The following is a 118,392-nucleotide window of genomic DNA, read 5'->3' as shown; positions in this document are numbered from 1 at the left end:
TAAGCCGCCACTCTCGTGTTCAGTCAAGGGAGAAATTCAGTTATCAGCTGTAGGTGGAGCTGTATTAGTTCAGTAACGATTTTCTGCTCAGTAAGAAAAACCCCACAAAACATTTATTTTCCTCCAAAGATTGAATTACATCCTCTGCGTTCATATTCAGCGCTGCAAAAAGAACGGGGAGGTGGTATGGCTTTTAGCCTTAGGCTGGAGAGAAATGACTTCGGTGGAGTTGGAAGGAGGGCTAAGGAGAAGGCGTGAGGGGGAAAAAAGCATTTCTCGGCGCTTTCCTTCTGACCTGTTTCTGTTCCCTTTGCCGTGTCTCCGGGCTCCCGCCTGCCCCTTCCTCGGTGAGGAGGAGATAACGCCGCCTTCCCCGGGCACGACGGCCTCGGCTACAGCCCGCTGAAGCCACCGCAACCATCGCGCTGGTGGCTTCTACCGACGGCGGAGGCGGCTGCCGACCAGCCCTCCCCGCCCGGCGGCCGGCACCGGGGCGGGCGGGTGCCTGTGCCGGCCGGGGCCCGCCCCCAGCGCCGAGCCCCCCGGGGAGCGGAGCGGATCCCGCCCCGCTCCTGCCTATGGGCCGGCGGCGGCCCGGCGCGGCCGGCAGCGCGGGGCTGAGCGCCGACATGGCCCTGCTCCCCCGCCGCTTCCTCTGCTTCGTGCTGGGTAAGTGCGCTCCCCGCCGAGCCGGCAGCGAGCTCGGGGGGTGCCGGTGCCGGGCGGGACGGGGGAGGCGCGGCGGTGGTGGGGGCAGCGGGAGAAGCAGCGCTGGAAGCCCCGCAGCCGGCCGGCTGCGGCGGCGGTGGCGTGCGGGGCGGTCGCGGGGAGCCCCCTCCGCCCCTGCCCGGAGCAAGGGGTGCGGCACCCGCCGCCTCCTCCCGTGCCTGTTTATTCCCCAAATCGGGGAAGTCTCCAGCTAGGTTTTTGCTGGCCACGCAGAAAGCAGGTGGAAACTAAAAGGAGAAATCATTCCAGGACATAAGAAAACGTCTAACTTGGTTTCTAAATACGTCAGACGGCGATGCTGTCGGACACCGCCTGGTTTGCGTGGGATTTCCTACATGGCAGGTGAAATTTACTGAAGCGTGCTTGCCTGGGAGATGTCCTTTGCCATTTGTTTCAAAAGTAGAAATGAATTACTAAGAGGCTGCTTTAGGAGTCTCTGTTTTTGTATTTCTGAGCCACAGGGAGAGGACACAGCCAGAGGCGTTTCTAAGCTGGCGTCGGGTGTTCTGGGTTTTGCAGACGGTCAACTTAAAATGAGGTTGGAGATTGTTGTGTTGCCTGATTATTTTCACGGGCTGCAGCGTGCCCCGTTTTCTTTGATGCTCCCAGCGTTTCGGATGCAACAGGTAGAGACTTGTGCAGTCCTTGTAACCTGTGTATCCACAGCAGAAAGCTCCGAAGGATCACGTACTTGTTCTCTGTATAAGAAGTGTGTTTATTTAAGGTTACTTAAAAGGGAAATCACCTACCCTTGTCCTAACGCTGATCTCCCATGAAATCAAAGTGCTGTTTGTGGAAGCGTAGATTTCTCCTCCTTCCCCTCTGTTCTCCCTTGCCAGTTTTCTCCTCCGAACCCTGGTGAATAATGCATTGCACTGTGCTGCATGTACAGTTTTCTCTGTACCATGTAATTAACTATTTACTACTCTTTAGCTGGCGGTTGTTCGCAGGGAGGAGAAGGCTGTGCCGTTAGATGAAGCGCATTCTCTTTGCTCATTGCGGGGAAAGGCTCTGGGTCCCTGGCTGAGGAGGGACAGTCCCGCACAGAAACCTGTGGCTGATGTTGCTGCCAGCGAGCGCTAATTCCTGCTTCATTAGGATTTCTCTCTGCTGGGTTTTCTCAGTCCTTTTCCCCTTTTCCTGCCCCTTCCTTCTCTTTTGGGCACTGTAACTTTTGAAAGTGCAGCTGGCAGGAGCTGGTGATACTCCAGGCTGCTTTTCTCTAGCTCCAGTTGGCTCGGTCGCAGCAGGACGGCTGCCTCTGCGCAAACCGCTTAACCCCAGTAGGTGACAGCTAATCGTGGTGTCGAGTGCTTGGATGCACTTGACTTTTGCTGCATTCTCCTGCAATTTTATTTTTTTTTTTGGAGCATGTTCTGCACACTTAAAAAAAACAAACAAACAAACAAAACCACAAAAAACCAACAACAAAACCCCTTGTTTGTTTCTTTCTGTTTTGTGGCCCGGCACACAGGCAGGGCTACGCTGAAATTACAGGCGACAGCTGAGAGAGCCCAGAAGTCGCAGTGGAGTTGTGAATTTTGAGGTTGAGGATGCTTCCGAGGAAGCAGGCGTTTTTAAAATTAAAATAAAAATTTGTAAAAAGAGGAAAGATAAAAGGGAGTGTGTGTGGGGGGAAGCTCTGCTAATAGATGTGCCAGGAGGTTGCTAATGTGGGCGCTGGGGTGGCAAACAAACCTGGTCTGCCTCTGCTCAACACCAGATCTTAGGTGGGGAGCATCGTCTCTGATCCTGTAAATGATGCCATGCGCCACGGCAGAGTTTCTTTGGGCAGGCAGCAGGTAGGGAGGATGAGTTTCATGGCTGTGGGTTGGCATTTTTACTGCTGGCTCGCGAGCCCTGCTGCTGCCCTCGGACACGCTCTCAGGCAGCTGCCTTTGTCGCTAAAGCACCTTCCCTTGCAGATCGTTGAGAGCTTTATGAGCAAAGAGTGTCGAGCGGTGGTTTATGATGATAGAATCACGATCTCCTCCCCAGAGCTGTATTTCTGGAGATGTGTCCGCCTCTGCAGGCAGCTCAAGCCTGGTCCTGCCCCAGCTCCTTCTCGCTGCGTTTAGCCGTGGTCTGCCACTGCAGCCCGCAGCCAGATGCAGAAGTGGTCTGGGGAAGCTGTCTTTCTCTTTCAGAAGAAATAGATGCTGTCTGAGATGCCTGGATGGCATCCAGAATAAAATAGGGGGGAGTGAGATTAAGGTTGACATTGCTTCGTTGTGGCTCTGAGTTGGTCATTTCCGCATCAAGTCCGAGCGCAGCAAGTTCTGCTGCTCTTTGGGAGCATCCTCCCTGCCTTGCGACCGGAGCCGCCGCAGGACTTCTTGGTGTGGTGGGGACCGAGCCCCTGGCCTGAAGCTGTGTGAGACCAGAGAGCTTTCCCCTGGCAGCTCAAAGCTGTCGACTCCCAAAATTGCATGCCGTCTGGGCTACGAGAGGATGACACAGACCCTCTCCCTGCCACTGTAAACCCCCAGCTGTACCGAAGCTGGGGTCCAGGTCCTGGCAGGGTCAGCTGAGCTTCCCTCCCTCCCTCCCCAACAAAAGCCTTTCTCTTAAAGCTCAAGCTTTAAGTGACTTTGCAACCGGCTGCGGAGACCTTAAAAAGCAGTGATGGTCAGGGCTGCCTAAAAATAACCCTGGTCTCATTCGGCAGGCCTGAGATGCAGCTCTATCCCAAGGTAACTGCTTCCATTAGAGGTAAAATTTGGCTTTTTCTGGTTTTTGGCAGCGGTTCCCTGCAGAGGCTGCTCAGAGAGGAGGGAATGAGCCATAGTCTTGCTCATCGTTACCTGGAGCGTTGTTGATTAGCACCTTGCTCTGCTCTGCAGCCTTACTTCGGTGTTTAAGGGGTTACCTGAGGGCTGGGTTTCACAAGGACGCTCGTTATTGCTGGTGATGATGGATGAAGCCAGGATTATGGCTCGGGAGCCGGGTCAAGGTCACGCAGCTGAGACTTAAGAGGAAAACCCTGTTATTTCGACTAAACCCCTCGCAGGTTTGCGGAGAGATGGGTCCGCACCGATGGCGCTTGCTGGACCGCGGTGCAGGGACGTGCCAGTGGCATCCCTGTGCGTGTCCGGGGATGCTGGCTAGCGGGAGAGGGGCCAGGTGATGCTCGGTGCCTCTCACAAACGTGGTAGCGGGTGGCTGGAGATCTCCTGGGGATGGATGTTCCCCGTGCCAGCCTTTGCTGTGGCTTCCTGTGCCCGTTTCTGCTGGCACGCGGCACTGGGCTGTGCTGCTTTGATTTCCTTCAGGTTTAGAGAGCTGCGTGATTGAGAGAGATAAGAGGGAATTGCAAATAAGGCCAGTAAAACATTAATATCGTACTGATTCCCTGCCTATTCTGCCTGTGCTGTACAGCACTGTGTTTGCATATTCTCCAGAAAACGATGCTTTCTTAAAAAACAAAACAGTTATTGGCACTATTTATGATCTCTCCTGGAAAATAGGAAATTACAAGAGCCTTCGTATGCTCTGCTCCACTCCACTGCGGGGCAACTGTTCCATTGGGTTTCTCCCAACCCCTGGAGTTGGGAGGAAAAGGTAGCAACTTAAAACCCTTGGAGTTCTTTGGAGCAGTTTAAATTGTCTTAACTTGACGTATGAACGTCACGACTTTCACCCCTGGGCTTTGGTCCAAGATGCCTCCGGGAAAGGAGGCGTCAGGGAGAGGAGATGCTTTGGGTTTTCTGTAGGTACTTGGGTGCCCGCGTGTTCTCTGTGCCCTCTAACAGTCCTTACACCACCACACCTTCTTCCTCGATACCATCCATCAAGCTTTGCGGGCTGCGGTCAGCTGAATTTCCTGGACTCCAAAATAATAGTAATAAGAAAAGATTAACGCTAAAGCTAACAAGAAAGGGAAATCCCTTCCTGTGAGCGGGTGCAGCTTCGTGAGGCAGGTGGCTGCGCCCCTACCGCAAAGTTTTGTGGTGCATTAGGATTATTTGTGTCTTCCCTCACACTCAGTAATGCCTGCGTGTTGTCTGAGCTCGAGCGCCTCTTCTAAAAAAATCCTTAGTCTTGCTTTAAAGACTAATTGAAGGCTACTGCGTCTCTGGGAAAATCCTCCTAAATATTTAGAGTGCGTCATGTTATAAAATCCTGAACAATGAAGTAAAACGTTCCTCCTCCCTTTCAGAGCATCTCTGAGATGGAGAGGACTTGAGGCTTCCTATCTTTTAAAAGAAAAGCGTGTGAGTAGTGAAAAATAAATTACTTCCACCGTGTAATTTCAGGTATATACCTGCTAGCTCTATTCCTATAGAAACCAGTGGCATATGGCTTTGGTCTGCTGGATGCAGGCTGTGTTACCCTGTCAGGAAGCCACTTGGCTTTGAGAAATTGAATTGCATTTATTAACTCTGAAATGCTGTAAAATTAAACAGCCATTAAGCACTGACACCGTAATCTTGTCTTTATAATGACCCGGGAGGTTGTGGGTAATGAAACTATAAATGCCGTGACCTGGAATGAAATTAGAGACCTCATAATCGCTAAAAATGGGGTTGGCATCCTTCATGTTTTCCGAGGGCTGGAAATCAATATCGGGTCATTAGAGAGTTGAGGGAGGTCTTGGAAACCTGCGGGTGGAAATCTGGAGTTATTGCTCTGCGCTAGCGGGTTCCTTCTGCCTCCCTAACCGGCTGCGTGGTCTGGCTCTGTCGGTACCGGCCGGCACGTTTGGTGGGGGTTTTGGCCCCAAAGCGATGGTTGTGGTCACAGCCCATGCCAGCGCTGAGCGAGGACTGAAAACACCACAGGGCAGCACTCGGTTGGGGGGAAAGGAGCGTTAAGAACGGCTTATATAGGGGATAGCGTGTTTCAAACTTGGTGAAATAGCTAAATACATTTATCTTCTAAAAGACAGGGATGCCTAGGGTTTGCTGGGCACATTCCTGCTGTGGATGGGTGATTACTGGGGCATCCTGAGCCCGAGGTGCCCTTGCTGTGCTGTGGTGCTGCTGGGGATGCTGCCTGCGAGCTCGGTGCTTTTAATCAGCAAATCCAGTAACAAACCTGCTTAATGGTCTCAGTCCTCATCTCCGCACTTCGACAACCCGAGCTTTTCAGGATCTAAAACCTCAGCCTCACACCTCGGGAAAGCTTCCCAGCGGGGCCGTGTGCTGGGAAACGGGCAGCAGCCTGGGTGGAAAACCTCCGGCAGCGCTGGATTTCGGCCAGGGGCAGCATGCGATCCCTCCAGCCTTCCCCGTGTCCTTTAGGGAAAGTTGCTTGGGAAAACGGCAGCGCGCTGTGTGGGTGAGTTGCAGAGAAGTGCCATTGCTGCGCGTTATTCAGCTGGCAGGAAAGAAAACCACAGCGAGAAACCTCTGTTAAAAAGGAAAATAAATTGTTCCCGGGCTGCTCACGTGGCTCAGCAACAGATTTTAGTCTGGAAATTGTATATTGAGAGTATTTAGTCAAGCTGCTCTTCTTTGCAGCCTGTGATGAACGCACCAACAAGACAGTGTAGCGATTTATTTTGGTTTTCTCCCTAATGAATTTTTATATTTATTTATTATGTGCTGCTTTATGGCAATCCGTTTGAGTGAATAACGTTTGCCGGGGAACCAGTGCTGTTATTGCGAAGGTAGTTCCGTAAAATGGTTCGTAGTCCCGCGAACCAGAATAATCCGCATCTAATACGCACAAACCCGTTGAAACCCGAACCAAGGATCGAAGCGTGTTGTCTCCAAACTGGTGCCGGGCACTTTTAACCGTGGTGTTAGTTTCCCTGTTCTTATTATAGCCTCAATCAACTGAAATAGCTGAAGGAAAAAATAGTCTGGGGGCGGGGGGAGAAGAGCGCGTTTGCCTTTAGCACGTTCTTGAGACCTTGAGCGTGGTGGCCGCTTGTTTCTCTTTGGCTTTCTGCAACAAGACTGTCCCAGCTTTGGGACCGAGCCAACATCTGGCCTCTTTCGGCATCCCATGCTTTGTCAGTGTTTTAAAAACAACTCTAAAGCACGGGTCTAATGCCAGCGTAAGGTGTCGGGATGACAATGCCGGAAACCTCCCCTGGTAGGCAGGAGAGATGTGGCTGGTTCCCGGGGCTGGCATCCAGCCCTTCAGGCCCTGGACGGGCTGTTTGCAAAGGATGGACCTGCAGAATTAAATGGGGACCCCTCGGTCAGCTGGCGGGTGTTTGGTGGTGGTAATGGCCAGACCCAGTTTGAACGAGGAATGGGTGAAGTCAGGGCTGTACCATCCCCAGTCTCCAGTGCACTTTTCCTCCATTAATTTAATCAAGGTGAATTATTTTTTAAAAAGACCCTGCTATTCATTAAGCTGTTAATTATCTTTCTAACTAACTGCTCATGGCGGGTTTTTTCCCTCCCCTGATCCGCAGTCAGCCAGCAGCTGGTTTTCAGCACGCCTGGGTTTTGATGCATGTTCTCCTTCCTGCCTTCGCAGCTGGTTTTGATTTTATTTTACTTACTAAATGTGTGGGTTTTGGGGGTTTTTTTTGGGGGGGAGGTACGGGGGAAAGAAAAATGTTTATCATTCTGCCCTATGGAGACCCTAGGGACGTGTAAGATGAGTCCCGTTCCTGGAAATGTGCTTGGCAGGCAGCGATGGGTGAGGAGGACATGCCATAACTCCTGCTGATACGGGTGGGGAAACTGAGGCGAGGAGAGAAACTGGACCAGGGCTCTTCGAACAGCCTATTTCAGTGTATTCAGTAGTTAATATTATTTAACAGCAAAACCATCTGGCAAAAAGTGAATCCCTTGCGACCCAGCTAAGCAGGACTGTCCTGCACTGGGTGATAACGTTGCAAAGTTGCAGCGTTTATTGTGCGTTTTAATTTTGATCAAGCGTTTTGCATCTCACAGGAGCCGTTATGTGGAAACCTGTATCAGAACGAAGTTAAATTGTCCTTCGTTTGGGGAGGGCTCAGCTGCTTTCTGGCGTGCTCCGTAAAACATGAGCTCGGAAGAGGAATAACCCAGTGGGGCAGTATCTCTGCCACCCGAGCATCCCTGAGCGTGGCAGGGATCCAGCAAGAGCCGCTGGAGGAATTGTCTCCTCTGGGATTGTTGAGGCACTTGATAACTTTTGCCAGTCGCTTTTGTGTGTATCTTGTAGGAATTTAGTGCTTTGGAAGCCTTACACCATCCCAAAGCGCTTCCGTGTTTCTTAAATCCCTCAAATCTTAAGAAAACTAATGACTTTCATATTTAGGAGAACCGAAGTTGGCCTTTCCACGCAGAACCTAAATGCCTTTAATCTGATTTATTAACTTGGTGTAGAAAAGGAGATCTTCATCCAGTGGGACCCTGCTCCTGGAACAGCTATTCCCCTTCATTTTATTACAGAAAGCAAAATAAATAGATGGCTTTTTTCTTTTTTTTTTTTTTTTTTTCCCCATCCAGCACTAATGAGCTATTTTGCATACAGCTGAACGTAATCACGAAACCCAAAAGGATATCCGAGGTTTTAATTTTGGCATCCTGTTGTGCCTGCGGAGGGAATATGGTGATTTCTCCATCAAGCTGATGCTTTGATGATTTGTTGTCATTTAGTTTCTTGCCAGGATGGGGGTGTTTGAGTTTTCGCTATCGTTTTAGAGTTATCCCAAGTGTTGCAAGAGGGCACAAAATAAATTGCCTAAAAATAAACTGCCAGTGGATTACGTGTTGAAGTTGAGGTAGGAGCTGGCTGCCTGAAAACGATGCGTGTTTGGGGGCTTTTTTTTTTCTTCCCTTTTTTTTTATTATTTTTTCAAGCAGGTGCCTTACCCAGCTGATGAGGCAGGAACTCTTTGAACTAGTGGATTTGATGGTATTTTCGTTAATGGGTGGTTGGGGTTCCCGCTCGGGCCGGGCTGGGAGTTGTGGGGGAGTGGGGACAGGGTGGCACGGGTCACCCATGGGCAGGGGGACAGTGGGACAGTGGCTCTGCCACGCCGGTGCCGGGCAGGAGGTGGGCAGCGTTGTGGGCAGCGGGAGGCAGGCGAGATCCCGCGTGGGCAGGCTGAAGGCTGGAGTGCTTTTCATTTTGAGTCTCCCAAATTGTTTTCCTCCCTGCAGAGCCCGTCTCCCACAGCAGGAACACCCCCCCCGCCCAATGCCCAGGGAGAAGCGTGGACATCTCCGAAAGGCGCTTCAGGCCGGCTCCCTTGTCCCGTGGGAAAAGCAGCCTCGGCGGCAGGCAGGGTCCCTGGGGGGACGGGCAGGGGAGTCTCCGTCGTTGTGTGGTCCCTTTGGCAGGCAGCGAGAGCCAGGATGCGGCGAGGAGGTGTCGCGCTGGGAAGAGGGATGAGGGCAGAGGACTCCCGACCCGTGTACCGGCCGGCTTCGTTAGTCCGCCGCTCACAAAGCGGCCGTAATTAGGGACCTAGCTAGGGAGCTGATTGCTGGGCGCAGCAGAGCGTACTGCGGCCCTGCTCCTTGTGGGGCTGCCGAGCTGGGACGGGGCTCCGGCGCGCGAGGACCTGAGCGGCAATTGCTCCCTCTGGGGTGGAACGTGCTTTGGTGGAAAGAGGGGGGAAAAAAAAAAAAAAAAAAAAAAAAAAAAAAAAACACCACGGTATTGCTCCAGAGCGAGTTGTAGGCGGTGCGTTTATCCAACAATGGTCGGGCTGCCAAAAAAACCCAATAGGTAAGGGATGTAGTGAAGGGCAGCGCTTTGGTGCTGTGCGTGCAGGTGTGCTGAGGCACGCGGGGCTGCGGCGGGTGCCGGGCTGGGGTTTGTGCCGAGCGCCGCGTCCGGCTGCCGGTGTGCAGCTGGGCTGCACCGGCGCTTGTTTCCGCCTGACCTTCTCCTGTTACTGCCTTTGACCGTAAATAAGTCTCCGTGCCCAGTGATGTTGTATCCCCAGAAGTGTTCCTGGAGCGTCACTGGCTGCTTCCAGCCTGGTTTTTGCAGCCCTCCCGCGCTCATCCGGGCCGCCATCCCCCAGAAATGGGACTTCTGGGGACACCTCTCTGGAAGCGGGCCAGCGCTGGCAGGACCGCAGCATGCTCTGCAGCCCCGCCGCACGTTGTGCTTCGTTCCCGAAGATGTGGAAGCCTTTGGCCTCTTTGGAGGGCATCTGCCACCCGAGATCTCCACATGGCCAGGTCCCTGGTGAGGGGACTGTCCCCAGCCTGGCCGAGCAGGGACTGACTTTCTCTACTGACCCTGCATTCAGGTACCTGCTTCTCCCAAGCCACCAAGGTTCGGCGCTGACCCTTGACGCTGCTTACGCCAGTGGCACCTTGCACCCTGCCATGGCACGTATTTGGCACAGAGGTCTCATTTGCACGAGCAAAGCCCCAACCACATGCGTATTTTTCAGAGAAACACCTGATGTCCTAAAATTGAGCTTTCCTAGCCCAGTCTCTTTTCGTTAAACATTTTTTTTTCCTAGCCGTGAGGCTTCCTTTCCGCGCCCCCCCCAGCCTGAGTGACTTCTCTCCCATCCATGTTTCCTGAGCCCTCCGTCTGCAAACCTCGCTGGGGAGCTCGGGCCCCACTTTGTAACGGCGTCTGGGCCGTGCGTACAGGCTGCTCTGTTCAAGCAGGAGCCGGGTAATTTCCGTCTGCTGCTCCATCTGCAGCCCCCGCCCTGGGCGGAGGGGAGGCAGGGACGGGGGGATGCTCCTTCTCTTCTCCAAAGGGAGCGGTGGCAGCACATCCAAGACATCTTGGGGTCAGCTTTCCCGGATGCTGGGAGATAGGCAGATGTTCCCCCACTTCCCAGCATCTGCTCTGCCTCCGAAATCCTGGCTACGGGGTGATTCGGTGGTGGGTTGAAAAATCCCCGCTCCCTTTCAGCACATGAAAACCCCCAAATCCCATGGATTCCCTCTTTATTTCACATCCCAAAAGGCTACTTCGGGAAGAAAAATCCTGCGGATTAAGGGACAGTGTCACAACATGCCTGGAGGCAGGCATGCAGCAGGCAGGGGAGGCAGAGGCTGCCAGGTTTTGGGACTCGAGGATGCTCCAGGTGCATCAGGGAGTTGGGTTTGGGACAGAGCAGCTCTGAATTAATACTGCTGGGATGAGAAATGCCCTTCTCACGTTAAACAAGATGGTGGGTGGCTGCTTTGGGTGGCCAATGAGTCCCTCCTTGTCCTGATGTCCCCAGGCCTGACTCTGGTGCGTGCCTGTGGGTTGCCAGCGCAGGGGACAGGCTCTCCTCATGGGCTCACCCACCAGTTGCCGAGCACCAGCATCCCTACAGCCATTGGGAAGCGGGAGCATCTCTGCGAGGACTCGGACATCTCCAGGTATTTTTGAGGACTCCAAACTGGCTGCGGGGAGCCTGGTGCTTTGCTGTGGCGAAAGCAGCAGCAGCTCATCCAACCGTGCATTAACAAATGAAGCTTTTGAGATGCTTGAAGTGCTACGTATCATCCATTTTCCTTGGCCAGATTTATTTGGTCAGAGCTGTTGGCAGGGTAGCTCTGGCAGCCTGGTGGGTGGCTGGCTGTGGGCTCCTTTTCTGCCTGTTAAATAACAATTATGGCTTTTCTGCATCTTTAAATGCTCTACAGAAGAGGCTGAGGTGATGGTCCTCACCTGCTGTTGAGGAAAGGGAGGTGCCTTGAGTTAAAAGCTGTTTTTTTGGGCAGGAGAGCACCACGGGGAGGGGGCTGTGCTTGGGGAGGGCAGTGTGGAGAGACCTGTGCTCTCATCCCACTACATTTGCTGGGCTTGGGAGGAAAAGGTGTCCTGAGCAACGCTCCTCTACCCTGAGCTTGGAAATCCACTGTGAAGCAGATACCGAAAGCCTCCGCAGACGTTCCCCGGCAGCAGGCTGGTAGCGAGAGGGAAAGATGCTGGAGATGAAATATTGCCAAGCTTGGAAGGGAGGAGGGGACCGGAGGAGCTGCCTGGGGAGAAGTTGGGCACGGCCTTCATGGGATGGGGATGGGGACGGGATGGGGTGGGATGGGATGGGATGGGATGATGATCCTGTGCTGGTGGTGGGGCTCGGGCAGGCTGTGTGAGAAGGGGACGAGTCTCTACCTCGTGGCTGCCTGCGGGGTTTGGACACCTCCATGCATCTCGCCGTTCCCAAGCCGCTGGCGCAGCCCCGACAGCCCCCAGGAATCCACCGGATCCCGGCAGCTTGGGGCAGGTACCAGTGCCCCCAGCCTGACCCAACTGGGCAGGGAGGAGAGGCTTTTAAAATACATTCCCCCTGCAAAACCAGGACAGAAATAGCCCCGCCGGGGCTCAGAGGTTTCGTTTGACTGCGGGGGCTGGCAGCAAGCAGGGGGTGGTAGCAGATGGCTCCCTCCTGGCTGGTAGAGGAGCAGCGCCGAGCCACCCACCCTCTCCTTCCCCAGCACCAACGCCTGTGGTGGTCCCCCAGCTCCAGCTGAAGGGGGTGACGCATTCGCTAAGCGCCAGCTCCATTTTTCCCCGGTGAGCCCAGGGAGGGATGACAAGCTGCAAAGCCGTCGCTGGGCCGGCAGCTGCCTGCAGCAGCCCCGGCAGGAGGTATATTTTTAAGCAGAGGGTGCCAGACCCTCCCCGGAGGTCACGGAGCTGGAAGGGGCAGTTGTGCCTTTCCTCCTGCTTCTCCCCAGCTGGTGTCGGTGACTTCCCCTCTCTCCCATGTTTCTTGGCATGAGGTTTCTTGCGCAAGACCTGAGCTTCCTACTAGGTGACGCGGTGTCTTGGTTTTTAAGCCCCGTCTGGAGCTGTCACTCCATGGGGGTTTTCAGAGCCCGGTGTGGGAGGCGCTCCCCGGGTGGGTGAGCTGCAGGGGAGGTCAGTGCCTGGTGCCATGCCACCACGGGCTTGCACCTCCGTTGGCGCTCAGCCTGCTTTTTTGGAGAAAACGTCTGACTTTCTAAATACCACCATGAGGGCCAGAGGCTGCGTTCGAAGTGGCAGGCTGGAATTATCCCTGTGCCCAATCCGGCTCTTGTCTGGGGAGGGCAAAACCAGGCTGAGGAGGTGTGGGTGGGTAGAGGCAGGTGGGGAGGGAGGTCCCCAGGGCAGGTTTGCAGCGATGCCGCCAGTTCCCACCTCGGGAGTTTCCAGGCGGCAGCCGGGGCCAGCCCAGCCCTTTACGTGCGAGCACTGCTGGAAGCCGTGGCTTTATTTTTAGTCCTGGGAGCACTTGCTCCGTCCCTCACAAAACCATCTGCTGCTGCCAGTGGGGCTGGGTTTGTTGGCTTTGAGTCAACAAAGCAAACACACCCCACCCCCCCTCCACCCCCAAATCTGCTGGTTCTTTGGCTGCAAACTGGGATGTTTTTCACTCTCGTCTTCTTCCTCCTGCCCCCATGTCCTCTCCCCACCCTCCCATGAGTGTTTTGGATGGGAAGTTTTGGGCTGGATCTGGTCCTTCCCGTGGCTTTGTGCTTCAATCCAGGCAGAGCACTGGGGTGCTGGCAGGGAACTTGCTCCGATGTGACCCAGGGATGCTCCCAAGGGTGCATCCCTTTTTTGGGGGGAGGAAAGGGCATACCAGATGCTAACCAGGCTTAAGGTGAATACTAGGGCTTCATTATGTTGACTTACTGATTAGCAGTGAGCATGGTGGCTCTGCTGAGTGAACGCAAAGATGCTGAGAAGTGCACGTGGGGAGGGGTCTGTTTGGAATTGTGGGTCCCAACACGAAGGGAAGGGTTGAAAAGTGAAATGAGGCAGCGTGAGGCTAATTAAAGTGTTCTCCCCATGAACAGAGCGGCTTTCAGGCCTTCCCAGGGCTGTGCCTGCAAAATTCCCCTGCTCAAAACCTGCTCTCCCGGAGCCGTGCAGTACCTCCAGGGGGGACACGGGACTGTGGTCCCCACTGGAGGTTTTTGTCACCAGGGCGAGTGGCCCGACAGGGACGGCTGCAAGTCCAAGGTGGCCAGGGGATGTTGGCCACTAGACGGTGGGAGAAAATTGGGTTTGGGGTTAGCCTCAAGCGACCGTCTCCTTCCCAGCATCGTTCCCAGCTGGTGAGTGCCCGGTTTGGCAGCATCAGCACATCCGTCCAGCTGGGCTTTCCCTTGTTTCGTCTCCTGGGTTGGTACCTGCCGGGGCAGGATTCATCCCGCTGGATGGGGACGTGGCAAAGGCAGGGCTTGGAGCACACACAGCAAATGAGCTCCAGATTTCCAGCTCTTGGTTGGGTTTATTCTGCAACGGGGGCCAAACCGCGAGGTTTGTTCTCAATAAAGCAGAGCGAACAACCCCACCAAAAAGGAGGGGAAAACAGACTGGTTTCATCTCCGGCTTGCTGAGAGGGCAAATCGTTTCACAGGGAGGGTCCCAGCATTTGGGAGAAGCCCAGGAGAAGATGCTGGAATGTCCATTCCTTGAGCCCAGAGCTTTGCTGGTATTGGGGTTTAGCTCTGTGTGGCTTGTTCATTGCCAGCCCTGCTGAGTGTCACTTTGCAATTATCTCTGATCTTCAGGGGTTTAATGAGACCTCTAAGCTTGAATAACCGGCTAGTTTCTGCTCTTTGCTATGAAGCCCTGAATGGTTTCCACCAAAAAAAAACCACCTGTTGGTCCAGCCATAGCCACTGGTGACTGCTCTGCACCCATAGTCAAATAGTTTCATCCTCCATCCAGCACCATCAAGGGCTGTCGTGGGCTTGGGGGAGTCCATCTCCCCCTGTTTGCTGGTAGCAGTGAGCAACAGCCGAGCTGGGTGGGTCCGGCAGCCCCTCCAACAGCACCCACTGGGTGCCACTGGACGGGATCACAAATTAGGGTGTCTCCGGTTCCCGTCCCATTTAAGAGCCTCCATCAAGGGCTTCCTTCTTGGACGAGGCTGCAAACCCCGGGTAGAGTCCAGGTGCCAGGTGAGGAGCCTTCATCTGCAGGAACCCCATGGCCAATGGCTTGGGGCTGCCCCGGTGGCATCCAGAGAAACCCAGCAAGCCCAGAAGGACACGGCGTGTGAGTCCACCTTGGTGGGATCTCCCCAAAAAGGAGACGAGCTTACCTGGGACTCGCTGCCCCAAACTCTCCATGCGTTCCCAGCGTCCACACGTTGTGGGCAGCATCCAGAGGTCGAATGGGAGAGGGCTGGGGTGGCGAGGCTTGCAAAAAATGCCGAGAGGCTCCATCGTGATGCCTGGGAACCGGGTCTGTCAGCGCTGGCATCGCTTTGACCTCCGGTGCCATGCCAGCCTGAAATACTCATCGGTTTCAGGCTCCGTGGTGCCCCCTGCCTCCACCCTGCCCTGGGGTTGGCTCCACGTCCCAGCAAGACGAGCCCAAGAAGTCCCAGAAAACTGAGGAGAAAATGGCCGGAGACTGAAGAATTCTGCAGGTTGGACAGTGATGTGAAACGCAGCACTTTTCTGAGAGAGAAAGCTCAGGGCTATCTGCTGGTGACAAGCGTGCGGGCTCCGTGGCGGTGGCAGGAGGAGGAGGTGGTGCCCACCGAGTCGTTTTCTACGCCTCTGAGCCCAGAGCTCTGGCCCAAACCCCAGCTCTGGAAGTGCAGTGGAATAAAGGGCAGTTATTTTCCCCAAATTTTTGTAACAATTCAGGGCCAACACCGTTTTTCTGCTGAAATACATGAGCGATGGGTTTTTTGTAGCTAGCCCTCAGGAAGGTGAGCTCTGGTAGACGTTTGCTGGGACTCTCCAGGACATCAATCCCGGGGCAATCAAGAGGATCTGGGATGCCTGAAAAAAGCCTTCCCTCCAATCACTTCCTCACCGCTGCTGTCCTGATGTTCCCTGTGAAGAGGCAAATTAAGGACCCTTAAAGTTGCCTTTTGTTCAGGTAATCAGTGCTTCTCTTGGCAGGGAAGGACTTTAATCAACAGTCCCGCGGGTCCTAAGATAAACACCACCTCGAATGGTGCCTCCTTCCAGCAGAAGACATCTCTGCACGCAGAAGGCAGCGTGCATGCCTGCTGGAAGGATGAATTTTTGCCGACTCGCAGTGGTATCACCTGGATGGATGGATGGACGGACGGACGGACGGACGGGCTGGGGAGACGCGGCAAGGCAGGGATAACCCCCTGCTCCATGTCGGGGTGACACCTGAAGACCAAGTGGGGCTTTGGAGGTACCACATGGCTCCGGTGGGACATTCCCAGGGGACCACTGTGTCCTCCAGCTCCCGATGCCGTTTTTCCCAAGGGAAGGGAGTGCCGGGGGCATGGGGGAGGGTAGCTCTCGGAGGTGGCTCAGCCTCAGTGTAGTCGGGTTTTGGAGCTCATTTAAGCAGCTCCTTGGAGCCCTCACAAATGGATGCTGTTAAGTACAGAGATATGACTGCGCTGGAGCTCAGTTATTTACAGCTGACTTAGGCCTCCTCTGTCAGCAAGGGCTGAGGAGGGGAAGGAAAACTTTCTGGAATGAGAGTCAGCAGGAAAAAAAAAAAATCCCTCCCAGCTTTTTTCCCCCCTGTTGTTACAAACCCTGAGCCCGCCCCAGCCTGATGTGGGGATAAATGTGGGTTTGGGGGAAATGTGGGCAGCAGCGGGGAAATACCCATGGGTTGAGGTGGGGACCATGTAGAAATGTGGCAGGAGCTTCTCCTCGCTTTGACCTTAAAATGTGCCTTTAAAGCTAAAGCTGGTTTTCCCCAGACAGCTGAAAACAAAGGAGCTTTTTGGCCTCGCCGTGCCCAGCTTCATCCTTGCGGCGTTTACGCAGGGAGCTCTGGTAAGCCTTGCTCCTCTTGGGTGCTCTTTGCCTCCGAGGTGTAAAACAAAAGAGCCCTACGCGACATTAAAAATATGATGTCTGATGCATGGGTCACTGGCAGACGGGTCTGGTTTCCCCAGTCCCCTAGGGCAAAGGGTTTGCAGACAGACCCCGCGTGCAGTTACGGGAGGTGTGGTGGGGGAGGCATCTTCACTGGCACGGTCTCGGCTCCTCTCCTTGGGGTTACCCGGCCGAGCCTCGGCTGTCGGCATCCGCAGCGGTCACCAGAGCAGAAGACACGTCCTGGTGGGGAGGGCAGAGCTCCCAGAGAACATTGGGAAGAGCTGCCGGAGTGGCCGACGTGCCCGCAAACGACCTTCTGAGCTGAGATGAGAGGCAGGAGCATAGTGCACGCGTATGGGTGACACAGGGATGCCGAAGGGCCTGGGCTGGCTCTTCCGGGCTGCCCACACCGTAACCAGCCCACGGCCGCATCCAGCCCAGCGGAGTCCTTTGGGATGCCTCGTTTGGCGAGTGCTTGGAGCTCCCTGGTTTTTTGTTTTTGCTTGTTTTGTTTTCTTTTAATAGGAGGGCTCGTTTTCGTGCCGACTGCCAGCCATACGTGGCTCGCAGCTACTCGGGCGTTGCAGCCGGTTTGCGGTTCTCGGCTGCCGCGTCCCCGTGGTTTATTGAGTGTTTCTCCTCTCCCCACCCAAGGTGCCTGTTGAGGTGTTTTCCTCCAGGTCTGTTCCGGGGTAGCAGATGCGCAGTCAGGAGAGAATCTCCGGGCCTCTCTACAGATGGTTGTTTTCATGGTACAAGTGATGTCTCCAGGCTGATCCGTGCCAACTGGGAGTGGGGAGGAGTGCAGGGCGGCCTGGCTGCGTTCCGTTAACTTCTGCTTTTCCTTCTCATGCTCCATCGCTCTTGAATTTCTTAAAGCGGCTTTGTCTTCCTCAATGTCTCTCCGTGCTGTGTGTGTCTCACTCTCTTCTGCCTGGCTCCGTTTCCTCCCTTTCTCCTGGTTCCCCTCGGCTGCTCCTCCAGCTGGTTTTTCATCTGTTCTCCTCCCCTGCTCTCCTTCCTCCCCATACGTGTCTCTCCCCTGCTCTGCGCTCCATGCGTTGGCCGCCGGCGTTTTCTCTGCAAGCTGTTTCCCCGGCCACGCGATGGGCATCGTATTTGCAGGAGGCTTGTGCGTCGCAGCCTGGTGCGCGGTCTTCACCGCGGGGTGACCCCGCGGGGTGGCACCTGAACCTCCCCCTCGCTCAGCCGTGTCACTCCTTCGCTTGTCCAGATTTGAAGGGATGGGAAGGGGGAGAAAAGCCTCCTAGCCATCAGTCGTCATCCCCGAGCCTGCCCGGGCTGAGGTTTGCAGTCCAGCTCTCACGTAAAATTATTGCACCTTCGCCTCTCCTCCTCCTCCTCGCTCCTCGCTTCGTGCCCGGCTTCAGCAATTCCAGACCTTCCTGTTTCCCAGCAGGGCTGGTCTCTGGCGGAGGCGGCGCTGTGCGGGTGCTGCAGGGTGAGCCCCTGCGCGGTATCCCTTGGGGAGAGCCTTTAGATGAGGATAAACTTGTGTTTATTGCTGCAGCGGTGAGGGTTTAACGCTCCTCAGCTCCCTCCCCTTGGCTGGATAATCGACGTTCCCTCATCTCCAGCCCAACCGAAGCGGCTGCCGCCGTGGGAGGCGGCGTGGGAGCGCTGGGGCCAGCCGCAAACCTCGCCCAAGGGCCCGGGTGGGAGGGCCCCAAATACCCCAGCAGGTCCCAAGTTCCCACCCGTTGCCATGGGATATGGTGCCTAAGCGCTGCCAGGATTTGGGGGCTGCAGAGGGGCCGCTCAAGGAAGGCATCCCCCAGGCAGGAGCTGCCGGTGATGGCCCCTGGCTTCCACGTGCAGGCGGCTAAATAAGTAGCTACGTTCTGTTTTGTTAAAAAATCAGATAAAAACAAAAATAAAGCCCTACTCTTTGGCTCAGGGTTCCTCGTGTGGAGCAAAAAATAGAGCTGGTATGCGATGCCTGCCTGCAATGTGCTCCAGGAGCTGCAGAGGCATCGCTGGCACGTTGAGACGGAGGGGAAGGTATTATTTATAGCAAGGCTCAGCAAGTCATTCCTCCGAAGTCTGTCTTCTTGCCTGCTCCCTCTTCCCTTTGCAGCGTTACTGTCCTTTTCCCTTGCCATTCGCTACCAAACCTGCACTAATTGTGCACAGACTTGGAGGGACGTGAGCAGCATCTCTTCTTCCCCTGGTCCCAAACCAGAAGGCACCCTGTAGCGGGGACGAGAGGAATTAAATCAGCACTGTGGGGCTCTTCCCCAACTTCCTTACTCTTTTTGTAAACCCAAAAAAACCTGGGGATTTAAAGCCCAAAGACGTGTGTCAAGTGATCAGCAGAGAATCAGTCTGTGTCCTTTCTTATTTATGACTTTTAACGTGCCATATTTTGAATAATTGATTTCTCTATCGCCAAGCGCTTGGGAGGGTAACGGAGGATGATGCTGCAGGGTCAGAGGGACGCAAAGCGGGAAATAAAACCCTGAGAAGGAGGTTTTGAAGAAGCTGGTTGAGAGTGGGGTTGCTTTGATGTCCAGCTTTGCTTTGACGGGTTCCCTTTGCGTGACGAGCTGCGGGGGGACCGCAGGGGGCTGTCGTCATGCCGCAACCCACCATGGCAGAGCCTAACCCCGCTCGCCCCTGGCCTGTCTTCCAGCCCATCACTTCATCGCGGCGACGGCCTGCCAGGAGGCGGACTATGGCTGGATGATCCGGCACTACTGCCTGAAGCAGTTCCAGCTCAGCATGGAGGGCATCGGGCAGCGGCTCTGGTGTGACTGGGACGAGACCGTGGGGTAAGTAAGTGAGGTCCCTCTGCTCCTCCTGGCATCCTGGGACCACCTGTATTTGGGGTCTTTCGTTTTGGGGTGTAAGGAGGTCAGCAGTGGGTTTTATTTCATGAGGGGGGAGACAAACATGGCATTTTACTTTGCTTTGCTGCTGATGCTGCCCTAGCGGTGTCCCTGCTGGGTTCAGCTGAAGGGCTTTCCCCATCCTAGTTGCTTGAGGAGTGGGCAGGAGGTGGGCTTGGAAGGGAGAGCAGTGGACGTTGTCTACCTGGACTTCAATGAAGCTTTTGGCACCATCTCCCATAAGATCTCACAGACAAGCTGATGAGGCGTGGGCTGGACGAGCAGACAATGTGGTGGGTTGAAAACTGCCTGAAGGGCCAGGCCCAGAGGGTGGTGGTCCCAGAGGGTGGTGGTCCTTGGACGAAGAGGCCAGCAACTAGTGGTGTACCCCCGGGGTCCACGCTGGGTCCAGTCCTGCTTAACCTCCTCGTTAATGGTCTGGGTGATGGGGCAGAGTGAACCCTCAGCACGTTTGCAGGTGACACCAAACTGGGAGGAGTGGGTGACAACACCAGAGGGCTGTGCTGCCATCCAAAGGAACCTCGGCAGACTGGAGAAATGGGCACATGGAAACCTCATGAAGTTCAACAAGGGGAAGTGCAAGGTCCTGTGCCTGAGGAGGAACAACCCCAGGCACCAGGACATGCTGGGGGCTGTCCAGATAGAAAGCAGCTCGGCAGAAAAGGCCCTGGGGGTCCTGGTGGACATCAAGTTGAACACGAGCCAGAAACATGCCCTTGTGCCAAAGGCGGCAAATGGTTTCTGGGGCTGCATTTGGAGTGTTTCCAGCAGCCGAGGGAAGTGATCCTTCCCCTCTACTCAGTGCTGGTGAGGCCACCCTTGGAGTGCTGGGTCCAGTTCTGGGCTCCCCAGTGCGAGAGAGACACGGACATACTGGAGAGAGTCCAATGAAGGACCACAAAGATGATGAAGGGATTATGAGGAAAGGCTGAGAGAGCTGGGGCTGTTCAGAAGAGGCTCAGGGGAATCTTACTAAGGTATATAAATATCTGAAGGGAGGGTGCAAAGAGGACGGAGTCAGGCTTTTTTCACCGGTGCCCAGTGACAGGACCAGAGGCAATGGGCACAAACTGAAGCATGGGAGGTTCCCTCTGAACATCAAGAAACACTTCTTCACTTCACTATGTGGGTGACCGAGCACTGGCACTGGTCACCCAGGGAGGTTGTGGATTCTCCATCCTTGAAGATACTCAAAAACCATCTGGATGTGGTCATGAGCAACCAGCTGTGGGTGGCCCTGCTTGAGCAGGGGCGTTTCGACAAGATGAGGTGACCTCCAGAGGTCTTCTCTGAACTCATCCATTCTGCGATTAATTGGGCTTTCAAGGAGCCCAACCTAAGCAGTGTTTGGAAATCGGGATGGTCGTCTTGCTCAGTACACTTACGGACGTATGAAGAAACCACACGCCCCAGTGGTGGAGCTTCAACAGGAGAAGAACACGGTCTGCTACATGCTGGGTATCAATGTGTTAACAAGGCAGTAGATTGGGATCCCCGTCACGGCTCCGTTGCCTCTTCTGGTGACTCACTGCTTGACGGACCTATTTCCCATGAGATTTTTTCGTTTTTCTCAGCACTCAAGTTCTCACAGTCCAACATGCCCTAACTCAGCTGAAAAGCCCCAGAACTCAACGGAGATGCCCTCAGACCCTCTCTGTGAGAAAATCCCAGGCCATCCCCCTGGACCTGCTGGTTTGCCTGCCACTTCCAAAAGTTGCGTGTTGATTTTTCTTAGTGACTAGAGGGAGAGGCTGGCACGGTACAGCATGGCGGTCTTCTGCCGAGTCTCCTGTTCGTAATTGGTGTCAGAGAATTAGCCGTGATTTATGACTTTGGAGAAGCGGAGATGCGGTCTGCTTTCCTGGTGGCATCCAGGAACTGCTCGGCGGCATCCTTGGGGGGATGATGAGGGTGGTAAGGGAACCCTGCTCAATGAAGCAGCATCAGGGAGAGCAGGGGTGTTGCACTTGGGGAACGTGGGAACCCATAGAGCAAAACCTGCTCTATGGGCTTGATTTTGGCATTTTTGGGGGTTCTTTTTCTTGCAAACCACCTGAGTGACACTGTCTTTGGATTGGCTCTTTCCCATTTATAATCAGCTGAGCTGAATTTTTCAGTACCACTGCGGCATAAATCATTCTCCCGGTGAGATGGTTTTGACCGAAGTTGCAAAGACCAACGAGGGGTGTCTGTGCGTTGGCGTGAGGGCCTGAAAAGAGAAAATAAAAACCCTTTCTCCACTCTGAGCTGGCTTTCCACGTGGTACAGCGTTGTTGTGCCGTGGCCTTTCTCTGGGAAAACGAAGCTCTTGCGACACAAGAGGTCAGTTGGAAAAGGCGAGCAGGTGATGCCGTATGCCCTGAGTGTTTTGCACAAAAAAATCAGAGGTTTTCTAAGATTTTGGTTGATTTCCTGCTTCGTGCCCCTTTCTTTTGTGACAAATGAAAATCTGTATACATTTTTGTGTGTGAACAGACATGCGTAGACAGGTAGCTAGCTCTGAAAAGGACAACTTGGGTTTGCCTTCCCCTTTGTCGGTGGCAAAATGGAGGGGAAGAAAAGAGAGTGGAGAGACCGTGGGAGGTTTTCCGGTTCTGAGAAGCCTTATTTGGTCCTCAGAAGTGTCCAGGGCTGCTGCTCCTGGCCTCCTTGGGGGTCACCACGGGACCTGTCCCCCTCTGTTGAAACCTTTGGAGGCAGCATCCAGATGTGGTCCAGATGTGAATGGCAGGAGAAGGGGAAAACCACCTCCCTGAGTCTCCCGGCTGTGCTGGGGGTGAGCTCCTGCCCCTGGGGCCATCCCAGCAGGCCTGTCCCCTGCCCAGGCTGTCCCCAGGCCGGGGCTGAGTCCTAGTCCTGGTTCCGTGCTATCTACAAGCTTGATGAGATGCAGCCCGTCCCCTCCTCCAGGCCATCTGGGAAGCCATTGCACAGGAAGCAGAGGTGTATTAAAGAGCTTGTTCTTCATCTCCGCCGTCCGGTTGGAGTTTTTTTTTTTTCCTAAATAGCTTCTACTAAACTTGTTATCCTTGAGGCACTCGGAGCAAATGTTGATAAACTTGCAGTGTTTAATTTGATTGTGAGAGTCCGTTTGTTCCCTGCAAACACAAGGCTGGGGTTATTTAGGAGATGACATTCCTCAGAGCCTCCCATGCCCCCAGGACACTGGGAAAATCAGGTAGAAATAGCTCAGCAACTGCTGTCAATGGACTTGCTCTGCAAGGATACGGCTTTGGGGTGGCCACCTCGCTCGACACCCCTGCTCCCTGGGTGTGCGTGGGACTCACCATCCCCTTTCAGGAGAAGAAGTGCCATTAGGAGATGTCCCAGCAGGAGCGGGCAGGCGGTGGCATGGGCTGGCTGCTCGTCCCTCTGGCTTTAGGGGGAGGGACTTGACTTCCACCAGGCGTGAGATAAAGAAATAGAAATACAACACCTGCCTAGAGCCTTGTCTCCTTGTCTCCTTGTCTCCCCTCCATATCTTCCCCTAAACTGGGGAATTTTGATGCTTAAAGCCAGTCTGGAATAAGAATGAGAAATACGTGAAGGTTTTGCCTCCGACAGCTCCCGTCCCATCAGCAGCATCGGGTTTGGAGCTGTGATTCCTCATACGCAGCATTTAGCGGAGAAATGCCCGTTAGCCCCATCGTTTACTGCTCAATTGAGAATGACACGCTGGGAACATCTGGATAAATGGATTGTCTCAGCAGAGTTTGTAACTGTGGTTTATTGGCCCTATTTATAGGCTGTAGATTCTCCTCCCGTCTTACCCTCAGAAGGATTACCCAAACTCTTGCATCGCTGGTACCGCTGCGTTCAGATGCAACGACGGGGGGGGGTCTCTCTGGACCGGGAGTGTTTGCTGAGGTTGGGCTTGGACCATGTGAACAAGCACCAACTCTCTGGGAAGGTTTTTCCAACACCCTTGAGCCCCGCTGGCTTTCTTAGCTGTGCTTATTTGGGGAAAGCTGATGGTTTATGACACGTGAAATTGTCTACTGGGGGAACTTGGGTGAGCCGTTACACGCTTCGGGAATGGGATGCCAGGTGGTTTTTAGTAAAAGTAATTTGGTCCAGGAGTTTGCCGTGAATGCTGTCTCCTGGGAAGGGAGAAGGAGAGCTCCGAGAGGTGTTTTTCCTTGGGTCATCTGCTTGCATAGAGTCACAGAACGTGTTGGGTTGGAAGGGACCTCTAAAGGCCATCGAGTCCAACCCCCCTGTAGTGAGCAGGGACATCTTCAACCAGATCAGTTTGCTCAGAGTCTTAAACATCTCCAGGGATGGGGCCTCCACCACCTCTCTGGGCAACCTGGGCCAGTGTCTCACCTGTTCCAGTGTCTCCTTCCCTCTCTTCCTCCCCAAAGGCCAAGCCATCTGGTGTGGCCTCAGACGCTCCTGTTGGAGCCCTGCCGGTGCCCGCTGGGTTTGCTGCCCACCGGCCCGCTCACGTGCTGCAGGCTGGGCTCTCCAGCCCCGCGGCAGGGTTGCCCCGTGGCTCCCTGGCCTGGGATCAGTTTATCCCACACACCCTGGTGCTGAGTTTTCCGGCACTTGCATCCGCCCCGTTATTTAAAGCTGGAGCTGCACCGTGGTCTCCTGCTCCGTGGCCGAGCCGCTGTGACCGGGAGCTCAGCTGTGCGTGACTAATTACCCTGAAGATCAACTTGGGCTATTTTGATTCCAGGGCCGGATTCAGCAGCACGGTGGCTATTTTTGGGGCCGCGGAGGGCTGCTGGCAGAGCCGGGGCCGCTGGAGGAGGTAGCGGGTCGGGGGGGAATGGGCTGCTCACCCAGCAATGCATCAGCGGGAGCTGATGACTTGTCGATATTTTTCGTGCGAGGTTTTTGGCACGGCAGCAGGCCCTGGCTGGGGGATGGCTGGGCCACAGGGGTTTTTGCACGGCGTTGGCACAGCGGGCAGCAGCGAGCAGGATGGGAGCGGGGGGGGGGGGGGGGGGGGGGGGGGGGGGGGCGGGGCGGATGCTGAGCGATGCCACAGCTGCGAGTGTCACTCCAGCTGAGCCAGGCACCTTCATCCCAAATATATCCACCCTGTGGCACCCTTTCCAAATCTCCCGGGGAAGGCTTTGCCATTGCTGCGGGCATCCTGCGGGGAAGGAGCTCAGCGGCGGCGTGTTTTGCCCGCTGGGCTGGGAGATGCAGCCGGGTCCAGCAGTCACAGAACGTGCTGATGCTGCCGGCTCCCGCAGCCCCTGGTACCCTGCCCCGCTGCTCCCCCGCTGCCGGGCTGCGCTCACGGCTGTGAATACGCTCACGGTGTGTCTTCAGGTTATTTATCTATTATCTTACAGCCAACAGATTGATGCATTATCTTATAATCTCGTTATCATCTACTTCGTTATCTCGGGTCGTCAGGTCCCTTCTGGCTACCCCTTTACCACGTCTCCAGGCTCACCCTGCAGCCTTGCAGAGGAAGAAATCATTTTTTTTTCTTTTAATTTACGAAGCAAAAGGAAAGCCTTGTGGTATTATTTTATTTTTTTCCCCCCTTCTGAAGGAAGGGATTTGGGGAGGACAGGAGAAAAATCCTGATACTCGTGGCAAAAGGGAGAGCTGGTGATCCTGTGAACCCCAACCAGTGTCCATAGCGTAACACCGGCCGCACCGAGGCGAGGAATGACTTTCCAGTCTCAGTTGCAGTGGTGTTAAAAAAAAAACAACCCCCAGAAGTATTGCTTAGGCTTTGCAGTGGTGTAAAGCGTTCAGATCCCGTCACACCATGACTCAGTCCTCGCTGGCTCCCACCGGCGGCCCAGCCCCATCCTCGTCCTGCCCGCGGGTGTTCGTCCCCACGTGGTCCCCGCGATGCTCGGCCTCCTCCTGCTGCAGCATCCTTGAAACCCAAACCGTTCCCATGGCAACGAGGAAAACAGTTTTAATTGCTGTTCGTATGGGGTAGGGGAAAAAAAATAATATGTAAAACTAAGCAAAGCCGCACTTCTCAGGGCAGGCTGGCTGTCTCCCTGCCTGTGGTGGTGGGATGGCTTGGGAAAAGCCTTGTTCCCAGTGCTATCCTACACCAGCTCAACAATCACAATTTTTAATGTGGTGTTTTGGTTATTTTTAATAGTTAAAGCTAGTCTTTTAAGGCATCTTTAAGGATTTCAAATTAAGATGCTGGTATTTAAGGCAATACCAAGGGAGAGGAGGGGCGGGAGAAGAGGGAGGTGGAGTGGGTGCAGACTGCTTTCCTGCTCCCCCCGTGTCTCGTGGTCTCTGGGGACACGCTGACGGTCACGGGGAGCTAAGGACACCCTCCACGCTCGGCGCTGCTCCAGCCGCCGGCATGTCTCCATCCCTCTATCTCCAAGGGCAGGCGGCGAGCCCCCGAGAGCTGCCATTCCCAGGGGAGCCCTTGCTGGGCTGCGGGGGGGGGTTTGGCACTGGGAAAGATCGCAGCGAAGCCAAATCCCGGTTGGGAAAAGGGAGTGTGACTTGGGAACACTTCTCCTGGAAGCTGCCGAGCTCTCCCCAGGGCTGGGGGAAGCAGGACCAGCCCAAGTGCTCCCACCAGGGCTTTTTCTGCACATACAGAGGGGCAAGGAGAGAGGTCAAATACCTTCCCATGGGGGCAGAGGCACATGACGGAAAGGCTCTGCAAAGCTGTGTGGGGACGTGCCACGGCATGGGTTGGTGGCCCAGTGGCTTCTCTACCTCCTTATTTACCCCAACCGACCTGAGCCATTGCAGAGCCTGTTGGAAGCCTGGCCAGGGGTCTGCCCTGTGGTGTCCCCCCACTCCTGGTGGAGGCCCCGTGCAGCTGTTTGCGGAGGGCAGCCAGCCCTGGTCTGCAGGGCGAGGGAGGAGAGGACGCAGGTGTTTTTCTGCACACACACCCCCCCCCCCCTCACCTTGGGTCTGATTCGGGGTCGGTGACATTCAGGTCTCTTAGGTCCCCCCCCGCCTCCCCCTGCAAAAAAAAAAAAAAAAATCATCTGTGTGTATTGCCAGGCATTGCAGTCCCCAGACACCCCTGATGCCGCTGACTTGGGTTCCTGTCCTCACCATCATCTCCAGGTGGTCCTGGCTGCACCCCAGGGATCCCTGAACACTCGGCCCCTCTCCTCCCCCTGCTGAGGCAGCGGGTGACAGCCCGGGGCCGCGTTGGCAGGGCCGGTGGCATGCTGTGCCACTGTTTCTGCAGCCCTGTTGGTCACCGGTGGCACTTTTCGCTTCAGCTGCAGCCGCAGCAGCCGGGGCTGGGGGGGTCCCTCCCTGGGCTGTCGCCAGCCGCAGCGCCCCCCGCACAGCAGGGCACAGCCCATGGTCCTCCATAGCATTGGACGTGGCGGCGGCTGAGATACGGCGATGCCTTTCTCCTACTTGCAAGCGTATCATCTCTGGAGGCCTTGGTTTGGAGGGTCTGTGCGCCCTGTTCAGATGGAGGAACAAATGTGGGGAGGTGGAGGCTTGCCAGTGAGCTGTGGGGTTGTCTGAAAGCCAAAAGCTTGACTCTACCTTCTCTCCAAAGAGAGTTTTCACTCTGCGGCTGAGGATTACACCTCTTTCTGCACACCAGAAACAGCACGAGCATCCCAGCAGCTCCCGCAGCTGGACTCGGCTTTACCTGGCAGAGCGTGGCGGGGGGACATCCCCCTCCTGGGTGGCAAAGGGAGGGCAGAGCAGTCACACTGGGCAGCAAAACAACCCACCATCATCATGGGCTGAGTTCCCTGGTGGGACCACACTGGCGCGGTGCTAACGTAATAATGTGGCTCTGCTTGTGGGGAGAAAGCGAGCGAGCCAGATGCTGCTTTGGAGCTGCAATGGGATGAATGCTCACCGTGGCTGTGGCAGGGACGAGCACACTCAGCCCTGGGCTTCAACACTGCTGCTCCCTGTTGGGATTCTGAGCCCTCCTGACAGGGTTTCGGAAGCAGCAGCCTGGTCCCAACCAGTCTGGTTTATTCATGTCCCAGCAAATGGATCCCTTTGGTAGCCCTCTACAGTGCACCTGCGATGAGGAGGGCCTCCACGCCACGTGTCTTGGTGCTTGGCCTGTGAGGACAGATGATGGATGGAGTCTCGCAGGACCGTTCTCTGAGCACCGCGAGACACGGCAGCTCAGGACCCGTGCGGTTGGCAGGGTTGGACTCGGCCGGTGGTCGGCAGCTCGTGTCTATGGATGGCCAAGGCTCTGTGAGACAGAGCGGAAGAAATTAAAGAACTTGGCCAGTGATTGGCAGCTCGTGTCTGTGGATGGCCAAGGGTCTTCCAATTTCTGGAAGAAATTAAAGTTGCCTACAGTTGAGAGTTCAGCTTTGCTGTTAGTTGGCTGGTCAGAAAACTCTCATGGTCAAGTTGTGCTTTGTGTAAGCAAAGGGCAGAAAATCATCTCTTGAGGAGCAGCCGGACGTGCTTTCCCTTGGCCAAGAGCTCAGCCGCTCTCATTGTTGCTTCCACACTTCCAGCTGTTGCTGAAAATGTTTTTTTTTCCCTCCAGGCCCCTCCTGCTCGCTCCCCATTGGGCTCTGGGGGGGGTGCGGGGCCGGCAGGTGGCAGTGCCCGCGATCCATCCATAGAGCCCCATCCAGAGCAGGGTGGCTTTAACGAAGATGGGGGACGTGAAAATAACGGGGATGAGAGACTTAGGGTGTCTTAAGGCACAGCTCCAGACCCTCCATCAGGATGGCAGGACCTCCTTCCAGGCCTGGACAGATGATCGTAGCCCCACGGCCACCTCCTGGGCACCCAACGCTGCTCGTGGGGTTCATGGTCTCCCCGGCTGGCGTGCACGGAGCCAGCCGAGCACTGAAACATGGGTGCTGCTGCAGTGCAAAGCGTAGTTACAATTTCTCCTTTCATTTGCTGGCACCATTTCGCTTTGGCGGCTCTTCACGTGTAAGCACGAAAGCGCCCTCTGAGCCGGGGAAGGGCAAAGCCAGCTGCCGTATGGCCCTTGGGGTTGAAAAACAGCTTTTGTTCGCGTCTCTGTTAACTCCTTCCCCCTGGTTCCTGATGATGCTTTAGCCCCTGAGGTCCGCCCAGGATGCTGAGGATCGGGAAATGGTAATTTTGCACAGCGGGATGCTGAGCAGAAGCTGCTTTTAGTAGCTCCAGGCGCCCCGTTAATTAAATCAACGGGCTCTGCAGGGCCTCCCTGCGGCTGCCCTGCACCCAGGGGCGCAGAGAGGCACCCGCCGCCTGCCCAAAAACCCGGCTGACGAGATGCAGAGAGGCTGCGGCGAGTGGCTGGGAAGTGGCTTATAAAACATTTCTTCCCCCAGGTGGGTTTTTAATTGAATAGTCGGGTTTTGGTTAGCTCTGCTTCTCGAGGCTTAGCCGTGAGTAATTGGGTTGGGGAAAAAAAATCATATATATGCCTTTTTTTTTTTCATAGGCAATTTTAAAGCAGGTAGGATTTGAAACCCATGGTAAAACCTGTCCTTCCAGAGGGTGGGTGGTTGGAGCAGCACGGACAGGGGCTGTCCTCTCCCTGCAGTGCCTCTTGCTCAGGGCTGCTCCGGCTTTTCCAGATATTTGTGGGGGAAAAAAAAAGAAAAAACCAAACCTCAAAAAATGGACTTGCTGGCCAGTGGGAGATGGGATGGGTTGTGGTCCTGCGGCCGGCAAAGCATGGCACTGCAAATTGCAGAGAGACGAGCTTCAAAGGCACGCTGTTGGTTCAAAAATAAAAACCTTACTTTTTAGGCAAATAAAAGAATTGTTAGTAGATTCAACGTACTCATTTCTGTCCCCTTTTGGCTGATGGATGGTGCCCCGAAGGCTGGCAGCCAGGCGAGCTCCGGGTGGGATTCCTGAAGGTCTTCGATAAAAGTGCCTGAGGGTTATTTGGGTCCAATGGATATTTTCTAATAGCACTGGTTGGGCCACGAAATCCTGCAAAAATTAACATAAACAAAACAAACCCACCCTCGCTGCTAGTCGTTTCCTTCTGTAAATGAAAACGCCTTGTGCGTTTGGCTGTGGGTGAGCACTTAAAGTGCCAAAACCTGATGGGAACTAAAAAAAAAAACCAAAACAAACCCATATATTTTTATACCTACATCCCTACCGCCTCTAAAAAAATTCCTAAAAAAATTCAAATAACTCAGATAACACTCTCAAAGACAATCTCAAATAACATACGCGCAGGTCTGTAAAAGAAAGTAACGGTGGTGCCTTTGTCTGCGTTGCAGCACCTACGGGGAGCTGACGAACTGCACGGCGCTCATCGCCGAGAGGCTCGACTGCTACTGGCCCAACCGGCTGGTGGACGAGTTCTTCGTGGCCGTGCACAAGCAGTACTTCAGGAACTGCTCCCCCTCCGGCCGGGCGTTGCACGACCCCCCCAACGGCATCCTCTGCCCCTTCATCCTCCTGCCCGTCCTCGTCACCCTGCTGATGACCGCGCTGGTGGTGTGGCGGAGCAAACGCAGCGAGGGCATCGTGTAGGGACACCCTGCCGCCCGCGCAGGGGAGGGACAGGACAGGGGGGGGTCCCCACCCCAAAAGCATCCGTTTTTTTTTGGGAAGACCCTGGCAGAAAAGCATCCCGGGGTGGGGACCAGGTCTGGGAGGCAGAGACAGTAACGCCACCACTCCTCCCTTGCCAGTACCCTCCACACAGCACACGTGCTGCTCACACGGCGGTTTCCAAATAAATCCATCATTTAAGCTTTGGTCGTTTGGGATTCGGGATGCCGGTGACCGGCGAGGCTGCCCCGGTGGTGGGGAGCCCTCCTGGGGTACTGGGGAGCACAGCTCGCCTCGGGCGTCAGCGCTGCTGCCATCTTCCCCACCTGCTTCCCTCCTGGTGCCCCACGGCATCGCGTTTTGCCAAAAGAGGGAAACTTTTAGAAAATAAGAAAGAAAGGGGGTGGGGGGTTGAAATCCTGCACATCGTCGTCGGGAGGTGACGGCAGGCGTAACCGCGAGGCCAGCAGGTCTGGGTGCAACCCTGGGCCATGGAACCATCACGGCTTTCTCTTTTTGTCCTTCAGGTTTTTTTCTGCACCAGGAAAGGCATCTCCTCTCCCGGCCCCCAGTGAAAGGCCGAGGCCAACACGGGGTGGGTTTTGCCCGGGGGGTGGGGGGCAGTGTGAGAAAATCGGCAGTGGGAGCTGGTGGCACTGGTGGTGGCACCAGTGGTGGCCTTGGTGGTGCTCTGGGCAACAGGAATAAGGTGCATTTCCTACCTAAATAAATAAATACATAAATAAACCAGGTGCCTGTCTCAGCCCCCTCCATGAACGCTGGGGTCCGGGTGGGTCGAGGGGACACCCCAGATACCCTCCTCACTGACCCAAAGGAGCCTCCGTGGTCCCAGAGACCCCTCAACAGCGCTGACCCCTGCCCCACGGGTGTCACTGGGGGTGGGAGGGCTGAGGGGGTCTGCCCCTCTGAGGCAGCGGGGGCTGTAGGGGGGGCTCCCTGTGTGGGCAGGCCGGGGGTCCTCCCCTTTGGCAAGGCGCAGGAGTGGGGTCAGCTCCGCTGGCGGGAGGCTGGGCAGCATCTGGGGTGGTGAGGGGACCCCCAACCCTGGTCTCCACCATCCCCAACGGCTCCAGACCACTCCAGACCTCCTTCAGTGTCTTGCTCCCCTTGGGAGACCCAGCCGCTGTTCCCCCCGGCCCTTACGTTTTCCAAAAACCCCGAAATTGCACATGCCAGGCAGCAGGACATCCAACCACACGCCTGGCCCACCCCAGGCTGCCAGGTCCCAACTCCTGTTCCTCTGTGGCATTTTATTCCTTTTTCATTTGGTATTTGGGATGTTTTTTCAGGGGAAGCTGAACAATTAAGGAAAAAAAAAAAAATCACCATTATTTGATGGGGAGCACCCAGCGCTCCGGCGACTAGGGTCCCTGCAGCCAGGAAGAAGTGAAGAGCCTTTCTGGAAGACAGCTACCTGCCTAGGATAAAAATAAATTAAACAAACAAACACACACACAAACCAACAAAAGACCAACCAACCACAAGAAAAAAGCAGGAGGTTCTTCCAAATGCTGCACGGGAGTTACAGAAGCTGATTCCTGCACAAGTGCTATCTGCTGATGAGCCTCTATCCCCTGACCAGCTGCAAGGGACGGTGACAGTTTGGGGACAGATAGGACAGTTTGCCTTCAGCCGTGGCAGGGCTCCATGAGAGTGCAGGCGAGGAGCTCCCCAGGAGATTTCTGCAGTATTTTGGGCCCCCCGTGGCACCCCAGCTCAGTGGAAATTGAGAGTGTCTGGAAAGAGTACAGATTAGTTGTATCTATACATGTATTTATCTAAACATATATATATATATATATATAAACCACATAAAAAATAACAAAATTGATATCTTTTTAAAAATCTCCCAGCTTGTGTTCAGGAAAAAAGAATTCAGTTTATTTTTCTGACTCTGAGCTAATGGCTCTTCCAGGATGAGGTACAACGTTTTCCCTCTGTGAGTTCTGGATGGGAAGAAACTGATGCTTAAGCCCTCTGGTAGTTAATAGCATCCCAGCTCGAATGTTCTGCTCATCTCCTCTAGGTAGGCAAAAACATGGCAAAGGGATTATACAGCGCCTTGAAAATAATAGAATCCTCCTGATTCAACAGACAAAAACAGGACATATTTTCCAGCCTTTCTATTTTTGTGAGTGCTTTATTCCTTACCTTCCCTGACATTACTGTTTTGGCAGCAAACATCCCTCCCTGCAGTTGCCTGCTTAAAATAATATGCTGATCCATGTTTCATTTCAAATACAGAGAGAGGCGATATTATCCAAAGATGCAGCTCAGGATAAGGCTCTCTTCCTGCATGCCAATCCCTGCATTTCACTTCCCTGCTTTCCCAGACCTCCGGTAACGCGTACAGGAGCCTGTGAAGCTGTAAGGGAAAAGGCAGAGGGAAAACTTAAAAAGCAAGGCTGCACCGTGCTTAAAATTTACAACCCAGCTCTGCCCATGCTAATGATGGAGGCGATTTTGGTTTCCTTCAGTGTCTGCGGAGGAAAGAATGAAGCGTAATCATTCAGGGAGATAAAAAACCAAGTCAACGCCCGAGCGTTACACACACACTTGCTCCATATGAAACCACACGAACATTTATTTCTACGGTTTATCTATTTATAAAAGCTTGAATCTTTTCCATCCCACCTCCTCTGCGTGACCCCAGGAGTGAAAGGCGTTTGGGTCTCTGAGGCGATGCCGATGCCCCCCAGCGCGGCCGGGGTCGGTGGGTGAGCAGCGGGGAGCTCCGGCACACGGGCGGCAGTAGACTTCTCACGGCATTTACTCTGGAGTGGTTCCTGAGGTACACGCTACTCTCTGCTTGCACATACTGTGTGTTTGATATACAGCTACTTACAGAAAAGGCAATTATAGCATCATACCCTTTCAAATTACCAAAAAACCAGGCGCGCACGAGTGTTTAGAAAGAGGGGGTGCAGTGCATTATTATTCTCAGCTGCGTTATTAGTCATTCGCTTTCAGTGCAGGATTTTGAAGAATGCAATTAGGTGTTCTCCAGGTAACGGTGCTTGAATTTACTTTCATCAGATCAAACAGCATCCGATGCTCCCTTGCCACATCCACATTGCAAAGCCAAAGGCAGATTTCTTAAAAAAAAAAATCTCCCTTTCATTAAATTTTCACAGAAATATATAATATATATAATATATATATAATTTTACTAATACTACACATTTAATTAAGTTACGGATTAGCCTATATTTCTTTTAACTACTTCACACAATGAATAGGAACGAAAAAATACTGTAGCCCAAACTGGAGCTGAAAATAACAATGTAAAAATTCCAAACGTGTGACAAAAACGTACTTACATTAAATATCGTCAAGAATTTCAATATCAGAAGTAGTTTCATTTAGCACTTGCATTCTGGCAAGCTCTAAGCCTTAGCTGAATGACTCTTGGAAAAGGCTCGTATTGTTTCTGCTCATCAAAGGCAACAGTATTGTGATTTGGTTCACAGGAGACCATTTTATTGCCAACTCGAAGTGTTCCAAAAAACACGCCACCTTTTCTGGTTGTTTTTGTCTTTTTTTTTTCTTCATTCCCCCTCCAAACTAAGCAAGAGTTTAAAAAAAGTGTAATTACAATTTCAATAGTGATTTTCTTTTAACTTCTCAAGCATATCTCATCAACAGGATATACAGTACAGTTCAGAAGAGTAAACATTTTTAAAAGTAAGCAAACAACTTTTTCAACCAACATACACAATTTCTTGCTGTATTTATGCTGAACTCTCCTTTTGACATGGACAAGTTATGAAGTTAGTTTTCTTCTTCAGTACAACATGGACACGGGACTAGTACAATCCGGGCTGGTTTTGTTGTTGTTGTTGTTGAAGTTAAGGACAACTCTAGTATGGAAGCCATGGTTCTGCCATCCATCTCCCTTCATCATCTCGCATAGCGCTTAATGTAATCTTCAACTTTATTCCGAAAGTCCTCCTAGAGGAAAGCACAGTCAGAATTACCCCAAGCACGTCAGAGAGGGACTCGTGCAGGACTACGGTACTGGTGGATTCCCAAATCAGCAGCAGTAGAGTAAAATTTCCATCAAGTGAAAGGCCTGCTGCTCTCCCCGAGACCCAGTACACGTTTCCGACGTGGCGTATGAGAACTGAGGTGACCGCTCAAGTCCTTGTAAGCAGATATCTGCGCTCACTGGGTATCTCCTCTGGGGACTGACCTGAACAAAGAGTTTGCCATTGCTAGCTATCAACGTAGGGGCCAACAGAACATGTCTGACAGGTCACCAGCACCGGGAGGCCAGGCCCCAGCCAGTGGCATGTGCCGCACGGCGCAGATCTGGCCGTGGTTTTAGAGAGGTCAAGGAAGCTGAACTTTCCAGATAAAAGAGGCAAGGCTACGGCAGGAACTGGTATGAATGCTGTGCACCCTCTGGCAGCTCTTTCCCAAATACTCATTCTGGCCTCCCCCTGCTAACTGCACGATATCACAGCTAGCACATCATTAAGCTAAATGAATCACTGCTTTTTTGCATCATTTATTACAGCCTAGAGAATTAAAAATTCATCATCCAAGTCACTTGTTTGTTAAAGTGGTTCAGAGGGAACACGCTTATACCTATAGCCCGCCACGGATAACCTACGGGACTATTACTGTATGACCTCTGTATCTATGGAAAAGCACACATTTCTGACAGTTTATCTTTACAAAGCATGGAGACGCTAGCGAAATTCCGACAAACTTTCCTCATTTGATCCTTGTCCAAGCCAGGATGTCACACAGATGCTGGAGAGCAGCCCTGCAACAACTCACTGCTAACAGAAACCAACTCTTTAGAGCTGCAGAAATCCCTTTCCTCCTTAGAGACGGGCTGCCTGCAATTTAGGAGAAAGGAGCAGCTATTTTGATACAACATGGCACCCGCTAAGGGCAATATTCTGTGTAGTGACTTCTAACTCTGCTGCAAACACACCCATTTCCATGCTCGCACAACACTTTAAGAGTGCCAAGAAACTAGCACTACAGAGCTAATGCCATCAGAAAGATTTCAGATACATTTCAGATACCAGGCAACTTCAATCCTCTGACGACAGTTTCGGTAGCCGAGTATCACGTTAAAGTGTTTTTGAGTAACTACTTATAAACAACATGTCCATTAGAGTTGTTCCCAGATCTCTGGCTGCCTTGGGCAAGAAGAATCTTAGAGATCCTCGAGCCTGTTAAAATATCACCTTTTGAATTTGTTTTCAGCTCTCATACATTGTGGACTACCTCAATGCGAACTAAAATAATTACTCACAATAGCAAACAACACTGGAAACCTCTCGCTGGTTATGGTGGATGTTCCCAGTATTATGGATTGATCGCTCACAGCAGCAGCACTCACTGTCAGCACTCACAACATCCGAGCACGTTGGCCACACCACTGCATCTGATACATGAAGCCTCTTAGACTTTCCTACTCTTGTGATTCTCCGAGAGACGGGTCACTAAAAGAAATCTGGCCAAGAAATACCACTGGCCATGCAATAGGGCCATCTGCATCTTTGCTGTATCACAATATCTACGAGCAGTGAGGTACAGGCAGCTCAGAGCATCCTCCGCTTTTTCCTCAGTACCTTTACAAAGTTTTCAAATGGGAAGACAGGCTTTTGGCACTGCCTTCACTGAAGCAGGACCTCAGGGGAGAAGGAACACTCCAGAAATCCACGCCATCACTTAGGCTGACTCGCCAGATGAAGGAAGTGACAGCATTGGAAGAATATATTAACACGGTACTCGCCGCATGTGAACCTGGGTGCTGAACAGGAGGTTCTCATCCCATAGCTGTAATATTCCATCTTCACATGCCATATGGCTTAACAGTGCCTGATTAACAGGGGGCACTTCACTATGCGCACATCTGCTTACGTGCAGTACTGAAGTAAAAAAGAAGTAAAAAAATTAATCAGAGCAGCACATATTCTGCATTATAAAGAGGCGCATACAAAATCCTGTGAGGAACGCCACGGGGAAGAAGGACTCGTTTCACAGGGACTGGAGCTGGAGATGTGTTGTTCGCCTGGGACGTGGACGCTGTGTGTGCAAGCACCCATCGCCACACAGTACGTACCTGCCCAATACTCTCAGTGACACAAAGCTGGGCATTTTACCTTCTCTTAACTTCCCTTCAAGGACAGATCCTACGTAGGGAGTACCAGAAAGATAGCTTTGCCCTAAGCCGCGGGGACGAGAGAGGAAGAGAAGAGCAGGATGTAAGGAGCACTGCAGGAAGCAATTGCTGCATGAGTAACGGCTGGCCAAATCACCGCTTCATTTGGTAAAAATCATATATGGGGACAATCAATCGAAGGGAAATTCAAAATTCATCAGTGGATGAAGAGTACAGAATATATGAGCCACAACATATTTCATAATATTGCTAGCTGAAAATTGGGTTACAGTTTATAAAGTTAAAACATACACCCCATCGAACTTCTGAGTGTAGTTTTGCACTTAAACAAAGAAGTTTTGTTTATACGAAGACATTTAACTAATAATCTTTAAGCAGATAAATATATATACTTTAGTAAGAACTCTGGCCAAAGACAAATTTCAAATAACTTACTGATTTCATAATTTTCATTTGTACTGTATGTTCTTACCAGACGGAATGATACATGCAAAGATTCGCATTAAGAAAATATTAAAAAGAATATCCTTATCTCCTTAGCTTTAGATAAAACATACCGACTAGATGTAATATTAGGAAAATTCGCTTAAGCCTCAACTGCTGCTTGTCTTAAAAACAAGCAGCATTGAAATGAGATTAAAAATATAAGTCAGACTAAAAAAAGTTGTTACGAGACATTTTACAATGAAGGCATAAACAACCTCAGTACCTGGCCAGAGTGGTAATTTATCCCAAATTATGTATCTTTGAGGAGCACTTCAGAGAGGCTATAGAGACAATTACAGAAATCAAAGGAAAACAGCAAGCCCAAAACACCAGAAGAGAATTATAGTCTACAATTCGTAAAAGCATAATGAAGCATGCACTCAAGAACTAGGTACCCTTCTGAAAATGGAGGTCTGACCTGATTTGGCACCTCTATGAGAGGAGCCTTTATTTTTTCAACAATTTATACTGCAGTGAGTTGTAGTGATTAACTGCTTGTTCATTATTAGGCTTTTAATTTGGAAAAAAAAAACAAAACAAAAAACAGAAAAAGATCTGCTCAGTTATCCAAAGCAAACACAATACTTCTCTTTAAACACCGTGACAGCTACCAGGGAAGTTTGGAAAAGTTGTAATGGAAACTTTATCTCAGGAATTTATTTTCTTTTTAATTATTTAGAACAAATGTTTTAGAACAAATTATTTAGAACAAATAAGAACTACAAAATTAAAAAAAAAAAAAAGAAAACAAAGCAGATTTAGTTCATTATCCTTAACATACCCACTACTGGGACCACGTCACACACTGCGGTATTATTTGGCAAAATTTTTCTTCTTCCTACTCAACAATACTGACTGCGGTTTCTGCCCTCGAGTATGTCAGAGACCAGAGGCTGTTGCCCCCTCTCTGGGGGCTGTGTTCACAAGGGGGAAGGCCAGTCCCTGCAGGAAGATGCGCAGTGTACCTCATCTGTCCCTCGATCGCGACTGCAACAACGCAGACACTGCAACAAACTCTGACTCACCTTCACATCAGTTAGATTTACAATTCTGTAAAATTCAAATAGAGACGAAAGATCACAAAAATACTCAATTGCTCCTGCCCTTCACTCCTTTGTGTTAAACAATGAATAACAATAATAATAAAAAGGCACTATTTTAACAGAACAGTATTTTAATCAGAAGTTTATCACCAAGGTTAAATTCTAAACAATTTCTGCTGGGACCTTACTTGTGGTTTTACTGCAAGTATTTAGTAAAGGGCTGTTCGGAGCACCAGCAGCCAAGCAACAATCAGATGACATTACTCAGCTCCAGCCAAAGATTTAGGAGGATGATATAATAACCAGGTAGATTTACCCATTAGTCCTATGAATTATATTTAAAGTGACCTTTTCTTTCTTTTCCATCTTGCAGGAAATAATGAGTATTCACGCCCATCAACCCCCACACACCCACTCCCATTTAAACTGGAGCTGAATGAACCCTTTGACTAATACAAAAATCTCAAGTATGAGGTGTTTTTCCAATTCATGTTCCTACCTCGCTATCATTCCCCTGTCATTGTTTTATTTAGCTCAGCCTCTACATCATTTGAAGAATTCGCCAAGCTCTGTAATTAAATTTTAGTTCCATGAAGAAAGAGGAGGGTAGGGGGAGAAAACCTATACATAGGTATCTCCCGCAGGCTCCCGTGCCCAGCAGGTGCAGTTGAAACTGCATCGATTTTCACAGCCCATGTTCTCCACTTCAGATTTTAAACACCTTTGCTAGATAGACATCAAGCAATTCTGATTTTGCAAAATGATGAGAAAATGCTTTAGAGTACGTCTCTTTGGTAGCTGAGTCCTAAGGGGAAAAAATGATGCAATTCTTACTGGGGGGACGGGACCAAAAAAACACTGCTCTGTTTTTACCATGACTATTGGGAAAAAAGCAGCATTGTGGGGAAGAAGAGAAACACTAAGTGTTGGACCTTTTTTTCAAAACTATCTGTGCATACCTACCTAGGTAGGTTACACAATTGACGTGAAAGTAGTGACCTGCCTGCCAGGACACGGCTCCGGGGACAAGTCGAAGACGTGTTGCGAAGACAGAGTGAAGCATTAGCACGCTGAACATGAAGCAGCACATCCATTTGTTCGAGATGCTCAGACCTTAAATTGTAACCATTTCCCTCATGCTTCCACAAGCTTTCTGTTGTTTGCCAGTGAAGCACGGATAAAGGGAAAAAAAAACCCTCTCTGAAGTTATTGGAAGAAAAAAGGGCTATGCATTAGGAGGCGGGGTGAGAAAGCTGTCAGGGTAGCCAGGGATAACTACGTCTAAATCCCATTTGTGCAAAGGCGAGGGAACCAAGCCAGCTGAAGAGGGCAAAGCAGCTCCCCAAAGAAAATCATTCCCCAGATCAAATGCAATGCCAAATCTCTTGCCAAATCTGCCCTTTGGCTTACAGAGCAGCTTGGCTGGAGGCAGATGGTAGAGACTTTTGAGTCCTCTTGTCATGCAGCCGCAGCGGCCAACAACTCAGGTTTTGCCCTGACTGTGACCATTTTTCTTATGGCCATTTATTATTTCACCCAGGCTGCTGAAAACCAAGTAAACCTGGGAGATAAAACCAGGGAGCACAGAGATTGCTCAGTCACTCAATGCCTGATGTCAGGAGCTTGTCTCCCCGCTCCTCCACGCCGCTGGGGTCAGCCTGAGGATGGCACCAAACGCACTGGCCATCTTGTCGATATAGTTGTTGGAAAGGGTTACAGAGAGAGCCCTTCAAGAAAATTAACTGAATCATCCCAATTACACTGATGTTAACCTCCCCTGTGCTACAAACACACTTCCACCCATGAGGATGCCACTCGTTCCCAAGAGAGGATATGTCCTTGGGATCCGGGATCTTAATGGATAAATTACAAGTGCAGAGGAAATGGGAGCTGCCTGGGTCTGGCGAGAGGGTTTTTGCAAGTCATAGTCTACTCAAGTCAAATGATGTTCAAATAAACCTGGTCGGGCAGGTGAGGCATGTGGGAACTCAGCTGAAAGAGGTCAGACTCCTTGTTTGCACTCAACAACCCTCCCGTATGTTTCCATTTTAAAGCCATGCATTTTTCTAGAGAACGCAAAGCAAAAGCTTTCCTTTTAAGCCATTCTACTTGCCTAAAGCACGTAAAACAAAAGCTTTAAAACATCTGCATTTCTTCCACATTTCTAGCATTACCTCAGCAAGTCAAACCATCTGCAACAGCTTAACCAACTCTGCTGAACCTGAAATAATAATCCATAATCAAAGTATTATGAAAGATGAATATGGTTTCTATAAATACTTTTAGCATTAGAAAAGTAACGTTTTTGCTATTTACATCTGTTAGCACGATTAGCAGCTGTGCTGTTGCTCATTTGCACGTGCTGTTTAATGTGCTTTATGCTCACTGGGAAAAGGCTTCAAGGGCTGAAACAAGGACACAGACCATGAAATGGGGAGGCAATCCAAGAAAAACCCCAGGGCAGTTCTCTAAATGCAAGTATACTGCAGAAAAACAAAATATGTATTCTATTGTGGCTGCCACAATTTCAGTGGGAACACCACCAAACAGGGTTGTTGGGTGTGCAGAGGAAGTGAAGGATTTACTGCAATAAATACGGAGATAAATAAATGCAATGACTCACAGGGCAAATTCTTATGAAAAGATGCATTTGGACTGGGCTGGCACTGTTGTTCTTAATAAGACAGTTAAGCTGTAATCAAAGAGTAATAAAAACGCCACAACAAAAACTAAACAGCTTCCAAAAAACCACATCAAGTTTGAAATCCTTTTAGGGCTAAATTCTTTTCCAGTGTGGTAAAAGCTTGAAAAGCTAAGGTTAGCCTCTAATGCAACAGACCAAGTTCTTCCCTCAAGAAGCTCCTTCTGCCGCTTACCAACTCATAAACTGTAAATGCGGTGTCCACAGGCACTCGTACCACTTGGAGACCCGTGGTCTGAAACAAACAGTTTGAAGAGAATTTCAGCACAAGGAAGATGCTGGGGCTCTAGCTCTCATTTCTTCCCTAACCCTCCAAAAATCGAGAGATCTGGAGGGCTAGGGAAGGCAAAGGCAATGACGCACATGCTGACTGTCGGCTATTGCCCTGCTGACAATTCAGGTGTCACAGCGATGTGCGCACATCCCCATCATCGGCACGCAATTGAATTGCTGCGTGCAGCCGCTGACGTCTAAGCGGTGGCAGCGGACGTCAGGAAAGCCAGGCTGCAAGTTCTGCATCAGTTACGAATACTGTGGAATTCACTACAAATACAGGGGAAAAAGTTTTCTTACACAGAGATGACAGTTTTTTCTGGCCAAAGGTGAATATATACTTCAATTCCTCAAATGCACTTTATGGGTGCATTTAATGAGAACAATTCTTCAATGTTTTGTAACCCTTTTTAGAAGAAATCATGAAATAGATACTCAATGCGGTATCCAGGAATAAATGTGAGTTTCTTATTTTACTTGAAGAAGGTTAAAAAAAAACGCCTCACGCTTTCATCATGTCACAGTTTTGTACTGTTAGAAATAAAAAAGCAGTGTTCTTGAAAATGTTCAGAACCAGCTACTTCCTATTAGCAAGAGAGATTTCAGGACGTCAAGGGCTGGTGCAGGGCCATCAATTTAAACAAGGGAATGAGGTTAAGTGGAAAACCTCCTACTAGCCAACGGACAAGACAGATCCCAGTCCAACAGAAGCTCAAACACGAGCAAGTAAAACAGCACAGCAAGGATAAGACTATGCTAATTTAAGCAACGCATTGACTCAAATATCTACAGTGCAAACAACCTAACAAACGAGGGCCTGACACAGCCAGCCTGAAGGAAACATCATGAGAGCAAGATCTGGGCAGGCCTCCCCGTGTAAGCTCTAACACTATCCCTGTCTTAACAAGTACTAAACAGCCTTTCTGTTGCCTACCCTTCCTTGAAGCTGCATCAACTTGACAAAGTCCAGCACAGTACAAGTGGAACATGAAAACATATTAATTTGCATCCTAAATTCTTGGACCCCAGATCACAAATCAAAAGCCTGAGGAGATCCTGGAGGCCCACATCTATCCTGGTAGATTTTTCTGAATGTCTCTGGAAGAGCAGTGGGAAAAAACTCACACAGAATGGGTGAAAGGAACGGAGATGGCTGGTCTGGCTGGAGAAACCTGCTGTGTGCTTGCAGTACAAAGGGCAGCACTGAAAAGAAAGGTGATGTTGGCACTCCAGTCTGAAACGGTGCGAGCCTTACAGAGACCATTTGTAATGATGACCCTGCATCAAAACAAGCGTGGCCAGCAGGGCGAAGGAGGTGATTCTGCCCCTCTGCTCTGCTCTTCTGAGACCCCAGCTGGAGTACTGCGTCCAGCTCTGGGGCCCCCAATTTAAGAAGGACATGGACCTGTTGGAGCAAGTCCAGAGGAGGGCCACCAAGATGATGAGAGGGCTGGAGCACCTCTGCTATGAAGACAGGAGGAGAGAGTTGGGGTTGTTCAGCCTGGAGAAGAGAAGACTCTGGGGAGACCTTACAGCAACCTTCCAGTACCTAAAGGGGGCCTACAGGAAAGGTGGGGAGGGACTCCTTATCGGGGAGTGTAGCGATAGGACGAGGCATAACGGTTTTAAACCGAAAGAGGGGAGATTTAGATTAGATATTAGGAAGAAATTCTTTCCTGTGAGGGTGGTGAGCCCCTGGCCCAGGTTGCCCAGAGAAGCTGTGGCCGCCCCATCCCTGGAGGGGTTCAAGGCCAGGTTGGACGGGGCTTGGAGCAACCTGGTCTGGTGGGAGGTGTCCCTGCCCAGGGCAGGGGGGTGGAACTAGATTAGATGATCTTAAAGGTCCCTACGACATGCTATACAATTTTATAGTTGGTTTTTTTTTTTTTTTTTTTTTTTTTTTTTTACAAATGCCACTCTTTCCGTAAACCTTGAGAATTAATAATGCAAGATGAAGAAGCAGTAGTTTCAAAGCCTTGACCTCAATTACTTCTTAAGCAATCTTCATAGCATGTATCTTTTGCACTGTTGGAGTAAGCACCAGCAATACTGAAAACAAAAAAAAGTAAGAACTGTGCAAATATCCCCTAAAAAGTCATGTATACAGTAGTCTGATTACTAATTACTTCAAATGTGGCTAAATACAGAAGAGGAAGACAGACAAACGCAAGTAAAAATATGCAGATCTTGTGATCACTACGAAGTAATGGAACTCCCCGTGGTGTCTGAATAGCTTGCGGGTAGTTCTCTTTACCAGAATAAAGCTTCACTTAGCGTGCAAGAGTCTATTTGCAACCCACACGTTTTTACCCATGCAGCTAGGGAATATCTAGCCCAATCAAGAAAGGGTTTTAAAAGACACATTCAACAAGCAAAGATAGCAAAATCTGACTGCCTGCAGATTTGCAGATGATCATTACTACTGTCTCCCCTCTCCCCCCCAGTACAGTTTTTCTTGGATACTCTTTACCACCTCCTCTCCGCCAGCTGAGGGAAAGGCAAAGCACACAGTGTGCTCCGAGCTGTGCATGCCTGCACAGGCCCCCCAGCAGCCCACCCACAGCGGGTCCTGGCTGAGCTCGCATGGGAGACTTTCCTGGCGGCTCACTCACAGACCATCCTCTCTTTGCTGCTGCTGACAGCTTTTGTGACAGTTATGGGAACTGGATGTAAAGACTCTGCTGCTCTGTCACATTTGACGGAAATTGATGTGTGTGTTCAAAAGCTACAGGAATTGAGGGGGAGGCTGGGATGAGGGAAGGGGACAGATGGATGGCATCACTGCATAAGCCTTATTCCTTTACAAAAAAAAGGCCAAAAAGCAAAGTACTTACAAAGGGTTCACTTCAGTGGATCTCCAAGACAAGTATGGACTAGATAAACGGACAGGGAGGTGGGCTGAACCAACTGAACTGCCAGGCTCAGGGAGTTGTGATCAGTGCCACAAAATCCTAGTGGAGTATTTAAGGGGTTGATATTGGGGCCAGTACTGTTTAACTTCTTCATTAATGACCTGGATGAAGGGGCAGAGTTTGCTGGGAGGAGTAGCTGATACACCAGATAGGTGTGCTGCCATTCAGAAGGACCTCGACCGGCTCAAGAACTGGACAGAGAGGAACCTCATGAAGTTCCAACAAGGGGAAATGCAAAGTCTTGCCTGTGAATAACACCATCCACCAGTACACGCTGGGGGCTGTCTGGGTAGCAAGCAGCTTTGCAGAGAAAGACCTTGGAGTCCTGGTGGTCACCATGAACCATCAAAGACCACTAGCATCCTGGGCTGTGCTATGAAAAGCACTGGCAGAAGGTCAAGGGAGGTGATCCTTTCACTCCACTTAGGCCTGATGAGACGCAGCTGGAGTGCTGAGCCCAGTTCCAGGCTCCCCAGGACTGGAGAGACAGGGACTTAGTGGAGCGAGCCTAGCAAAGGACCACAACGATGATTAATGAACTGGGAGCATCTGTCGTGTGACGAGAGACTGATCAACTGACCAGACCTGTTCAGTTTGGAGAAGAGGAGGCTTGGGGAGACCTCAATGGATATAAATACCTGATGGGAGGGTGCAAAGAAGACAGAGCCAGACTGTTCTCAGTGGTGCCCAGTGACAGGGTGAGAGGCAATGGGAACAAACTGAAATACAGGAAATTTCTTTTTAACATTAGGAAAAGGGTTTTTTTACTGTAAGGGTGGTGAAACACAGGAACAGGTTGCCCAGAGTGGTTGCAGAGTCTCTGTCCCTGGAGATATTTGCAATCTGACTGGACACAGTCCTGGGCAACCTGCTCCGGCTGACTCTACCATGAGCACAGAGGCTGCCACTAGACGATCTCCAGAGGTCCCTGCCAACCATGACAACTTTGTGATTCTGTGAAATACCTTCTGAAAACATCTCAAGGATGAATTGACGAAAATTTGCGGTTAGAGGACAAACAGTCCTCCTAACATGATTCAGAATCACTGTTTACTTGGTTATGCTGGGCATGAGCAAGAAAGAAGAAATAAGTGTTTCTATCAAGACCTTTAACTTGCAGTTAGATTAAAACACAAGCTTATTTTCATGTAACCTGCCAGCTCCCTAGCAAATTCTTCCAGTGTCTCCTTACTCAGTTTCATCATTATCCATCATTTTATATTTCTTCAAATTATTCTGCTGCTGTTACGAGAATATTAGACTGACAGTCTCCAAAACGATACCCAACTTTTATCAGAGAAGTGAAAGGATAGAAAACAGAAATCCTTCAAAAATGATAGTGGCACTGAGGTTGACACATCTATCCATACCAGAGTGATACACACCAAACATAGGAACATTTTGTTAAAAGCATAATTTTTAGTCTTGAGAACGGAGGAGGAAAGTGTCAGGCTTGTCAACTCAGTAATTCCCTTACTCTCAACTCCACAAACTCGTTTGTTCTACCTCTAATTACTATTATCTCATATTCCAATATGTTCAAGACCAGATTGTTTAGCTTTTAATGGATGGATTGCCCTCCTTCCCCCTCCCAATTAGTTTTACAGCCTAGGAAACTTTAATAAAAAAATTACTTTAAACCTGAAGTGCCCTGCAGTTCTGTATCTCTTCCCACTTACAATAATTTATATTAATTATGTTAAATTGATTGCTTCTAATGACCGAGGCAAACCCTTTCTTTTCCTTTCCACCTATTTTAGTAGCTATTTGTACTGTGCTGCCTTGTTCAGGAAATTATCCTCCTGATGGCAGCCTTTATTTTTACTTTTAAAAAGATGGTCGCCAACTTTAATCACACACAAGAGAGAATTTCCTTTCAGCTAAGGAATTATAACTGGGACTGCTTGTAGAATATAGTAATTTATATCATGGATGAGTGACCACGCATCATAAGGACGAGTGAATGGTGTGGAGCCACTGCCAAGCCATTAGGAGCAATTCTCCTCTCAGCAGCACCAGGAGAAGAGTTTCAAAAACCCAGGTGAAGCCTGTTTATTGTCAGTGTTACACAGTGCCAAAAAGGGGCTCCTCCAGGGAGGACGGATACCTGAACCAACTCAGACAGGAGAGTTACTTACTGTTAGGGACTCAATCTTAAGACTCACACTGATTTCCTTGCCAAACATTCTCTACTTTGTTTATCATGAACACGGGCTGATTGTAGGGTTGAAGTTTCTGAGAGGTAAGAAAGAAAACCCCTAGGACAAGAGTTGCAGCTGTGATTGCAGTCAGGGTAGCGCAGTGCTGATTTAAACCACAGTCCAATCTCAGTTGTGAAACGCAGAAAAGGGATTTATTTTGCAGGCAGATTAAAAAGTACAATGTCAAGCTTAGATTCCAAAATTGGTTGCTTCTTCCTTTATGCATTTTAGCTTTTCTATATAACAGGATCCTTTGGCACCTACAAGTTAGAAGGGCAGAACAGCAGAGAGAAGAGGTCTGTCTTTACTCCTTCAAAACTGAACTTGCCAGAGCAGAGATAAAATAGGTGAGAAACGTTGTCTGTATAGGAACATTACAGCAACACTGAGACACATTCAAGTCAAAATTAAGGAAAAGATTAAGAAACAGAACACAATTTAAATGCCAGGGTATTAAGCCAAGACTAAGAGGGTCCAAATGAACGCTCAGACTCCCACTGCTTTACTGAATAGTTTCCCTCTTTACATCACTGCATTGCCACCTGCAAAGTAGCAAAAATGCGATGAGCTCTCCATCGGTGTGCTTTGTTTCCACTGATGAAATACTCTAAATAAGATCTAGGCATTAGATCTCAAATTTAACAGTGACTTAGACTGAACCGAGAATGGCCCCTTGCCAGCCAGGCAGTGAGAGGAGGTACCTACGTCCTCTTACCATGATAATGTGTCCTCATCTGCTTCAGGGCTCTGGCAATTTGTATAACTTTAAGTCCCGTCTACAAGAAACCACGCTCAAAACTGCAATGCCAGATGATCGAACTAAATTCATGGACATCAGATCCTATTCACACAAAAATAACTGTCAAACACATCTACAAATTCTACTGTAAACCACCATTAACCAGCTTCATGATACTGAAAGTAAAAAAAAAACCCTATTTTTCTTTAAATCTGTTTCTTTGGTTTATTATTATAGATAGCAAAATGAAGTCACTTACAGTTACTACTAATCATTATAAGAAAAATCAAGACAAAGTGAAAAGCTTAGCTTGACTGCAGCCAGTGGAGAAAAAAAACCCCAAATTTGCAGTGGTGAAACATTAATTTTCATTCCCCACGAAGCAAATAAGAATCTCAAACCAAAGGATCATCTTTGTTGTTGTCTATTAAATCTTTCAGGGTTATCTACCTATTTAAGCTTTGCAGATGGACATCTGTGAATTTTCAGACAACATGAAATAAACAGAATATTCAAAATACGTCCAAACCTGGTTTACTGCCTCTTCCTCCTATTAAATGTAATTCCTATTTATTTTTCAAGAGGGATTTCAGCTCATGGGTTCACATGCTCAGTGATACTAAAGAATCAAAAGCAGCTGTTGTTTTCTGCAACAAGCACTGTAAGTACTTTGAAAGTTATAAAGGGCTTATTTTTAGTTGAGTGATCCGCTAATACCCCAGCAGTGTTAGACCAGGGCTTCACTGCTGCAATGCCAGAAACCCAGCTACCTGCAGCTACGGTGATCCTGCGGCATCTTGTCTCTATAGATTTCACTGCTGGTGAGTATTTTCATTCTATATGTACCCCAGCAGGTTCTTTTGGCCAACAGCACCATTAAAAGTTGCTTCTGTTGCCACAGCCAAATAAAACACAGTAAAAGCAATTGCCCAATCCTCCGGGATAAATATCTGTCATCTAAGCATAACATTACAGTGCCTGACCATAAGCTGACATAGTGGAGAGCACTACCTAATCAGAGAAGTCATGTAATAACCAGCATCCTTATGATATCCTCAGATGAGAAAATCCAGTGGGATGCTTGATTAAAGGGCTCTGGACAGACGTGGCTGTTAAATTGTTCCTATGAAACTCATAGAAAGCCTGATTTTTTTTTCCAGTGCTAAAAACAAGTACAAAATCTGTTGAAATTAATGTCAATGTTAACAACTGCTGACTCCACACGACCCATATGTGTAAGAAAGGTGGCTATCATCAATCCAGACACTCAACAGAAGGCTCAAAATTAGTAACTTATTTGTAGCTTCTGCTGAGTAATAAAATACATTACATGGAAAGAAATTTGCAGGTTACATGGTAAATGCTTTACTATTGAAATAAAGCTCTTTCAAGACACCAGAAAAAAAAATATTCTGGCTTTACAGATTTTGTTACTGAATATTCACATTACTGACAAGGTAGCGCGTACGCGATGACAAGCTGAAGTGTTCAGATAGCTTCCTCCTCAGTCTGCCAACACAGGGCTGGAATCCACAGAAAAGTCCCACTCCCTGACAACACTTCATTTGGCTGCTGTAACCAACCCCCTTCTCTCCATTTGCTTTGCCAAAATGAACATGAGATTAAGCAAGGTAATATTTGAAGTCAGCACCGGCCTGGTGCTGCAAAGAGGTTCCAGAAAAATTTGTTTATTGCTGATCTACCACTTTCTTATGCCGCATTCAACAGGCCAAATGAAATTTCAGACTATTTTGACAAATATTCAGTGGACTATCCTCCCTTGACTGACGTGTATGTAAACTTGGTTTCATAGCTAAGAACATAAACAAGCAAGATACTGTCAGATGTTACCCCTTCATGCTGTGTCAAGTGAGCCATCAGCCACCATATCCAAAGGCGCTGTCAGAGGCTCGTGCTCCAGATACAGAAGAGCATGACTAAGGAATCACTGCCTTTAATCAAGAAACAGCCAGCACTACCGGGTACTCTACACAAGGCGGAAGGTGTTTCTTGACTCCATTCTTTTTGACTTGTTCATACCAAAAGTCTTTGTCACAGGTGTGCCGACATCTGTCGCTCCTTGAGTCATTTTAGAGCAGGAAGCTACGGTGTCTCAATAAATTACAAAATAAATTGGATGAAGGCAGAAATTCAAGCAAGCAGCGCAGAGCTGTCAGTCATGAATTTGAGGTTACTGACAAGCACACAGCAGAAAACAGGCCGGTAACGTGACATGCCAGATCTCATCACTCTCTGCACAATTTGCAAAATACCAGCCTACCTACATCACGTCAGAGCTGGATATTGTATTACACCCTTCCAGTAACAGCAAAGTTACATTTTGTTTTTCTCTCCATGCATTTATGCAAGATTACATTAGGGCATGTTAACCCAAGATGTCACTAACAGCTTGCGATCCCGCTCCATACTGCGATCAGAGACAGGAATGAACGGCAGATAATCTGTATTCACGCTTCATTACACCCCTGGGTCTTGCAGGAATAGTTAATACATTTTCATGTGCCGTGCTGAAACAGAGGAAGGCCAGTTAGCTAATCTTGCTTTGTGGAACTAAATACTCATCCTGAAAAGCTCTGAATGCTCTCAATTCTTTTTTAATTGAAGGAGAAGCTGAGGGCACGCAGCACTTAGCATATTTAGATGCACTGTATGACCGACTTGTGTTTTCCAAGCTACCACGAAGTGTCAAACTCCAACCCGATCTTTCTACCCTGCCAAAAATTGATAAAGATGCTTTCCCGATATTCTGAAGAGGTTGTCAAATAATGCTTTGATTGTCTACATCCTCCATTCGGTTGGCTTGACACATGAAAGTAAGGGTTTATTATTAAAACATGTTCAGCTTTCCGTTTGTTATACCATTATGTTATTGGCCAGGATTTAGAGAACTTTGAAAAAGATACAAGAACGCGCCCATTTTTTAACACCTTAAAAATGATTTAGTAAAACTTCAGAGCAGTTGGATGTTTTCAGTGAGGGACTACAGGACAGAGCCTGGCACGCAACTAAGTGAAAGACAAGACAGACACATCTTGGAAGATGAACTCTAACGTGTTCTGACCCACACAGGTAAGCTTGTAAAGCTAGGGGGAGGATCACAAAATGATACCGACTTTTAAATCCCCACTTATGTCCCATAAGCTGGAGAAAGGCTGCGCAGCAATAAAAGAGGCAAAAGTTGTGGACTCAGAACTCAGAGCCCTCCCTTCGCCAACACACATGCTATAGTGATGATTTCCAGATTGGACACAGGGCCATTGTAACTGCTTTCTTCTAAACACAAGTACGTTGCCAGACCTTGCCACAACACCACCGACTAGGTTCCACTCGGACCATGGATGCAGGAAACGCTACTTCGTGAAAAAGCAGCAAGCGCAACACAAAATAGAAAAGCAACCAAGAAACACGACTGCCTCTTTAGCCAAGCTGCAAACTCAAAAATTTCCGCTTTAATCAAAAGTGTTTCCACCCAGCAGAACTGTCAAGGTTATTACAATGAAGCGTAAAAGATAATTTAGTAAGAAGGCTCTTCAGTAAAATCTTGTAGAAGGAACTGAAGAGCCTCCCACATCAAACAAAAGAGCCGTGATGTCTAGTTAGATCTATAGCTTCCCCGTGGCAACTCTTCCAATTGCTGCAGTGGGGGAAAAGTACCGCCAGCTCTGGGGAAGCATTGACTCGGAGGAGCTTCTCTTCTCCTCCCTGTGATGACCTGAAGCCTCAGGGAAGCAGTGCAAAGAAAAACCAGTCAGACTTCATAAACACCTTCAGAAACAGGCAGAGCAAGGGTTTTCCCTCTGTAGTGTGTAGTATGGCAATGCAAGTCACTTTTGTGCATGCCATCACTTCTCCCCACCATGCTCTCCTGCAGTTACACAGGCAGGGTGCAGCTGGGAAACTGCTCCTCGTCACTTTGGAGCACCTAGCACAACTGACCCCAGGCATGCTCCTCTAGCACCAGCTCAAACACAGTCATAATAATAAAGACCACCTGAGATGAACTTCAAGTAAATGTTTTCAAGATAATTTCTCTGTTTGAAGGTTAATTTTTGCAGCTGTCTTGAGCCATCACTAAGCTTCAGGCATCTGAGCATAAAAAATGAAAACAATAATAATCAGAATTCTTCAAATACCATTAGCACTGTTTGCATACAAAATTTCATGGGGATACGTTTGGGAAATTGGAAAAGTTTAACAAAGCGTATGGCTGTGATGGATAACTGTTGGCAAGGGTAACAAGTCTGACAAAGAGAATTGGGGTAAAAATAATGCATTAATGGATTAAATGAGCATTATTTTTTAAAAACTCCTTGGGGAAGGCATCAGGAAAAACAGTTTGCTGTTAAAAACCTTTGCAGTGCGTTGCCCGGACCCAATCCAATAAAGAAACAAGTATTCACATAGAAACAGGATATAAACTTGGGTAACACAGAGCCGGTATTTGAGTTTTGACATACCCATATGCTTTTGACTACTTTGCAAAATAAAACAATTTCAACTGTTCTCAGTTTCTTCAAGGAACACTGCCCATCAAAGGAACACAGCTATTTCGCATACTTCATAATCGTTCGGAAAATACAGTGCTTGTTTAGAGCTATTTCTAGTGCTTTTTAACACAAATAATATCTCCTCTGAAATGTAACGTGACAAGATGCAGCATCCTTGGACCACGAAATGTTATTGATAATATTTTATACAGTATAAATGCTTTATATTGAAATGTCTTTTACAGAATCTTGGACAATTTCAGTGAGTACTATCCAAACAAACTGTTTTGCACCCAGATTCACCAACAGTCACTATAGATCACCGGATAATATTTCTAATTCTCAGACAAATTTATTTCAAGATATTTAACTGTTAACTATTAAATCTAGCAAGCAGAAAACCCAGCAAAGAATATCCACAGGAAAGCCTTTGCTGTCAGCCACACAAACCCAATTAACTCAAAACTGGAAGAAATGTTCTTGCAGGTCATTCAGTCTCCGTTTACGAAGAGGTGAACCAACCCAAATGCTTCAAGCAAGAAAAGTTAATGCACTAAATGCTGCATTCCCTACAACGGTCACGGCACCTCTGTTCTCGGGCTCTGCAGCCTAAATCTCGGAGAACTAAGCCACTCTGTTCTTGAGTTTTATGTAAAGACAAAGATAAAAACCAAAAAAGCAGAGTCTAAGCAGTTTGGATGTAAGAAAAAAAAATAAGAACGTTATTTACTAGAATCCTCCTGCAAATGCTTCATTCATTTCCAACACAGATGTTAGCTAGCGTCTGAGTGAAGGGCAATAGTTCACGTTACTCACTTGTTTCAATAAGGAAAGGTATTGATCTGCACTGAAGATGCCACTCTGTAAAGGAGCCTGCGCTGGCTGGCAGCCACTGCCAGCTGCTTCTTCTCTTTCTGGAAAGTTTGGGATGGTTCTGGAGAAGTGGCAAGGGAAAAAAGCTGATCTCTTCTGAAGGGGAAGAGTTTTAACTGCAGGAGCTAAGGGAGCTCAGTACTCACATGTATACTCAAATGCCTTTGATATAAAAATGATGACAAAAAAGAGCAGGTATGACAGAAAAACAAGGAGGCTACTGCAAGGTCAGTTAAATGAATTGTTTTAAACCGGAAGACCTGAGGAAGATACACAGTTAATGAATATTTTTTTGCAAACTTTAATGACTGGTTTTTTCCCAAACTTTCCAGATTTTTATTTTCTTTTGTGTTATTGTTTGTCTGCTTAGAGGACCAAGCACACCTTGTGACATGCTAGCATTTATATTGTGCTTTTCATACAGATGCATCAAATAACATTTCAAACTGACTAATCTTCTGATATATATGAAATTACATTACTAGAAGTAAACTAACTTCAAAGTGATCAATTACAAGAGATCAATAAGAATCCAAATTTGAAGACACTATTTAGGTACAAATGCATTTCTTCAGCTACAGAGAAAAATGGATTTTCAAGGTACTCTTAAATCTAAATGTAATTACACCCTTATTATGTATAAGCACAGAAACGAAAAGCCAGGAGGATAAAAGTACAGCTGGCCATGACATTCTTTGGAAGAGTCTTTAGAAGGGTCAAATCTGAAACGATACAGAGGCAGCGAGCTCTGGGACTTTTTAACTGTCTGAAGGCATTATCAGTCTCGAGGACAAAATTACTCGAAACTTCAGCAGAGATGAAAGATCCCAACTCCGCCAGCTTCTGTATTTAGCACCCCGCAGGGTGGCTCAGCAAGGGAAACACAGGGCTCCCAAGACTGTGTGGCAGACTGGTTTACAGTGTTTGATAAGACCTGAGGTGAGACAGAAGAACAGTAACCCTCTTCCACTTTGAGAACATGCTTCACAAGCCAGACTTCATAGTTTCTGATGCAAAAAAAAAAAAAAACAAACAACAAACAAACCCACAAGCAAAAAAACCCAGCAAGGATGAAATCACTCTTGGTGAGAAAGAAGTTTTACAATTCCAAGTTGTTGTTGGTTCTTGGTGGCTCCAGAACTAAAGAGGCTATGCTGGGAAATTCAACTTACTATATTTCCAAAGGGATACTTAAATACCTTCTACAGGCATATCTGTATTTGTTTCTTATTTGTGACTGTTACTTACAGGCAGACCTCTTGCTGACAGCTTTCTCTTTCCACGGCTTACCTGTTTTCAGAAGATACATTAATGTACTCTCCAGAATCTGGCCCAGGCACTGGCATTTTGTCAGGTTATGCTGGTTCTTGCCCAGTTGCCCAAGGAAGGGTTTGAGAAATTGAGATTCTTCTACAAAAATCCTAAACTGTTTGCTATTTAAGGACTCAAAAAAACCTGCACACAATTATGAAAGGCTATAAAAGCTCTTTAGTGAAATATGTAGTCAGCAACTGTTCCTAATTATCAGTGGACTTTCTAATGGAATTAGATTAGTGCTCTCACTTGTAAAGACAAGAAGACAGTCCTCAAGTAATTAAAGGAAAATGTTCATCCCAGAAGACTCATTAGAACAACCTCCAAAGACTGCAAGCAATTGAGAAGAGAGATATTTTTTTAAGCCTAGTTTCCTAAGCAACTGAGGCTATGTAGGGCAAATAAAATCCTAAGAGGAAACCTTAAGAGGCAGCTTCAGATGCCATAACACCATGAAAATTATAAATCCATCTGTACAGAAACAACCCTGAGATAAAAAAAAACCCTTATTTTCTTTATTACTAAGAGAATTCTTGAATTAAAAAAAAAAAAGAGCAAAAGCCAAGCAGTAATGTATTTTCTTGTGTAAAAAAAAAAAAAAAGAAAAGAAAGTAGATTCAATAGCTGTCACAGCAGCATGCAAGTGACACAAGGAAAAGTCTGCCCTAACACTTCTCCCCAGTAGCTTCTAGCCTCACACGTCACTGGTGCCAGCACCGACTCTATGATTTTTCTGAGGGTGTCGTTCATGAGAATATAGCATTATCCCAGGTGAAATGAGGCTGGCCATAGTCTCTGGTGTCTTCTGGAGGAGTTTCGCTAGTGTGCTAGTACTGCTGTGATGAAGAATCAGAACGACGTGATTTAAGCAGGACCAGAAACCGCAACTGTTGAGGATAATCTGTTAAGACTAAAGACAGCCATAAGAACATTATGAATTGTCCTGAGTCATGTTTAACTGCACTACGTTATATAAAAATTCCAACCCTCCTGAATTTTCCTATTAAAATTCTTGTTGTACAATCTCCCCTTCCTTAGAATAAAAATACAATGTCTACAAACAACATCACAACAGCATATAAATCTACCTAGAAATATAATCAGTCACAACAAGAGCTGCTAAAATTCGGCAGCTAAAGTTAAATCCATGCCTTCTAACCTGGGCCAGAACCAAACTCCTCCACGCAAAACTATGCAAAATAATTCATCATTAAAAGTATCAAAACAACAGCCAAAAGCTTTGCTGCTGATCTAGGCGCGGAAAAGGCAGGGACAGCAGCAGAAGATAGCTAGGGGGAAAAAGGCAAAACCAAAACCTCTTTTACATAGGGTTGTTCTGCTGCATGTTCTTTAAAACCAGGCAGACATTGGGAAATACAACACAGGTACAGATCGGGACGATCAGCACCTGGAGTGCCTGTTGGAAGCAGCATGCTCACCCCTCCACATCCAGGAGCAACTTTTCAGCAATAATTAGATTGAGTTTGACAACAGCCCTCATTCCTCCAGCTGGGACAAGCAAAGTGAGGGCCACAAAAGCCTGGCATTAATGATTTCTTTTCACACAATGGCCAGTTACCTGGAGAGAGCAAAGAGAGGTGACGCTCCCACTGTTCAGTGCATTCCTGTGCGCTATAACAAAAAACATAATGCTGCCTTCCAAGGAGGATGCAAATAAAATCAGGGCTTGCTGAATTAAGTAAAACATTTGTGTTTAAGATGGGTCCTTGGCAAACGCACACTTCTTCTGTTTAGATTTCTCAGCTTTGGCCCTTCAGAGCTGCTGGTAAAAGTCCTGTGAAAAAAGACACGCTAGATTTTTCACAAGGGGGAAAAAAATCCTTCCCAGAGTGCTGTCTATCTTACTCTTTCACAATGCCACAGCAGGAAGGGTTTCCATGCACTCAATACTGACAGAGGAGTTTCATTGAGAAGATGGAAAGATCGTGCAGGAAAATAACACAGGGTGACATTACTCAGCTTCTCCTATTAAAACAACTCAAGACTGCATGGATGAACAAGTAAATGAGTGTTTGCTAATCTGCAGGATGACAAAAATTGCTTTAGTGTTTTAAATTGCACCAAATACAACAGGTGATTACAATTAAAATAGGACACAGCATTAGCATTCTTGATATGGCAGGCCTCAGTGAAGAAAAAAGCTGAGGAATATTGGGAAAAACGTTTCCACTTCAAACCATATGAACACTGTAATGAATTTTCTTGTTGGGTACAGCACGTATGGCTTTGAAATGTTGGGGGTTTTTTGGCAAAGGCAACCACTACTAGGAAATATAAGGGCTTTTAAGGAAGACAGAAAATGGCAGTGTCCTGCACCGCTGACTAAGGCATACATAAGTCCTGAACTACTAAACTGATTCAGTTTTGTATTACCAAGGTATATCCCTTATTCTTGCAGTACTCAGCCTACCTGGCTGCCACAGAAAGCTAATCAAGAGAGCTCTATTTCTTCAGTGTACAAACCAGCAAATCCAACAATTTTTAGCACATTGTTTTTAAGTGAGTAGTCATTAAAACTTAAACACTTGCTCGCTGCTTAGCAATCCAATGGAATCAGTTCTATTGACGATTAATGGCTCTGGCCATCCACATAATTACTGAGAGGCTGACTTCTCTGCTAAATCCAAAGCAGTCCCAGCTAGTTAACTCATAAGCAGTTCTTTAAATGCCACAAGAAAACTCATACTAACAAAGAGATGAGATTGTATCGGTGTGAGAAGACTGAATGTTGGGAAACACCTTACTTAGTTTACATAGAGACATCAATCATCTTTTTATTCTGATTTATTGAGCTCTAAACCAAGAGAGGATGGTTGCTAATCTTCCAGTGATTGTGACCTAACTGCAGTGCAATGTGGGCACCAGGAATGTTCTAAAAAGTACACCACAAAAATGAACAATACAAACCTTCCCTAAGCTGGAAATAATTATGAGTTAAACAAAGGCAGGGAGGGGGGAATAGAAGAGTGAAGGGAAACTACAATTTTATCTGAATGCTTTATTAAATGATGAAAGCCACAGTCAAACAACTTGCAAGAAGGTTTGAGTTTTAAAAACCAGCCAAGTGTGGAAGTTCACACCAGGTCTACAGAAATACTGTCACTAAAGAGGACGCAGCCAACATGCTGGAGAGCAAATCCACCTCCAGAGAGACCTGCGTGGGCTAGAGGAAAGGCCACAGCAACCTCCGGGGGCTCAGCAATGCCAAATAGGAAGCCCGGCCCCTGGGACACACTCAGCCTCTGCACAGGGACAGTCCCAGATGCCAGGCTGGGGACAGCTTTACTGGGAAGGCCTCGGGGCAAGATAAGGCTGAGGTCCAGGGCTTCTTGGTGGAGAGGAGCAGGCTTTGGGGGGACTAAAAGCAGGCCCCCCAATACTGAGGGGGAGGTGACTGAGACGACAGAGCCTTCTCAGAAGTGAGCAACAAGAGGACGTGAGATTAAGTTCATAAACTGAAAGGGGGGACGTCTGACCGCATATACAGGAAAAGATTACCATGTGGGTAGGGTAACTAAGCTTTGGAGCATCCAACATCACTTGATGACAATCATAAAATAAACTCATGATTGGCAAAACGGAAGCCTTACAAAATTGATCGCAATGACAACATCACTTAAACAGTACCATATAATGCAGGCAAACACAGGTGTTCTATCTCTGAAAAAATAATTAAAGTCACAAAAGGTGGCAGACAGCATCTTCTGTCACTGAAAAAGTCTTCTGATGAAAACAACCAATCACAACGTAGGTCTCCAGATCAATTCTGTAGCTGATAAGAAGGTAGGTTTTGGAAACATAGAGGGCTAGCAAGCCTGAATATTGAGATAATCTCTTTATCTACCATTTGTGAAAATGGATGTTTGATGACTCTGCCAAAAAGTTGCTGACATCTTGCAAAGTGTGTGGGGAAGAGATGTAGAATTAGTCAAGCTGTATAAACAGTCATATGTACTTTAAAAAATAATTTGTTCAAAAGTGACTTGATGATCACTGGCTGAAGAAAGCTGCAAGGGAAGAGGCTGAGTAACTGACAGCTTCTTCCTCGAGCTGAAGGAGGCTCCTGAGGGCTGGAAGCTGAAGCTGCACTAACTCAGATCTCAGATAAGACATAGGGTTTTTTAAAGCAATTAATTGAACAACTTGAGCTCCGAATTTTGTACTATTTTTACATCCTAGAACAAGGCTGCTTTCCCAAAAACTACATCTACATGCTCAGGTATAAGCCATAAATTTGATGCAAAAATTAAGAGGTTCCTTATGCAGAAAGAGATCATAACTGTCCCTCACAGCCTGATCTGCAACACAAACATTCACAGCACAACTGTTTTCCAAGAATTAATAATAAGGATTTGATATCTATGATGTGACTTCTTCCAGCATCTGCAAGGCGGCAGTCATTTTCGATGACTTAATACCCGCCTACGGAACTGAACAAACTCCAGTTTCGCATTTTCAATAACCAGAAGCAGGCTTCACATTAGCTGTTAACCTCTCGGGCAGCCACACTTATCCTGGAATGTCACCAAAGGGATCCCAGGATTTGAAATCTGACATGACATCAGTGAAATACTGAGTCATCTCCTCCAGAACCACAGAAGACAGCTCGATGTACATTTGTTTTGGCTGCTACAAGCCACATACTCCCACGCTGCCAAATGACCAAAGGCATTCTCTTACTGTGCCTGGTAAGACACAGATGTTTGTACACAGAACTATTTGTGTATATATATATATATATATTTGCAAATCTGTTTTTATGTAGACTGTGCATGCGGGCATATATATTACATATATATCGTTTGTATAATTGTATTACACACAAAAAAATGTCTCGGGGAAAATTCATTAGCATTCTCAAATTAATCATATTGTGCGTTGAAAATTTTTCAACAGGACCGCAGCAGTTTCACTTCACAACAAAGTGCTCATACACTACATGACATCTGTGCCTGGAAGAGACAAAAACTAACTTACACTGCAATTGCATTCTTTGAGGCTAATTGGAAAAGCAGCCATTTCCCCCCCTTGCGTAATTTATTCTCTCCAGACAAGCATTATTGGTTTTGTCTTGATGTTTCTGAAGGACACACTGCGGTATATGTAAGACATACTGCTTGGTGCTGTCACTATCAATGAAACACCTAAACTAACTTCAGATAGCCTCAAAAAAAAAAGTTAACAAGGCAGAGCATGAATTTGACAGATACCTGTGGAGACTACTTAGAGTTTACTAAATAAAATATGTTTGTTCCAAAAATATTTTTAATTTAGAAGACTGTCAAAAACCCCACTCAATTTCCCTTTCACTTCTGCCACAGCTGGAAAAAAAAAAAAGGCAAACCAACAAAACTTCCATGCTATTAGTGTAGCACCACATATTTTGAGTGCTCACCTCTCATTTTTGAGGGAGGTGTGTTTTAAAAGCAGGTTAACATTATTTCTTTCTGTGGATTCACAAGATTTCCAATTTCTGAATGAGGTTGAGAGCTACAGGACAGCAATTTCTTAGCATTCCATAATTCTTTGGGAAGAGGACATTACTGTCTGGCTCGTCTGAGGTCTAACAATTCACTCAAAGCACTGGTAAGACTCACCTACCACAGCCTCAGCACATCTGACACAAGACTGTACTAGTACCATAGCAGCATCTCTCCTTACAAAAGCCTACCCAGGCACCAGACAAACTGCTTTCCCTCTGGCCGTTAAGAAGAAATCAAGTGCCAAAATTCAACACTCAGCAATAGGTGTGTAGCCTCCCCATTCTCAAAGAGCTACAAATTTCCCTGGCAAGATATTAGAGAATAATTCAGTCTAACAATGCAAACAAAGAAAATGATCCAGCCTGCTGCCTTCACTATGCTGGTTTTGTTTCTCAGGCTGTATCCCCTCTGTGACTGCTTGCAGTGGTTTATGGCTTGGAAGGCTTCCTGGCACTCTTTGCCAAAATGATATAACAAAACCATCAAAAAAAAACCCTCTTCCAGAGTAGATGTCTACTAAATTTTTCTCACCTTAGGCTTACAGTCTTGTCCCAGCCCTGCAAACACTGACGAATACCAGAATAGCTACAAGATCTAATTAAACAAGAAAAGGGCTAGAAAGATGAACTCGCAATCCCAGTGTTTCCTCTGGAAAAAATTAGATAAATTAGGTACACTGCTTAGCTTTTCATTTTCAATGCACTCTTCAAATCAACATTTACCTGGAAACTTTCTTCTATCTTTAAGGTTAACTTAACAAAAGTATCAGACAAGTTTAATTAAAACAAGAGACCTGGAACATGTCAAGACCTTTGTAGCATTATATAGATTAGCATTATATAGATGCTTGAGGTATGCATCTATATAATGTAACGTGACCCAACCGCAGAGATCCATACAAGGGGGAAGTGAGTACTTTGTTCACCTCTACCTCCATGCTCAATTTCACAGAACAAATAGGATCAGTAAAAAGAAAATAAAGTAGTATGTAAGAGTTTGAAGAAACTCTTTTCTGCGTTTTGAAGGAGAGAAGGATAAGATCTTTTTGCAAGCCTTTTGGGGTAAAGGCTACCACGTAACTGAGTCAAACCAATTCGCTATCATTTGCTGCACAGAACACGTACAACTTCAGGGAAAATCTCAGAAACAAGAAGGAAAAGATCCTCTATTTTGGGGATATGACTACACTATGGTCAACAATTGTAGCATATGGTGAATAACACTACCGTGTAGAGTTTACTTTCCCAGATAAAGCACATTTTCTTTGAGTGACTGGTTGCTGATACAATGAGTCACTCAACTGCCTGAAGTACGAGCTTGAACGCTTTAAAAGGAATGACCGGGAACCACTGAGTTACAGTATGTGTAGTTGTTTAGGAACAACATGCTTTAAATAAACCGCTGACTCACCTTGTCACGCAAATGATGCTCTGCAGCCTCAATATTCAAAGGATCGTCAAAATTCAAAAGGTCCTGGAAAAGAAACAGGTAACATTATAGAGTTCCCACTCACTGCATCATACAAGGAATCGAAAGCCCTAATGAGCAAGATAATGAAACAAAGCAAACAAAAGCAGTGTAGTGCCATTTTCTCACCACCTTGATAAGTATGCCTGTCACAGGTAGATGCAAATGAGTTTGATGATTGCCCACCAAATCACAAGTCAATTAAAGGACAACAGCAGCAAGACATTCAGCCCCCTGTGGTGGCTCGCCACACAGCCCCATGACACTTCTCTCTGGCAGTGATGCATTTCTATTTGAAAACTGAGACAGTTTTAAATCAAATTTTGAAGGAACATTCAAAGTTTCAGGAGGCGCAATTCCTGTTGGTCCCCCTCCCCCCACCCCCAAGGGTAAAATAAACACTTTAAAAAAAAAAGGTTCAGACCTGCAAATGGCCTGGTGATAAAGCAGGAGTTTCCTTAATACCATCTCCAATAGCCAAGCAATCTCATTCCCTCTGAGAAGAAACTGCATGACCTGAAGCCTGACAGATAGGAAGGTTTGAGCGCAAAGGGAAAAACAGGGCCCAGAAGAAAGGGAGTGCCAAAGACCGCAAACCCCAAAAGCAAAGGGCATATGGGGGCAGGGAGCAGAAACTGTCAAAACAAATTGTCAGTTTCATCTCAATAAATATTAACTTTGTAAGGAGAAAGGGTCTAGGGTTAAAATCAAAGGACCAAGATGCTGATAAAAGGGGAGTCATCGTAAAAAAATAACACTGAATCCCAAACCCGCCCTATTCTGCCTACAGCCCAGATCACTTTCCCCAGTTTAAGGTTAGCCTGTGACAGCAGTGAAATGCTATCATTTCTCAAGTGTGAAAGGCTCGTGTCACTCTGACTGATTTTCAAGCAGAAAACCTCCCATCTCATTCAAACTAGGACACCAATCCACCTCATTTTCACTTACTTTCTTCAAGAAAACCCCCAAAGGATCTTCAAGGCCAGTACAATCCAAAGCCAGCTTTTCAAAGCCCAATTATTTCTAAAAAGCTGGCTGTGAGGGAAGCCTAAAAGGCGAGCTGGGAAGCACGGCTCTTACCGGCCATGACAAATCCCCGCAGTCTCCAATGCGTGACCATCGCTCTTTGCAGCTGTTTGCCCAACAGATTATTTTTACGTGCAGTTCTGCCTCTGAAGGCACTTCTTTGTACCTCCAGTGGATTTCGCTTTCTTCCAGTTACTTAGCATGCAGTGGGAGACTGACTGTGAAATGCAATTACTCTTTGTTGAAAAGGCAAATGCTCTCCAATCTTCTAAATCAATTTACCAAAGAAGTTGTCGAAACAAATCAAGCCTTTGGATGCCAGGAAAGCTTAGGAGATTGTAGCCAGTGACTGGCTACAGTCTATGCTACAGGTTTTAGAAATGCACCGTGATCCTGGTGATAGAGCTGTGAGCACTGTCGCTGCTTTGCCTCTCCTCCTGTAGGTAGTCATGGAAGGAATTCCGCTCTCCGAAAACAGGCTGCGGCTAGCAAAGCCCACAGCGACGATCCTCACCCAGAGCTTTTCACAGCCTCCTCATACACCCTGGAGTGGCTGGGTTGACTCTCCAGAGTCAATGACAAATGCGGTGACCAAGTTGGTGCCTTTCTTTGCTTCTTCCTGACCTTCCTACCCAGCAGCAGTGGCTGGGGAAGGGGACCATAACCCTGGACTCCCTAAAAAAAGGTAGCTTTTGTAAAGAGTTAGCCTCTCTCCACCTTTAGGGCACAAGCAGCTGAGGCATCCTGCCTGCCTCTTGCAGCTTCTTACCCTCTCCTCCATTTTCAAGTTGCTCCTGTAATTATGAGGCACAGGTTTCTTCTAAGGAAAAGGGAGAAAATGGGATCCCTGAACAAAACCATATAATTTCTGTAACAAGTCAGGGTTTATGCAAATTCTGCGGGAGAGTACTGAGGCCCTTGAACAGGAATGTAAGCATTCAAAACAGGAATGAGACTGCAGGGCAGTCATTAACTCCTAAAAATCATTTTATAAAAACACCAACACAATTCCTTCTCAGAGCAATATGAATTTCTGTTTCCTGCAAACTAGCAAAAGGAAATCCATACCATGTGGAACATCCCAAGTAACTTGCTACCAAAATATCCCTAATATTCATAACCAGAAGTAAAAACCATGTATGAAAAAGCTCGCTTATCAGACCGTCTGTATGAGTCTTGCAGTTATACAAACAAAACCACAAATGATTTCATACTTGTACAACACCCACTGAAGCCAAAGCAAATAATGGCCTTAAGTTTAAGAGGCAACAGATGAGGTTCACATTAGGTGATGCTGACACCAAATCATGCAGGAAAAAGCAAAGTGGATAAGCAAAAGATTCATTTACTTACAGTAAATAAAGAGTTTAACCCCCAGACAACATCCTGCAAAGGAAAAGCACAGTCAGTTAGGCACGCATTTCAGGTGCATTTCACGTTCACCTAATTTATTTATCTATTAATCCATGAAATTACTGGAAATCAAATGTAGATTAAGGGTGATGTTTTACTAATTTAAATCAAAATATCAAAAAAGCTTTCCCATTTCATGGATGCTTGATATTTAGAAGTCACCAAAAAATAAATGCCGCATATTCAAATAAGAGTTCAGATCTTTCTTTGTGTATAGGAGCCTTATTCCTGTTGCTTCTCTGCTCAAGGAGAGGAATAATACCTTATACCAGTATATGCCACCAACTGACTGCACTGCTTAGTTCAAAGGGTGGGTATAAAACTCAATCCATTCTTAAAATTAAAAAGACAACGTCAGACAAGTAATTGAAACTGTGTCAAAATATCAGAGAAAAGCGATTTAGGTGTAGCGTGAGTATGGAGAAATATCGTTCCTGTATGAGCATGTGTCTCAAATCCTTTTACTGCCTTTAAGTATCTAAACAAAGCTGAATAGAGAGGGTTTGCAATTTGTACAAACAGCAAGCTTCAGGGGATCTCTGCCTACAAATGCTGCCAACAAACACAGGTTATTCTGGGGTGGGCATCTCCAAAAGGGTTCCACTAGCACTGACCTAAGAGCCCACATCCTCAGTTACAACCTTCAGAGAACAAGAAGATGCATAAGATCCAACTATTACAGAAATAGACTTAAAAGCATCACCTGTCACCAACTCTGAGGCTAAGCTTTTCTACGTAGAAAAAAAAAGATTCTTTTTTTCAGTAGTAGCATAACCAAAGCTACTCTACAGCAAAATCCCACTGATGTCTGGGCACTGGAGCTCACACCTACCAGACAATTAAGATCAGCATTGCACCTCCTGCCCTTACAGCCTGCTAACACTTGACTGCCTACCCAAGAAAGTCACGCTGCCCAATTTCCAGTAGTGGGACAAACACTGCACATGAATCATTTCATCACTAAAATGCACCTTTTGCAATACAGATAAAGCCTCAAAGTAAGAACTTCCTATCCACGGCAAAAAACTTCTGTAAACGAGCATATTTCAGTTTGTTTCCTGTTCCGGGCCCTCTGCCGACTGTGGTGGACCACAGAAATCCATATCACTTAAGAACACTATCCAATTATGCCCTAATGAAAAAGACATGATGTCAGCATTATCTGGCTAACAGCCTCTCACGATCCAGTTTTCCTTTGATCTTGCACAACCAACCTACTCAGTTTATCTGCTTTTAATAACATTAATCTGCCCAGCAAAGCCGATATTGTCAGACAGCATTTTCAGTTTCAGCATCTTCTCCTAACAGAGCTTCTGAATTCATCAGATGCAGCAGACAGTAACTCTTTTAAACATACTCATCACCTTCAATGGCAACACAGATACAGAAACTGAAAAAAGGACATACCCAAGACACCTAAGAATTATAGTTATCCGTACATTTCAAGACTACAGTGCTAAGCAGTCATCCCCACGCCCAAACAGCCATACTGTCAGTTCCTTCTCAAGTATTGCGAAAATGGACTACTTCAAATAATGGATGAAAGCCATCATTTTATCCTTTATTTCAGTTTTGTTCCGCTTGTTCAACTACAACTACAGTCACAGAAACAAGGCATAGCAGAGGTTAGCAAAACATGGCAGTAAGGAAACCTGTTATTAACCAATCCCAGGGATAAACTATTTGTACAGTGCAGTGGTGCTAGAAAAAGTAATCCAAAATCACTGATTAAAGGAGGATTTCAGTGGTGTGGAGAGCCTGCAGAGTAGGTACAGACATGAAGTTCTCAACCTCCACTTCACTCTCCTGCATTCAGGCATAAGAGGGTGCGCAGCGCAGCGCAGCACAGGCCCCCAGAGGGCCACCGCTCCCAGGGTCCGCTCGGCTCAGGTGCCCCTGTGGATGCTGTCCCTGGCAGGGATGCAGCATGTGTAACCAGGGACAGCTGAGAGCACCTGTGTCTCCAGCCAGCCAACACTGCCCAGCAGATGCTCTGGCCCCTGCAGGTCAGGAGCCCCTTCCACTGCTGCCCTCAAAGGCTGTATTGTCCTCAAGGGAGGCAGAGTGAATGTCTTGGGGGTATTAAGAATGTCTTGCATCTGATTTTAACCCACCGTGTATTTCCCATATCCTTTGATAATGGGACCTTACTAAAGCACGGTAATTTGCTCTATTCCACTTGAAGAAGTAGGAATAAATTAACTTTTTAAGGGTCATCTTTCATCTACACCATGTGACAGCAAACTGTAGCTGCACAATTACAATACTGAGTGTTAAAAAACATCCTAAAGAGGAACGAGGAGCTCACCATAGTGCACTGGGGTCTGTCCATTTCCAAATCCTGCCTGAACACCAAAAGGGCATTCACAGGCTTGCAAACTGTTCACAACTCTTCAACCACTTACCAGCACGGCTAAAAATAAGCAAACGACAGAGGAATTCAGCCACATTGATTATGAAGTCCTGAGAAATCTGACATACATTTAACAGTGTTCTAAAGCCTCTGGTCTCCTAGAGCCTCCCCACCAGGACACCTGCAGATTGTCTCTCCAGACAAAACAGCTTCTGCTCCAATACAAGCAGTGACAAGCCCCACCTTCCACGAGTAAATGTTGCAACGCAAAATGGAAATATAAATTATATCAAATTATTTTCCCATTCCATAAACACCCCCCTTTGAAGTTTACCTAAATTGCTCCCAAATTCTCATTTGCTGAACTCTGCTTTTAAGACTTTGAGACACTTGACTCATTTAATCCAAGCTGGATTTGCACTGAGTTCTAACCAAAAGAGAAAAAAACAAACAAAAAAAACCCACCACACACAAAAAAACCCCAACAAACCCCAAACACAAGACCCCAGCAAAAGCCTCTGTAAGGCTGTGAGTTTTCAGTGCTGTACATTTTCATAGCCATTCTAGACACCAAAAAGCATAAAAGGATTATTATTATTACTGAATAACTTATGTATGAAATTCTTAATATAATTTCTGATCTGTTTCCAGCTATTCAAGTTTTATGATTTGCTGGATTCATTTTATATCCTTGCATGGCTTCATAAAAAATAATGCTGAATTACAACCAAAGGGCAACACTTTTTGTAATGAGTTTTGAGGCTAGCCTGGATTTAAATCTATCATATTGAGAAAGGGAAGTGGGATGGAACAGATGAGCAAGAGCGAAGCAAGTATTTCATATCTGAAAAACTTGACACTGTTGCATTGCAAAAATAATCACTTTGCATTATTGACTTCAGCAGAGCTGCTTGCTGCATGTGGATAAGCACTTGCCTGAACACTTGCTTCACATTTTCCTGCCACACTATAAAGATTTGCAAGCCACTGAAGAACAGATCCTGTCAGAGTTAATGGTTCAAAAACTTCAGTTTTCTTCTAATGTAATAAAGCATCATCCTTGGCTTCAAACATTTACTGAACTTGTGGCTTAAGTACTGTGAAAGCAGAAAGTTAACCCTATGGGCAAGAATTTTTAAAGGTTATCTTCCCACGTAGAAGCAGGGCAGATGTCGCCTTAAAATGTTAATAATGCACACCTTTATGCTGCTCCACTTCAATGAGAGAATCTGCTTGCAAAAGGAGAATGAGACACAGGGATCTGTCTGTTCACATGGCAAATACCTGACAAGCCCATTTCCTTTAAAGTGCTTCTTTTTGTCTACTTTCTTCTACACATTTAACATCAAAGTTATGGGTACAAGTACACCCACTACTGAGGGGCAACCTCAGAGCAAAACTGAGGACCTCTTGCGTTTTTCAGAATGAAGCAGCACAGTCCGCTTGGGGTGGACCCCACAGAAAAGGCTGCAGAATTCCCCAAACCTCTTTAACTGGTTCCTGCTCCAGCCGTGCCCAGGCAGACCCTCTCCCTGTTGCCCTGGTCTCCCAGAGGCTTTGCATCAGCACAGACATCACTCCCGAGGTTAGATGCCTTTGTAAGCCACTGCAGGTCTCAGGTAAGCATGTGTTTTTAATTCCACTCTACTACATTAGTTCAGAAGACTCAAGTATCATACTTGAACTAGAGCAGTACCCAGTTAAGTCCAGAGTGGAAAATGAAGGATGTACGCTCTGCTCCTTGGCACTGTCACTATTTTGAGCTCAAGCATGGGGAAGTCAACACAAGCAAGTCAGAACATCAACAGACTGTTATAAATAACCCTTTATAATCACCCCTTTTCGTGCTTGAGCATTTTTGTGTTGTATTTGAGTGAAAAGTTACATTAAACCCTTGCCCACAGATTTATTTATGGCATGCCAAATGAGGAAAAACATCTGCCATTGCAGCAATGTTTAAAGTTCAAGAGCAATGAATCAAAATACTAAATACAGCTTTTGAAATAGCCTCTCCTGAGGCTAAAGAGTCTCAAAGCATTGCATTTGTAGGAGGTCCTAATTCATTTAGTCACCAAATCTTCCCAATGACAGTTCTCACAACTACTTCACACAAGCAATGCCATTGAAACCACGCAACAGACAAGCGTTTAGCTGTGCTTGCCGATGTTTGGAAATGGAACCACACAGCACTTCTTCTGAAGAGAGAGTAAACATGTAAATTGCAAATTAAGAATTTCTTTTAACAGGCAAAGTATACTTAATACATTAATTTAAGCAGAGAACAAGCCAGACAAAAGCAGCTAATGAACTTCCAATCAAAGAAACTTCTTTAGAGATCCAAGGAGCATTTCTGATCTAATAGACTGATTAAATTAAAGCTTGCTGCTAAACCATTTTTTACATATGAACAATTTAACCCATGCAGATCAATGAAAGGAGCAGCAGTCATTTATACAAGCATATGTCTGAAGCAATTTTTTTAAATTTTTTTTTTTTTTTTTAACCAACTGAAGCAGTAACTCCAATAAATCAGGTGCCAAGCTTTGTACATCACAGTTTGGGAAAGGCCTTAAAATTACCCCCAAAACCTCAGCATGCTGAAAGTCAGGCCACTGCATGGCTGTCTCCTGGTGCAGCGCTCTGCTGTCCTGTCTGCCTACACACCACCTCAAGATGGTTTTCCACTTCCATTCACCTTCTTCAGTCATCTTTTACAGATCAGCCCAGCTTCCTTCTCTCTTCATTGCGGCCTAGAAAACCAAGCGTCCTTCATCCCACCCAGCCCCACCTTCCCAGGCTCTGTTGGGCTTCTCTTTCTGCCTCCTCAACACACCTCCACAAACCCCTCTGCTTTCTCCCCATGGACTAACCACCTGTTTGCAACCACTACAGTGTAACTGACTGCACAAAACTTACCACTGGTTCAAGGGGTTAAAAAAAAAAAAAAAGAAGTGGTATGTTTTCATGACAAAGACAGTAGGCACTTTTTAGCTTACAAAAAACCTGCTTCCCTCCTAAACAGTCTTCTCCCAAATAAAATGTTTTCTTTTACATTTCCTCTCCCTGTCCTGCTCCCCGCTAATCTTGCAGGTAACACTGCTACAGTATCTTACAAAATTCCTGCAGCCGGTAAAGCACCATTTCCACCTGGAATAAGGTGGTGAAGAGAACGTCAGCTTTCTTTAATCAGCCACAAAGGCCACCTCAATTCTCATGTGCCTGCAATCCCAGCTCACGCTTCCCACCCAAACACAACAACAGTAGCTTATTTAGAGGGCTTTGGGTAATTTAAATGGCATGAACTGCTCCAGTTAGCAAACACAAAAAAAGGAGGAAGGCTGGAAAACGATTTCTTCTGTGCTCAAATATACTAGCGGGAAGAAAACAGGAACAATTATAGTCTGTTCTTCTCCCAGACTAAGACAGTTGGGAATTGCCAAGTACGCAGGAGCACTCATCTAAAATCCCTTACTTTTGTTACTGACTCCTTGACATTTGTCCCCAAGGTTACTTCAGAGCAAGCAGATAATCTTTTATAAATTGTTCCCAGGGGAATTCTGTGATAGCTTCTTAATGAACTACACTACAGCGATTATGAACACTAAAACAATCGCCCTCCGGAGACCAGTCTACTCAATTGATTAAAGTTGACACAAATTGCATATTCAACAATTTGGGGAAAACAAGCATGGTTTAATTAGACTTACTAATGTACTGCACTGTTCTACTGAATCACTCTTTAAAAACGTGCTAGTAACAGCAGCTACTGTATTTCAAACAAGGATTAGGATTTGTTTTAGTCATTAGAGAGAGAAAAAGAAATTTTTTGTAAATCTTTTACGAAGCAAAGGTTATTACCAGACATTGATTTGTCTAACTACTTTCACCACCCTGGGCATATGCCGGGGGGGGCGGGGTGGGGAATAAATCACTTCTTACAAAACTGATACAGCTGATTTATAAAATCAAAATACAACACAATACAACACAAACAATTTGTTTCTCCCCAGTCCTCAGAGGCTCTATGTTGATCTACACCAGGGAGGCAGCAGACACCTTAACAGGAGTCCATCTCGCCCTTGAGATCGCACATACAATTTCTCAGGTGCTCAGTTCTGCAACCTTGGTGATCATGACCAAGAAGACACCAGGAGACAGATGTAGAATTCATGTAAGATCAAGAATCTCCTTGCTAAACTACGCTTGACATCCCACTAATTTCTCCTCCTGCACAGTAAGAGCTGCCATTTGTGCTCTCTGCCACTGCTATCAAGCCTTTAGCTTTCTTCCTTTGATGACTTTCTCCTCCAGATGTTCCCAGTATGGGGGACAAGTATATTCCATCCGGGAAGGCAGCTTTTACAAGCACATGCTTTGATATTTCTACATACAGAGACCCATTCCAAAATAGGATTTGAATAAATCAACAGCAGAACAATGTTACGGAAATGCTGGCGGAGAAAAAAATAGTATCAGCAGCAAAAATTATGAGAACACCACAGAACAACCAGGTTTACTTTCTTCCCCTTCATCCTGAAGGCAGCAACAGTTATTATCTCCTTAAAATGTTCCTCTGTGCTAATTACATATAATTCTGACAGCAGACTACCTGTTTTCATTAAGACGATGAATGAAAGTTTTGTGCTTATACTGAAGTTTTTTTAAAACCACTCAGGTTTATACTTAAACATAACTGGAAAAATCAAGTCAAGACCCTCCGATTTATTTCTTCAAGAGATTACAGTTTGACATTTGCATGATTTCAAGTAAAGTAATTTTACTGTCTGAAGACAACAGCAGAACCAAGGCAACAAATAAGGCATATTTTCCCATTTAGTATTAAATGCTAAATAAATAAGCATGCCTCTTGCGGATAAACTCCAAATAGCAATAGTTTCTCATAAACGACTCTTAATTCCTTTTAGATTAGATTATCTAATAACACAGGCAGATATTTCTTAACCTAGTATCTAAAGTTATGGAAGGGAATTCCTGAAAAGAAAAAAAAGTTTTTTCTATAAGTGGATATAAAAAGCTGTCTGCATATCTACAGTTTACGACTATCTTGATGTTTTCCATTCCCGCTCCTTTCTCTCAAAAAAAAAAAAAAAAAGCTCTTTGATATATCTCAATGAAGAACTGAAATACATATACACCTTACCAGTAAACATATAGATCCTCCAGAAAATAAAATAAAAAAAAAAAACCAACGAAAAAGGACCAAATATTCCTTACGAGCCTCATCATACATTTTAAAATACTGGTTTTAACATTACTATGCTCAGGCCTGCAGAGTCAGTCAGAGTTGCGCAAGTGTGCTTTGATTACTTTTATGGTTCATAAATCCATCACTGACCAATTTCCAGTTGTAGTTTGTTAGAGATAATTGCAGAAGGAATAGCCTGACTTTTAGAACCAATTAGGCAATCACAATACACAGATCCACTTCCTTTATTTTTTAAAATCAATCACCTGAGATAATTTTATAGCAAAGTGAAAACAAGCATTTGAGAGAAAGCTGATGAATGCTAGGGAGGCCTATCTTAACTAGGCAAATGGTACTCACTGCGACTAAGGTACAAGGAAGTGCATGCTGAGGACAGCAGGAGCTGCTGAAGCACTTTTGAGTTTGAAATTGGAATTATTGAGGGAGAAGAAGCAGGGTACCAGAGCAACAACAACAGTGTTATTTTATACTAGGTATTTAAAAGCCAGTATCTTCAGTGACAAAAATCTGAGAACAGAATGGAATTAAAACCACCTATTTGCTTTTCGCCTGGAAAACTTCTAGTTTTGACCATCTGACCTAAATGCAGGAGAAAAGCAAGCTTAGTCTGAGCTGAGGCCCAAAATAACTTCAGCAGTTCTTCACTTTATGAATACTCTGTTTTAGAGTGGAAAGAAGCAAGCAATAAAATGATGCAGAACATAACAGAATGGAGACAGAAAGGTAAATAAGCTCCTGTTGCTTACTCATAGGTAGCTATAAAGAAGTAAAAGATCACACGGAGATGAGTTAGAAAGCATTGCATCAGTTTTTACACAATCCGTAAGCAAACTGCTACCAGAAATTATCTAAGAATTTAGGATTCAGGAGTGTTTCTATGGACAAAGAAAACATTTACAGTTGCATCAGCAGTGACTAAAAATATATAGATTGTTTTAAAACATTAACCCACCAATGGCCTGTTTCAGGGTTAAAGCCCACCTTTCTTCATAACCTGATTTAAAGAGCATCTAATGCAGGAATTCAGAAATAGCACATTCTTTAGTGTCTTCACCAGTCCACAGGCTGCTGTTCACAGCGGTCCACAGAAATGTGTTCAGCAGCAGGAAGAAGTAAAGTGGAAAAAAGATAATGCTCAACACTTAGTAACTTAAGGAGAATTCAGTCATGGAAGAGATAACACTGAGTGCAACAAAATGCTAGAATATAAAACTGAGTTAGCTTTTTTATCCCCTTAAGAATTCTCTACTCTGTTAAAACACATTTTATCAGATAATAAAATCTCCTAAATACTCATTAAAAGTTTTTTATTTCTGAAAGGTAAAAGGCATACTTTAAATGCCTCTTCAAGTTTATACCCATTCGATACTAAAGAAAAAGTGTTAAAAAAGTCACACCAGTGTTTTGAAAGATTTCTGATGTAAGAGCTCTGCTGCCACCACAAGGATACAGAAGATGAGACAATCTAAAACTTCTAAAACTTAAGCCTTCAAAAGGTTAAGCACGTAACACGAATGCATGCAGTAGCACACAGCAGAACTGGCTTGTGCATGTGCCTTTGAGGTTTTGTTATCTATTTGGGTTTACTAATGCACTCGGAATGGCTGCATCAGTAATACCTACCAATTTTTGTCACAGATTTACAGTACATCCCCATTCTCAAATATTTTAGCAGTGTCTTAGAGTGCTTTATTGGACAAATTTGGGTGCTACTTCTCCAGAAAAGCAGGCTGCCTTCATATTATTGATGAGTTGAATATGAAATGCTACTTTCAAGCCCATCATTGCCCAAGACCAGATACTATCTATAGCACTACTGTGCAAATTCACACAGTATTCCGCTTGTGGAGATGAGCAGGTTCTCCAAACCATGGCGTCCAAGTGTTGGCAACGAAGGATTAGTGGGTGCAGGTGGCATGTTAAGAGATAAAGGGATAAAAGTAACCTGGGCCATATCTCATGGCTCTTGTTTACTAGCAGTCACACACTGTTTCATATAATTCTGTGGTCTATTGTTAACATATACCTACCACAGCTGTTAATGCATACTGACAAGCAACTCGGCTGCGTGGCCATAGTGTTGACAAACCAGCACCATTGCATATTCTCCATCTCAAAAGCATGCGTAGCCTGAAATCTAAGCCCTTGGACACTAATCAAGCTTCAAAACCCACAGGAAGGCATGCATGAAGCTTCACAGGTAACAGTCAGCCAAAGATGCGAAAGAACACCTGATAGAGCAGCCGCCAGGAACCCTGGCTCTGACCAAGACCCACCTTTCCCATGTTTATTAGTCCTTTCAAAGAGCACACTCATAATGGGTGAAGAATATCTTCAACAAAGAACAGACTCATTCCAGATGCTAGTTACCATCTAAGTACAACCCATATCCCAAGCAAAAACATTGTTCAGGCAACAGTGCTTGCAGATTACCGACATCCCCAATGGCTATTTCTGCTCACAATTTTTTCTAAGCTCCTTTTGTACTGGAGGCCCAGCGTAACAACAGTGTTTCTACAGAGGCACAACTTGGAAGTTAGGATTAACATGTGGCACTTATTTTTTGTGATGACGCTTCAAATGACATGAAGTAAAAACAATGACAAGTGAGAGAACACTTACTGAAACTGCACATTTATTTAAAATTTAAAATGGAGATTCTGAAGACAAAAAGCAAGGAATGAAAACTTTGCAATTTAGGGGCAGTTTGTTTTGTTTTTTTTTTTTAAAGCTATAAAATGTGAGCCTGCAACTGTGACATTTCAATGCTTATGGGGAAAAAACAAAATCCAAGGGCGATGCTGGATTTTCTTTTTTCTTTTTCAAGTTAAGCTACCAGCTCCTTTTTCCTTGCTCAGTCTTTCATTTCAACACCTATAGACATAGTTCCTGGGGTTTTTTTGTTTGGGCTCGTGGAGTTTTTTCCCCCCTTTAACTTACTGAAGGTAAAACCACCCTAAAATACTTCATAATATCCAGTAACTTGAGTCTCCTGGTAGTTGAGATTCCAGGATGTTTAATCTATGAAATTAATTACATGCAATTATCAAACTGATGCACGAATAAAATGAAAAAGAAGATTAATACACATCTTCCATCATCACTGAGGACAGGAAGTTAAGTACACGTAATGTCAACAATTATTCACAGTTACAGCCTTAACATATAGCCGTATTTTAGTCTCTAGTAGAAAGATACCATGAGCAAAGCTAGAAGAGCAGATAAAAACATCTGTACAGTCTTGTCCTGTTGCAGTATTGGCCATTTTCTAATGGCTGAACCTTAAAACTTGTAGTCCAAAAACTTTCTCTAGGAATGAAATACATGGACAGGAACAGAACCAGTTAATTTAATTACACAGTCTATGTCTTGACTTAACCTAACATGAAAACAGAAACACAAGGGTGAGCCAAAACCATAGTAGCTGATGAAAAAAAAAATAGGGACAGGGTGTTTAAGAAAACCCACAAAACAGCACACACACTGATTCTACTCCACTTTTCAGAAAGTCAGATGCTCACAAAGAGATTTTGCAGATGAAGAAAGCCAGATCTCATTCATAGTGCCAAAAAGGAAATCAACTATTAGATAAAACTCATTCTCAATTTGTTTTCTGAAAGAAAACAAACATCTTACATGTATACCTTTAACTACATAATGTAGCTAACATTCTTTAAGAACCAATTCTGGCAGGGTTCCTGGTAAAAGCAAAAGGGAGATTGCTGCTCAGTGCTCTGCTGCTCTTCTGGCAGCAAGGACATGTAACGGTAAATGGACAACCAACCACTTCCCATCGCAATACAATAGCGGTCACTGTGCTGAAGCGCACGTACTTAACGACACCCTCCCTAAGAGTATTTCATACAAGCACCATGACTCTGAATGTACTAACACTGCCCAGCGGTGCTGGGACCAAGCTCTGAAGTCATTCTGCACTCACAGTGGCAATTTCAACAACTACCAGCAATTTCACAGGGGCCAGACTTCACTTACATTTTAGTGACTCAGGTAAAAATGACATTTGAGGCAAGATTAAAGGGAAGAGGCAGTTAGTTCCCTTCTGGAGTGACTAAAACAGTCAAGAGCACCCTGCTTTATGCAATACCTAAGTGCAGATCCATTGATCCCCCTTTGAACACTCAGGATGAAACAGAATTCAAGACAGTGCCATAACTACACCCCGATTCTGTTCCATATAGTGTTTCTCCCAAGTCCGTCTTGCCCTTCACTTTTCCAAGTTTCTCTACTTGGGGGAGAGGGGGGCACAGGGACATTTATCAGGAATATTAATATAACGGAAATTACAAGGGTTATGGATTACTGTTAGTCCTGCTCACATCATGTTCTTGTATTTGTTGTCTGGGTAAACAAGAGCAGATCAATCCTATCGAGCAGCTTCTCAGGGTCACCTGTAATTCTACAAAACCTTTTATCAGTCAGAACAGTATTTGTGCAGTTATGCTAAAACTAGCAAACATTTCTACAATCAATTAGCACTGTACTTGTTTCAGTACTGCCACCAACACTTGTTGAAAGACAAAAAACTCTGCTGTTCCTAGAGCAAACCGCATTATCTGTCTCTTTCCAAGTCCATAAAAGTATTTTAAAAGATATACCTAGTTCAATGTATGTATCTAAAAGGAAATAGTACCTTTAATGTTCTAGTTGGAGCCCAGCCAGTGCCATCAATTGAATGTTCTCTCAATAAACTGGAAAAGAGACACACACATTACACAGTGCAACTTCTAGTTAAACAAACTTTGTCAGAAAACTTCTCAGAAAACATTAAGAACTTAGCAAGTAATCACAACACAAGGAATTACCTCTTGCACTATATCTAGGTACTGGGATTTTAAAGCAGAAGAATTGGTATGTCTTCCTAGAATTACATTCTACATAATGTCATTACAGATCTCCTGATCTGAGCTCAACCTTTGTCAAAAAAACCTGACTTATTTTCATCAGCAAAATAAGTGTGACAGAAATCCTTGTGAGACGGCCTCACCATTGAACCTGTTTTCCCTGAGCGCACAGACACTTGTGCTCCAGTTTAGAACACGTTCATCTTTGGAGAAGAGACAGGCTTGCAGAATGACCCATCTCTCACCAAATCTGGCACAGTTCAATCCAAAAAAGGGTATTTTTGGTGGGATTAGCAAGAAAGAGTATTATCATTTTCTCTTCTGCGAAAGGACTTCAGCTTCTTAGAGGCAGGGGCAGGAAAGTGAAATAGTTTGGGTCTGTCTGCTCAGGAAGGTTCTACAACAGCTGTAACACGAGCAGAAGCATCTCAAGCCTCCAGGGACACAGCTCAGGAAATTCTAGCGGCAGAGTCTTACAGTAGATGAGCTATAATATAGCATGCAGAATATTTCAAGGCTTTACAAACAAATTCAACACCATACAAACCCAACTGGAAATCACTATGAAGACTACTCTGGGCAAGAGAGATTGCTTACAGAAGAAAAAAGTTCCTTATAAACTATAATACATGCTCCTGAATTTTGATATAAACTTATATGAATATTAATATAAATAAATAAAATACAGACTTTCCAATATACACATATACTGTATAGGAATTTTATGTGACCTGCCTATTATGCTACATATTAAGTCCGGTGAAACTGTTGCTATACTAACAAGTTGAAAACATAAAGGTGTATTCAGTCAGCCAGGCATTCCTGGACCTTTCAGGTTAAAACATCAGCTGTTATGAGAAGTAAAAATACAGGAGACCAGAGCATAATTGAGAGATGAGCTGAAGTCTTGCTCACATTGGTGAAAGCAAAGTAATAATTGGAATGAGAAAGAGAGTCTGGAAAACTCCCTGAAGCGTCGTTTCACAACCATGCGTCTTCCTCTGTTAAGATGCCATGTAAAACTGAAAACTCATACAGTGAAGCATAAAAAATTCATCTCTACTACTGAAATGATAGGGTTAAAGTGAAATAGTCTTAAACTATTAGATTTTACCAAATGTCAGGATGACATGCATTAAGTCATTTCTAAATTGCAGTACATATAGGCTATCCATATAGTTATTTATTGAATGTGCCAAGTTTTTAGTTCAAGGAAATACACTGTGATTAGCATTATTCCTTGCCCAATGCAGAGAAGCTAGGAACAGGATGATCATACTGGACAAGACTATTCCATCTTGACTGTGTTGCTAATCTCATTTCTGTGCCTTAAAAAAGATAAAATATGCCATTACCACTAGTACAGCCCAAAACTAATTTCAAGAACATTAAAAATAGCATCTTGTGGCTGTGATTTTTGTCCATATCACAAAACGAAAAGCAAAATGCTGCTGAACAGGCAAGAGCCAGGATTTCCAGGTTTTGAGCAAATAAAGGACTTTTTAGTTTGCTTTCTCTCTGTTCCTCTTAAAGTTATGCTTCAGTGCTCCCTTTTGCCTCTTCATATACCTCACTGTGACTGTAAGACCGAGGAATAAGTTAACACACACAAAAAAAAGCATAAAAAAATCATCTGACAGAGCTCAAAGTGCCTGACCATTATCAACTGAGCCTCATTAACACCCTTCCAGCTTCCCAAAGCCTCAGAGCTCTCTCAGCACATCTCCAGCTGAGGACACCAGCAGCCAGGACTTGAGAGGAGACACTCGCATCTCTCTCAGAGCTCTGGCAGAAAAGCAATGAAGACAGACAAGTGTACCTTTGCCTAATATTTCTCATTTGCCGATGTAATTAATTTTTAGAGCAGCATCCCTCTAACCCCTAACCAAAACTTTTTCCCAGCACAGGATGTCCAGAGAAATGGCACCTCGCGACCTAGATATAACTGCCAGACGTTCTGGAGGTCTGAGTGGTGATCTGCTCTCAGAGTATCATACACACAAACAGCAGAATGAACACCTAAAGGAGTAGAAATACACAAAACACATCATGAACTAGTTTAGTGGATGAAGGAGCATCTGCACGTAGCTTCTGTTCAAAGACCTGTCATCCACGGGCCCTGCTGCCATGGAGGAATGCTGGGCTACCAGGAAGTTCTCAAAAGGCACAACCAGCAGAATTTTTCTCGCCCACTCAATGCTTCAAGAGGCTTGCCTTTGACAAGCTGCCAGATACACCACAAAAGCCATTTGTTCTACCCGGCTTTCAGGACACCTGATGGTCAGGAAAACCTGTTTACTTGAAGTCACTGTTCTAAAATTGCCAGGAGTGCCCAAAAGCTCATCTAGTATTATTTAGACTGAATAAACATTCAGAAGCTTTCCTTGTGATGCTGGAAAATGAATTTGCAGAAGTAAAGAGAGGGGTAAACCAACTGTACCATTCCTGGAGCATTTCAGATTACTAAAGCTGGCAAGTGAGGGGAAGAGGCGGCAGGGCTGACAGGACGGGGAGTGCTGTGGCATGAGCAGGAGTTTGTCAGCCAAGGAACTTCACCAGCAACAGAAAAGGACAGTAAAACACTATTTCCATTTGCTTTGTCTTCAGCTGTAGAGGATCTGAGAAAAGCCAAGCAGGTCCTCAGTCATCAGGGGGACTGGAACTGATAACCACGCCTTACATCTGGTGTTTGCATCTAGGGAGACCTCCCAGGACATGATTTCAAATCCTTATATCCGAGTTCCTATGGGAAGACTGCAAAAATCACTATTTTTGAAGCTATAGTAACCAAAACAGTCACTGATATGACCAGCCAGCTGCTCAGCTTTTGTTTCCACAAACATTTTCTCATTCTGTGAATAGTTCCTGCATGGAGAAAAGCTTTCAGGATTATTTTCTTTTTAAATACACAGCATTCTAGAGAGACCTTGCAAAAACATCTACTGAACTGGGAACTGCATGGCTCTAGCAAGCTTAAAGTTTTCTGAATGTCCAGCTGACATGACTTACAGCTTAAGTAACTAAGAATTACTGAAATGGGGAGATCGGTCCAGGAGAAAAGTCTGCTTTATGTAAAGATCTCAGATGAACACATTTATCAACATAAAATGTCAATTCCAACCAAATTTCTTTTACCAACAAAAAGTATAATTCAAGGTAAATCTGAATTGAAAATCCACTTCATAAACCCTCTACTGGCAGGGACACATTACAGGGGTTATTCTCTTGCTCACTTCCTGCTGCCCACCTCCCTGCTCAACCCAGTGCAACCATTCTGGAGGCCATGCTATAGACTGGATGAGTGGAGCAATCGGTGTAGATAGTCTTTCTAAAGAGCTTTTTATTTCCACATTGCTACAGCAGAGGAGACTGGGACCAGCACTGGGAAACAGAAACATGTAATCAACTTAAATTAGTTTTCATAATTGGAGAAGTTTCAACACTGAGCTATACTAGATGATACAATTCATCAGTCTTCAAACACTTCTCCGTTCAGCAACCTTTAATACTGCATCATGAAGTGACCAAATCTTAACTAACAACACCAACTGATGAAAAGACACATCCAGCAACAGTGACCACCTCACCATGTAGCAGAAAAGCAGTGAAATTTCTGAGTGATTAAACTATTCTAAAAGCTTATGCAGTCAAGGGGGGGCGGGGGGGGAAGACCTCAGAGATCACATCAGTGCTGGGAGGGGAAGTAGCCAGTGGCATGCATTACACATTGCCAAGAAAGCAGTGGAGTGGTGTATGTAGTAAGCAAGCATATCTCTCTCGATTTTTTCTATCCGCATGTGCAGTGCAGAAAATATCCACAAGAATGGTCCACACCTAATTAATATGGTCGGGAGTAACTGCAATTCACAAAGCACAGAGAAACAACGCTTTTCCTGCCCAAAACTCTTATACTTGACCAGAAGTTTAATCATTTGTTATGTTTTAATTCAGGGATGATTATCAAACCAACACATACCATAGCGTGAGGTATGTTTAATGAAAGACAGTTGGGAAAAATACTGATAAGGAATTTTTTTTCTGCTTTTAAAAATAACTGAAGCTATTTTAATGTAAAGACTCTTGTATAAATTGATTGCAGGTACTATATATAGAAGCATTCTCCATTATAACAGGCATACAGCAATCTATGTTATTTTAGTTTTTCCATCTAAATGGTAAGACATTTCAAAGGTTTGATATGTTAAAGTATCTGACAATCAAATAAAGCTCACGTTTCAGTGCAGATGCTGGAAAAAAGTGACTTCATTAAGTAGAATTCTGATGTTCCAACACTATGTTCATCTTTTATAATTAAAAACATTTAAAGACAAGAAACAGTGAAATATTCTCAAGAATGTGAAAAGGCTTTATTTAACTCAGAAGATGTAGCACTGTAATCAGAGCTTGAACTTTTAGCTATTGTTTGGTGTCTAGTGTTTTGTGTTCCCTGGTTCCAGACAGCACGCTCATTCCTTCCTTTACTTATACTATTTGACTCTAAGCGTCTAAGCGTCAAAGCGTCTAAGCTTTCTCCACTGACTAAACTGCAAGGACTCTGGTGAAATTTAAACTATTAAAACATGATCCTTAAATCAGTCTCCCTACTGTCAAGTGACAAGTTCAGCTGTGTAAAATGCAACAGTACTAGGATGCACTGAGAAACACCACAGGGCTGGCAAATTTGCTAAAAGCAGCAATACGTATTTGCCAAAACAGCCTTTTAAATCCTCCAATGCCAAAGTGAGGTAAGGTCTATGGACATTAGCCATTGCTGCCTGTACTCCTGCTGCAGGAGTCTGGTACTAATGAGCACCAGGAATATACTGCAGCCTCCCCAGGCTGGTTTCTATCACCTTTTGATGATATGAGCTTCTCGTAAGCATGAATGAGACCACTGTGGCTAAAAGCACTGATATCAGCTCTTCGGCTGTTTGGCTGTTACCAGCTGATGAACCTGACCTGCCTATGAAGTGACAGATTACCCTGTGAAAACTTCTTTTTCAGCAGGACCTTGAACACAACATTAAAATGATTTCTAAATAGAGAAGAAAAATTTTGTTGTTTTTTTTTTTCTAAGCACTAATACGCTACACATGGTGGCAACTGTTCTGGATTTTCAGAGCAGCTTTCTGTCTCACTTATTTTCATTTCTTCTGCTTCATCTAGTTTTTTCTTTTATGTCCCATTAACTTGAAAAATGACAGTCATGCTTCTCTCTTCCGTTTATGCTTGGTTTCTGGCCAATTTCACCATCACATACTCATGATGAAATAAAACTGAAATTACAAAGTTTCAGAAACTGATTTTGAAGGGGAAACATTTACTATCAAGCAAAACAACTTAGCAACATAAGCCTCTCACTTTGATAAAGTAAAGCTTTTGGGGCTTGGTATTTTGACTTAGACTCATGCAACATTGTTTTAACTGTCACATGCATCTTCTAGGGGATATTAAATGTTAAAATAAACAAATGGCAAATATAGAATAGTTACTGTCAAAGTTTAAGGAATACTTTTTCCTTCCTTTTTGAAATATAAATTTTGAAATATAAACATAAATTTTCAAGCACTTAACACATTCAGGCATTAAAACAAGCAAAGCCTTAAGCCCCCTCAGGGCTGGAGGACTATTCACCTACAGAGGGAGGAAAAGAAAACTAAGTTTTGTTTAGGTTGGAGTTTACATTTTTACCCTAAGTAGAACAAAACTATTCAGGTTAAGACTTAATGTTAAGACTCTTAGAGAGAGCTCTACACGGTCTGTAACACACAGCAAGAACAATACTTTCTGTAGTTCTAAGTTCCTAAGGGTCACGTGCCATTGATTTGCAGAATCTGTTGAAAAAGATACTGTCAGGAAAATGATATACAATATTTTAATTACACAGAAAAACCTCCAAGGTTAAAAAAAATAGAATGCTGTTGCTACCTTAGGCAGATTTCTCCCGTCTCTGTAATGTTCGGATGCCAGATTCTTGTCAAGCATTTTACCTTTGGAGGCTGCCAGGAGAGAAAACAAATTACGACGTTATCCTTTAAAATAAAACCATATCGCTGTTACAAGTCACAGAAAAAGGCAAATATATTTGTTATTCACAGCCTATGTTTGTATGTAAAAGACACCAGTGATATAATCTACCGGAGTTACACCAGCTTTCTCTGCACTTTTAGCTTCTCTCAAGTCTTTACAAAAGCTGGGCTGGTATTAGACTCTTTCTTAGAAAAATATAACTTTAAAGAAAGCCAAAAAAATTTATTCTCTTATCCTGTTCACTTCAGGGAAAAGAAAACATTCTATGTCATTCAGTTTCTTAACACTTAACCAGTAAGACAACGATTTAAACCAGAAAACTACTAAGTGTTTTCCCCCAAGGCTTATCCAAGTCAGTTTGTTAAAAACCAGCAGAGGATGCAATGGCAACAACTACATGAAAAGAACTGCTTCTTTAAACACAGACCTTCCCATTCACAACTGAATAGGAAGTATCAAAGAAGCATCAAGAGGGCACATCATACTTGAACTTTAGACACTAACATAAAAAGCCACCAAACTTATTTTCAGGCAAGATCACCAGATTTCTGAATTCCATGGTGGGTTTTGAAATACAGATTTCTTAAAATACAGTCTCATTTGCTCTAATTTTGTGAAGTAAATAAAGAGCAGGTCATAATAATTCCAGTAGCTTAGCAACAGCACGTCGTTCCATCCATGCTCTCCAAATTACAGTTTGCAGCTTTCAATCAAGCAGATGACTTATCATAGTAAGTGTACTGGAATACATCAGCACAGACCAGTACCTTTCATAACTTCAATTAAATCACATACTAGAGATGTGAAGCTATTTTCCTCCACTGCTTCCTGTGAAGTCTTCAGTCAAGAGACAAAACAGCTCGAACAGCTGTATTTGCATAGCAGCATGATGTGTTTTGTCTCATCCCTTTGTTCTCAACTTCCCAATTATCTTTTTAGTAAAATATTTTTTTAAATAAGACTCCTTGGATAAAAGATAAAAAAAATACATGGTACTGAATTATCAATAATATACCTGTCTGGCACTAAAAGAAGAAACACCTATCACCGTAACCCATTTATAATACAGACGTTGACTTTTCTCCACTCTTCTTTCATGTTTGTCCAATAAGTCAAGGACACCGACTGCCCCAGTGTTGGATCACAGCATTACTGAAAATTAAGTGGCATGCAGAAAACAGTCTCAAACTTTTTACCTTCAAAACAAATGTTCTTCTAAGAAGTTTTCTAACAGCACAGCTTTTCATTAGCTACATCTTCACGTTGTTTTGAAATATTAGTCTAGCTCTTAAGAAAGGGAAAGCAGCAGTATTTATTCCATGCCGGTAGATCAAGATAAAAGAGTAAATTTCTACTATATGCACCTTCAAACAGGGAATGTGTTGATGAATAGGAAAAAGTAAGCTTCATACAAACTAAATCTTTAAAAAAAAAACAAAATCCCCAAAGCCTCACAGTCAGAGTGAAGGAACCGGTATCTTGTTTTTTGTGCTGTGGAAACAATTCCTTTATCCTTTCATCAAAGCATTTTTCATTGCTAAAAATCAGGAAAACCCTTTCCTGACAGGTTTTCTCCTTCTCTCTTCTTGTTCCTCTGTTAGATAGACAGGACAACTGCAGCACCATCATATAATGTATCTTCTGACAAAATTTCTAATTCAAGCTTGTTCCAAGTCATCTTTGAGTCTTCCTTAGACCAATAAATCCACACAAGATTTCCTCAAGGTGATTTTTCACTTGAATACCTCCAACCATCTCCAGGTGGTACGTGTGATACTTGGACATCAAAGCTTACAAAATCCATTTATTTCATTGCTAAACTCATCCTTTGCCTCAGATACCGAAAGCTGCAGAGGTAGATCCAGCCTCAGTTGAGGGTCACAACAGTGAACAAATTGATTTTCTTTTCCATGTCAAAGCAGACGCTTATCTTTTAGGATCTCTCATTAGTTTTGACAACGAAAACTGTCTGACTTTTGTAACCGTTTTCAGTCCACTTCAACATATCGGTGAATACTTATAGATGGTACAAGGAAGTGTTGCAAGCATTTGAGAACTATGCATATACTGACTTCAGTTTTGGTAGAAGTTTTGCAGAACAACCTTCAGATAAAGTTTGTCTCATTATTAGTTGCATTTTTAAAGAAATCTCTCCCCTCCATTGCTCTCAGCAAATGAGAGACTGAATATAAAGTGCTAATCAATAAATGAACTTAATTAAAAATTTCAGATCTTGATCAATTTGGCATTCCAACATGGCAAGCGTACCAATACAGATAAGTTTTATCTGTCCTGTAACTGTAGTTTTTTGCTTCACAACCTTTTCCCTAGAAAAGGGAAGGGGTTCCTAGCAGAATGCTGTTAAAGTCCTGGCTTTTGACCGCTCCCTAAGGCACCTCATGTCATAAAAACCTTGTTAAACTGGAGAGTCCCTATGACTGTTTAGTCTGAAAACATGATATATCAGAACCATGGGAGTGGCAAGCAAGGCCCAGCCTGTGGTGACAGACAGTTCAGTTTTACCTGAGTGTTACACCACATCTGTACTATTAATCAGGTTCAATTCTTTAAAGCACCAGGCCTCTAAGTCCTGTAGCACCACTATTGCATGAGCTGCACCTCAAGGCAGAGAAGAAGGAGAGTCTGTCTGCTTGTTTTTTAAAATCAATCTCCCCCAGCCAATAGATTATTTTTTTATTATTATAATTTTTAATTTTTTTTAAATAATATTTGCTCCCATCTCCCACTGACCTCCATTTCTGGGCAGCTGGTCAACCAAAAAAAAACAGTGCTCGGGGAAAAAATGCTGCAGAGACAGAGATCAGGCAGCAGCACTTGGGACAAAAGGCATTTGCTGCGTATACCATTAAATGTTTTGGTTGCTGTTTCTCAGCTTCCCCTAATGTCTGTATGGCCAGCAACATTCCCACCAGGTTTTGTAAGCATAAACACTAACAAACTTCTGTTTGCTTTACACAAAAGCTTATGAAAGTGCAGTTTGCTTCCTAACAAGAATAATACGTTAAAATGCCAAGGGACAGGTTTACCAACAGATTTTAATATTTCTAATGGCATGGTAGTTTGAGGAGATACTACAAAATTAACTAACTCTGCTCCAGTTTTCGTCTCATGATCCCTCTGCAACATCTGTATCAGTACCAATCGCTTTCTGTTCTGACACAATATCCCATCACCATCAAAGAGAACAGTCCACAGGCTATCTGGTAAATAATATATTACATTGTTAAAGAAGTCTTTCCTTCACTCTGTACACTTGCTAAGGATAAAAAGAACAGTACATTTGGGAAGCATGCAACGTATCAGGGTCAGTTTCATGCACGTATGGATACACAAGCAGGGATCAGCCATTTTTCTTCCCAAATATGAAACGTTAAGTGTTTTGAACTGTGGAGCAGGTGCAATCTACACTCCCTGCCTGGGACAGGAAGGAGCCCTCATATACTAGTAGAGACTGACATGTCTTTTAGTACTTTAGCAGTTATCACAGAAAAAGGATGAACAGAATTCACCATTCTGGCCCCATTTCCAACACGGGAGTTTAAAGAGTGAGCAATAACTTTTAGTGTTAAGAGTTCTTTGTAGTAGTTTCACACTAACAGTGAAAAATAAAAAAGAAAGATCCCAGGTCTGCCTTAACCAGGCAGAACGACATTTAACTGAGAACACAAGAGAGAGAGTAAATATTAAAACATAAAGACGACAGCAGTCAAGTGCTCATTAAGTGTACTAACTGAACCAACTCAAAAAGACTACTGAAGCATGCGACTTCTTGGGTGTTGCCTTTGCAGAGCAGCAGTGGAGGAGAAAGATCGCTTACAGACCACAGGTACCATCACGTCCATTTCATTTGATTATCGCTTGGTTCAGCACTAATCAACACCAATTCTTGCTCAATTACAGGATTAAATCAGCAACAATGAAAACATAATCATTGAAAACGTAATCAACATGACGAAGCACAACTGTAGCACTCAGAAGAGTTCCCGTCTTTGGGAAATGCACTGCTTTAGGAAAAGCCTACGGTGATCTCTCTTACCTCTCTGTAAAGCACAGAGTGAAACGCAGCCCATCAGCCTGCAGGAGTGGGGCGATGCAAATTACTACTAGCACTGTACCACAAATCTATCTGAACCATCCTCGTGCCTCCAACAAATGATTATAAACAGGAAACCTTTAGATTCTCAAGCTCAGATGCTTCTAAAATTATCCACATCTCCAACTGCTTAAATAGGTTCAGTTCATTACAGATACTATGGAAGAACCTTTGTAATATTTTATTGCCTTACAGATAATCATAATAAACATTTCCAATACTCAGTACAGCAGTTCAGTGGTACAGACATCTGGTTAAACCCTAACCTGTGTGCTGGCTCACAAGCAGGAGGCAGCACTTCACAGTAGTGCTTGCTCCAAAGCATCCATGCTGCAAAGCATCCCTCCCACATTTTCAGCTCTTGAATCTTTGGCACTAAGGAAATTTATAGCCCGGGTACCAGAAGTTGGTGTACACCCTAGTCAGTCACACCTAAAGCACGAGGATAAGCTTCTCTGTATTCACAGACCCACTGCTTTCCACATCAGCCTCCAATGCTTTACTCCCTGGGCAGAGTACTATCCATGGCTGTAGTCCACAACACAAAATCTTCCAAGTTTTTCCTCTTTAATTATATATTCTTACGCTCTTCCCCTACACCACCCTTCTACACATCGCTTCTTTTCCCAGAGCAGAAGTTGAATGCTTGCTTATGAGGAATGAAGGGCACAAAAAGAAGAACTCCCCAGAGAAGCAGTGAACAAGCGGGATTTTGGCAACAGCATGCTACAGAAATTAAAGGATGCCGTTACAGACACTATACTATAAATTATGCATTTTGTAGCTTTAAAAACAGATGTTCTTTTTTTCTGCAGGCTAAAAGGATTACCTAGAAAATGGATGCAGGCTCTGAAGCAGGGCTGTAATGACTTGCCAGTCTTGTCCGGTATTTTTACTCCCAACACAAACTCGTTCAGCACTGCTGCAAAGAGCTTGATGCAGATAGATGTGCAATATCCCAACCCTGCTTATGGGCTGAAAGAGCACTGGCAGGTCTGAAGAGTAAAAATACTGCCCATTCCTTTGTTTCAGCCTTACTCTGCCCAGCAGAAAACAAACCATGGCCTTAGCACAATCATCTCAATATTTGTGAACACAGACATTTTCATCAATAACCTGACCATAATCCAACATTTAACCTACTGCATTTTTTTCTAAATTGCACAAAGGCAAACTTTTTACTTTTGTACTGAATGAGAGGTGCTCAGAATTGTAAAATCTCTAATTAACACTTGCTGTAGATTTTCTGCCAGTGCTGAACAGGGAACCATAACAAATCGGAAGATTTTTTAATTATAGCAATTGAGAATCAAAAAAACACAGATCAAAATTAACATTCAGCTCTCCTGTTAATACATAGCAAATACTTTCCTGCAGCAGTGTTGTTCAGGTGAACAGTTCAGGCACAAGAATTTAAGAAATTAAAATGAGTATATACTGTGTATGTTCCCCTCTGCCCAGGATTGCCACAGTGGTTAAAACTGCTACTACTGAAGATGACTAAAAAAAATTAGCACAGAACACGACAGGGTTTCCCCCCTTATACTGAAGGCCGTATTTCTCAGGTATGCAATGGCACAACTTATGCAAGTTAGAACAAAGACATAGTCAACCTTAGATTACCACCTTTGTTTTTATAGTGTGTACATAACCACACACAAGCTAGTATAAGGGTGGCCTGTATTACAGTATAAAATTCTCTGGTGAGGTTAAGAGGAACTTAAAAAAAAAAAAAAACAAACCAAAAACAGAACCAAACCCATAAAATTTCAAACACTATGTAAAACACTTACATGTACTAAGAGAAGTATATCAGCCAGGATCCTAAACACTTTAAAAAAACCCAACAGCTTGAGCAGACAATCCTCAACCAATATTATTATGAAAGGAGAGCATGACTATCAAAAAACGGAGGGGGAAAATTCAAAGCTGTTTCAGAAATGCTACAGTCCTCCACAAGCATGAACTTTTTATAAGATGCAGTGCATGTCCCACTAGACTATAAATAAAGGAGTATCAGGAAGCTTGTGAAGGCATCTGGAATGCAGACCCAACTCCTCCAATTTCAGAAACAACCTTTCTACGCTACTAGCGGTGTTAATGCACTGTTTGTTCTCCAAACTCAGTCTGGTAATTCAAGCTATTATAATCCAGACCACCACACCTCCTTCATATTTGTATATAAGCAATGCTGTGACTGAAACTACTACCTATATATAATGTTGAATTTAGGCTTGGTGCATCTAAATACATGAGCCAAACGTTCTCCTGGAAACAATTATCTGGTATCCTCCCCTGTAGTTCTTCAGCCTCTCTGAAAGAAGAGTTCCGAACTATCGGCACCAAAAGTAAGAAAACAGAAAGCAGAAGGATGGGAAAGAGTTAAAAAAGCAAGTAAAATTATCAAAACCATTCAAACTAGAAGAAAATGAGTCTTCCTTCTTCCTGCAATTCATATACCTAAACGCAAATACTGCAACTCAATTGCTCAAATGAGTCTCATTTCCTTACATATCAAACTATTGGAACACAGAACGGCAGGCGTAATTCCTGAGAACCAGACATGTGCCCCAATTGTTTTCCATTTTTGGAGTCTATCTTGTTCTTTTGACAGCTAACTCTGAAAACAACGTCTGAAGTTATTTTTATTGTAATTGCACCTCCCCTCCCTTGCAAGGTTCTACAATTTTAGTAAAGTATAATAATGAAATACCAACATTTCTCATGCTTGAAAAGGCCAGGTTGTCTGGAGTTTTCTATTTCTCTAGAATAAGATACCGCAATCATTTGTAGATCCTCTGGAAAGCTGTTTGCTTAATAACCATTGAAATTGTTATTTTTTTTAAAGATACTTAACTAAACCGCCTGGGAGACAACGAGTAGAACTGTTGGAGTGCACTGAAGGAGGCCGCTTGTCACCTATCTGTGCTTTCCATGTCCTCCACTGCATCCTCTCAAAAGGGATTAAGTACCTAAGTTCAATATCAGAACTGTAAGCACCAGTTTGAAGGCCCCAGAGAAACAAAAAAAACTTCTCCTTTCTGTTCACCTATTTTATTCTCTTACAGATAAGCCATTTCTTGGTGAGAATAATCATTAAGTGCAGGTCCCAAGAATAATTAAAAGAAGAGAACAGATGAGCGTGGAACCTCAGCCAGAAGGAAGACTCTGCGGTCTGACTCATCTGCGCTTCCAAGTGGCTTCTGCCAGACAGTTGCAGATACTTATTTTTTTCTTTAAGAGATAATATCACTGAGGCAGTAAAAGCCTCAAAGCTGTTTGGTTACAAACACTGGACTGCAAAAGAATAGCCAGAGACATGATTATTCCCACTCCCTGGGACTCACGACACTTCACCTGGAATTACTGTGTCCCATTTTGAACTCCCCAGTATCAGATGCATTGACAAACTGGAGTGAGCCCAGCAGCCAGCCATGGAGGTGGTGACGAGACCAGAACATGTACAGTACAAGGAGTGTTGAGGGACCTGGATTTGTCCAGCCTGGAGAAGAGAAGGCTGAAGGTGACAGAGACAGTGAACTGCTGTCTCCTACCACCTAAGGGGAGGGTATAGAGGAGATGGAGTCAGGCTGCTCTTAGAGGTGCACAGTAATAAAGCAAGAGGCAAGAGACAAGCTGCAAAAAGGGAAATTCTGACCTGATATAGGAAAAAAAAAAATCACAACAAAGGTGATTAAATATTGGAACAGAGGCCCAGAGAGGCAGCAGAATCTCCATCCTAAGACATTTTGAAATGCCAACTGTCCCAGGCCTTGAGCAACTAAATCCAAGTTTTAATACTACCCCAATTTTGAGCAGGAGTTCAGACGACCTCCAAAAACTCCAGACAACCAAGATTTTTCTACAAACCCATGATATTTCAGTAACAGACAAAAAGATCCTTTCTTAGTCTCAATGCCGAGTTCCCTATGAAGTCCTATTACATGGAAAGGAGATCTAAAATTACAACTTGTCGATAATTGACAAATACTCACCACCATATTGTAGGCATCAGGAACTTCAATTTCAAACTGAAACTTTCCACCCTGGTAATAGCCCTCATCTAGCAAAAAAAAAAACCAACAAATTACAAAAATAGTTAAATAAGATAAAATAACAGATGCCATATAATACAAAATATCTGTCATTACAAAGACTAAAATAACGGCAGAGGGTTATTGTCAAATATTTAATCTAGTTACACGGTTAACACTAGCTGCATCCTCGTCCAAAGAGACTGTGAACATAACGTCTTCACTCACTCTCAAAACCTTTAAAGCAGAAATTGATTTAAGTCAGAAAAGTCAGTCCCAGAGTGACCTTGGAAAAAACATTTTCCTGATCAGAGTACCAGGCAATACCAAGCTAGAGGAACCTTTGATTGAACCGCTCATGTCTGTATAAGAAAAATCCTGCCATGCAGCAGCCATATGGCATGCGATACCACAACTCCGACCCTTGAAATGAGCTGGACGCATACTTCACTTACTAATGCATGCTAAATCCTGCTCCAGGATTTAGCACATCTTCCTAGCCTTGTGCTAGCAATCATGTATCATGAGTAATAGGAATAATGGTGTGCAAGAGCATGCTTCAAAAGTGTACTACAATAAAAGAGCAAGTTAGCTCTTTTATTATAATTATCTTAGGATGATATATCAGTTAAGAAAATCTGCCTGCCTCTGTCAACCCCAGATTCAGTACTGAATTATTAAAATGGTTAAACCTTATAATTTGAAATCTGAAAACATCTAGTTGCATTTAACCAGAGATAATACAACAGGACAATAGTCAGCCTGCAACTCTTGAGAAGTCTCTGTTCGGCAGTTGAAATGGTTGCAAGTGACCCGAAATGTATCTGCCTGGCTTTGCCATTATTGGGTTTTTTCATTAAGAAAGGGAAACAGACAGGTACCCTGCCCACAGTGGGGCTTTGGGACTCCTAAGAATACTCAGGCTCAAGCTACCTTGAGTACTCCTGGTCTCTGTCACACAGCACAGCCATGGTGAAGGCTTGAGGGTCAGTAAGGCTAGTTATTGTATGACAGCAATTTTTGGTATTATTTTTAAAACCAATATTGCAAAGGAAAGTCCTGGGAAGCAATCCATAGTTTACATAAAGATTTAAAACAGTTTTCTTATTATCTAGCTTGTTCCAAAACACAAAAATTTCTAGCTTCTCTACCATATGTCACCAAAATTCTCTTTCAAGATGGTGTCTTCTGGACCTGCCGCCTTCCCAGGCCCTACACAGATCCCGCATGACCTTTTATTTTCTCGTACCAACCAATGCACCACATCCACCTGCTCAGGTTTCAATCCACACTACAATCTCACCACTGTCAGCACATGCCTGTAGCTTCCACACTGCAATTGCCACGATCACAAGACAGCAGTCAGCTCCTACCCTCCTCCTCTTTGTAAATCTTTTCACTAAAGCAACAATAAAGCATACTACTCATTACCAATCACTCAAATGTATATTAAAAATTCTTATCTCTGGAGGGCCTCAGTACCCAGCCAGAAATCTTGCAATGCATTAACAAGATAAGCCTTCACGACGAAGTCATCTTACGGCATCTCAAGCAAGTAAATAGGTTCTCCCACATGGTTGTTTCCTTCCCTGTGTCCCACAACACCCATACAGACTAGGACAAAGACCCTCAATTTTTTAGGCATGTAACAGTGGTGGGAAAAACTGAAGTTCTGGCAAAGTTCGTAATGAGGAAAGCGCTATAAATGAAACAGTCAAGTAAAACAGCTTTAGCACTTAAGTTAGGAAGTTGGCCACTGACAAGACTTCTGCAAAAAGGGAATATGTCTAAGCTCCAGTTTTCCTCCTACTGCTTAAATGTATGTCTTCAAGCTGTATTAACAGCATCCCTCCCACTTCAGTCTCAAGCATTATCAACAACCTGACTTTAATCTTAGTTTTTATTTGTAAGGTGTTCTGACAGCTAAAAGTGCTATGAAAATACTAAACTAGATTATTTTATTGCTTTAAAAGAAAAGGCAAGATAATTAGGACAGGCCACAAAGGATGTGCTTTTGATACTAGCTTCTTGAATCATCAGTGTTGAAATGCTCAGCCACGCTCACCGACACTTGTCGTTTTACGGCATGAAAAACAGAAAAAAGGCTCTTTACTAATTCCCTGAAGAATGGGGCTCTAAAATAACCACACTAACCCTAAACTACCCCAACTGCCTGGGAACTGCAGGAAAATTGCACTAACCCTACATATTCTTCCAGTTTTCTTCATGTGCAAGCTACCTAAATTAATCTTCTTTTTTTTTTTCCAGGTCATTACCATGTTTTAGTTTCAGCTTCCGATTTTGTGCTCCAAATATCAGTGCAGCAGGCAGGAGTCTGCCTGCGTTATAAGCATCTATCTCCTTATTTTTCCTAGCTTTTGATCCAATATGGTACTGCTACAAAAATAAGAACAAAGACAAGTGGTGGCATAAGGGCATTTTTCCAACCACAGAACAATTGTTTCAGATGACAAAACGAAAAAGAAGCTTCAGACAGCAGAGAAAGCCAGCAGTATTTCTGTCAGGAACACACCATTTGTCCATTGTGGCAATAAAATCTAAATGTTTTCAATTTTCTAGCGTGTGCTACTATATATCCACTCATGGAGCACCGCAGAAAGCTACGGCATAAAGGAATACGAATTTCCTGAGCACAAGTAACTTTTTATGTGAAATAAGCAGTCAGCCTCATCAAGATTTTCTACAAATTCATTTTCATTTAAAACTCACTGTCACCAGAACAGTTTTGTGACATTATATACTTACTAAGAATGGTTATTTCAGAAGTGCAAAACAAGGGAGATGAAAGTATTTCTTTCTACAGAAAGTTTATTTTCTTATTCAAATTAGCCTTTTTGTGAGAAACTAAAGAATCTTCTTTCATTGCCCTTTCAAGACCAGCCACATTTGAAATGACTGCATAAAACAAGGCACCCGAGAACAGGCTTTGTCAATAACATGAAGCTAGGATGCTGACCACAAAAGACATTTCTGTATAAAAAAAAAACATGTTCAGCCAGTACCTTCATGGTATTCTGACAGCCGGCTACTTTCAGAAACTGTCTTGGTGTAAGATTCCTCATAAAATATGGTTACAGAATTCAATCTCTAACATTAAGCAGAATATAAGAGAACTTAAACATAAAATATGAATAGAAAATAATTAGCACCCCTTTAACAGTTATGTCATAGAAGGATGCAATCTCTGTAACTGCAGAAAAGAAAACTGAGAACTCAAAGAAGTGAGCCGGCAAGAACCTCTTTACTGTTCAGACCCCCAGCCCTGGCTTACTAACAGACTTACTACATAGGTCCTACCAGTGAGAACCGCAAGGCAGCATTAGATATTCCCTGGCACCCGCAGCTGCGCTGAGCCCAGCTCTTGTTACACAATTGGAAAGCTGCAGAGATATTTGCAAAGCATTCCCTTAAGAGCCAGATGTACAAGCAGGATTTCTAGAAGTAACTCAGCTCCTCAATGCAAGAGACAATTCCAGGCAGGAGGAAGAAAACTGTCTCTTCCTCCTGACTCAAGATTCATGCAACATTGTTCAGACACTGCAAAAAGAGTTGCCTCCAGCAAAGATTTTGGCCCATCTGAGACAGAAAAACTCTGTGAGAGCCACTTAGCTGTTTCTCTGCTATGCCAGAGAAAACTAAGATTTAGCATACTCTAACGAAAAACCTCAACAATAAAGGAAATCAGAAAGCTGCAAAGATTTTCTTGGTATGTGTTATGTTCTGCCTTTAGAGAGCTGTGCTAAGCTGTAGCTGATCACAAGATTCTGTACCTGAATTATGCACAGCTGAAAATAGATGTTTACTTCGGTCAGACTGCAACTGCAGAGACTTCAGCTGTGCAGCTATATTTAGAGTAACAAAATGTTAATTAAGATCATCTCATTCTCAGGATCATTTCAGCAATGAAGCTAGCACAAAAACCATGCTCTGCACCCAACGACTGTCTTCTGACTGCAACATCTTGCTGCACAGCAGTTAGACAAAAAAAAAAAAAAAAAAGACTATGTATTTAGCCACCTTCAAATTAGTATGAAGAAGCTATCATTGCTTCATATTCAAGACATCCCTAACTCACAGGGTGATGATCTTATAAAGCCAACTCATTTCCAAAATATAATAAAGCAGCATCATGTAAAGTGAAGGACATTTGGTGCAAGCAGACTAACGCTCACCAAGTAAACATGAATACAACTCCTACACAGAATGAGAGGTTAAAAGTTCTATAATAATATATAATTGAATTTATTTTTGATTACACTGAATCGGGCAAGTCTTACTCATTTTTCCATCACAAAAAGGAGTCACATGAATGGACATGTTAACAAAGACCACCCAAGACTTCTACTGATGAGGAAGCACTAGTTGACTTTGGCTAATAAGCAGCAACAGTGACATCTAGCGCCCATTTGACTTCAAGATACTGGATTATCAGAAAAATTCCCATCACCCTGTTATGTGTAAACCTTTATTTGTATAGGTAAGGCATCAGGATGGCTGCCACACTGCATCCAAATTCTGTTGTATACACATCTACAAGAATTAGTTGGCAGGAAGATCCTGATCTCAGCACATCTAACTCAAACAATTCAGTGTACTGAACACATTAATATTCTCATTTAAATAGTTGCACAGAGTCTCAAAGGTAACACACAGGAAAATAAGAAGCGCATATGACATTTAAATACTCTTGCATGCAAATTCATCCATAAAACACAACTTTCTATTCTAAAATCGACAGCCACATGAGCAAACTCTGTAATTTCAGATTGCTATTAAGAAACTCACGATAAATTCTGAAAAGGTAGTCCTGACGTTTTGTTTTTATTGAACAGTATGCCAGCAGATGCTTCACAGTATATTTACATTAGTTTTATTAATAATAAATGACCTAATTTCCACATACTTGAATATTCAAAGACTAAGAGACACCTACTTGTTAAGCATCTTCAGACACACACAGATTTGAAGTTTTCCATACAGTTACATCTGTCATCTACCTTTTAACTCTGCAGACTCAAGCAACCAGTAGAAAACAAATATGTAACAGGGCTGTAAGAAGAATGTCTCTAGACGTAGTCTAAGATTTCTCTCAGCAAACAAAATAAGGCTGTTTAAAATTGGCTGAGAGGAAAAAAAAAAAAAATATGTTTTCAACCAAAGTGAGCAAACAAGACTTGAATACTTCCTAAACCTGCCCAATTTTGATGGCCCTTTTGTTGGAATCAAGTTCTCAAAATCCAGCACAATTTCTCCATTGCATCTACAAAATAATCACTATTACAGCTAGTCTTTCTTTGACTAGAAAGTTTATGGGATTCTTGAGCAAACTCTTGGAATTACATTTCCTAAACATCAACACATATAGAAACAAAACACGTTTAAAAAAATTACCTGGGATTACAGTTAGCTGAAAGTAATGAAGCTTGTTTGGGTCAGGAAAATTCACTTTACATGTACCTGTGAAGCAAAACAACAATTTACATCAGAAAATTGTTTTTCCACAGTTGGGAAAGCAAGTATATCATCTTTCATCGTAGAGTCATAGGATGGTTAGCCTTGAGAGGGACCTTAAAGATCGAGTTCCAACCCCCCTGCCCTGGGCAGGGACAACTCCCACCAGACCAGGTTGCTCCAAGCCCCGTCCAACCTGGCCTTGAACCCCTCCAGGGATGGGGCGGCCACAGCTTCTCTGGGCAACCTGGGCCAGGGGCTCGCCACCCTCACAGTAAGAATTTCTTCCTGATATCTAATCTAAATCTTCCCTCTTCCAGTTTAAAACCGTTACCCCTCGTCCTATCGCTACACTCCCTGATCCAGAGTCCCTCCCCACCTTTCCTGTAGGCCCCCTTCAGGTACTGGAAGGCCGCTATAAGGTCTCCCTAGAGCCTTCTCTTCTCAAGGCTGAACCACCCCAACTCTCTCCTCCTGCCTTCATAGCAGAGGTGCTCCAGCCCTCTCATCATCTCCATGGCCCTCCTCTGGAGTCACTCTAACAGGTCCATGTCCTTACTTTGGGGGCCCCAGAGCTGGACGCAGTACTCCAGGCGGGATCGTAGTGAAGCCATGTTAGCTATCACCAATCACCTCCTTATTTTCCACGTGCCAGTCATATTCTCCAAATTCACTCCCTGATTAATCCTTCCAGCCAAGTGATTTCCTCCCATACTTTAAGTGCTTCATCCCTATACAGTTATAGGTCACCTGCAGTAATGGAATTTCACTTCTTTAAGCTGTGAGGAAGCTTATCTCCTTTCTGTAAACCATGCTGTCTCAAAGACCTTAAAATGCCAAAAGTATTTGGTCTTCTGCATATATACTAGCTGCATGTTGAGATGACAGCATACATAATGAGCATCTCTTCCTTACAAGTTCTTTAATGGTAACGTGTATATCTTAATATTTGACCATACACTGAAGCCTGCAAGAAGTCATGCCATCACAGTCCTATGCTAACAAAGGATTATTTACACCTGTAAGGTATAATGAGATACAAGCTTTACTGAAAGCCTTATCCAAAAACCAGTGAAGTCTCCGTTCAACTGTCATATTGAACAAATTTCTTCTGCATAACCAATTAACTGCAAAGGTTATGGAGCACTGTTTACAAACCAAACACTATGTTTTTATTCTCAGACTAGCTGAATTTAAGAATAGTGACAATGAAGAACAAGTGTGGGAAAAAAAAAGATAAAACATCAATCTGATTAAACTAGGCGGTGGTTTCAGTTCAACAGATTCAAGTTCACAGCATAACAGCCCTTTGTTCACATTTGATGACACAAACTAAGTTGCCTTTCCATGCACAAAACTGGCCTTTCTTGATTATGGCAGAGACAAGCTGGCAAGCTGTCACTAGAAGACGCGTACATCCATGGATACATTATTATCCATATTATGCAGCCTTTTGCTTCTTAATCCATCAAGCTGGTTGTTCTTTTTCTGTAGTCAAGAAGCTAAACAGTACCTGAGATATTGATCCTATTTGCCTGAAAAAATAACTAGAATTGTACACAAACCCTAGCAATGCATTCTTATACTAACTACAAACCCCAATACACGTTTCTCAGGTGTTTGTTACCCTATAGAAGAGTCTACACAAAAAAGTTTAACAGAAGTTAAAATTACTCTGTGTAAAATCTCTGTAATTGCCTTTAAGAAAGAAGAGCATAAGAAAGGAAGAGTTAAACAACACCTCTTCCTGCCCTCCCTTTCTGCTGCTTCGATTTTGCATTTTTCCCCTTATAATTCCTTGCATCGGGCAGCGTGTACACTGAAAAGCCTGATTTTTGAGATCTGAGCACTGATCCAGATTTAGAATCATTAGCAAGTAGAAGATGTTCAGGAGAAGCAGCACTCAGAAGTTTAACCTGGAGAAAAAAAATACATGGTCAAAGCTTCCCTTAAATGGGTAAAAACTAGAAACATCATGAGCTACCTGCAGGATAATCAGAGAGAATATTCACTGCTCTCCTTGTAAAATAAGCATATGGGCAAAACAGTGTGAATGCACAGCATGGTAATAACCTGCACGTATACTCTCGGTCTGCTGCAAGCAGCTCATGCCTCTTTCCCTGCAGGGAAAGCATCTTAGATTACTCTGACACAGGAACGTACGCCACAGGAGCTTATGTAGAGCGAGCAATGGTCTCTGAATGTCCCTCTGAGCTTACTAGGCAATAACTTGTTCTTGCTTGTATTCCAAGAACTCATGGCAGAATGATGCTGTTCTGGTCAACATTTGAAGGCAAAGGGAGCTCAGCAACAACTCAGCTTCACTGCCAACACTCACCCTCAGCAACAAATACCCAGCAGCAGGAGGAACTTTACTCCCCTTTATAAAGAAAGGCTTTGTGTTTTGCTGTCCATTACAGAACTAGACTTTCTAAAGCTAAAGAGCAGAAAACATACCCTTGATTTTTAACTATCTATCCACCTCTCCACAATCCCTTGAGAGGCCGTAACAAAGAAAACTTGTTCAAACCTGGGTGGCAGAGTTTTGCATAGCTTTCCCTAGCGTTAACAAACATCATTGGCATTCATACTTCAGTCAAAACATTCAGGTCAATGGTTCTTTTCCCCTTAAAATGCATGTCATCAAATGCCATACTTACAAGGTAAATTAGCTTCAAGTTCTGCAACCTCTGTTGAAAGAAAAAAAAACAAAACCAACTGTTATTTATGCAAACATAAAGCCATTCTTCAAGTCCAAGTTGGCAGATCTAATTTTAACCACCCTGTAAATCAAATTTCACTTAAAAACATAATTAAGCTGCACTGGAGGTTTACCTTGAAATTTCTCTTTAAGTCACGCAATTCATTACTAAAAAAGCTCATCTGCCCTGCAGACAATACAAGCATATCCTACTGTGATCAGGAGGTTCAGGTCTGCCAAGACCGAAGTGCCAAGACTTCTAATAGACAGAGCACTGGCATTTCAAAAGATATCATTATCTAAACCTCCAAACTCATCTATGCAAGGCACTAAAATACGGAAGGCCAAAACTCCACAGCCTGCAAAACACAAGAGCAGAAAAACGACAATCAAGGTGCCAATGCAACAATTAAAACAAGCACACGAGGTTCACAGCCTGCATAAGCATCACCACTCTCCATCATCTAACTGCTGATGTTCTTCCACCATCAGCTACAGACTGCTTCAGGTTCCACACTGCTTTTGTAGGGAAGCCTCCAAACAGCTCAAAAACAGCTACTGTACCCTAATTCAAGGGTACTGTCACACTAGATGTGGTCCTGCCTGCAGAAACCAGCATTAAGAGCACCAAGAGAACAGAGAAAGACAAAGCTTCACTCCAAGCACCTGGCACAGCCAACGTGCATTGGTCGGTGATAAAACAACCTGACTGGTTTATGCAGCAAGCATGATGCTTATTTGACTCTCACCTCCCACTTGGCTTGGCATGGCCCTGGTATCCCTGCATCTGCAGCCTACTATACCAAGAGAGAAAACCCCACCAAAACAGAAACACTGTGTTTCACACTTACCTAAAAAGTTCACAACTGCACTCCTTAAAATCCCACACTCCACAGCATTTGAGCAGCCACTGATTTAACCAAAGTTGTGCACTGAAAGACAGACTACACTGGGGGCATACTTCTCCTACAAGTTTTTAAAGAGTACTGTCTTTAATTTTTACTTTACCTTGCTGGTTAAAAAAAAAAAAGACAAGACAACCAACTACTGAAGGCTGCAGCTAAAAAAACCTATGTAAGAGTATTCCCCCATCCCTTTATGTCTCAGAAACAGCTTAGGAACTTCATAAAACAGGGGGAAACTAAGCCTAACATAAGCAACCAACGCTATTTATAAGTGATTTCACCAACAATAATTCTCAGGACAGGAACAGGAACACACACTCCTGACGTGTGTACAGGCGTATGGTTTATGAGACCCCCACATGAATGTTATAGTCAGTAACGCACAGACTATAATCATGTTGTTCTGCTCCCTCCCCTTCTCCCACCTCAACAAGTCAGAATATAGAAGAGCTTTGTTTACTAGCCTTGCCACAAAGAGTCAGGCCATACGCTTCCCACTGGAGTTTGCTTTTAAGTACACAAAATGAAAGCATTATTTCCTCCACTGAAATTAATGTTCTCATCTACAGCAATAGTTACTTCTCTCTGGTTTTGTCCAAAAAGACCCCTCTCCTGTTTAGGTCCCTCTTTATTGTGCATCTTTAAGACTGCTAGAGACCAAGAGAAATACCTTGACACTCTTGACAAAAACTCCATTTGCCAGTATGTCAATACAGACCAGTACTAGAAGTCAAACAAGCCACCTAATACTGACAGTTCTTCAGTAGAATGAGAGATGTATATTTCCCTTCCACTTACAAATATTTATTTTAAACAAGATAGTATAAACTCACATGCTTCAGCTCCTATACAATATTACAAAACTTATCCTGATATCAAAAACTAGAAAAAGCCACTGCACTTGGAAATCTCTAACTCTGCAATGTTTCACTTCATACAAAAGAACAGTATTTTCCCCCCTCTCAATTTCCTCTCCTGTTATTGTGAGGAGGGATATTCCCGTACTTGAAGGCTTGAAGAAAGCAAATATATGGATTCTCATTTTTATTTACAATGAGCATGCACCCCACTTTTATAATCAGTTTCCCACTTCCATTCTCTCAGGTTTATACAAATGCACACCTGAAGCATTTTGCAGTTACATAAATCTGGTTGTAAAAGCCAGAAGTGTTGAAGACAACTGAGGAATAAGCCATGCTAACCCACTGTCTTAGCTACTAAGTTATTCCAAGCTGCCACAATCAGACTAAGCAGTACTGGTAATATAAAATGGAATTATGATCTTTAGGTGCACTACAAAAAAGTAGTTCAAGGGACAACCTTTGTGATCAATAAGCGATACACATTGCTGCTACTGCCATCTTGGCAAGTTCTTTATCTTTATTTCACTTTATTAGTCACATTCCTTATACAATACTAAACTTAAATAGTACTTTGGCTTGTCCTCAGCCACTTTCAAATTTTCAGAAAGGATATGCCTTTCAAGTTCAGCAGTGCATGGCTGCAGGAACAGTCACGTGGCCTCTATTCCTAACTTCAGTAAGTTTCCCCTTAGAGATTAATTTAAAGCTGTTTTAACATGAAAAATTGCCTCTGCCGCACAGAGAAAATTGAAAGTTGATAAAGCAAGTGTACTTCTTGCTCTATTTTAATTGGCGTACTAGGCCGATAGAATTAGGGCCCTACTCTCCAACTGAGCCTATACTGAAAATCCAGTGAAGATAGAGATGCAAGAATGAGTCATACTGAACTTCTAACAAAGCTGTGCTTTATTAGAGCCTCTCTTCCTGCCAGAGAGGCAGCAGAGCCCCTTCAAGCACCATTTCTGTCTGCTGCTTCTCCCCACATCCGCATTTGCTTTCTACCTTCACCAGTTGTTCACATTTCCTCTGTTTGATTTGTCTAGAAATGTTAGCCATGGCTTGGTCTCTCTCCAGTCCACCCTTCCTTGGCCAGAAAGCCTCTCTCCAAGAGCTGGCAGCCTGAATTACTAGTTCTCTCCCCCCGACACCCTCAGACACTGCTGCCCTCAGTGATTTCTAAGTGGTGGATGTTTTCCTGTGACTTCCCAGGGTTCCAGATCAGAACTACCACCGTGATCCTCACCCCAGACAGACGTGCCCTGCTAACCTCCAAATTTGCTCCATTAGTTGCTGAGATAATCAGCAGGGTACGAACTGCAACCAAATCCTGTTCAGCAGCCCTGATTAACACCCTAGAGGAAAAACAGCTGCAAGAGAATATCTAGCTGTCTCAGAATTACTTCCCTACATAAAACTTTAGGGATAAAGATTTTCCTTTCATAACACATCCATTAAATAACCCAACAAACAGTGCCCTGAGCCATGACTGATACTTGAATATATAACAATACCGACAGCTAAGCAATCAAAGGGACAGCTTAGAAAAAAATAACAAAGGGCACCAGTATCTTAAGAGCAGCTTTTCCACAGAAGTGGAAAAAAAAAAAGCCTATTTAACTTGCACCCATCACTAAATCCAAAGACAGTAGCACCTGACGACACTCTACTGATATATCACATACTTCCAATTTTACTAACTTTGAACTTTTTTCTCATTCATATGGTGCAAATAGCTAATATCACACCTAAATTATCATTTTTTTTCCTATTTTAAGGTAGTATCAGTTAGCAGACATATTCAGTTGGTCTATGCCAAATTTTTAAAAGTTTATAAACATGGTCTACACTTATCAGTGGCTGAAGTCATGGCCATCTACCCCATAATCAAAGTGGCATTGATCTATTTACCAGTCAGTGTACACAATACGTTCGAGGACTGCAGGGTTATCAGTGTGACAACATATCCTTCAAAGAGATCCTATAATGCTTCCCTGGACCAGACTCTCTATCAACACAAACAAGGCTGTCTTTAATTTACCTCCAGATAAAAACCAGACACTGTCTGCATCTAGGCGATACCTCCAGTAAAACTGGCAGACGTCTGCCTGCAGAATTTATTAGACTATCACCAATTTACTGTGGATCAGGAATAGGAGAATCTCTCTCCAGCACATCATCACTTGAGCAGGCAAACAGCTATCTGACCTTGGTTCATACATTATCACCAGCTCCCAGTGTCAGGCAAGATTTAGGGTACCGCGCCAAAAATCACCCTCAGCTAAGCTTCCAGGACAGCCCACCACATAAGCTGCTGTGGACGCTGCACAAATCTGTTGCCTGCTGTTCTCTTATTGACTCAGAAGCTATAGACTTACTTGAGGCCAAGAGGGATCCGTATGTGCTGCAGAAAAGAGCATAGCTATCACTGAGCTTTCTAACGTATGTGACCACAGTCCCTTGTTCTTTCAACTCAGAGGCTTTTTACAGTAGAATAAAGCCACCAGTTCTAACACCGTTAATAGGTACAACTGAACCAGCACTAATCTCAGCAGAACTGCTGGGGCAAACAAGGACAGGACATGCCGGGCCTTTTCTCATCTCCTCCTCCTTCCTTATTTATGGCCAGGATTTTTTTTTTTTTGTGTGTGTGTGTAGAACTGATTATTTTTTAATTCACAATTGCCAGGAGATTGACCATAGCCTTTCACCCATCCTGCAACTCTCATTTCTGTGTTTGATAGAACTCCAGTCTAAATAAATATCAGCAACAACTTCTACTTACAACTACTCTTACAGTCCCCCACCAACTTTGTTTCAAGTCTAATATAACAGCCTGAAGTTGAACGTACACCAGGCTATTACAGTTCCATACAGTCAAGTGATAGAAGGCACCAGTGCTGGTCCAGATGCAATAGCATCCTTACTATATACACACCTTTAGCAGGCAGCTCTTCACTCCCTATCAAACTCATTCCTGCAGATCTAGACAATGTGACCTAAAAAAAAAACCTGTCAACATCAGAAGTCCATCTTCACTCAGGTCCTCAACACTGGAGATGCTGCTTCAGCTGATTTAGCTTTAAGAGCCGGAACAAGTTGTAGAAACTTCTGTAATTGAAAGGTCTACATTTAAAGAGTAGCTTAAAAGATAATATCCCCAACAAGTCTTTTTCAGACTAGCTACTATATTTTCCCTTCGCTTTCAGTGTAGTTATACTGAACTGATCTACTTCTACTGTCAGTTCCCATTTCACTCCAGAAACCATTCTAATCACTCTTACAGCCGCTCCTACAACTCTTTTGTGAGCCACAAGATACAACTTCCACGCACAATCAGATCACAATCCAACACTTGCACTTGTCAGACGGATGCCAGCAGTGACCTGCTTTTAACATTAGTCAGTTTGGGATTCAACTCATTCAATACTTGGTCTGTGCTGGTTTGCTAACGGTAGCCATAGCAATTGCAACACCAATACTAATTTTTTATAGCTTACATTCTTTTCTTCCCCTGCAGACATAGGTAAGGTTTTAGTCATAAAAGTGAAAAACATGACTGCTTTTTACTAAGGGTACAGTAAAATTTCTTATGGCACCTCACACTATACCAGGCATTGTAGTTAAAGTGTATTTATATTACACTGCTATTTTCCCTTCAACTTTACGCTTGTAGGTTAGTGAAAATCTCAGATTATATATATTTAGTAATTTGGCTTTGTAGCTTAGCCTGATTAAAGAGCTTATTCCTCCTGCCCAATATCTTTCCCGCTCAGAATTAGCATTTACTGAGGATTTCCAAACTGAAAGTCTAAAGCAAGCTCTTTGTGAGAGTCATCACATCAGGGTTTAAAGCAAATTAAAATTCCTGTCCTTAGAACAGTGCCATGAGAGAAAACTCTGAACGTAACTCTGACTTTCCTACAGTCTGCTTGAGGCACTTCCCAGTGCACTGAGGCAGTAGCATTTGCAATGAAACCTTGCTCCAGTATACAGTTTTATGGCAGAATCTACCCTAATCAGAAAATGCCAGAAAATGTAACACTATAGTTAGGCAATATCATTCAGGCAAATATACCAGTGTCAGTCTCAACTCATTCTGAAATAAGACCAGGAAATGCGAGCATTTCATTTGACTGACATGACCCCTTGCACATCAACAACAGTATATTTGCTATTGATCATTTGTAGGGGAGACATCAACCTGAACAACGTATTCCTTGCCACTAGATCAAGCTGCACAGATCAAGCATTGAAACACTCTACTACTACCAGAGGGACTAAACCAGTTTAAGTGCACAGTAACTGCAAAGTGCCAGCACCCATAGATTTTTAAATATAAGGTTATCTGTGTTACAAAAAAACTGAAAAGCAAGTAACAGCTGTCCCCAAATTTACTATAAAATAGCTTAATTATTGTCCCACAAACTACTTCATTTACCCAGAACTGCCACAAAGTAAAAGTTGGGGGTTTTTTCCCCACCAATGGAGAACCAGCTAGTAATATCCTTCAGTAGCCTTTCTAGAACAGACCACATGGTGCTACAAAAACTAGGGTGTTGATTTTTATTTACTACTTTATACTCAACTTCCAGTGACTCCACGTCTACAAAAAATATCTCTTTGCATTACTTTTGTGAGCTTTTTAAAGTTTATTGCTGCTGATCTATACCATTAGAGACCACCAGGACACTGATGTTACTTCTAGCACTTTCTTTCCTGTCACAGGCAGTTATGGTTTTGCTCAAAAAATACCCTTCTACCAAGTCTAATCTGATGTTCTTCTTCTATATATTTAGTCACACTTATGTCACAATTTTTTATCATAATGTTTAATTGATGACACAGTTTCCAACAATGGATTAATTTTTCAGCAAAGGAAGGAGGAGGCTTTTTATGCTTTGCATTATTCAATGAAAATAAGTATCTGTCACGGTTTCAGCTGGGATAGAGTTGACTGGCTTACTGGCAGCTGCTATAGTGGATATAGTTTTGGATTTGGGATAAGAGTGTTGGTAAAGCACTGATGGGTTTTATTGTTGCTAAGCATCAAGGCCTCTTCTGCTCCTCATACTGGCAAGTAGGCTGGGAGTGCACAAGAAGTTGGGAGGGGACACAGCCTGGACAGCTGACCCCAACTGACTGTCATGCTCAGTATAGAAAGCTAGAAGAAGGAGGAAAGGGGGACATTCAGAGTTATGGCACTTGTCCTCCTAAGTAACCGTTACACCTGATGGAGCCCTGCTTTCCTAGAGATGGCGGAACACCTGCCTGCAAATGGGAAGCAGTGGATGAATTCCTTCTTTTGTTTTGCTTGCATGTGCAGCTTTTGCTTTACTTATTAAACTGTCTTTATCTCAATCCACGAGTTTTTCCTCACTTTTACCCTTCCAATTCTCTCCCCCATCCCGCCATGAGGTGAGTGAGCAAGCGGCTGCGTGGTGCTTAGTTGCCAGCTGGGGTTAAGCCACAACAGTGTCCTACAGGTAAAGAGCTATTGGAAATGTGATGTATGCCTACATATACCCTACAGTATAAATCCAAAGGCAAGTCACAAGCAATTTTAAAAATGCTTCTGGAAATCATTTTATATGCAATTTAATATTTTTAGTGGCAACACACCTCCAAATTTTAAATCCCCAAAATATATTTAAATATAAGTTCCTTTCACCTTTAACAAGTAATTTATCTCGAACAGACACCCTCCGAGTTGAATCAGAAGCTGGATTGGACGCACGGGGTCCTCTGACACCATCATCCCGCTTCAACTTGCTTGCCAGAGTTAGCATTACTGCTGTCTTCAACCTAGAACACAAATATTCAAACAAAGTCAATTACCAAAACTAAAGCATGGGGCAGGGGGAGTGTGAGTAAAAAAAGTTAGTTCCTTATTCAACAATTATCATCATATTCTTAGCAGTCACACTAAGAATATGATGTATACAGTTAATGTGACTGTGATCAAAGACAAGGATGGCCTAGAGTACTTGAAGAATGAAAGTTTGTTTCAGATGTGAATACTGAGAGTTACAGTACATTAGGCCAAGAGGAAGTTCAGTGTTGCTGGAGAAAGGTCACACTTTCATCATTGTTTACAATCCAATTTCACTGCACCATCTACCACAGTATACCACTGCTTGACATCACTCCTTTGAAAGAATTGCTGGGAAAACACCCCTGCCACATCTCTGGCCAGCCAACGTGCTAAGACCATTCTCATCCACACTTCACATGACAATATTCAGTGCTATTTTTGGCTTGGGGCGGGGGGTGGAAGAGAGAGAGAAAGGGGAGGGGTTACTGGCACAGTTCTCTAACACTAGGAAGTATCTTCCAGTCAGCTACCAGGACACAGGAAAGGAAACAGATTTAAACTGCACAACAGTAACCCTTCACACTGCAGAGCAATGGTGGAAAAAGTTACATACGGCTATCTGGTAACTGAAATGAGGAGATTTTTCTGCTGTGTCAGTCCTCTCCTACAGAAGATAACGGCACTGATAAATAAATTACAATAAAAGGTAGACAGAATGCCAAAGTCATAAAACGAAAACATTCAGTCATAGCTTAATATATTTTGACACTACTTCTAGTGGAAGACAACTCATTCTCCTTAACAGTTTGGCCTAAACCAACATAATGCTGACAAGATCCACATCCTTTAGCTGCCCCCCCCCCCCCCACCTAAAATGGTAGAAGAAATGTTTATCCTTTAGTCACAGGAGCTAATTCAAGAAAATAAAGGGGGGGGGGAATTAAAAAGTCAGCATATAGTCTTTACATGAACTAGTTTGCATAGAAGACCAGACAGGTATGATGCAGCAGTTACCAAGACATGAAACGGATGCTCAGGTAACATCAGCTTTCAGATTATAAAACGGAGAATCAGCAAAGATATTCATAAGGCAAATGATAAAGTCCAGGAAACCACTAAGATGAAGAGGATCACACTGAAAAATGACAAGACTTGACACAAGATTTATCTCTGTCAGCTTCAGCTCTATGTGTCTCGATGTTTCCTTTTTGTAAGCAAGCCCTGAAGTGAAGTTTAACAGGTCCACTGCAACAGCAGTTACTTCGCTTGTTCATTTAGTTTGTCTTTTCTCCAGAGAAAGCAGGAGATAAAGCCCCTGGCCTGCCAATCTAGTCACCACATCTGAAAAAGACAGCCCTGTTGCTTTCCCAAGGTTGTGAGAATGCTGACAGATTTATACCAAACATCAAGCCAACGTCAAAATACCAGTGAAGGGGCAAGAAGGAGAAATGAAACAACTGACATGACGCTCAGATGTTGAGAAGAACATAATAGATAACTAACAAGATTTAAAAAAACCCAAAAGCATATATTTCACAATAGTACCTAACAGTATGAAACTCTGATAAGATCTATAAGAAGGTCAATTTCTCTGAAGTTCAAAAATATGTACGTTAGCTTCACAATCCACATTTATAAAAAACAAAAATAAATCAGTAAAATTTAAGGCAACTGTAAATCCCACTTGCTGAACTGAAACATTTCGCAGGTTTTTTCTCTCCCACTACCCCAGAGCAAGAAAGAATAAGCAGACAACACAGGCCTTTTTTCCTTGGAGAAGAAAGACAACAGTTGATTTTAAAAAAAAAAATTAAAAAAAAGGGGGGGGAAGTAGGGGAGTCTGGGAAGCAGTGACACAGGGTTATAGAAAAAAAAGAAAAAAAAAAGAGAAGAGAAAAACTGTGAACTACAGGCAACATTCCACCCCCAAAAAAATAAACAGTAAAACTTCTAGATGCCAAGTCCAAATGAAATCAACTTTAATGGGAATTAAATGCTTAATATCTTTATAGATCTGTTTCCTCACTGCTTGTCACAGAAAACTAAGAAACCAAAGAAAGAGAAGCGTGACCAGTGTGGAAAAGAGATGATTCGCTCCAACTATCCCCCAAATTTTATCTGTGGAACACAGCGAGGAAGCGACGAAAACTTACTAACCGCACGGGGAAAGTAAGGCTTTACCACTGCACGGCACCGGGGAGGGAGGGGTGCTGTGCTTATTTATAGGGAAGGGCAAGAGAGCCCCGGGATTGCTCCAGCTCCCGCCCTGGGAGAGGGGGCAGCGGGGTCCGCCCTGTCCCGCGCCACCGCCGCTACCGGGAGGCCCCTCCGCAGAGGGGATGGCCGGGTACGACCCTGCCGGGCCAGGGGAGTAGTTCCGGGGGCCCAGCGGGGCCCGCCCCGCCGCCGCTGGGGCCCCGAGGCCTGTCGGGCCGGTGCCGCCGCGGGAGCTGTGGGGGCACCGCAGGGGGGAGTGACGAGGCCGGGCCTGAGGCGGGGCGGCGGGGGCCGGGCCCGAGCTGAGGGGGCTATACCCCCCGGCCCGGGACGGGGGGGAAACGGGGCGGCCCGCACGTACCTGAGCGCGGCGTCAGGGCCCGGCTCCCGCGGCCAACACCATCCCCGGGGCTGGCCCGGGGCTGGGGGGCGGTGCTGATGCTGATGCTGATGCTGATGATCCTCCTCCTCCTCCTCCCCCCCTCTCAGCGGCGCCGCCGGAAGTGGGCGGAGCCGCCGCCGCGAGGCGCGCGCCCTTCGACAACAGGTTTTTCGGCATCGCGCGGGGATCTCGCGAGAGTTGGGCGGCCGTCTGGTTCTCGCGAGAGTTGCGGGCCGCAGCGGGGGTCGGGGCGGCTGTTCGGTCCCGGCAGGGCGGCGCCATGTTGGGGGGGGTAGCTGCTGTGCGGGCCCCCTGCCTCCTACGCCGGGGGTCTCTGTGCTTGAGGGAAATCAGCCCCCGGCCCAGGGCACAGCCTCCCCCCAGCACCAGTGTCATCTTCTACCGTCCCCTTGCAGGGCCCTGGAAACACGGGTTGGTTCAGCTACAGTATTAATTAGACTGATTCACTACGTGACAAGTGGCAACATCGTGAGAGAGGGGAAAAAGAAGCAAATCATCAGCGTGGTTTCAGAAGGAGCGTTTAAAACATCTGGCTTGATCTAGCCTTTGCATCAGGGCCTGCTTAAATTAATTCACTTAATCTGTACATTTCAGCACCAGATGAGTGGAAGCAATAGTCAATCAGATTGAGTGTAAAAAACTAAGTAAAGAGTGTATATAACAATAGAGAGTATATTACTTGGATATTACAACTAGAATAATGTGACCAGTTGAATCTTTAGAAATGTTCACCTTCAGGTTAGCTCAGACCTTTGACCTTTAAAACTCAAATACATGCATAAACTTAACAAATTCTTCCAGTCAGTAGCTTCCACTAAATAAGAGAGCCACAATTAAGCAATTAGAGAAGCACCCGAGTTACAAGGCTTGAAGCAAAGCTAGAGATCAGATAGAAGGAAAGTTTGGCAAACAGCTACTGAAATACTGCGTCCTAAACATTCACTGGAATGGTATCACTTCCCCTTCACTAAAAAAAATTGGAATTTAGCCAAGTCAAATCTAGTTAAACCAGTGCAGAACCACAGAACTTTGTCCTCTCCTCTCTATTCTATTCTATTCTATTCTATTCTATTCTATTCTATTCTATTATATTAATGCAAGAGGTGAGCAGCCAGTTGAACCAGCTTTTCCACAGTTTTTAGGAACAGACTGACCACTGGAAAGAACCATAACAAAAGATGAAGAAAGTATGAGTGTAGAAAAGCTGCTCTCCACTTTCTGGCTTCAGCAGGGTAGAAGGCAAGAGGGGAATTAAAAACAAGCCCAATGCATGTATATATGCTGAAGATGGCTAGAAACACTGAATGTGGTAATCCTTTTCCTGCCATGGCTCCATGGCTGTGCCACACGGACACACCAGCTAGAATGTTTAAAAATTGCCAACTTTAAGAGGAACATACATAATCTCAAAAATTACCTGAAACACTAAATCCTAGGTTGGTTTTTTTTTTTCTGATTACAGTTTAATCCAAGTGCAAATTGATCCAAAAATGAGCTCATCAGGTAGCTGTAGAGATGCAGGAGCCGGCCAGGACCCTGACGGGGCACCTTGCACCAGAAGGTACAGCTGTTCAGACCTCACCACCTGCCTCCTCCCTGGCTGTGCCACGGCAGTGGGTCCCTTCTCCTTTGCCAGGAGGATGGGGACTGTGTTTGTGACCAGCTGGGACGCCAAGTGTCTTAGAAAAGTCTTTGTGTGATTCTGCTTCCAGATTCCCATGCCGGTGCAGCTAGGAGCCAAGAAGATGGCCTGAGGACAGCTTGTGACGGTGTGCTTCTCCTGCTTCCCAACCTGACCTTTAACTCCCGTAACCCTGCCCGAGCGATAACCACCCGTGGTCCGTCTGGTCGTGATGGCAGCATCCAGCTCAAAGTGGATTGGGGGAGACAGACAACACCACAATAGCCAAGGGCTAACTTGATCAATACACCCACCTAACCACAGTACGGGTACTGTGGCCGATATGTAAACATGACTATAAGTCAATCATCTTACCCCTATAAATAGCAAACAGCCCAAGAGCCCTTGGAGCTCTCCTGCACAGCAGCGGGCTGCACGCCATGATCTCCCCTTGAGTAGGGACACCTCTCAAGGTTACGCCTTGAGGTTCAGCGATTCCTTGCTGCAACAGATCCTCAGTAAGTGGCTAATAGCATGCCAAACTTTGAAGCTTCACTGAGATTATATCTTAGTTTGATAGTGCACATGTACTTGAGACTTAAACCATTGACCATGTCTGGGACTAGAATTGGATCCAGCTGCACCTAGACTCCCCTCTGAGAAGGAGTTTAGAAAGCTAGGGGCCCTTCTCTGAACCTTGACTCAACAGAAGGGTCTCCCTGACAATGTTGTCTCTTCTGGTCCTCTGTGCAGTAGATAACCAAGTGTACCTTGCCATCGAATCTTCTTAAAACACTGTCACCTTTACTATCAAACTTTGTTAAATCGTTGGTTTATATCAATAAACAGATTGCTGCTTCTCTCCTGTGAGTGAAGCGCATCACTCATCTGTGACATAGCTGTACTTTCAACAGCAATAAGCTGAAGCTGTTTCACGCTCTGCAATGGACTACGAATCCCACAACATGGTTTTGTGATGCTATCAGAAAGCCTGCTGGGGCGTACAGGGGCAAAAAAAGGTTGTAAAGTCAGCGTCAGCACTGGTATTTCCTGGCTTGTTTACCTTTTAATAGCAACATCCTGGAAATGCAAGTTTGAATATTCAAGGTACTGGTGCATCATCTGCTTTTGCTGGTATTTTTTTCTCTCCTGAAGGGCACTGCCCGCTATCAAAGCCGAAAATTCAATGAGCAGGCCAGAGTCACAATAACATTATTATTATTATTAGTTATGCTTAAAAAGCCCTACCTTGATAATGCTACGGTGCTCTTCAGAAAAATCAAGAAATCTGCTTCTGTTTTATCTTCAGGTATCGCCAGCTGTCCTTCCCTTTTCTGTGGTACAGCAGCTCAGTTAATATCTGGTCACTGTGACCTGTACTGGGATTAATAAAATGTTTTTATGAGCCAATTCATAAAGGTGCTGTCAACAAACTGCTGCCTCCTCTAAAGACTAATTAAAGCCGAGCCAATACAGTCCAGCACAGGCTGTAACGGTGTCAGGACTCCTTGCACCCTCTGCCAGTTCCTTTTATTAGCGATGAGTGAAATTCAGCATGCGATGTTTGGTGACCTTCTGGAACTACTTAACAATTTCAATTTGCAACGGCGTGAAGAGAAGTCTTTGAAAATCAGATTAATCTAAACCCATGGCCCGGTTATTCTTTTTCTTCAGACAGTGTTGTTGTAAGTCTAGACAGAGAGACAGCAGTGTTTACTGGAGGCAAGAGTCTCTTATTTTGCTGTGATCCCTCTCTACCCACACAACATCTAGTCCGGGAAAAATGAAGCAAACGTGTTGTATATACATGAAACACCTATCATAGAGGATACATGGTGCACACGCACATTTCCCACTGCCACGTTTTCTCAAGTCATGTTTATTCATTCTTTTGTGTTTCACAAGACGTTTTTCTCATTCTCTCACCTTCTTTTACCACTTGGGTTTGAAGAGTGTAGTGTAAGCTACTCGTAAAGCTGATCTCAGCCACTCAAGCGTGAGGAGAGCAGGATCTTGAGAAACGCTGTTCGCTTCCAGAGAGCCCTGGTTTTCACAAGTACCAGCTGATCTGGGGCAAATTCAGTCAAAGTGCTCCGGTGAAAGCTTTCCTGGCGGATACCCTGAATCAGGCACTGCACTGAGTGTTTGAGGCATCAAAACAAAGGTATTTCCAGAGGTGCTGCCAAAGAAGCAAGAGTTGCGTAGGATCAGCACCTAAGGAAATAACCACTGGCGAGAGTAGTTCATAAAGTAATTTCATAATGTCGTATCTATACCTCTGTATCAGTACTTAAAAACACTAATGACTGGTTGAAAATTGCTAATAGTTAAAACCCACTTTCAGTTGATGCACACACAATGGAGTATTTTGTTTTCCCATCACTCTGTCTTTCAGACTCACACTTTCCCATGATGTCCTGGGCAGGTATTTCATGTTTCATATACCAAGAATTTGAGCAGTTGCAGACATCACCTGCTGCAGCAAGCAAAACCAAGATTTCAGGCAATTACCCAACCATTCTCCATTACCCAACCGTGACTGTTTTTAAAGCTAGAGAAGATGAAAAAAAGCATCTTGCATTCAAACTGTGCCATGATTTAAAGAGTATTTATGTCTTGTGTCCTTTTTCCATGTTTTTATTTAACATGTACATCTCTCTGCTGGGGATGAAACAGAGGAAGCTGATTAAAGTATCAGCTCCTGCCTTAATAAGCAATTATGGAAGTTCTCATATTGTCGGGAACAAAGAGAACCAACCATTATCCTAACTCCCACTTGGGTTCTCTAAACACAGCTTTTCTATGCTCTTACTTTAAAAATGCTAGCTCTGTATCCAGACACATTACATCTGCTGAAAAATAAAACGGAAGTCCCTGCTACTCACATTTCAGTCCCAGAGTTTGCGGTCTCCAAAGAGATGCTAGTTCTGCGTTTGTACTCGAGTGCTCAGCAAGCCAGGACAGCTGCGACCACGCATTTTGCCTACAGAAAGCAGGAGAGAAGATCTTGATGGAGAAGGCCACATGGGTTTAGGCCTTAAAATGGGGACAGGTTAACATTATATCTGGTTTTTAAGACTCTTTTTGGAAAATGGATCTGATTTTAAGTACAAAGATAAAAGCAATGTGGTATTCCAGAATTTGCAGTATTTAAACAGTGGAGGAAGCCTGTGAGGAAGCAGGACTTTCTGGTGTGGCAGAAAATGTGCTCACTAATAGTTTTTACTTTCTACTGCCTTGTTTGCTTCTTTGGGTTTAACCTGTGTTGGCTTTCTCGCCTCCCTCTCTTCAACAAGAGCATTCCGCTTTTAGAGTGAAATCATTAGGGAGTGACCTGTCGCGCCAGACCTGAGCCTGGCTTTGGGGATCAGGAGGAAGATGATGTTGTGCGGCAGTAACTATGGCAATGGCGCTTGCAGTAGCACGGCTGCTAGTTCATCTCCACGTAGCCAAGAAAAAGTCAATATCCCTGATGTGAGGCACGTGAGAGCGTTGACACGTGTAACGCTTTGCCTCCCGCACACTTTGACTCAGGTCTGCTGTAGGCTGTTTGGAAGAAGAGCAGACCGCTGTAATTTCGTTGTGGGCATGGTGGCAGTATCAGAGCATTTTTCCACACGTGGCTTTGTTAAAGTCGTATGAAAAAGGGGATCTCGAGAGTTCTTGCAGTAACAGCTGGCTTCCCGTTAGTTGATAACTGTGCTTCACTGTGGGCAGTCCGTAAGGAGAGCGCTGAAGGAGAAACATGCTGAGAGAAGAGCGGAACAGCCCCATGGGCTCTGTCTCCTGATGATTACCAAGCAGCTGAGATTTGATGTATAGTTTATAACAAGCCATCGTGCAACCCTCCGATTAAAATCGGTGTACATGTTTGACTGCTGATACCTATCAGAGGCTGCACTGACCTGGAATTCAGCTGCTGCGTCCCCTGGGCACTGCTAAACCCAGAGAACAAAACACCAGAGCAAGATCAGAATCAGATTAGAAAGCCAGGTTTCGCCCGCAGGTCTGGGGGGGGGGGGGGGGGGAAGAAGAAACAAAACCAAGCCAAAAGCCCCACACTGATTTTGTGTAGTTTTTGAAGGTTTAGGTTTCTTGCCTAGACAATCCTAATCTTGACTTTTTTTTCTTGAACAGAGTAATCTCTTTCCATCTCCTGAAGCACAGTCTGCCTGTAGGATGTCCGTGGTGGTCACAGCCCCCGGTCACAACCTGGCCTGTGGAGCTGGCGTTAAGCTGTGGAGGAGCCAGCACAGCACCACGACAAGGTGTTACATTTTCAGCTTTTGGTTCGCATGATGATTAACCCAGAACTTTTTTTCCTCCTTTAAAAAGAGATTCTGGTTTGGTTTCAGCAGGGCATGCCTGCCAGTAACACCGCCAGAGCCCGGGTACCTGCTCCGCTGTGAAGCAGACCTTAAGGTTTTCAGTCCATCCCCAAACCTGTTACCCATAAACAGCCTAATGGCCCATATTGACGTGCCAACATGGTGTGACACGTTGCCTGCAGCAGTGAATTGGTTAGGGTGGTCAAAACAGGAGACTGACACTTCAGTCTCTTGTGGTGACAGTAACTAAGGCAAGTTTTAGGCAGCATTTTGCAGGGATGGAAAGCCAAGCAACTTGAGCCTACAGTAATACCCGGTAGCACTGGTGTGCACGCAGGGTGTTTGGGATTAGCCCTGACTCTTTCTTGCATGTACAAAGCTACACTACAACAGACCACGACCTGGGAAGCCCCCAGTTTATCAGCTTTTACAGAGAGAAACAGCCTTTAGAAATGTAAGGAGCAATGGACAGCACAGGGACTGAGACCTCCTTTGCTCCCATGGGTTGTGGATCTCCCTTTTGCTACATAAAATGATTCCTTGTGGAAATGGCACTTGAAGCGGCATCAAGAAAGCACAGTCACGATCCTCCACCAACCAACCAACCCAGACACATCCTCCCAGATAAGAGACCATGGGGTAGACTGGGAACCGGGAATGACTTGGAGAAATATTTATGAGGCATATCTGATCTTTTCTCCTTTGTCTTTTTTCATTCCAGCATTTAGGCATGGGACCGTTTTCTTGGACCCGTGAAGGCCAATGCCTTTTCCCATAAACCAGCTGGAATTCCCGTATTACTTTGACGGCTCACAGTCATACTCTAGCAGATGCAAGAGGCCATTTCTTAAAACCTGAGCCTTTAAATGCCTGCACCAAAGGTATTTCAATTGCTACATTTTCCTGACACATTTTCTCCCATTTCTGGCAGGTTTAGCATAAATCTCAGTCTTCTGTTTTGCAAATCTATAGTTTTTCCTTCTCAAAGGCCATTACATTTATCCGTCAAGTCTATCAGAGCTGGGCCCAAAGGTGTCAGGCTTTTATCTGAAGCTCCTGGAGACGGAGGGGTTTGTGCAGTGGGAGGAGTGATGGTGTGCAGAGCTCCACGCACGCCTGCCACCCCCTCCCGGTGGTCTCAAGGCAGCAAGGAGCAGCTTTCTGAGAAGAACATAGAAATCAAACAGACTCCTTTAATAAAAAAGATAGTGAAGAATACCCCAGGAGAGGGACACCTTCCCAGGGACAGAAAGCTGTCCTGACCACGGCCTCAAGCACTTCTGTCGAAGCACGAGCGCAAAGGGAGAGTCGGGGGACATGGGTTGCTGGGGGAAATTCTCCAGATACAGAGGAAATGGTTCAATCACGGCTACAGAGATGACAGCCAAAATGAGACTTCTGGTGTGCAGAGGAAGCAAATCATTGCTAATTCAGGCAGCAGTGTAGAGTCCCAGGAGCCTTCAACAGCTATCTTCTGGCCTCTTCCCCTAGTCCAAAGTCCTGGTTTTTTGCATTAAAATGAGTAACCCATCAGCCACTCATACACGCACAGCTGAAGTAATTTGCAGTTCAAAGTGAAGGTTGTATTTCAAATAACCTTTTTTTTGTCAGAGCAAATCAAAAGCAGGCGGATCTCACTGAACACTCTCTGCCCGGATAGCAACATGGGAACGTCACAAAATGATGCCCAGTGTGATTGCTGAGAGACAGGAATTATTGTTTTGAATTATAAATGGCACCGAACGGGGGGAGAAATTAGAACATCAAGAGCATCAGTATTTAGCATATTAGGAAACAGTACGTTCCCATAACACCAGCAGCAACTTATTTTCCTGTTCCTCAGAGTGCCAGGCATCCCCGAAAAGCGCTCCTGCTGGCAGGTGAGAGCACGCTTATTCCTTACGTATTATCAACCTGGATTCTGGTCAGAGGGTTTGGAGCAAGAGAAGTTGATGATCCAGGAGGGTATAACATGATCCATCAATAAAACTCAGCTGTTGGTTTTCTTGATTTACCAGCAGAAGTGTCACCTGCAATGCGTTAGGCAGCATTCCCTGCGAAGCTGCGGAGCTTTTTGCCACTTGGGAGCAGTGCAAAGAAGGCTGAACCGAAAAACTCCCTTTTCTGTAATTTGGTAGACCTTTATTCTGCTTATTCAATAAAAGCACAAAGCTGTGTATTTACGTGAAATGGAAACAACGCTAGCAAAATAAAACTCCACTGCATAAACAGTTCTTGGAGGGAGAAAAAGAAACACGTCTCGCTGGTGCAGCTCAGCCATGTCGCTCATCGCAGGACCAGGATATTCAGATGATGTTGAAAGTGGCACAAAAGCCTCAGCAGAAAGGAGCAGCAATCAGGTAGTTTGTTACTGCCTTACCTTAGTCAGATGCCTGCCGAATCCCAAAGGACCTCATCCTATTTTATTTACATCCTGCGGGATTCCAGGAGGTCCCCTAAGCCAGTGTAGGTTCCCCGGGCTGGCGGCAGCAAGGGCAGAGTTTAATGCAAACAAGATTTCGACACCTTCTGCCCATCAATCATTAGAGGGAGCCACGACCACCGCTGCCGCAAGGTGTTTTGTGCTCTTCAGCCACAGAGCTGTCTTCTCATGTTTGCTTTTGTGTTTCACCCTCCAACAGTTCAGTCCCTTCCACGACATTGGTATTTTCCCTGCGATGCTACAAATGACAAACGGGCAGCTGGCTTGAGGCGGAGTCACATCCTTGCTCTCATCCACCTTTTCCAACCACTTGGTCTACCTCCACACTTTCCGAATCATTTTCCAGCAGAGTTTTGCACCAGGAGCTCCTCCCTGCTGCAGGTTAAACATGCATCTGTCTACCCACCCCTTTGGGTTCCTTTCCAGTAAATTCTGCCCTTGGGGCCGGAGATCAGAGTCCACGCAGGAGCTATAGTAGGTGCCTCCCAAACGCCGGAGCTATACAGAGACACAGCAAAACCAAGGCTTTCTGCCATTCCTTCTGCTGGTGCTGCGTCTGAACTGAAACCAACACAGGGAAGAGCGTGCCTCTCTCTGTGTCCCCGGGGAAAGGGCCATTAACATCCCTCTGTGCCAAGTGCTCGGTGATGTTCAGAAAGGCGCTGGCTCCCCAGCATCACCCTCCCAGCACCCTTCGTCTGAACCTGCAGGGGAAGCTAAAGCACTTTTTGCCCACCTGTGAGCAAGGTGCCTTTCACCCTCCGAGAAAAGCAGAGGGGCAGGTCTTCAGCTACAAAAAGCTGTCGGGGCGTTAGGCTGACGCTGATCAGCTGCAGCACCCCCATCCCCATCCCCATCCCCATCCCCATCCCCATCCCCATCCCCATCCCCATCCCCATCCCCATCCCCATCCCCATCCCCATCCATCAGCCCCGCTCCCAGCACCCTGAGGAGCCTGGCCGCCTCATCGCTGAAGCCTGGGCTATCTGGCAATGGAGCAAAAATGGTCTCCCCAGCCTTAATTTGCAGTGGATTCTGCTTTGCGTGGGGGATACTGGGAGGTTAACCCCCCAAAGGCAGCCGTGTGGGGGGAGCAGAGCAGTATCAGCACATCTTTTTTTTCCTGCCCGTGCAGGACACGCCAAGCGAGGAGCACCATGAGGGACACGATGCCTCGTGAACCCAGCGGAGAGACAAAGAGGGACTGCTGTTCCCCCGCAGGGATTTCTGCCCTCGCCTTCTGCTCAGGAGAGCTGTGCTGCGGCCCTGCTGCTGCTCGGGGAACGGAGCTGATTTCCCTCCCCGCAGAGGGACACGCGGGCAGCCCTGCATCCTCCTCCCAGGTGCCATCATGTGCCGTTTCACAGCAGCTGCGTTTCGCAATGACTTGGTAGATACCTTAATGATAATCTAAATACATCTATTTTGGCAGATGAATAAACACCTTTTTCCCTCATTAGGCTTTCCTCTCCAGATCTGTATTTCATTTGGATATTGCAGCGTAGTGCTTTTGGCCCGAAATGTTTTAAAGACAACCTCTCCCCATAAATGTTGGCTACATGTAGGCCCCATGGAGAGGGATTTCTTGCAAGACCGCAAAACCGAGGGGTGAAATGAGCGGGGCCGGGAGGGGGGACGCCGGGGTGGACCCCTCCGAAGCAGGCACTGCTGGCATCTGCCTTTTCCCAGGAGCGTGTGTGGCCAGGCAGGCAAAGCGTTGCTGCAGCCTGGGTTTTGAGAGATGAGCTGTGCCTTGTTTTAACTGAAAAACAGGAGCCAACGTGCAATACCGGACACACCGCCGGGGCTCTCTGGCTTCTCCCTGTCCCAGCAAAGCCGCTCCAGGTGGTGTGGAGATGTCTCCTGCCCTGGGGCTTCTGGTTTCAGTCCCTCACGCCGCGGGGTTCACTTTCCTCCCCCCTTGAAGTCAATAAGGCCCAAGTGTGCAGGCGTCTGCTTGAAGACGCGCTCGGGGGTGTCTCTAGCCGCCAGAGCCTATCACTCCTGCAGAAGCAGGTTGCACCCAGCTGCAAAAGACAAGGACAACAGTATTTCCCCACTGTAGTCCCCGGTTACCTTAGTATAAAGCGTAATTTGTAAACAGAAGGGAAAATAAAGCTTTTTTTCCCTCTCTGTCAGCAACGACTTTTCATTTTGACAGTGTCCTTGCAAAGCCTGAGCAGGATGAGTGTGTGGTACCTGGGACATGCTTTGTGTCAAGCGTCAATGGCTCACGTCCCCAGCTGTCTCTTTGCGGGATGCCGTGGCCGTGCTGCGGCTCGGCCGCTGGCAGCTCAGTCCCCAACCCTGCAGCTTAAAGGCAGCAGCCGTAAAATTACGCCAGACTCAAGCGCCCAGCGGCTCCCCTGCACTCCTCTCCTTCCTGCCACCAAAACCTGCGCCTTTTGGGTCCCCAGGCCTTGGGTGGTCCCCAGGTGTGGCCATCACATACATACATGCGGCCACCATTGCTGGCTGCCCTCCCCTGGTGACCTGTCTCCAAAGAACCATCTCCCCGCCCTGAGAAGAGAGCAATGGAATGAGAGTTGGGTCTGCTCGCGGGTCTGCTCACGGGTCCTTTTCCTCCTCTCCCTGCTGGGCACCTGCCTTCCCCAGCTCCCTGCTCATCCTGGCCTCCGATTTGGTGGCGAAATCATTCAGGGATCTTCTGGGAGCTCCTGGGATGGCCAGACCTGGAGGCTTGCCC

General features: G+C 45.3%; 2 protein-coding genes and 2 long non-coding RNA genes across 11 annotated transcripts; 2 read left to right on the top strand and 2 right to left on the bottom strand.

Moving 5' to 3' along the window:
* Positions 1–363: 363 nt before the first annotated feature.
* On the top strand, positions 364–30,436 carry RAMP1 (receptor activity modifying protein 1). 2 transcript variants are annotated; one of them, XM_063340456.1, is made up of 3 exons: positions 364–669; positions 19,021–19,159; positions 29,398–30,436. In XM_063340456.1, exons 1-3 carry the CDS (start codon positions 579–581, stop codon positions 29,651–29,653), a joined length of 486 nt encoding a protein of 161 aa, XP_063196526.1. In that variant the 5' UTR covers positions 364–578; the 3' UTR covers positions 29,654–30,436. The 2 variants fall into 2 exon arrangements, with proteins under 2 accessions (XP_063196526.1, XP_063196525.1); XM_063340455.1 differs by lacking the exon at positions 364–669 and adding an exon at positions 916–1,071 and having other exon boundaries at positions 29,398–30,435.
* Positions 24,243–29,391, bottom strand: LOC134518142 (uncharacterized). 2 transcript variants are annotated; one of them, XR_010071882.1, is made up of 3 exons: positions 27,042–29,391; positions 26,110–26,168; positions 24,243–25,091 (listed from the first exon to the last, which is right to left on the bottom strand). It is a non-coding gene; the product is annotated as an uncharacterized LOC134518142 (long non-coding RNA). The 2 variants fall into 2 exon arrangements; XR_010071881.1 differs by lacking the exon at positions 24,243–25,091 and having other exon boundaries at positions 25,316–26,168.
* Positions 30,437–31,531: 1,095 nt separating the features above from the next.
* On the bottom strand, positions 31,532–116,015 carry UBE2F (ubiquitin conjugating enzyme E2 F (putative)). 6 transcript variants are annotated; one of them, XM_063340449.1, is made up of 15 exons: positions 115,623–116,012; positions 111,800–111,897; positions 110,841–111,093; positions 110,163–110,293; positions 104,530–104,663; positions 97,053–97,082; positions 94,333–94,398; positions 88,882–88,949; positions 80,671–80,741; positions 74,532–74,589; positions 62,241–62,273; positions 59,805–59,867; positions 40,246–40,305; positions 39,544–39,590; positions 31,532–33,646 (listed from the first exon to the last, which is right to left on the bottom strand). In XM_063340449.1, exons 5-15 carry the CDS (start codon positions 104,645–104,647, stop codon positions 33,556–33,558), a joined length of 705 nt encoding a protein of 234 aa, XP_063196519.1. In that variant the 5' UTR covers positions 104,648–104,663; positions 110,163–110,293; positions 110,841–111,093; positions 111,800–111,897; positions 115,623–116,012; the 3' UTR covers positions 31,532–33,555. The 6 variants fall into 6 exon arrangements, with proteins under 6 accessions (XP_063196519.1, XP_063196522.1, XP_063196521.1 ...); XM_063340450.1 differs by lacking the exon at positions 31,532–33,646 and adding an exon at positions 37,248–38,174 and having other exon boundaries at positions 115,623–116,015; XM_063340452.1 differs by lacking the exon at positions 39,544–39,590 and having other exon boundaries at positions 115,623–116,011.
* On the top strand, positions 107,365–109,563 carry LOC134518143 (uncharacterized). Its single transcript, XR_010071883.1, has 3 exons — positions 107,365–107,437; positions 108,756–108,854; positions 109,006–109,563. It is a non-coding gene; the product is annotated as an uncharacterized LOC134518143 (long non-coding RNA).
* Positions 116,016–118,392: the final 2,377 nt, after the last annotated feature.

This window comes from Chroicocephalus ridibundus, chromosome 7 (assembly GCF_963924245.1).
Source record: "Chroicocephalus ridibundus chromosome 7, bChrRid1.1, whole genome shotgun sequence".
Classification (NCBI taxonomy): domain Eukaryota; kingdom Metazoa; phylum Chordata; class Aves; order Charadriiformes; family Laridae; genus Chroicocephalus; species Chroicocephalus ridibundus.
The sequence above is the reverse complement of the archived record's forward strand: the minus strand, read 5'-3'. Positions and strand labels throughout refer to the sequence as shown.

Excerpts from the sequence above, each read along its gene's own strand:
- UBE2F (XM_063340448.1), bottom strand. The coding sequence starts at position 104,647 with ATGCTAACTCTGGCAAGCAAGTTGAAGCGGGATGATGGTGTCAGAGGA. Across the intron at positions 94,399-97,052 it reads ACTTGAAGCTAATTTACCTT|GTACATGTAAAGTGAATTTT; the intron begins GTAAGTATGGCA and ends TTTGCTTCACAG. Across the intron at positions 40,306-59,804 it reads AGCATCATTTGCGTGACAAG|ACCACGGGTCTCCAAGTGGT; the intron begins GTGAGTCAGCGG and ends TGTTTGTTTCAG.
- RAMP1 (XM_063340456.1), top strand. The coding sequence starts at position 579 with ATGGGCCGGCGGCGGCCCGGCGCGGCCGGCAGCGCGGGGCTGAGCGCC. Across the intron at positions 670-19,020 it reads CTTCCTCTGCTTCGTGCTGG|CCCATCACTTCATCGCGGCG; the intron begins GTAAGTGCGCTC and ends CCTGTCTTCCAG. Across the intron at positions 19,160-29,397 it reads GACTGGGACGAGACCGTGGG|CACCTACGGGGAGCTGACGA; the intron begins GTAAGTAAGTGA and ends TCTGCGTTGCAG.